Source organism: Lissotriton helveticus, chromosome 8 (genome assembly GCF_964261635.1).
Source record: "Lissotriton helveticus chromosome 8, aLisHel1.1, whole genome shotgun sequence".
Lineage (NCBI taxonomy): Eukaryota > Metazoa > Chordata > Amphibia > Caudata > Salamandridae > Lissotriton > Lissotriton helveticus.
Window position 1 is genome coordinate 979,307,444 of NC_136069.1, and position 144,179 is coordinate 979,451,622.

Sequence of the window (144,179 nt, forward strand, 5' to 3'; positions counted from 1 at the left end):
GCCGCCCAGTCGTACACCTCCTTGACTTGCATGGGCCTGCTGTATTTACTGTCTCCTTTCTACTGTAACGTTGCCAACTTTACTCTTACCCACTCATCCTTTTCCAAGCTTGTCCCTTTTACATTCTTCCGTTTGTTGTAGTGGTTGGTATATATGGACTGTGCTTTTTCTAGGTTAGCACGCACCACCGCAGGGGACCATTCGCTGGTGATGACCTTCTCCTTCCAAATCCGATTGTCATGTGTGAAAGGTTCTCGTCCTCTCAGAATCTGGAAAGGGCTGTATCCCGTTCCAGTTGGAGTGATCCTGTAGGCCCATACCATGTTCTCTATGGCCTTCTCCCAATCTTTGTTGCAGGAAATCGCCGCTTGTACGGCACCCATCACGACTCGGTTAAACCGTTCCACCAAGCCGTTCCCAGCAGGATGGTAGATCGCTGTGTGTTTGATGGCTATGCCGTTTCTCTGCATGAATTTGTTCCATCTTTCTGACGTGAATTGGGGGCCATTATCGCTCAAGATGGACTTGGGAATGCCCTCTCTCACAAAAGTGTCCGACAGAAATTTTAGAATGTTCTCAGTGTCCATGGTTTCATCCACCTTCAACTCCGGCCATTTGGAGTATCGATCCATGAGGACACATACATACTTCTGAGTGCCCTGGTCATCGAGGACGGGTCCCAATATGTCTATTGACAATTCTTCCCACGGGTTCTGCGGGGTTTCAAACCGTCCTAGCGCAGGACGCAGGGGCTTAAGCGTTTTGTCCGCTCCTTGGCACTGCGGACAGTCTCTGACATGCCTCTCCGCTCTTATGTCCATTCCTGGCCACCAGTAGTTTTGTTTGGCCCTTAACTTCAATTTCCCAATGCCTAGATGGCCTTCATGCAACAAGTCCAGTAACTTGGTTATGAGATTTCTCGGAGGGATCACTTTGTTCCCTCTGTATGTGAATACTCCTTTGTCTCCTACCGACAATTCTTCCCTTACTTCATAGTAGGGCTTGATATTTTTGCTCACATGTCTTTTGTCTGGCCACCCCGTGACAATGTACATCTTCACTTCTGCCATGACCCTGTCCTCCTCGTATTCCTCGGTCCACTCCTGGTAGCTGATGATTTTCTCCTGATCCTCCACCAGGGCCACCAATTCCTTTTGGTCTGTGGGGTCTTCTTCTCCAGGCTCCATTGCTGCTGCCCTGCTCAGATAGTCTGCCACTCGGTTGCGATTCCCTGGAATGTACTCCACATCATATCTGAATTCGAGTAGTTTTAGAGACATCTTAGATATTCTGGGAGTGGCGTTGGCATGTCCACTCGATGTTAACACCTTTACCAACGGCTTATGATCCGTTCTGAGCAGGAATCGGGTGCCCCATAGAAACTGCCGAAATCTCGCTGTGGCCCACACCACGGCCAGCATCTCCTTCTCGATCACGCTGTACTTGCTTTCGGTGGCTGTCAGTGCCGTGGACGCAAAACTGATCGTCTCCATCTGTCCTTGTCCGCTCTCTTGCATGAGCACTGCTCCCAGGCCCTTGTCGCTGGCATCGGTTGTGAGCACAGTAGTGCCCTGTGGGTCGTATCCTTTTAATGGCACTGCTCCCGTGACATCCCTTTTGATTGTTTCAAACTCACTTTGCGCCTCTGGTGTCCATTCAAAACTGGTGCTTTCCCTGGTCAGCATCCTCATATGGTGTGTTTTGGAAGCAAAGTGTACCACAAACTTACTGTAATACTCCGCCATACCCAAAAATGACCTCACTTCCTCCTTATTGGTGGGGGGCGGAGCTTCAGCAATAGCCTTTACGTTTTCTGCTTTTGGTGTGATGCCCTGCACTCCAATTTCATGACCTAGGTAGGTCACCGACTCCAGGCCCAAACGGCATTTTGTCCATTCTGCTGTGAGGCCTTTACTTTCCAGAGTTTTCAGCACCTTTCCGAGCTTCTGATCGTGGTCCATTCTATCTCGCCCCATTACCAGAATGTCATCCTGGAAATACTGAATGCCGGTTATGTTCCTAAACAGCTGGTGCATTAACCTTTGGAACACTGCGGCTGCCGAGGCCAGTCCGAACGGCATGCAGCAGAACTGGTAGCATCCGAATGGGGTGATGAAAGATGTAAGTTTCCTGCTGTCCGGGTGTAATACTATTTGGTGGTACGCGGAGGTCAAATCGATGGTGGAGTACCATTTGACCCCCCTGGTCTTCGCCAACATTTCGTCGATCCTTGGGAGGGGAAAATTTCTCTACGACAATGTTCTTATTTAGCTCTCTCAGGTCGACGCAGAGCCTGACCTTTCCGTTCGGCTTCATGACTACCACCAATGGTGCGAGCCACTCTGCGCAGGTGATGGGTTCAATTATCCCCTTACTCTCCAATTCTTGAAGCTCCTTTTGGACTGCCTCTCTTACCGCTATGGGTATATTTCTCACTTTGTGGGCCACTGGAATGGCGTCCTCCTTGAGCACGATCTTGTGTTGGAATCTTTCAAGTTTTCCCACCGTGCCTCCAAATACTTTAGGGTAGTCTTCTCTCCATTTGGTAAGATTGGGCCATGTTTCTGGTTCCGTGAGCAAGATCTGTTCTTTACCTCCCGGGTCTAACTTGATCCCCAGGTCACCCTGGTCCAGCCACCCCAAGACGGACGGTCCTCTCTCCGAGATGTACAGCTTGCATAGCGCTGACCTGCCTCTGAACTCAAACTTCAAGAGTCTATATCCCACCATTGGGATGCGATCGCCGTTATATGTGACTGGACGGATGTCCAATTTCTCCAGCTCAGGTCCTATCTTCGGTCTGAATGTTTCTTCCCACACTGCTCTTTGTATTATTGTGTAGGGGGAGCCTGTATCCGCCACTACACTGATGGTTACTCCACCCATCTTCATTTCCAACATGGGCTTGTTTGTTCTTTTCCCATCTATACACATTATCTGGTCGTATATGCATAAGACGGTGATAACTTCTTCCTCTGCAGTCTCTTCCTGGTTATCTTCTTCCTGGTCCACGGTCTTGGACATTTTCTTCCGGCACACTTTCTCGTAATGGGCGATGATGCCGCAGTGCAAACACTTGGCCCTGAACGCGGGACACCTTCTGTCATGTGCCTCATGGGACCAGCTTCCGCACCTGTAGCACGTTTTCTTGTTGCCATTTCCTTCCTGTTTCCTTTGCAATCCGGTGTTGCCCTGCCATTTGTTGGATCCCTTTGGCGTCGAGCCTCTGTACCTCTGATCCTTGCGAGGTTCTTCTTCCTGTATCCTGTTCACCATGGCTGCGGTTGGCGGTTCTTTCTTGGTTGCGTCAGCGCACCTCCGTGCGAGTTCTGCCCTCTTGACGATGACCATTACATCTTTGAGTGTGGTGTCTCCACTTGCCCATAACTTGTCCTGGACGTTCGTGCTGGAGGTGTGCATCACTATTTGGTCTTTGATAAACTCTTCCTCCCACAGACCATACCTGCACGTGGCCGCTAGTTTCTTCAGGGCCGCTACGTATTCCTCAATCGACTCTCCGACCCTTTGCTTCCTCTGCTGGAAGTTGAATCTGTCGACCGACACACATACCGTGGGCCGATAATGCTCGTTCAGGTCGTCGATCGCATGGGCGTACACATCATCGTCTGAGTCTCCTCTCTGTTTGGGCACCAGGCTTTTGTATATTCTGAGTCCTTCTGGCCCCAGATTGAGTAATAGTATGCGTTTTTTCCTGTTGGGTTTGAAGGTCTCTTCATTTTCGTCCTCTAGGACCTCTATGAAGTTGTTTATATATTCACGCCAGTCCTCCCACTTCATCAATGGTTCTCCTGGCTTCGGTAGGAACTGGACTGGTGCTATAGCGTATCCTGCCGGTGCACTCATTTTCTCTTCCTTGACCGTCGTCGCTCTGTTCCCTTTTCCTGTGGGGCTCCCTGGGGTGCTATCAGTTTCTTCTTTCCTGGGTTGTACTTGGGGACTCTCCGTGTCAGCCCCCTCTCCCTCCTTTAAGGTAGCCAGTGCGGATCTCCCTGTGGATAGCGTGGACTGGGTGCGACGCGCTGTCCGGTTGTCCTAGGAACTCCATGCCCCCTTCCTGTCGTGTGTGTGGTAATGGCTCTGCCGCGCTCTTCAGGTTACAGTACCTCATGTGGTGCACGCAGTCTAGATGTTCCGGTGTGCACTGCTCAGGGTCACTCAGCTGTGCTGGGCCACTTCAAACAGGCCGTGAATTGGTGGCTTGGAGTTCTGCTGGCTCACTGTGCCTGCGTGGTTGGAGCTCTGCTGTGTCTCCCTCTGCCACGTGGTGGGTGTGCTGCCTTCCGATTTTCTTTTTTTTTTCTGATGTGTTGGTCGAATCCCGACCTCGTCGCCACTGTAATGTTTCTGTTTTCAATGAAACCGCTGACCCAGGTTAGTTATTGATGGTTATTTATTCAATTAACATGTGTCCCTGAAGAGCGGCGAGCCGGCGCTGCTTTCCGTCGGCTGCAGCGACTCCTAGTGAGATGCGCGCGCATTCACCCCCAAAATGGCCGCCGCACGTCACGTAACTACGTGACGTGCATAGACTAGTGCGCGCCACTACAAGTAATATACTTCCATACAGCAGCTGCTCAGAAATAACTGCCACCATAGAATCTGCTTCACTTATTACATGCAAACATTCCATGACGTATTGACAAACCGTCATGTTAAAGGCATCACCACAAAAACATTGTACTGGATGTTAAATGTTGGTAATATATGGAAGCCCAGAGGTCAAACTTTTTTATTTAATAGATTTAATTTTCCGACTACAAAAATGGATTGGCACATAGGGAAAACACATGTTAACAGTCAAACGTGCAAATTTCACATCTAAGCCTAGTCTCCAAATTGTAATAATACCGCGGATGCATATTGTCCAAATGTGGTAAACATAATGTGCAATCTTCATAAGACGTTTGTTACACTGGATAGTTCAATCAGTGTTCTACTAATATGCATGTGACCTGCACTGACCTTTATCTTCTTCCTTTTATCTTGCAGGATAACAGAAGTGTTCTGGAAGGTTCACGGGCTGAGGCAATGCGAGACAGCAACTGCACAATCTGGGATCTTCAGGAGTAAGAAATGACAGAGCTAAGCCACACTGCTGCTTTCTTTTTCGGAGTCAGAAAACAAACCAAGCGGGAACCATTGCCTGAGAACAGTTTAACTACAACAGCACCCAACATCACCACCATACTGCCGTGAGATCTCAATCTCTTCTGCTAATCAGTCAAAGTCTTTATTTCGATTTAAAATCACAAAAGACAATACTATGATACATAGAGGTGAAGAATATATAAAAATATAAACATATTTGGACATAAAAATACGTTTATACAATAACATAGTTAGTCCTTCTTATTAAAATTCATAATTATATAATAAATAGCTAAAAACTGCTAAAATCACCGACTTCTGCATCTCTCTTGATCAGCTGCCGGCTATGAACGGGATGACGCTTTTGCTCTGCTGAATCCCTGGAGGACACTGAAATCAGCCCCTGCTCCAGCTCGAAACCCTGCTCCAGCTCGAAACCACTCGAGCTCGAAACCACCTCTCGCGTTTCCCACTTCGCGGGAAACGTTCGCAGTTGGAGGCCAGAGGGAACCACTGAGACAGGCGAACCACAGCGCCCATAATCCTTCTGGGCTGCACAGAGGCTCGCCATCGCCAGGTCACGCCCCTACAGCTCTCTAAAAACGGACAGCAACCACCGCGAAGCGGGACGCGCGCGGGACGAGCCGGGCGAAGCCCGGGCCAAGGGCGGGCCCGATTTAGCCCGTTCGAGACCGCTGGAGACCGGACCGGCCCACCCCTCTTTCACGCGGCTCCCAGTACACTTTCGACATCAAGTTAAACTGTAAGTACCAGCTTGGTTGTTCACCTGTACAGCAAGATGTCAGCACGCGAAAGCAGAAGTAAGGGGATGAATCCAAGTGGGAAATTAACAGGGACATTGGACAATTTTATAACTCGGGCAAATTAAGTTATTGATCAGGGGATTATTTTAATGGAGCGACGGGCTCTAGCAAAGAGATCCTCTATGGGACACTTTGCTAATGCCCGTACCCCTGAGCCGCTACCCCGAGTAAACACCATAGATGCCCCTGTGACTTTACATAGCCCCCCTCCTTCACAAGTACATGAATTTACCTCCCTACCTGATCAGCTTCAAATATCTTTGGCTGCAGAAACGTCTATAGTGTCTAACTATAGCTCACCTGAGAGACCAAACACCAGGCAGCTGCGAGGGAGGCGTGAGGGTGCGATACCGAAGAGGAAGCGGGGGGCCAATGAAGCTGCTGGAGGTAGAAAGCCCAAACTTGCCAAACAAACTTGTAACAGCAATTCTTCTTCGTCAGGTCCCGGCAACGCGACTGTGAATCATTCAGAGACAACTGGGTCTTCAATGCCACCAGTATCCATTCCTTGTGTGTCTATTCCTGACGGAACAGTGTTGCCGCTGGAGGATTTTGATCTCGCCAAACTTGGTTCTTTATTAAAGTCCGATTTTAAATCATTTGAAGACAGACTTCAACAGATTGAGCTTCGGCTAGCCAAGATTGAGGATACAACACTCAATATTGCGGACAATATAAAGCTACCTGGGTTGTCTATGGGTATTGGTCAACAGAATTTGTACGGGGGGGGTGTCGCCTGTTACTGTTCCAACTGTAGTACCACCTCCAACAAAAGTATAGGGGTGGAGGCTTAAAAATCTATTGAAACCCCCCGGGTCGTATCTGATCCAGTACCCTCCAGGAAGCTAAGACTTGATTTACCACCAGAATCAAGCCCTTACACTGTAGTTTTAACTGGGGTACCCGAGTTAAGCAATCCGAACACTGAGTCTTTCATGTCACTGAAAAACAAGGCAGTGGTTTGGCTCAATAGAAACAGACCACTTCCCCGTAATGTTTCCTGTGAAATCCTGATGGTGCGTAGGGTGCCCTGGGTTGGGCAAAGGCCAAAAGATATACAAGGCGATTGTGTGCTCGTGAACTTCAGGGACCCTCGCACTGTGGGACACATTTGTAACTGGTTATACCATAGTAATGGGTCAACGATCCAACCTCTCCCTCTGACATATTTTTATCCCGCTCCCCACCACTCAGACATGGAGGGGGACTGGACTCTAGTAAGGTACCGAGGCAAAGGGAGGGGGGTCGGGGGCTGGCAAATGCAACCATACACATCCAGTCAAATACCCACACAAAACAGGTATAGCGGACTAGAGATGGTCGACTGACTTTATAATCCAGGTGACAACTGTTCCGGAGTACCTGACACTGGGAGAATTGTACAATACGAGGGAGCGACCGAGACACGAAGTAGCCAAATACCCTGTGCCCATCCATCCCCTGTGAGGGTCGGTATTGCAGTTGATAATGTTGACCCCATAGAGAGCATGCCGGGAGCCCAAACTCCGCTTCCAACCGAAAGTAAGGTCTCGGCATACAATGTTGTCTCCTGGAATATTGCTGGATTGGCAGGAAAGGTGGAAGATCCAACTTGGTTGGCCTTTATAAAAACTTTTTCGGTGATCTGTTTGCAAGAGACCTGGCTGGTAGACAGTGACATATTTATAGAAGGATACAAAAGTTTTTTTAAAAGAGGGAAGGAAAAGGTATCCCTGATTAACTTTTATAATGCCGTAAACTCAAGAGGGGAGAGTAAACTTGATGATCTGGGCACTTTTGTTAGGCACCACTGCGAGAGCTTCTCCCACCGGATGCTTATCTTGTGGGATTTTAATGTACATCCTTGTGGGAATCCTAAGAAAACTGTAACCGGATCGTTGCGCTGCCACAGGATGGGTGGCCTCCACTTCGAACATTCTAGTCGGGGGGATGGGTTGAACGAACTCATGAACGAATTTGACCTAATCTCTGCCATGTCATTGGTGGTTGATTGAAGTTATCAATTAGTTCTTACATTCAATGGCAGCTCGGGGGGGTCTTATATTGACCATATCTTACTATCCAGTGGCCTCCATACAACTATATTGGGTTTTAAAATTCAAGAGAACGCACACAGTGACCATAATCCAGTCTGTATCTTACTGGGTGGCAACCTTCTAAAACTACGGGAAAAGAAGCCGAATTGTGGTGTTCTTAAGGTACCGATGGAAGGCGCCGCCTTAAATGGGCCAAGGTGAACTCGGACCAACTTTACGATAAGATTCATAAATCCTGTGCTACAGAGTTATCACTATGTATGTCCTCTGTATCTCTCCCTCCAGACATCCTCCTTGCATTCTATGGTATTGTACTAAAAGTGGGCGAAATGCTAACTGTACCATCATCGGGCCCTGCCTGTAGGGACCCCAAATGGTTTGATCATTCCTGCTCAAAGGCTGGCCATGATTTAAAGGCGGCTCTGAAACTAAAACCTAGAGACCCCATACTAATCAGGGCATCACAACTGTCTTATAAAAGGCTGTGACCAAGCGCAAGGGAGAAGTAAGGGATAACATTTGGCAAGATCTGTTAGACCCTATTACCCTCGGTAACAGCGAAAAATTCTGGGGTATTATTAATAAACCTCTATTTGATACGGTAGGTGATACCTCAGTTGGCACGAATATCACTGAAGAGGAGTGGGTATCCCACTTCAGCCTTATTTTTGACAGTAATAATTCACAGTCAGAATATGATAGAGGTGAACGAAGAGTAAGTCCACCACTCTTTACTATCAGTGAAGTTGAAAAAGGCATTATGGGGCTATCAAGCAATACAGCGCCAGGCCCCGATGGCATGCCCCCTGACTTTTTTAAATCAAGGGTATCCCTCTGGGCGCCAGTCCTCACTTTTGTGCTTAACGCAGCTGCAGAACATGGCTGTCCCAGATCCTGGGGGACATCGACGATAGTACCAGTATTCAAGAAAGGGGACTGAAACAGCACTTCCTGTTATAGGCCGATATCTTTAATTGACTCTGTGGTCAAGGTAGTGGGTGGAGTGATCTTGAATAGATTAACAGCCTGGGCGGAAGAACATGGGGTAATCTCCAAAATTCAATATGGCTTCCGGCCTGGTCACTCCACAATAGCGCAGTGTCTCAACCTATACATGGTCCTAGGTAAATACACCCTAGCGCGAAAGGGCGCCATCCATATGGCAAACATGGACCTCTCCTCAGCTTTCGACTATGTCAACCGGGGAAAGCTCTGGGAGGCCATGGGCGCCATGGGGGTGGAGCCTAATCTGATTAACCTCCTGGCGGATCTGCTCCAGGATACTAGGGCCAACGTGAGGTATTCACAGGACCTTAGGGTGTCCAGGGATTTTAAAGTCCACAGGGGTGTTAGACAGGGCTGTATTTTGGCCCCCTTTCTTTTTAATTTATATATTAATGACCTGGAGGAGTTTTTACTAAATACTGGTGCTGATTACCCCTATGTCGCTCGTAAGGGTCTGCCTGTCCTATTGTATGCGGACGATGCCGTTTTGTTGGCTAGGACCTCAAGAAGTCTTCAAACCCTATTAGATGCTTTTCACAGCTTTTTGAAAGCACGCGACTTATCTATTAACAACACCAAATCCTTTGTAATGCAGGTAGGGCTGCGTAACAAGAAGCCGTTTTCATTTCGGGTTAACGATGGGAAGGTCCCCACAACAAGAACATTCTCATATCTGGGCGTCCTGTTCGACGACCAGTTAAAATGGGACCAATCACTTCAGAGGAAAAGGGGGGAGATAACCCGGGCTAACGCTGCTATTTTTAATTTTGCCAGGAAAATGGGCAAACGCCCCATTGCTGCACTGTTAAAGATCTATCAGGCAAAGAGCGTAGCAATAGTAAGCTATGGTAGCGAACTCTGGGGGTATGTGGCAGTTAACGACATTGTGGTGGCGGAGAATAATTTCTTGAAACAATTGTTGGGGTCCCGAGGGGGACTTCCAACTTGATAGTGCATGAAGAAACTGGAACTCCATTTATAAGTGATACTTTAGCACTACGCCACTAATTTGCTGGTTAAAATTCTGGCTAAATAAAGACTTGATTTTAAACCACCTACTCCTGAGAGAGGCTTTATCCCTGGATAATATGCTCAAAATACCATGGCTAAAATATTTGAAAGACTGTTTCTTTGGCATGGGGCGCCCAGAAATCTTTTTAAATCCTGATTCTATAAGGATCGCTGATGTAGAGTTTGTGAGGAAAACTTTTTCCCTTTCACAACGCATGCATCGCGAAGAGGTAGAACTAAACAAGCCTAGTGTCCGGAAATATGCGATCTTGAAGACTATATCTTCCATGGAGCCTTATTTATCTTGGCCGATGTCGGGTTTCGATCGACACCTGCTAATTAGGTTCCGACTGGACTATTTCCACTTCATGTTAACCGTTCCAAAGGGTTCTCACCGAGGCCAAGTGCTACCCTCCTGCGGCTGCGACAATGAGTCTCCGCAGGACTTGGTGCACTTTTTATTCATTTGCCCCTTTTATGATTTACCTCGGAGGTTTTACCTAAAGCCCCTTCTAAAAAAACTGGACTTCACCCAGGTTAGACCAGCTCTGTGTTATCTGCAACTGTTAAACCCCGAAAGTATCCTATTTGTAATCGGCTTTCTAAAATCTGCCCTTAAATTTAGAAATAGTATGGAGGGTTAATTACTTAGTACTGTCATTATTATTACATTCGCTTAACTGTGATTACTGATTTTAACATGTATTTTATACGTGGTTTGATCTTTTATTATCTGTACAACACGTTTTACTGTGTTATTTATTAACTATCTTGTGCTTTTATGGTTGTTTCTGTTTGAATAACCAAATAAAGATTTTGAAATGAAACTGTTAAAATAAGCTCCGGCAAAACTGCCACCTAAAGATGAACACATTTCCATGATTCTGCATAAAAAACAGTTTAGGTTAATTCTAAGCTAATACAGTAATGTGCAAAATGCAATGTACGTTTGTCCCAAAACTAGGGAGCATGAAGCAATTAACTAAGGCTCCTCTCTTTAAGACGAATCACCCACACCCAGCCTAAGTACTTGGCGACAGCGATCACTATGGACTCTTTGGTAGATCTTTTTAAAATCCTAAGTAATCCCAAACACGGTGTGCGAAGACCCATAGGTGAACTGTGAATAGAGTACCCACCCTGGATATTGCCTCTGGGGGGAGGGGCTTTAAGTGCTAAGCAAGGGATACTGTGGTACTGAACTGAAGTTGAAGGTGCCCGAGGAGATGGTGCTGAGCGGCCCAACAGTTTGGGACATTGTATTCGAGGTAACCAGGAGAGTAATCAGAAATATGGGCTGCAACTAGCTCCTAGGTACCAGGACCTCTGACCTCTGAGGATACTTTGGGGGGGACAACTGTGGAAATAACATCTGCTAGTGGGAGCATGGACAGAGGAACAATAGTGGGAGCACAGACCGTGACTGTCAAGTTTATTTTTTTTTATTATGTTTTGGAACTCCAAAGAGGTCCACATAAAAAGATACACAATACAAAGTACTCATTCAAATGCGAAAGACATGTACAAAATTTACCAAAATACAAGATAATCAGCACAACCCAGTTTGAAAGACCATCTAATAAATATCTAAAAAGCTTTCAAAAAAGTTAAAAATACTGAAACAAAACATTTCATTGGGGGGATTATATAGAGCGTGTAGAAAGGAGTTGGCAGTAAGAATACTTAATTTCAAGCATATTTGTCTTAGCCACTTACGCCGAGATAATTGAAGTGCAGGACATATAAAGAGAATGTGTATACAATCTTGAGTAAACAAGTTACAAAAATTACAAATTGCCGAACAACCATACCACCTAGCCATAAGATTATTTAAGGGCAGCAGATCCTGCCTCAGAAGATGCCAAAACCGCCGTATGCCGTGGGATAAGTTCCAGGCGACATAGGGTTGCATATGTTTTAATACGCAAGTATCAGTAAGGGGAGTGACTCCCTTCTTTGCGAGAATGGACTCCCTGTCCAACCTAAAACTGAGATCCCATGAGGCCTGTTTCAAAAGAGATTTAATTGGCCGGCAGACAGGGAAAAAAGCGTACTCTCCTCCAATTGCAGAAGGGCTGCAGCCCTTCTAAAATTCTTTACAGTTAAGGAGTACTCCCTTAAGGAGCCCAGCAATTCATTCTTCATCAAGTGTCTCAAAGTCCCCACTTCCCCTCTAGCCAGACAGGCTACCCAGCGCACTAACCCTGCCAAGCCCTGCACCCAACTACTATGGATGCCGAATTCAAGTCTCAGGGCTGCCACTGTACAGGCGGTTTTAGTAGAGGCTAAAGACCGTAAGATTTTTCCTTCTGCAACGTGTAAAAAACCCCATTGCCCCAGATCGACTATTTCAATTCCGTACAAGAGGGATGACGGGATTTTCGCCCGGAAGACCTCTAGCAAGTAAGAGAAATGTCTTCTCCCAGTGGCAGAGTATAATGCACTCAAGCTTCTACCCTGAGACAGGGCCTTCCGGGTGTTATTATCAATGTGGGCCTTGTCACTTAGGTTATTGGATATTATTTTCGCCAGGAAGACATAAGACTTTACCACCTCCAGCTTATGACCTCCTATTGACCAACCAAAGTTCTCAAATTTTGATTTTTTCCTCCCTGAAATACACATGTTTTTACTTTTTTCTGCGTTTATCTTCAAGTAGTGGGATTCTGCAAAATGGTGCAGAGCGTGCAGACGATTATTTAACCCTTTGGGCGTTAAGTCCAATATAAGGATATCGTCCGCATATAGCAAACAAGAAATTGGAGCTCCCCCAAATACTGGGGCTATACCATCACAAGAAGATAAAGACAGAGAGAGATCTGAAATGTACAGGGAAAAAAGCAGAGGGGCCAGAAGACAGCCCTGCTTTAGACCGTTAATAGAAGGAATGGCTTGAGACAACCCCCTTTCCCCTCCTTGAAGGACTTGGCACCATGTGTCTGAATGGAGAGCCTGAACCAAATCTAATAGGAGAGGAGGCATGCCTAGGACAGATAACTTTCTCCACAGCGAGGGCCGATCCACTTTGTCAAACGCTGTGGAGAAGTCAATAAAAGCCGCAAAGATTCTTCCCCCACGAACCCTTACATATTTATCAGAGATTATCTGAAGAGCGGAAAGGTTGTCCAGGGTGCCATGATTCTTACGAAAGCCTGTCTGTTCTAAGGGTAATATGTGACTCCTATCAACCCAATCATTAATCAAGGATAAGAGACATTTAGAGAAGACTTTACCAATTGCGTCGAGCAGGGCGATTTGGCGGTAATTCTTGGGTGCATTCCTATCGCCCTTCTTGAACAATGGCACCAATATGCTCCCTTTCCAAGACAAGGGGACAGTTTTATTCATGAAGCAGAACCTAAATATGAGAAAAAGAATTTTACTCCAGGCAACTGAGTCCTGTTTCAAGACTGATACCGGGAGTTCATCAGGCCCCATTGCGCCGGAGGGGCGCAATTCCTTAATAGCCAGTTCAATAGTTTTTTCAGATGGGAAACCTATTGGAAAATTACTATCTGCACAGGATATCCTATACTCGGCCACCGGTCCATTACTAGCATATAACTTAGCGATGTAATTGACCCAAACTTGTTCAGAAATGGGAATTGGTCGGGGACTGACTCTTGTTCCACAGCCCTCCCCGATTAGCGACCAAAATAATCTTGCGTGACCGTTAACTACGGCCTCTCGCAAATTGATCCATAGAGAATCCTCTTTTTCTTTTTTTATTTTAATCTTGGCCCTACGTCTCCTTCTTTTTAAGAGGACTATTTTGCGATATCTTTCGGGGGATCTGTACAAATATTGTTCCCTCACCAGCTTATTTATTTCCTTATTTAGGAGGAAGACCGATCTGGGGAGTATGGGTTTCTTTGTGGTTTGATTGGATTTTCTTGCGGCTAAAGTAACCTCCTTCATAAAATCCTCAAAATAAATTAATTCGGCCCCCTGCCAGTTATGAAGATCTTTTACTGTTTTATCCAGGATGTGCTCCAGGCCCTTCATGGCTTTTGAGTTCCAAAAGCATCTTCCTGTTTTATTACTGAAGTTGACCAGTCACCATTAAGGGACCAAGGGTCAGCATTAGGAGGGTATATGGAAAGAGTTATAGTGATCACCTTATGGTCACTGAATAAAGTCTGAGAGACCACCAGATCTCTCAGGAGGTAAAAGAAGCAATACTCAATGATTACGTAATCCAAGATCGACTCACTTTTGTTGGAGTTGTGTGTAAAGTTTGCCGGTATATCGAAAGGAAGCCTCCTTTTCAGACAGTTCTTCCAGGAGCAGTTTCCCTCTCTTATTTGTTCTAATTTTAACTTTATACTTGTGGTATCTGGAAGGATTCCTCTTTAAACTTGTTTCTAAATATGTCCAGGCTTGAATTCGAAACTTTGCAGTTAAGATCTCCCAATAAGATTACATGGGGAGTAGGAACTGTATCCTTAATTTGTTTAATAAAAACGAAAACTTGCTTTAGTACTGTATTAAAACAATCATCAGGGGGGATATAAGCATTTATTATTACCAGGGGGTTCTTCTTTGCCACATTGTCGAGACTAAACAGTGTCACTGCCTGGAAAAGGTTGCTAGGATCTAAGTGGTGGGAGTAATTCCACTTTATCCGAGTAGAGAGAAGGCACGCAATCCCCCCTTTTGCGTGCCCTCTCTTAGAGGGGGAAGCCCCTCCTTCCAGGACAAAATAATCCCTCCCCACAATCATTTTGTCCACACGCCACGTCTCTTGAATGCAGATAACACTAGCATTCAGAGAATAAAGATACTGCAACTTTTCGGGACTGTTGTTAATTCCAGCAGCGTTCCATGAGAGAATTTTTAAGCTGCAGCTAAAGATGAGAAAATAGTTTAGGGTTGTCTGTTGATTTACTTGAAAGAGCACCAGGCAACCAATTCCATTGCTGACTGTCCTCTACTTTATTAATGTTTATGGGTAGAGAAGGAGGAGTTACATGTGTCACTAGCCGTTTAGTTTTGGATATGCAGATCTTTAAGTCCTCAAAAATAGTAGGAGGACCGGCTTGTCTCGAACCCAGAGGCCTCCTTTCTGAGGAGCTGTCACTACAGTTGGGGAAAAGAGGCATTACGTCAATCCCACGACTCTGAAAGCTCTCAGCCTGCTCCAAAATAAGGTTCACAATAAGTTTAGAATAGAACTTTACCCTAGTGCACGACCCAGCCTCAACTCTCAAAATTGAGACCAAATCGTTATCATTAGTTTGGATTAACTTCAAACTCTCCATCTCTTTGAAGCGTTTAAGAAGCCAGGATCTATTCAGTATTAAGTCAGGGTCAAAGAGAGGGAGGAAGTCTAACGTGAGCGTGTCTATGCTTTCCTCTACGAATTTTACCGAGGATTTTTTAGGGCATACTGCACCTTCTACCGTGGCATAAAAAGAGGGAGTCAATGGATTGATAGCCGATGCTATCTTGGGAGCAGGGTTTATCACCTCCACTATCGGAAAGAGATTCATAGACCTTCCCAAACCAATATTAGGACTTCCTGCATTGGAATTCGTACAACTGGAGATGATGACATTGTGCTCTAAAGGGGGGCAAAACCATCGTCTATTTGCGAATTTGAACCCTGCCTCAGATTTCCATCATCGATTCTAGCAGTGACGGGCAGAGAATTATTTTCATCGCTCTAAATATGCGAATCTTGAGAATCACCGAAAATTATTTGTCTCTGCCTCTTTTTTCTATATCTGCGGATAGGTTTCCTCTTTTTTCCTCTACTCCTTTTTGGCTTTTCCATTTTTACTTTTTCCTCCTTCTCCTTAGTCTCTAGGGCAAAAATAGGGAATAGCTCTTTATCAGGTTTTAGATCAACTACTTCACCAGCTTCCTCTACAACTTCAAGATCAGAGACCACAATACAATTAAATGCAGAAGATTTAGGTGCCGGTGGTAGCTCGTTTCTAACGGAGACAGCCGTGGCATTCTGGACTGAATTATGGAAGGAGTCCAAGGGCTTAGTTCTTGGAGGGATATTACTACGGGACTTGGGCCCTAGCAAACCAACATGAGGATCTAAACAGGGTACCTTTTCCAAAGATTTATTTAATAGGACATTCAGTATCTGAGTAACTGTTTCCAAGACACAGTCAGAACTTCCCACAAATTTACCTCATAACAATAGTATAGAGGACAGCAGATGTTCTAAAGCAATCAAGGACTCGGAAAGGGGTTTATCAAGTCTATTTGGACATGGGGGGGGAATTGGATGAATCCCTGATATGTTCAGCTCGGGGCTCTTTGAGATGTTGGACTGCAAGGATATATCTTGGGATTTAACGGAAGGGGTACTACTATAGAATTGAAGGCCTGAGGGAATGGAGACAAACGGAATCTTAGTGTTCTCAAATAGTTTCAAGGATCCTTCTGCTAAATACCGCCCACAAAGCTCCAGATCAATATCTAGCAGTTGGGAATCCTCATTACCTACTTCCCTTGGGTGGGAACCACCTGCTAGTTCATATATCAAGTTGATCCCAGACTTTGGAGAAATATTATGCTGCTGCACACACTCTGCTTTAAAAGCAGGCGACTTATCGCTAAGGGAAGCAGAAAATTGTGTTGGAATAATTCCCTCACAAACCTGTGAGTTCTTGGCTAAGTTATTTTCCAAAATCGAACCCTTCAGTGCCGGCCCGGGCGTCACCACTGGGGAACAGACTACACCAATATCCTTGTTTACAGTAGATTGCTCCGAGCCAGCCCCCGTTGTTGTATTCTTATCTTTAGACTTTTCCCATAAATGGAATAGCTGACACTGGCCCTTTAATTGCAGGTTTTGGACATCCTTGTTTCGAAGTGGGTTAGATTTAGTCTTAGCACAAGACCTTCCCACCAAGAGTCTCCCTGAGCGAAGCTTTTTAGCTGTCATTTTAATTTTGTAACAGAGAGAGACCAAATACAATGCTTAACATAGGCAAATTAATAAATAAGATGACAATATAAAGGTTAGGGCAAGAAAACCTATATGGAGCTGAAATTATCTATAAAAGAGTCAATGATTATGCCGAGAATGCCGAGAATGAGTAAACAAACACTGTAATTAAACAAACAGTAAAAAAAAATTTAAAAAAAGAAAAGAAAATTAAAATGAATGGGCCCAGCCCGGCCTGCTTCAGCCTCTGAGGGCCTTAGTGGGACCGCCCTTTGCCCGGGTTTAGCCCCGAGCTCTGTCCCACACGCGGTCCCGCGATGCGGGAAACGCCGCGATGCTTTTAGCGCCTCCAGGCGCGAGATACGGCGATGGTGGGCAGGGAGGAGCCCCCAGGAATTGTGGGACTTGTGGTCCCCCCACTCTGCGGCCACTTGATGGGACTGGTGGCGGCGGGGGGGAACAACGGCCCAGGACTTGGCGCGCGATGTGGCAGACAAAAGTCTTAACTGTCTGAAAGCGAGAGACCAGGTCCCAGCGCGCTCACTGCTTTCAGAGCGATACAGCAGAATTGACGGGCTTTGCAGTGGCAGGGAGGCTCCAGAGGAATAGGGAAGACAAACAGCACCTAGAATGTGCAACCACTCTATCACTCGTGGCCTGACCTGTGTCTCCTGTGTCTCCTATAGAGGTGGCTTGTTCACTTCCACTCCCACTACCGTGACTGTCCCGAGGTCTTTCTTGTCAGTGGCTGAGAACTTTATAAGCATCTGCTCTGTATTTCAGTGTGATACCTTCCATGCAACAGGTGTACCTAAAGATAGGTACCACGCTCACTGTCAACTTACGATCTGCGCCTCACTGATGAGACTCAACAATACTGAAACCCATCTCGGTTTTTTATGTGCCCATTTAGAGGAGAACTGAATTGCGGTTTGGGCTGGTGTAGCAGTGGCTTATGCTGTTGTTATCATCTGTTGTAAGATAATGTTGTGATGTTATGTTATAATCCAGAACTGTGATGGTACAGACTGCTGGATTGGTTCTGGAACTATTGGGCAAGTGTCAGTTGCTGAATTGTTCCTGGATCTGCATGGTGGTCCGTGCTGTTATTAAAGAAGCTTATATTTTTCACCCTTTTGGATTGTGAAGTATTCTTGGAGTCTGAGAAGTGCCTTTGTGATCGTGTCTGCCTCCAATCTACAGCTGGACTGTTCCTGTTGGAGCCTGACCACTCCTCATTTAGGTAATGGTAGTCTCCGTCTGAGTGCGGTTGGTTGTCAAAAAAGGTGGACTAGAAGTTGGTATTTGCAAGGATTCCACCCACCCAGATTGTTTTCATTGGCATCGCCATTAGAAGGAATTTGACTTGTGTATTATCTTGCTTTGTTTGCATACAATGAATGCACCTTGGGGATAATTTTCAAAATATTATGCGGAAATGGTAAGACACTTTCTGAACTGAAAACACAAACTAGTGTTTAAAACTGGTTCTCTTATTTTCTCACCATTTCATTCAGCCACACTGTACACCAGTGGTTGCCTGCATTATTCACGAGTTACTCAACAAATCTGAATGAGAACCTGCACTCTTCAGGAATAGTGTTGCCTCTGATCTTGTCAGCGGCCCCATTGTGGGTAGATGCGGCACCAACTACTGTTCCAAATGAACGTGGATGAAACACATATTCTGTCGTTCACGTGTGAACAGCCCTCACAGCTGGAACACTCACTCAAGGTATCTTTTGCATATCTTACTCTGAGTGTAAGAACATGTCTATAGTAACCAGTGTAGAAAGTGAAGAAGTGACTTGATGCTGAGTAGTTTTTCAGCTACCAGATTTTTTTTCAATTCAAATAGGTTTTTATTGGGTGTTTCAGTATTAAATAAAATACAAATAGTACAGACTTAAAAACATACATTATTACAGAAGAACAGTACAGTACAATAAAGCGAAAAGGGGTAAAAAGCAATATACAATAGGTTACACAATAATAAATACTTCCTTAAGCGGTGTATCCGGACAGTTTCAGGTAAATTATAGCACCAAAGATATGTAGATGGGACTCAGGATTTCAGGGTGAACCGAAGTATCAGTTTAGCTCCACACTGTTGGATTGTGATGGCGTCAAGTGCATCGGGGGGGGAGAGAATATCTAAGGTTGGTTTATGGGTGGTAAAATAACTGTCAAGGGTAGACCACATCTTTCTCATAGGGGGCGCCATGGTGATTGTTGGGGAGCTATGTTATCCGCTCCCCTGAAGCTAATTATCCAGTTGAGCCAGCAAGCAAAGGTAGCCTTGCTAGAATCCTTCCAATTACTGAGGACAATTTTAACAGCTGCAGTGAGCATGAGATCAAGTAGCGCCCTGTCGTCGGCGTGGAGGGAGGGCTCTAGGGTGAAACGAAAAGCTAGGTAAGGAAGTTCTCTGGACGGGGAGATAGGGAAAATGTTACTGCTGAAGTCGAATATCTTGTCCCAGAATGGGGTAACACAGTCGCAATGTAGAATAATGTGTGCGAGGTCGCCCTCCGCCCGTTTACAATTCCAGCAGAAGGCGTCTTGGCTGATGTCATGGGCATAAAGACGCGCAGGAGTCCAGAAGGTTTTGTGGAGGAACCAATATTTGGTCTGGGATAAAGTCGGGCTAATTTTATGTCGCATGCAAGATTCCCAGGTATTGGCCCAGTCCGCTTCCGAAATCGGTCTAGATGACATTTCAGACCAAAACTGAGTGAGTGGTGCGGTGAGATTGGTATGTTGGGGGCGAATAAGTTTGTAAAGATGGGACACTTGATGTCCAAGTCTGTTTAATCTACTGAGGTAAGATGGGAGGGAGGGTGGTATTAGGGAGAGTTTCGCCTTAGAGAGTGCAGCTTTTATGTTTAGGAAGGTATAAAACTCTAGAGGCGCCAGGCCATAGGTAGTTTGCAAGACTCTGAACGGGATAGAGTATGACCCCTCGAATAATTGGTGCGGGAAGAAGATACCTTTCTTAACCCACTGAGAATTATGCAGGTGTTTGCCTTTGTGCAGTATGTATCGATTGTTCCATAAAGACTCCCAACCCGAGCGGCAGATGCTATGATCTAGAAATTTATCGATTTTAAGAAGAGCCGTTTTCGTGTTACGAAAGATCGATTTCAAGTGGGATAGTTCATTTAAATTGAGTGAGAGGGCCGCAGCAGGGGTGATTCCGTCTAGGATCGCTTGTTCGACTTCCAGCCAAACCGGGGTGCAGTTTACCGCGGGGGCTAGCCAGTGGGCACCTTGTCTCGCTAGGAAAGCGGTCTCATAGTGTCTAAAGTCTGGTAGATTGACCCCTCCTAATGATTTGTCCAATCATAATTTTTTAATGCTTATCCTCGCTTTTTTCCCTTTCCACAGGAAGTTGGCTATAGATTGGTCCAATTTATGGAAGAAATCTTGGGTGAGTGTTAGAGGGAGCATTGAAATAAGGTAGTTTACCAGGGGGAACATCATCATTTTGATGGTTTCTATTCTACCCCACCACGTGATGAAGCGAGGGGACCATCCATCTAGTTGGTTTTTTATTTTATTTAGGGTGGTCTTCTCATTTTGTAGAAGGGTTTCCATAAGGGAGTCCCCAAACTCTATCCCCAGGTACTTTATAAACCCTGATTGCCAGCAGAGCCCAGAGTTCCCCAACATGTCCTTAGTGGCTAGGATGTTTAGAGGTTTGACCTCCGATTTCTCCCGATTAAGTTTATACCCTGAATGGGTGGAGTATGATTCAATGGTTGACATCAAGGCGGTGATGGAAGGCTCCGGAGATTCAGTCACTATCAGGATATCATCCGCGTATGTGGCTAGTTTAACACAAGTATCCCCAAAGCTTACGCCCTTGATGTTGTTGTTCTTTTTAATGTTGGCGATGAGAGGTTCCATTGCCAGGAGGAAGAGTGATGGGGAGAGGGGACAGCCCTGTCTGGTCCCCTGTTCCAGGCCAAATGGATCTGACAATGAGCCATTTATGGCAATGCGAGCGGATGGGGAGAGATACAAAGCCATGACCATATCTATGAAGGTGTTACCTAAGGTGAAGGTGGACATACAATGTTTAAGGAAGAGCCAAGAGACTCTGTCGAATGCCTTCTCCGCGTCTAATGTAATAGCCACGGAGGGGGCATCAAACACCTTGGCCTTTTCTATAACATGGCAGAGAAGTCTCGTATTGTCGTTAGACATGCGATGCTTTAGGAACCCAACCTGTGATGTACTAATTAATTTAGGCAGGATCAAGTCCAGTCTGGACGCGAGGATTTTGGCGTAGATCTTGCAGTCCAGATTTATCAAGGATATCGGTCTATAATTTTTTGTTAGTAGCGGGTCCTTCCCCTCTTTGGGTATGATAATAATGGTGGCCTCACTCATTGATTTCGTTACTCCTTTTTTTGAGGCAAAGGACTGGAACAATTTTAGTAGGGTTGAACTTAATGCGGGCCCAAGTTCCTTATAGAAACCGGCAGAGAAGCCGTCGGGGCCTGGTGCTTTATTGCGTTTGAGGGTTTTAATGGATTTGTAGCCTTCTTGTAAGGAAAGCGGGGAATTCAGTTTCAGATTATCCGCGTCATTGAGTTTTGGGAGGCCTAGGGAGCTCAGATATTTAGAGCACGCTTGAGGGTCAAAGTCTAATTTATTCTTGTAAAGATCCTCTTAAAAGGACTTGAAGGTGTGTAGGATGTGGTTTTGTTTAGTTTGGATAGTGTTGTTTTGATCCTTGATTGAGGCAATGTTGAATTGACTATTTTTATGTTTTAGATAGGATGCTAATAGTTTCCCTGCTTTGTTACCTTCACACAGCCTCAAGGATTAAAATTTATTAACCCACACCCCCACTCTTCTGCTCAGGATCGCGTTATATTCGTATTTCTTTTTAGTGAGGTCATTCAGAATCGAAGTATTATGGAGGTCCACCGCATGGGATAATTCCAGGTTCTTAATGTCCCTTTCTAAAGTAACAAGCTCTAGATTCAGTGCCTTGTTAGTTTGCGCCCGAATACCAATAATCACCCCTCTTATAGTGGATTTAAGTGCGTCCCAGACATTCGCTATGTCCGAGCCCGGAGTATCGTTTAAGTCAAGGTAGTCCTGTATGGCCGATTCAATGTTTTTCTTGTTTTCTGGCTCTGTGAAAATGTCGTCATTGAAGCGCCACCTCTTTGGGGGAAAAATAGATCTGGAGCCTACTAGTTTAGCTTGGATGCTGGAGTGGTCTAATATGAGTTTGGGGGCAATGTTGGTTTCCTTTAATAAGGTGAGTGAAGGGGCTATTGATGAGGATATAATCGATCCTGGAGTAGGAATTATGGGGAGTCGAGTAGAACGTGTAATCACGACCATCTGGGTGCTGTAGTCGCCAAGAGTCTTGTAGGTCAAATTTTGAGCAGAGGCATTTCAAACTGTCGTGTGAGCGTGTGGGGTGATAGGTACAATGAGACTGGTGGTCTATTACCGGGTCAAGAGGCAAATTGAAGTCCCCCCCCAACCACAAGTAGTTCATCTTGGGGTACTGTTTCGAGTATGGGGGAGAGGGAGTCCCAAAAGATCGGATCGTCTCCATTTGGGCCATAAATATTCAGGACATGGATGTGATCATCGTTCTTTAGAAGGTGTGCCATGACTAACCTACCATCAGCATCCTGAGTATGTGATACTACGGAGATATTGGATTTCTTTGCAATAAGTGTAATGACCCCTCTCTTTTTGTGTACGGCTGAGGAGCATAGGGTGTGTGAAATCCAGTGTTGATTGATAAATTCAGTGTCTTCGTTGGATAATTTGGTTTCCTGGAGTAGGAAAATGTCACCCTTGGCTTTGGCTAGATATTCTAGGACCTTCCTCCGTTTAACCGGGTGGTTGAGCCCTTTGACGTTTAGGGAGACAATGTTAAGGCCTTCCGATATAGATTTGGTGTGGGTCATGAAGCTGCATGGTATCGCCTGTGAATTGATAAAACTACTGTTGTGAGAGTTACTGTATGGGTGGTTTCTGTATCTTGAACTGGCCTAGCTCGGTGATACGTTTTGAGTATGTCAGAAAAGGGCTGGATGAACATGTGACAAACAATCAGCCGGTAGTATTTCTGTTTGTTAGATAACTGTACTGTTGAGCATGGAAAGACAACACAAAAAGCAAAACAAGAGTACATAAGGCATACTGAAACATTCCAAAAGATTTCCCCCCCTCCTCCCCCTCCCACTCCCTCTACCCGCACGCTCAATACCCCAACCCTCCACCCCAGAACTAGAACGTAGGAGCAGCGAAGGCAGTACCGTCCAAGCACAACGTAGGATGAGTCAAAAATGTCATCATAACAGGAGAGATCTTATAACTATCTAGTATTTACTAACAGGGTATATCTAGGTTATTCTAAGCCATTAGAGAAAGTGACTGTCAATGCAGGAAATGGTCGGGGCTACCAGTTTTAATACTATACCGGGCTATATAACTATAGGAAATACAGTAGAGCATGATGACTACGCAGGGGACACTGGTGTGAACATTACACTTCAGAACAGAGATAACATTAGAGTCAAAATGTAAGAACATGACTCATGAAAAACTAACTAGTATTTCGTAGTAGTGTATATTCTAAGCTAGTCTAAAAGACTAGTATCATAAAACCATTACAGATAACAAATATCCATAGTGTCAGTAGGCAAGTCTTTGGATCATAGGTCTTCCAGTTCCTCCAAGTATCAGTGCGAATAGTCTAGTGACATGACGTTGGACCCAAAAGTAGGTAAAAAGAGGGCCTACCTGTTGGCGAGGGTCAACTTGGGGACTGGAAACCAGCTAATTTAGCATGAGCACAAGCACGGACTTACATTTGGTAGGGATGTAAGCTGGCATATGTAGGCATATGCAGGCGGTATAGAGAAAACGGGCATATACAAAATGAATGTAGGTCACAGAGAGTCAGAGGACAGCTCAGCCATGACCCGTGCTCAATTGATCAGATTCATATCCGTCCGTCTTCCTTTTATTAGATGCGAAGACAGATGAGTCCATTGCCTGCGTAGGTGAATCTTCCAGAAACAGCGCTAGTTCATTAGGATTGGAGAAGAAGCGAGGTTTGCCATTGGTGATGATTTTGAATTTCGCCGGACCTGCAAAGGAGAACTGTATACCTTTTGACCTCAGTTTTTCCCTTAGGGCTAGGAAGCCTTTCCTGACTTCCATTGTGTCCTTCGAGTAGTCTTGAGTGAAGGTGATTTTGTGGCCTCCCCAGGTGACGGAATGATTATGTCTGGCGAATTGTAGGATAGCTTCAGTGTGCTGGAATCGCAGTGGTTTACAGATCAGCGGACGAGGGCCTTTGTATCCATGAGGGATGAAGGTTGGGACTCTGTGAGCTCGGTCAAGCTCAAATTCATGGGTAAATGAGATGCCCGTCACTGAGGGAATCCAAGCCTCCAGGAAGGCTACGCAGGATTCAGCATCCTTCTCCGCATTCTCAGGAACTCCAAAGATGCGTACGTTACCCCTCCTATTTCTGTCTTCCAATTCCGCATTTTGGCGTCTGAGGGAGTCGGTCGATCTTTGAAGCTGGGAAATATTCTTGGCCGAGAGGTTGGATTTGTTTTCAACATCGCTTATCCTTTGCTCTGCTTCGTCTAAGCTCTTGTGGTCCGAGTTCATGTCCGCCCTTATCGAGGTAAGTTCAAGCTGCATAGTATCAGTGTTGGTTTTCATCGATTTTGCGAGATCATGTACCTCCGCCAGCTTTTTTAGGATCATAACCAGGGTACTATTAAGGTCTGCTTTCGCCTTGATGGGCGAGTCAGATAAGGACGATTCCGGTTTCACTTTCTTGGTGTTCTTCTTATCAATCCCCTCTGCCATTTTGTTGGTTTTCCGTAGCGGGCGAGTAATGAGGCGGGAATTATCCAGTTTGGCGTAAGAGCTAGGTCCAAGAAGATGGTTGGGCCAAGGCCGAGGAAGTGTTTAATCACTGTCCTGAGTGATAGAACAGAAGTGGGATGCGTCTGGTATTTTTGAAGCACCTCGTGGTGCTTAGTTGAGCAGTGTGGTTGCGGGGTAGGAGCTCTTCTAACTGTCCGTATCTCTGCAGAAGTGGTGATGGTGCCGGTCGAGCATTGCCACTTGAGGCAGCTTGCAAGACTTGGAGTCACATGGGCCCCCTCAGAAACCCCCTGTGATAATCTTGTGGTGACAAAGTAGTGGCTGGGCGGAGAGGCGAGGGACACACAAGAAGACCAGTTGATTCAGGACTGGCAGCTGAGCTCTTTGCGCAAGGGATAGAGTCACTAGAAGGCGATTACGGAAAGTATGGGAGTATTAATGATCCTTCTGTTGGATTCTGTGACCTGAGCGGCATTGGGATCAGCATTGTTGACCCTGGTGGCTGTATTTGGGCTTTCCAGGTGTATCTGGGCATGGATGGTGCCCTCAAACTATGAATAGCGCTTTTCGCGCTAGAAATGTGTCGTTTCCGCCGCCATTTTGGGGTCAGGCAAGTCCCCCTGGGAGGTCCGGTTGCTGTTGTTCGATGGGGCGCACATGGACTGCTTCTGCTCCAAGGACGCAGGGTTGTAGGCGCATTTCAGTATGGCTCTAGAGCGGTGAGGCCGGGGATGTACATCTGCGCTGCTAAAAGCCCCCAGGACGTCGTTATCGCGCACAGGCATGAAGGCGGGCCGCCATTTTGGGAACAGGCATTGCGGCGAGGGAAAGCGGGAGCCGGTAAAAACTTCCAATTCTGTTACTGTGTGCGGCCGGGCACTTGCGATGGACTGTATAACAAGCGGCTCACCTCAGAGGCTTCATTGGCAGGTAGGTGAAGTCCGCAGCAAAAGGGCAGTGCAAGGGGAGTAGATCTCGGGATCCCTTCACATTTGACCAGGTGCTGGCCGGCGCAGAGGCACGGGCGCTAAATGGGGCACTTATCCGCTGGTTTCGATTCTGATCTTGTCACCGAGTGTGCTCCATGATGTCAGGAGCTGAAATCCAGTGTCCAGTAGTTTGGTGGCTCGATGATTCTCTCCTAGGGCGAAGAAGTCGCTCTCCTACGCAGGCAGGGATAAGGTTAGGCGGCCATTACCACCGCCGTCCAAGCCACGCCCCTCTCAGCTACCAGATTTTGACAGTCAGGCAATACAGCATGTGGCTGCTCAGGATCTCAAGAAAGGGACATCTGTTGCCGCAGCCACTACAGTGAGTGGAGCTCATCACACGTCTGATATTGATATTGATATTGACCCGATCATCCTATTGCAAAACAGTCTGTGGTATAGCATAATATAAAAAGAATGAACAATTACTGCTACGTAATGCCAGAATTTCAGACGGTCAAATTGCATCGCTACACCCCTGAGAGAAACCCACTGGCAAACGGTGTGGCAAAGAAATACATTTCCAGCTATGCAATGCCTGCTGTACCTTTATTTAAAATGAAAAAAATACCTATGAAAACGGCCCACAGGATAGTTTCAAATGTAAACCCTCACAATCAGGTAGCAACACACTGATTAGGTCTGCTGAATTAAAAGGGATACCGCTAGTGGAAAACAATCAGACTCATGGGCATACTTCTCTGGAACCTTCTGAAAGATTTTCTAGGGTCTATTCAGAGCCTGGGCTCGAAAGTAAAATTATTATCTGCAAACCCAGTTTCTTTTTTTATGAACTGGTTAGATATCCATCTTGAGATCTAAAGCTTTTGTTGGTATTTGTATTAATCCGTCATAAGTTTATTTCGGCGTTAGGCCATAAAAGCAGAAAGACTGCATCACGATAATGTTAAACTAAACAAGGTATAAATGGCCAAGCGCAAAGTTTACTATAACGTTATGTGTAAAGATCATATTTCCACGTTTAATAAATTCTTAAAATGACATAACACATAATAAAACCATACTTGTGATAAAATCCAAACTTTAAATAAAACTAAGAGAGATATAATCAAAAGAAGATATTGTACAGCAGGACTAAATGCTTCTATCATTAAGGGCTTATATGTACACACATTTTTAGACACATCACCTAAACCCTGGGATAAACGTAGCTATGCAGAGTTTAGCAATATCTAGAAACAGCCCAGGACATCACAAGCCAAGCTTACACTGACTTGGCTTGCTGATCCTTTAGTACTGCTTTACACACAGATTAGCACACCACTTCCTTTGCAATCATCAGGTGCTGTAGGCAGTTTTTCCCTCACCCTTCGTACACCCAGCGGCCCGGCAAGCCTTCCTTGGCGGCCCGAGAACCGTGCAGACATCGTACCTGTGTTTAAAAAAAAAAATTAAATGGTGTCAGCAAACACTGCCTTTTGCAGCAGCCTGGACTCTCAGAGACTCTGCTCTGTGGGGGCCGGGGGAGCAGTGATTGTCAGAATGGAGATGCAGGGACGCTAAGAGGTGAAATACAATAAAGCTTAATTAACATGTAAATGGTCTTTTAAAGACCTGTGAAGGACTCGGGTGCGGCTGTGTGTGCGCGCGCAGGGGAAGCTGTCTCAGCCCGGGCTGAGGGCTGACACACACACACACAGGGCGAGATGACAGAGAGATCTTCAGTGACTTTCTTGATCTTCATTGGCTACCGATTCGAAAGAGAGGTGTGTTTAAGTGTCTTAGTATTTGCCATAAATCCTTATTTAGCAAAGTACATAGCTAGATGTGTACTCCATTATTTGCTCTACCCATCCACAAACTATCTGATCAAGCCTGGTCAAGCTTCTTTCAGAACCCCGGTTTCACAAATGCGTAGATATACATTTTCTGTCACTACAGTTAGGGACTGGAATTGTTTCCCCTTTGCACTACAAACTGTTTGTTACAATTTAAGAAACTCTTAAAAACCCATCTACTTAGTAAAGATGCTTCCTTCTAGCTTGGTCTCAGCATCAGGACTCTTTCTTGGTAACTATGCATTGCAAATAAATATAAGGGGGACAGAGAGAGGGAGAGGGAGACAGAGGGAGGGAGACAGGTTAACAGAGGGAGCGAGACAGAGAGAGGCAGTCAGGGGGAGACAGAGGGAGGGAGAGGGAGGGTGACAGAGGGAGGGAGGGAGACAGAGGGTGACAGAGGGAGGGAGGGAGACAGAGGGTGACATAGGTAGGGAGAGGAAGGGAGACAGAGAGAGAGAGAGAGGGAGGCAAAGAGGGAGGAAGACAAAGGGAAGGGAGGGAGGGAGAGGGAGATAGGGAGGGAGACAGAGGGAGGGAGACGGAGGGAGAAAGAGGGAGGGAGCCAGGGAGGGAGACAGATGGAGGGAGACAGACCGAGGGAGACAGAGGGAGGGAGACAGAGAGAGAGAGAGCGAGGGAGAGAGAGGGAGACAGTGAGAGGGAGAGAGAGGGGGAGGGAGCGAGAGAGCGAGAGAGAGAGATGTGTGTATGCCGGGTCTGGTGGCTCAGTGGACGAAGGCGTCTGCTGCAGGGATCTGTGTTCAATCTCATGGTCACAATATTTTTTGTTTTAGCCCCGCCCCTCCCCCCTGACCCCGTCCTACCGGTGCGGCCCTCAGCCACACACCACACTGTAAATTTGGCCCCCGAGAGAAAGTTTGTGAGTACCCATGCCCTAGAGTTTCATTGCCATCACCACAGGCTGGGCAATGCTGGTTAGAGGTCCATGCCCTTGTTTCCACCTGACGGTGAAAGATTGGAGGTTTGAGGTCCCATAGCGAAATTACAAGTATAAACACCTAGCTGATAGTAGCTTAATCTCATTCAGGGATGCCTTCTGAGCATAGGTATCCTTTACCCCAATCTCAGTGAATGTGGATTTCAAATACTTAATCCATGGTATTTTGCAGGAATCAGAATGACTAAGGATTTCCTCAAGCCCCTGCCGGTAGCAGATGAGCACCATGGTAGCCCAAATTCTCCTCCAAGGAGCAAAAGACGGAGGCCTATCCTGTCAGACTATGGTCTCAGCACGAGGTCCAACCTACATCGTAGCAGTGGGATCCTGACTGGTACGCCAACTTCCTGGCGCATAAAAGGATTTTCAACCAGGAACAGTGCTGTCAAATTTATGTGTCCCTGCAGTTCGTTTCCATATGCGGCTATACGAATGGCCTTATAATTGTACATCTATATGGCTGGCCATAGAAGGACAAAACTGGGCGCCACACAACATTTTAATAATCTCACCCACCACCTGCTCCTTCCTAAGCTTGTGCTGTAAAACATGGGCCTGGCACCCCATCTGTTCTGTAAGTGTTATGCCGAGGTAGGTAAATGTGGGCACCCTTTCAAGTGAGACCCCTGCTAATGTAGCATTTGCCTTAGGTATATACCCAGGATTCGAAACCATGAATTTGGTTTTGCTCACGTTAATCTCTAAACCCATTATCTTACAAAACCTCTCGAATTGATTCAACAGCCTTTGAGGCCCATTGGGACTTGAAGACAAGTAGGGTGTCTTTGCCAAACATGAGAGTTGGAATCCACATGCGTGCGTATCTGGGAGTGCGGGTGCTAGTACGCAACCTTGCCTCACTCCTCTGGTCACAGGGAAAGGGTCTATCGGTTCTCCTGCATTTCCACACCTAATCTGGGCATAATTATTAAAGTTTAGCCTCACTATGATGTCTAGTAAGTAAGTAAAAACTTTATTTGCATAGTTACTTAAAACCATTGCAGTACATACAAATAGTAAAAACATAATTAAGATGATCATATTCCCTCCTGAGCTTCAAAGCATAAACTGCTAAAAACATTTCTGTACCATTACCATTATGCTGACCCAGCTGATTATGCCTTTGCGACCTATAAGAGAAAAAGATGCGATCCGCTGTAGCAAGTTAGCCGACCACTTAATAAAAAAAATTCCCCCTTGGACTGATACCCTGCAGATTGCGAGTCAGTTTGGCATTTTGGCCTGAGCTGTATCAAGAAATCTAACTAGCCTTGTGTTCAGTTGTGGCGATGAGGCATCAAAGCATGCCAAGACTGCTTGTCTCCTTGTCCTGATCCCTCTTTGATTGAAGGGGATTTTTAGCAGCTGTCTCCTTTCTTGACACATTTCCTTGCAGGTGTAGATGATGTGTGTAATGTCACCCTGATCCTTTTTGCACAGGCTGCATAAAGTAAAAGCCTGCACCCTTTTCCAGGGAGGGAGCTGCTGCGTGGTCGGTAACACTCCTAGCCGAAACTTTAGGAATTTCAATTTCAATGATTTTGAGTATCCCAAATTAAAGTAGTCTTGTAGGGCTACGGACTTATATGTGGCCAGGGTCATCCAGGCGTGCCCTTGGACAAAGAAGGTCGCCTTGTCCTCTAGCAATGAATGTATCTTCAGCGTCTTCCACACCGTTTTTTTGAACGCTGAATGGAGGCAGTGTGTATCCCTTAAGGGAGAGAGGCCTGTGAATGTCAAAGCCTCCTGAAGATATTGACCTGCGGGTGAGTTCTGCCTCTGTTGGATCTCTTGCCAGAGGAGGTGGTTTAGTGTACTAGAGTTTTCTGACCTAATCTTGTGCCAGCAATTGATGAAAGCTCCACAGCTGGCCCATGTTTGCTTTATGAGACCAAACTCCAAACAAATTTGTGCCGGTGAGGTGTAGGTTGGGAGGCTGAACATTGTTCTGTATGCTTTAATAAGTGTTTTATCCAGGAGGTTACTAACTCTCCCGCGGAGTGCCTCCGTACCATAGGTAATAGACTGTAGTATTTTAGCCCGGGCTACCATCAAGAGTGGATTCAGAGTGCGGCCGAGCAGTTTAGCTGATACTCCTTTCAAAGAAAGTGCGAGGATCATCCCTTTCCTTTTAATCTCCTCTTGCTGGCGGCTGAGTAGGCCATCTTTGTCTATATAAATTCCCAGATACTTGTAAGCCTCTGCTGGCTCAATGTGTTTGTTGCCCAGATGCCATTTATGGAGCTTTTTTTGTTTCTTGTGAATTGTCATGGTCCTTGTTTTACTTACGTTTATTGAAAGACTGTTTTCTTCTGCACAGGCCTCTAGGCAGTTCAGAAGATGTTGAGTAGAACAACGCCGTCCACGTAAAGTAAACTAGATATTGGGGAGCCCCCTAATCTGGGTGCGTGCGAATTGCAGTTATTTAGTGCCAGGGTTAGGTCTGCCATGAATAGGTTGAATAACATGGGGGCCAGCACGCATCCCTGTTTAAGCCCTTTCGATGTTTTGATTTTTCTTGAGAGATGCGTTCCTGAGCCCAGTTTTACTTGTACCCAGGTGTCGGAGTGTAGGAGCATAATCATCGATAAGAGGTTGTTCGGGATGCCCCATCTAGCTGAATTAGACAATAGTTTGGGCCTCTATTGTCAAATGCTGCACTATGATCAATAAAGCAGACATGGAGCTGTGATTTCCTGATTTTTGCCATGTCCATTAGCAGTGACATTGCCATGATATTAGTTATTGTGCCGGAGCCTTTTCGGAATCCTGTCTGGTTTAACGGGATTATTTGGTTGTTTTCTGACCAGGTTGACAGCTCCTCCGGCAATGTGCCTGCAAAGTATTTGGCTTCATTATCGATCAGGGCAACTAACCGATAATTGGCTGGTAAATTCTTGCTGCCTGTTTTACGGATAGGGACGATTATCGAGCCTTTCCATGAGTCTGGAATTATCCCCAGATGTCGTACTATGATGTCTAATAGGCAGGTGGGCATTCCCAGCGCAGAAAGAACCAGTGAAATTACTGCTGGATAATGCCAGAATTTTAGACAGTCAAATTGCGTCTCTACACCCCAGGCATAATCCCACTTGCAAAAGGTGGGGCAAAGGAATGCATTTCAAACTATGCAATGCCTACTATACCCTTCGTTAAAATGAACCAAAATAGCTATGAAAACGGCCCACATGATAGTTCCTGAGGTGAAACTTCACAATCAGGTAGCGATACACTGATTAGGTCTGCTGAATTCAAAGGGATAACATGAGCAGAAAACAATTAGACTCAAAGGCATGCTTCTCTGAAATCTTTTGGAAGATTTTCTAAGGTCTCTTCATAGCCTTGCCTCAACATTAAAATTATGTATTGCAAACCCAGTTTATTTGTATTTAAAAATAAAAAAACTCAATAGATATCCATCTTAAAATCTAAGGGCCTCATTTATGAAAAGTGACGCATCGCTGCGTGAAAACAGCGATGCGTCACTTTTCACTGCGCACTCCTTGCGACACCAATGATGCGTCATATTTAATGTATGACGCATCATGTCGTAAGGAGTTACAGATACGTCAGTATTTCTGACGTATCTGTAAGCGCAAAAGTGACGCATTGCTGGAGTGTGTCACAAAAGTGACGCAACTCCAGCAATGCGTCCTTTCACATGGGGCAAGCCCCATGTGAAAGAGCATGCGTCAGTCTTACGCCTGCTGTGAGGCAGGTGCAAGATTTTGACGCAACGGCGTCCTAAAAGTGACGCAGTGAAATCTCATAGATTTCACTGCGTCACTTCTACGACCCTTCCTTGCGTCAATATGCCCCCCCTTGCATACATTATACCTGATGCAGGTATAATGTGGCGCAGGGGTTTACAAAGGGACGCATCTACCTAGATGCGTCACTTTGTAAATATGGTGCAACAAGGCACATTATTTACGCTGCTGGTGCGTCACAAAAAGTGACGCACCGGCGGCGTAAAAGTGACGCACGGCCTCATAAATGAGGTTCTAAAGCTTTTGTTGAGGTTTGTATAAATAAGTGACATCCCATTGCCCGTGAGACCTCAGTTTAGACCATTTAAAATGTGTAACTTTATGAAAATAATGCCCTAAAACAAATGAAACCAATGTTTCAGCATAGCTATTTGTTACGTTTCATTGGCATTTTAAATTTGTTTAAAGGATAGCAGTTTCTCTTAGGACACGAGCTACAGTTACTTGAGATAACTAACTATACCATCTGAATTTCTATGGTTTTGGTTGTATGAATATATATATATATATATATATATATATATATATTATTACCTACTACTGGTCGCCAGTAGGCAGTTATAGTTCGGACCTAGTTTCCATAGGAAAATAATTTCTTTATTCGGCTATATCTTTAGAGTCATTTGACCAATCTTCTTGAAATTGTCCCCCAAAAGTATCAAAGTAGGTTCTGGTTGTCATGTAAAGTTTGGGGGTTATCCATTCAGTGGGGGCCGAGAAAAAGAGGTGCAAAAAAGGGTACACTGTAATGGTAATTCGCATAGGAAAGCGTTGGCAAATCTGCAGCCTGAACCGCTAGACGGAATTACACCAAATTTGGCAGAAAGGTAGATGTTGGTATGCAGATTGTGCTTTTTGTTATTTGGTGCAAATTTGTTTTTTATTGTTGGAGAAAAGTAAGGCAACAATTATAGCTCTATCTCTACTAGAAGGTATTTCGCTACAATTTAGCGATTAATTGCGGATGCGTGCGACAACAGGAATGCTCTGATTGGCTGGACACAACCTGAACAGAAAGTTGCGGCCCGCATTTTATCATTCAAGAATGGTTCCCGGGGCTGAAATTCTGTGAGAAAGCTAACATAAGGGCCAGGGTGAAGATAGTCTGACCCCATGTTTGAGAAATGGGTGTGTTAGTGACACAAGTTATGTGTCCAAGATGGATTTTTTCATCGCACGCGTTATTCACATCAATACTGCAATCGCCAGCGCGGCCTCGTGTACCGTTGAGGGGGATTCATGAATATCGCAATCACATCATGAATATTGGTGGAAACATTTGAAAAAATATAGGTATTCATATACCCACTGACATACTTATATATTCAGTGACATATCCACCCAGACACTCATGCACTCATCTAAATACTCATTACTCACTTACTGACTCGCTTGGAGAGTGTCGCACCCATGTATAGACCCACTCAGAGACTCACACACCTACTTAGAGACCCACTCATAGACTTATGCGCACAGTAACAGACCCACCTGGGCACTCATGCACCCACTTACAGAATCACTCAGATACCAGGGGGTGTGGCTAGCCGCCGATCATGACGGACATGTTCTGAGCGAGATCTGTAGCCCGAGCTCAGGAATCCTGTTTTAGACTGCCATTCTGACTCCTCTGCGGAATGCTGTGAAGGCATAGTGCAGAGGGAAAGGAGCGCTAATCATCCTGGTGTCGGAGTCATATCGGCACATGGAGAAGACCAAGATCCGGGCTTTGGCTTGTGAGGCAGCCGTTCGTTGGGTGCAGCCTGTGAGAACCTGCGCTGGCAGCTGAGTAACTGCTCATTCGACTGTAGAACTGGGGATCAGCTGAGCCGGATAATCAGTGGCAACCGGCGAGAATGGGGTACTGGGAAACACCCCCCCCCCCGAGAACCGAACATAGCCCGTGCAGCCCACGATCACTACAACATACGGCTGAATCTGCATAGCTAAGTGGTGTTGGAGGCCGGGGTTCTGTTGGGGTGGGGTCGCAGCAGTGATAAACAGCAATTACCTGGGTGAGTGCTGCCCCGCAGACTGGAGGAGAGAGGCGGGTGGTGCGATTACCCGGCTTCATTGATGTTCCTGGTGGCAGCCCTAATGCAGCGATTGTAACTTTGTCATCGACCCTTCACACCTAGAAGGCTGTAATCAAGGGACGTCAGCGAGTGCAGCGGCATGTAGAACGGTACTGTGGAGGGAACCCACCTGATATTTTGTTATAGTGTGGCGTGGTCAGGGTGTGCGGTTGTGTGCAGCTGATCCTGAGGGCCTGGACATCGATAATGACCGGAGGCCCGCATGTGCAAGACCACAACATGGGAGACAGGAACCTACCCGGGTGAGTGCTACTCCTGGAGTTGGAAACAGGAGGCTGTTGTGGCACTTGCCTGGCAATGCTGACTAAAGCACCTGGGGCCCTGATGGAGTGGTGATGAGCTGTGCCACTGATTTCTCATTGACCTGATAGGGTAGAGGGCACCCATTACTGGGTGGCAGACTGCGGAGCGATTCATTCTGAGACCTGATACACTCTCGGTGATCTGATCTGAGATTGCCTGCTATGTAGGGCTGAATAGATGCACTATGAAATTGCTAAGTGCAGCGATAAGGGACCGCTGTCATTTGCCCTTACTGCAGACTTTCCACAGCTGAGATTCTTTCTTGACCGGCTGAACTTACAGACGGGGGGAAGTGTTCCACTGGGAGGCTCTATCCCGTTCTGTCATAGTGTGCATTTTAGAGAGGCCACTGTGGTGAGGATTGGGAAAGACTGGTTTGGGCCTGGATCCTTCCTGTCCCAACAGGGGAGTAGTGCCAATTGAAAGGGTGACCAGTGACGGTCGAAAATTGAAGATCATGGGCCACCCCAAAGGGAAATTACAGGTACTCCTGTCTCAAATGACATGGATGATTGGGACTTGAATACCAGTACCCAATTGTCTAATTACATTCCACCCATGAATGAAACTGGGGCTCAGGACAAGCTGGATCTGATACTCAACGAAGTGAGGGAGTTCAGAAAAGTCATAGAGCAACAAATAGGCACCCTCACCACTAATTTTGCTTTACTTAAGGGGAATCATAACAAATTAGCTACCGCAGTGAAAGACCACACCCTAACCATCGAAGAGATGCTACCTCAACATAAAGACCATGCGAAACAACTACATCCCTTCAGCAGTAGGTCACGGGGCTCATGGACTGGGTGTAGGATGCCGAGGGTAGAGCCCGGCCCAATAATATATGCATCATTGAGATCCTGGAACGCAGTGAGGAATCAGATGTGGCGTCCTACATGGAGAAATGGTTCCGAACACACGTGGCCCCCAAGGGCCTCTCAGATTTTTTCTGTATCAAGAGGGCACATCGTATCCTGACGGGGAGCCGAGACCGGGGGCACCACTAGAGACCATTGATTGTCAGGATCCTCAACTATAGGGACCATGATATCCTGCTGCAAAAGGTGCAAGAGAAATGACAGATCCAATTTGAGAACTGTCAGGTGTCGCTGTATCCCGACTACACGTTGCCTGTCCAAAGACGGGGCTCTTCATATCAGGCGGTTAAGAAAAAGCTGCGAACAATGCACCTTAACTATGCTTTACTGTTCCCTGCATGTTTGAAAATAATATATGATCAGAAAACATACTTTTTTGAGTTCCCGGAGGATGTGGAGGAGTGGATTGAAGTTATGGACCCACCACAGTTGTCTGGCCAGTCTCTCCAGAATGTAGCCCCAGGGGCTGACATTCACAACGGACTGCTAGGACCGCAGGCAAATTGGTGTTTTCAGGCCCCATACAGGAGCAGGCGCAGCAGAGCAAGGAGTTGACTCTGGTAGCAGTGACCACTTTCAGAGACATTACTGCACGTCGAGAGTCAGAGTCATCCGAACATAGTACTGTCCGCTCATACTCGGAGAATAGCATGACATTTTTTCCCAGTGTGACGCCACAAATGGCCGATAGTTTATAGGACATGCATGAGTCTAATCCTCTCTCTCTTACATAAGCAGGCACTGTGGCCCGGTGTGGCACTGGCACGAAGACTCCAAGATGATTATATCCTTTTGTTATGGTATTTTATGTAATATATGGTCTATTATAATTGTCCTTTGTATGCTCGGAGGAGCTCTCAAATATGGGATTTTCTTCTATGACGGTTTTGGCTGCCAGTCCCCCTTTTGCAAATGCTAACGTTTGCCTAGTTACAGTTAAATGTGTGTTATGTTTAGTTTGGCTTTGTTTAGTTCACCGGCAAGGGCTGGTATTCAACTTAATAGGGGGGTTTATGGGCCCTGGCATGATGCAATTGCTAAGTCTCACTAATTTAGTTGGTGAGTCTAGATACGTATCAGATGCGAATAGAAAACAATGCACAACTTAGACACATATAACTTTATCACATGGAATGTCCGTGGTCTGGGATCAGTATATAAGCGACACAGGATTGATGAGCAATTGCTGCAATGAAAGGCGCATATTGTTTTCCTCCAGGAGTTGCATCTGATGGATTCGTAAGCCACAAGGATATGTAAAAAATGGAGAAGAAAGGTCATATGTACTAATTACTTGGCCTTCGCCAGGGGGGTAACAATATGGATAAGAAGAGGGGTCCCGTTTGTCATAACGGATAAGCGGGTGGACACCTAGGGTATATACACATATTTAAGGGGTACTTTAGATGGAAAACCTGTCGTCTTGGGGAATGTATATGCACTAAATTGTGATCAAAACAAGTATTTCATAGGCCGGAATTCAATATTAGCGGCTGGGAGGCACTCCCGTGTATGATTGAGGGTGACTGCAATGCTGTCATAGATGTCGGTCTTGACCGCTCACACCCTCCCCTAAATTGTACGGTAGCTGGTAAACAGGCAGATGCTCTGCGTAGCTGGGTAGATGGCTGGTTACTTAATGATGTATGGAGACTGAGAAATCCACTGGGTAAAAAGTACTCCTATTCACCAGGGCATCAGCTGCAAACAAGAATAGATAGGCTCCTGTGCTCCCACTCCATAGCTGACCAGGTGACACATGCCACCCATCTGACCAAGACTTTCTCTGATCACAATCCATTAGAGACTGTTATTACCTGGGGCAGAATACCCACACTGGTTCCTACATGGAAACTCTGGTCCCACTTACTAGAGGACACAGTGTTTCACAGTACACTCTCCACAACACTCCTAAACGATTTTTCTGAAAATAAAAACACTGCATCCACTATCCTGGTGGAGTGGGATGCGCTGAAGACAGTTATTAGACGGACGGCAATTAGTGCCACGGAAGGTGCAAGGCAGGAAGTTCATAAGAACCTGAAGGAAACTGAGGAAAGGATGACAGTGCTTGAGCGAGAGGCAGTGAATGATCCCGATAGCAGAATACCTTGCAGTAGGCCTCATCACACATGCGGAGCTGCTGGAAATATCCGACTCGTTGATTATAGTTCCTACACTCAAATAAAACATTCAGACGTGGATAAATCAGGTACCCTATTAGCCAAATTAATTAGGATAGACCCACCCACTACCATCATCAGCCATATCAGGACACATTGTGTACACAATATGACATAAACAAGGCCTTTTGTGCATACTACGAGGCGTTATATGAGGCACCACTACCATTGGACAAAACACATATTGATGATTTTCTTGCAGACCTATCATACCCACAGCTCCCGGAGGATATGCAGAACACACTATCAGGACCCACAACTAGAGGGAAAATTAAGGTAGCTATTTCAGGGCTTTGACGTAATAAAACGCCAGGCATGGATGGTCTACCAGTGGAATTCTTTGAGGCTTATTTAGATATAATAATACCCCAGATGGAGGAAATATACAATAAATCTCTTGAATTAGGACACCTACTCCATACTACAGTTCAAGCGCTGGTAGTGTTGTTGCCAAAGCCAGGAAGGCACATAGCTGACATGTCGGGCTACCGCCCCTTGTCTTTGCTATTCACGGAATACAAGATATTAAGTAAAATCCTAGAAAACCAGATCCAACCATATTTAGCCAGACTAATCCACATTAATCAATGTGGATTTATACCGGCACAAAGCACATCACTAAACATATGGAGATTACACCATATAATGTCTTCAGATCTAACCCCTTATCAGCAAGCAGGGTGCATCGCATTGGATATGCGACAGGCATTTGACACACTGTCCTGGGAATATATGTTTAAGGCCATTGCATGCTTTGGCTTTCCCCCGATTATATTAAATCGGTACTTTTATTATACGAATACGACAGCCAGGGTCAGTCCGGAAAACATATCTCGCCAGAATATCGTGTCTATAGAGGCACACGACGGGGCTGGCCCTTGTCCCCAATACTATTGGTATTAGCGCTGGAGCCACTAGCACTGAGGTTGCGAGCAGAGGCGTCCCAATGCGGTATCCCGACCGATACGTCCATATACTTGGTGTCGGCGTATACAGATGATTTAATTATTTATGAGACGGACCTCCTGGGAGGATTAGACCCATTGCTGAGAATGTTTGCTGAGTTTGAGAGGATTTCTGAATTAGCAATTAATGAATCTAAATCAAACGCTTTCCTCTTTCATGATCAGCCCCATCTGGACACTGTTCATTTTGGGAGATTAACCTTACAAACCGCTGCATACACTTTCAAATATTTGGGCATTAATGTATATCGCTCCCACGAGGATATGCTAGAGGGTAATCTAAGAAAAGCTATTAGAGGGATAAAATCTCAGGTGGCGTTTTGGACTACGCTGCCTCTCTCAGTCAATGGTAGAATAGCAATATCTAAGATGTTGGTGCTTCCACGTCTATTATATCACTTTGCAAACCTGCCATTGGCGGTGCCTCCATCTATTTTTAATACTTTGGATACTATTCTGTTGGACCTTATCTGGGGAAGAGGACATCACAGAATTATCCCTGAGAAACTTCAGATAGACACGCGAGGGGGAGGCCTGGGAGCACCGGGTTTTAAAGCCTAATATTACTTCTGCCAGCTACATTGGTTATCTTAGTGGACGGCAGGGCATAATTTACAGGAGATTGGCTATACCATGAAACACCTCGAACAGGGCCTTCTACATACTCTATTACTACCACACAGCAAACCCCCCTGGCCTTACCGCAACTGCTGAAAATGGCACTGGACTGCTGGAAGAAGGCTTTGAAATATACATGTAGCTGCAGTCCTTATGCAGGTAGCATCCTGCTGGTGGGAATACCACTAGCGAGTGGCAGATTGATGAAACAGGCGCTCGGTCCGTGGTTGGATGCGGGTTGGGGACGATTGGGTCGCTCATCGGAGGCGAGACACTTATGGACCATGACAATTTTCTACAAGAAACTGGGGCCCCAATACCTTGTACATTACATATTCTGCGATATTACACTATGTCAAAAAGCAGTGGTCCCCCGACCGGGTGGAACCCCAGACACATGGACTAGTTAAAGCACTTTATCTCATGGACCGGGAAGCCTCCTTATTAAATGGTTATATTTGAGTATTTGCGCACTTGTGAGGCTTACCCTCGAAGCTCTCTGAGCGCAGTGGGTAACAGATATGGGACTGGAGTTCACGGACAGATCTTAGACAACCCCAGGAAGATCACAAGAAATGCAAAGTTTACATTTATACAATGCCTGATTATACATCGAGCTTATCTGACACCACACAGATTGCAGAAGATGGATCTGTCCACTACCCATCGCTGCCATAGATGTCAACTGTGGGAGGCCGACCTACTCCATATGCTATGGGCATGCCCGGACTGAGTTTTTTGGGGAAGAGTGGTACAAACACTTGAATAAAAATCCTTGTGAATTGGTTCACCTGTTTTAATATCACTTTCCCTACATGACTACACCCCCCATTCTCCCCCTCACACGCACACAACCGTTGGCTTGAACTAAAGATCTCCGACAAAGAGCGCCTTTTAGGCGCCCGTCAGGTATTGCAGCGCCAGTCTGACGAGGAGCAAGAGGCCAATGATGAAGCTTGACATCTAGCTCGCTGGGTGTGTGAGGCCTCTAAGTTCTAAGAAGGGAGCCTTCCGCTCCCTGACTCTACTCTCTCTTTGTTTACACACTCCCCCCCTTTCCCTCTCTAGATGCTCTCGGGGAACTTTGTACCCTCTGTGTTTCATGTTTGACTGGACATGTACACTGGACCCCGCTAAATATTGTCCAGAACTGGTTCCCCCTATTTGTACTGAATAGGATTTATTATAATCAGAGCCGAGGGGAAGGAGGGGTGGGAATAGGGGGAGGGGGAGAGTTAATGGGTTGCAGTTGAAGCACTGTCATTTACGTTATTTATACAATTACACACAAAATTCTGTACTATATCAGTGATTTTACACTAGACTACATAAATGGAATGACACTGTAATATGTATGTAGAAATCATAAGCAGATGCTCCTTGTATAACACCTGCATAATGATGAAGAGTTTTGTGAACTGGAAAAACCCCAAAAAGTTTGTTTTAAAAAAACAGAGACTTATGCACCCAGTTAGTTATAAACTCAGAGAATCATGTACCCACTTACAGTCACACTCAGAGACCCACGCAACACTTACAGGACCATTCAGACATTCACACTGCCAGTAATAGACCTACTGAGAGATATATACATTCCCTCACAGACCCACTCAGACACTCATGCGCCCACTCACTCATTCACTAACTCACTCACTCACTCACTCACTCACTCAGACACCCACTTAGATACTCATGTATCCACTCACAGATCCAGTCAGATAGTTATATACTTACGTACAAATGCACAAAGGCACACATGCACCTACTCACAGATTGAGTGAGAGATTTACGCAACCAATCCATTGTGAAACTGATCCACCCACTCATTAAGCGCTGCGAGGCCTCCGGGTAGTTACGCGCTATATAAGTGCAATTTCCATTCCATTCCATTCCATTCCATAGATGCACTGAGGCAGTCAAGCATTTTATTACAGAAGTATTGATAGACTGATGCACCATCTCACAGATCCCCTCAAATACTTATATAGTGAATGAGAGACTTAGTGATACATTGATGCATGCAGTCATACATTACACTGAAAAAGTTATGCACTGTAGTATAGAGATATTAAGAGAGTTGTGCATGCTATTATACAGTTGTTTGGATAGTAATGTGTTTAATGTGTTGGTTATAATCCATTCCGTAGTTATAAGATTTGAATGTGGTGGTGGCTATTGAATGCCTGCATTTGTTTCACCATTTCGCGACATATTTGCGGTGACCGTGGCTGCTGATATCATCCCGGTATCACAGCGAAAATTGAAAATTGGTTTAAATGGTTGTTTTTATACAAATTCCCTGCCAAAATATGACTTCAAACAGTGCAGTAATAAACCCCTAGTGTCTAAGATACTGTAAAATGTGTGCATACATGTGTTTTGCACACTCTAAAAGGCATGATCATCATGATTAACCGGAGCCATCGCAACTTCAATGTGATTGCGAAAACGGGAAGTAGGGTTCAAGCACAGTTTTTTGAAAAAGTTACTACAAATATATGTGTACAAACATGTTCCTTAAGTTAGTAATGTGTGTATTGCAATAGTTAGAATGAATATTTTAAGTTAACATTTTTAAATGTGTCTGTGGTTGTTGAATGTCACCTTTTGTTTTGCAATTTCGCAACATGAGCATGATCGTGATCATCGCGATGCCGCTGAGAATTAAAAAATTATTTGACAAGAAAATTAACAATATTTAACCTCTTGAGTGGCTTTGACAAGAGCCTTTGAATTGAGTGTGTATAAGATAGCTACAGAGAATGCTGTTTCAGGTTGCTTCGAAACACATTATACCCTTTGTCTGTAGAGTGAACTCTATAACTTCAATACATTTCATGCATGTGAAAACGCAGATTGCTGTTATAGATAGAGCCCATATTACGGTATCTGAGGAAAGCAGAAACAATTGTATTAACAAGTTTCCTGACTTTGTAACTCTGTGAACATAATTGATTTGACCACTTCCATTTCTGTCTTTGGCATATGTTAGAGTACACCAAGACAGTGTGAGGAAAAAGAGACTTCAGTTCTGCAGAAGGTATCCTTCATTAGGATTTTCCAGCCTTACCCCAGTCAATGTGCCTAGGTCATTGTCACATCAGTGCACAATCATGAGGTGAGGAGCTTGGAAATCCACAATGGTTTTAGCCAAAGGCAGTAGCTGATGAAACGTTAACCCTCTCTGGCCAAAACAACTAATCTCCACATTTGGCAAACCCAAGTACCTATCAATACCTTTTGTTTTTTGCAGTCTCTTCAGCACAATATACATAGCCGTGGCCCACAGTCCACACTCTAAGCATTTTGTAGGAAGTAAGAGTAGCACACAGGACAGGTCTGCAGCATAATGTGACAGTTGGTACTATGAAATACAGTGAACATGCATGTGTGCTGGTGGTTTGAGAAAATTGAATTTTGATTAGATGTAGGGAATATGTAGGTGAATACAAGAAGGCTGTGTTTGAAAAAGGTAAGTAAATAAATAGATGTTTTTTTGGGTCTGGTAAATAGAAAACATTTTACTACAGAGTTGCATATGCTTTACAGCATGAGCAGTAAACCACACCTGCTGTAGTTTATTTTGGAACTAGTATGGCCCTTCTGGAATGTGTTGTGAATTTGGGTCCTACTGGCTGTAGTGGGTTTCTATGGAGAATCTGCTGAGGGAGTATTGGTGGAAGGGTGTTAAAGAAGCAGATGTTCATTTAAAACATTGGAGAGGTTTAGGTTGATTGTTTTATAAGGTAGATAAGATTCCCAATTGAGGATTTCTAACAAAGTGTACTATAGTGATAGAAATATAAAAGTATTAAGAGAAGTAGGGAAGTAGGTTTTCTGACTCATTTGTTTTGCAAATTCATCGTGATTACATCGCTAGTGTTGACACAAAGGCATGTATTTTGGGCTACCTCCAAACAGGAGTGAAAGGATAAATAGAAAGTAACCATTCAGAAATGCAGTTACAAGACTGAAATATGAAAGCAATGTTTTTGTTTGTTGACTTTTGCAGTATCAGGCACTGCAAAATTCAGAAGGTTGCCATTTTTATGGTTGTTTTATATGAGAGTGGTGTGCTGTTCTTTAGCTAAGTTTTTTCAAACCCTGAGGATATTGCATCTATGTTAGAAGAGAAAAAAATTCGATTTTATCAGCAAACTCAATCTTCTTGTATGGTAATTAAATAATTTTGTAAGTCAAAAAAGTGAATAATAAGGTATATAATTATGTCATATTGCAATAAAAAGATTTTGAAATAAGTATAATTATTTTTAAAAAGCATATATATATATATATATATTCACTGAAAAAACCATAGGTTATAGACCATATATAGTTAGGAATTAGCATTTACAAAACCTTGAAAATTCACTGAAAAAACCATAGGTTATAGACCATATATAGTTAGGAATTAGCATTTAAAAAACCTTATTTTACTCACACAAAACCATTGAAATTCCATATATAGTTAGTTGCACTAACTATATATTGCGCACCCGCAATCCACTGCTGATCATGTCACATATTACATCATTCATGACATGGTCAGTGACATCACTGATGACATCACTGATGACATCTCAAATGACATCACTGATGACATCACTGATGACATCATCCAGTGACTGTGTGTTTCTGTAAAGTTTAAATATGTTTTAGATATTGAAGAATGAGTAGATGTATAACTGTCTGGACGAAGGATTTAGTAGGTGCATGACTGAATGTATGAGTGAGTGATTAAATGTGTCTCACTGAGTGCATGGATTAGTGACTAAACTGTCTTAATTTGTGCATCATTATGTCTGTTGTTCTGTAAACTACTGCATGTGTTGATCAGTAGCTATATGATTAACTATATGGGTTATTGATTGATTGTCCAAGTATTTGTATGGGAGACTGAGTGTGTGTGTGGCTGGCTGGGAGGTGTGTGACTCTGTGCAGATCAATGTGTACTTGTATCAATGATTGTATAAGAAAGTAAGTATGTGTTACTATATGTTTGAAAATGTAAGGTGCTCTATGTTTAACTGTATAGACAAGAAAATGGAAGTGTGATTGATTCTTTACAGGACTGACTAGGTGTGTGAGTAACTCCATGGATGAGTGGCAGAGTGTGAGTGTCTGTATAGGTGTATGAGTGCATATGATAGTGTTGTAAAGATGAGTGATTGTATGTATGAATGATTGTATGGGTGAATGAGTGAATGTGTGTGTAGACGTAGGAATCAGTGAGTACGTATGTAGTAACTAGTATTGGTGTGTCAATGGTTTCAAAAATTATACTCTGTATTTAACACTGGGTGAAACAGAGGTTATATTAAAATGTGAGGAGATGCATTGTATTGTCACATGAATGATATCATCAGTGATGTGGTCATTGATGTCAAATGAGATGTCATCAGTGATGTCATCAGTGATGTCATTTGAGATGTCATCAGTGATGTCATCAGTGATGTCACTGACCATGTCATGAATGATGTAATATGTGACATGATCAGCAGTGGATTGCGGGTGCGCAATATATAGTTAGTGCAACTAACTATATATGGAATTTCAATGGTTTTGTGTGAGTAAAATAAGGTTTTTTAAATGCTAATTCCTAACTATATATGGTCTATAACCTATGGTTTTTTCAGTGAATTTTCAAGGTTTTGTAAATGCTAATTCCTAACTATATATGGTCTATAACCTATGGTTTTTTCAGTGAATTTCAATGGTTTTTTAATAGCAAATATCATAAGCTGTCGAATGTCAAGTACGTGGTAAGTGAAAACATTTTCGTGTTTATGCACACTGATCTGCTTTGAATGGTGCCCCCCCCCCTCATTTCTATTAGGAGTACTCTCTCTTTGCAGATAGTGAAAGGTAGTTAACGCAGGCCTTTGCCCCCGTTGTAATCCGTCGTGCCTGCTTCTCTCTCCATTTGATTGATTGTTATCCAAGTATTTACTGTTTTAGAATTAGTTCTCTTTGGTTCATTCTCTATTTACAAACAAACACAGAGTCGCAATACTCTGTTTAGTCTTTGCAGATAACGAAAAATCGTGTAAAAAAAAAGAAAAGGAATCGAGCAAAATCAGTAGGCCACTAATGGGATCTCTTTTTGACCTCGCTAAAATAGAAACATTAGGAACAACCCCTCATGACAAATACAAAACTAGTGAGATGAACTGAACTCCACACAATGATGGCTGCAAAACAGCTCCGCCACCCACCCCGCCCAAAATAACGATAAAGAGCGGCTGCCATGATTGGTTGCGGAATGGCCACAACGGAGCTACGAAATGGTGCTGCTCTCATGCTAACCCCAGCTTCGGTCTGAAACATCCAGAAACACTGTAGACTACCAATTCGATCAGTTCCGGTAGCGCCCCAATGTAACCCGGTAGAGAAGAACTAGCCCTCCCCTCTTTGACTGATGGTTCTTGTTGCCTGTCCCTTCTGTTGTCATTTAACAGAACTATTTAGCCTGCTGAAAGGGGTTGTGTTTCGACCGCTGGTTGGTGGAGACATTTTGACTATATTCTGGACCTGCGTTGTCGCGTAATGCGTCATATGACGCGCCGCGTTAGCGCATCCGGAAGTCATCCGGGGCGCGCAGCGCGTAACGTAAGCATAACAAGTCATGTGACTTGTTAATAAAACTTTTCATTGGTTCATTTTACTTTTCTTATTCTAATGATGAAAGCCTTGGTCATATCACCTAAAAATTACGCTTTTAATTACTTCCGAACATTATTTTCTCTTAAATATATGTTATAATGTTCCAGGCTAATGTACTTTCCCGGAAATTTTACAACTGTCCTGCAAGTAAAATATATTCTTTTTTCGAGAAAAAGAGCGTTTCTTCGTCCCATGACGGAGCCGTTGAGCAAAAGAGGGTCGACCTGCTGTCTTAGTCGCCGATACGCCTGAATATGAGATTCTTATCGATCACTTTATGTTGCAGGAATAGAAAACACAACAGCCCTTGACCATTTATCTTTACTGCGTTCCTTCGTATTATACCTTTTACCCTTCATGTAATTGGTCTGCTTTATTTCACTTGCCTTTTAATGATTCTAAAACAGTGACTATTATTAAAAACTTTACCAATGTATACACTACTACCATGTTTTCTTTTAAAAACCTTTATTGTGAAAATTTCATTATACAAATACGAGCCTATAACCACGTGGGCCTGCCACGGAGCAAACTGTAATCGTATATGATGAATAGACATTTACACTGTAGAGGAACGTAACGGGCGGGCCATTAGGTTGCAAAAACTAAGGTGTCTAACAGTTACGGAATCGGTGGACGTACATTTTATAATTAAAATACGACAGGGCCAGTTACAATAAAATTATCTAGATATACATTTGCGGGCAAGTACCATGGGTGACGTTAATTCGAATTTTCAACAGTACAGTAATCAATAACACATCAGAACTTAATATCAATAGGGATGTCGAAATATTCAATCAATTCTCGTCCCCGCCCGCCATGTGCTTCAAAACTGCATACGTATCTCGTGATTTCAAGGTTCTGCAACCAGTACACAACAAGGAGTTACGAGTCCCATTTATTCCGGCGCCATTTTGGGCGAGGACGGGCAGGTCCAGGATATAGTCAAAATGTCTCTACCAACCATCGACTATGATGATGTTCATATGCTGTATTTATTAGAGTAACACTCATCTGCCCACATGAAATTAATTTACCACAATCTAAACATGTCATTTTAATCTTTCCAAAGTTCTTCTAAATATCTGGGACCGTTTCCCTTGCCTCTGAAGCTCTCAGTGCCACTTCTTTGATGAATGTACTAGCAGGTCAGGGGTTCTCCTCCAAATCTTTATGCAGCACTATAATTAATTGGTGCCACCTCTCCATATGACGATGCATGGTATAGTTACCACAACTATATATTTTTTCGGTTCCTCTGGAGAGTTCATCGTGGCAGATGAAGCGTGTAACGTACCGGGCATTTACCTTTTTTTGCATGTACAGGAAAGGAAAAAAAAATCGAGCGTTCGAGTTCTTAGGTGTCCCAGGGCCATTTTAGTGGACCAGGCCCAAATCCAAAGAACAGCTATCTCACAGGCTAATGGGGCGACCCACGCCGAGTTTCAGCATTGTAGGATGACCACACAAGTACAGCAACTTGCTAGACATCACCTCGGTGCCATCCGGATCTCGGCGCCCCACTGCAGATGAAGTGCCTCTCAACTATGAATTCACCACGGTGACATCCGGATCTTGGCGCGTTGTGCTGCCTTCGGCCTATTCGCACATCGGTCCGCTACTGACGCCATCTCACAGGCTAATGGGGTGACCCACGCCGAGTTTCAGCATTGTAGGATGACCACACCAACTTGCTAGACATCACCTCGGTGCCATCCGAATCTTGGCATCTCAACGCCTAGTGGTATCTTCCATACAGAAAATATTGCTACGCTGCCTTTGGCCCCATTCGCACATCAGTCCACAACTTAGACATCACCTCGATGCCATCCGGATCTTGGCATCTCAGCGCCTTGTGGTGTCAGTCAGAAAATATTGTTGCGCTGCCTTTGGCCCCATTCGCACATCAGTCCGCTACTGACACCATCTCACAGGCCAATAGGGCGCCCCACGCCGACTTTTACCATTGTACGATGGCCACACCAGTGGCACAACTTGCTAGACATCACCTCGGTGCCATCCGAATCTTGGCATCTCAACGCCAAGTGGTATCTTCCATACAGAAAATCTTGTTACGCTACCTTTGGCCCCATTCGCACATCGGTCCGCAACTTAGACATCACCTCGGTGCCATCCGGATCTTGGCATCTCAGCGCCTTGTGGTGTATTCTCTTCAGAAAATATTGTTGAGCTGCCTTTGGCCCCATTCGCACATCGGTCCGCAACTTACACATCACCTCGGTGCCATCCGGATCTTGGCATCTCAGCGCCTTGTGGTGTCTTCTACTCCGAAAATATAGTAGAAAATATTGTTGCGCTGCCTTTGGCCCCATTCACACATCAGTCCGCTACTGACACCATCTCACAGGCCAACAGGGCGCCCCACGCCGACTTTTACCATTGTACGATGGCCACACCAGTGCCACAACTTGCTAGACACCACCTCGGTGCCATCCGGATCTTGGCATCTCAGCGCCTTGTGGTGTCTTCAAATCAGAAAATATTGTTGCGCTGCCTTTGGCCCCATTCGCACATCGGTCCGCTACTGACGCCATCTCACAGGCCAACGGGGCGCCCCACGCCGACTTTCAGCATTGTAGGATGGCCACACCAGTGCGGCAACTTACTAGACACCACCTCGGTGCCATCCGGATCTTGGCGCGTTGTGCTGCCTTCGGCCTATTCGCACATCGGTCCGCTACTGACGCAAACTCACAGGCCAACGGGGCGCCCCACGCCGACTTTCAGCATTGTAGGATGGCCACACCAGTGCGGCAACTTACTAGACACCACCTCGGTGCCATCCGGATCTTGGCGCGTTGTGCTGCCTTCGGCCTATTCGCACATCGGTCCGCTACTGACGCAAACTCACAGGCCAACGGGGCGCCCCACGCCGACTTTCAGCATTGTTGGATAGCCACACCAGTGCGGCAACTTACTAGACACCACCTCGGTGCCATCCGGATCTTGGCGCGTTGTGCTGCCTTCGGCCTATTCGCACATCGGTCCGCTACTGACGCAAACTCACAGGCCAACGGGGCGCCCCACGCCGACTTTCAGCATTGTAGGATGGCCACACCAGTGCTGCAACTTGCTGGACACCACCTCGGTGCCATCCGGATCTTGGCGCGTTGTGTTGCCTTCGGCCTATTCGCACATCGGTCCGCTACTGACGCCGCCTCACGTGCCAACGTATTTTCTCCGCATTTTACACCCTATGCCGCATAACAGGTCATGTGACTTGTTTATAAAACTTTTCATTGGTTCATTTTACTTTTGGTTTCCTAATGATGGAAGGCATGATCATGTGACCTAAAAACAACACTTTTCATAGGATGAAAACTTTTTTTTTTTCCCAAACGATGAAAGCCCCACCTTGTTTCTGGATGTTTCAGACTGAAGCTGGCGTCAGCATGAAAGCACCACCATCTCGTGGCTCCGTCGTGGTCATTCCGCGAGCAATCATGGCAGCCGCTCCCCACCAGAAGCCTGCAGGAGTCGGAGCCCCCAAAACTTTTGATGAATTCTCAAGGCGGAGGGGACGCTTTCGAGAATGGGGTCCAAGACCTAGCAGACAAGCGTCCGATTTCCAAGGTGTCCCAGGGCCATTTCAGTGGACCAGGCCCAAAAAGGAAACAGCCTGCCGCCATTTTGAGAGTCCTGTGACAGCCGCCTATCGCTGCACCGCAAGAGTGGGCGCAACTCAGCTGAATTGCGGCTTTTGACACAGTGGACCAAAAACGGACGGAATGGCAACTGAAACGGTAAAGGGGCGCCCCACTACAACAGATGACACTCCACCTGGAGAGGCCCGTTCACGCCGCCTCCCCCGGGGCGCTCCACGCCGTTATTCGGAGCAGCATTGTAGGATACCAAAACCAGTGCGGCAACTTACTGGACATCACCTTGGTGCCATCGTTCTGCTGCCTTGGAACTATTCGCGCAACAGTTTGCTACTGATGACCCACCCCCCGCGACGCCCCATGCCGTTATATAGCTGGGTGGCAACTTACTAGACATCACTTTCGTGTCATCTAGATTTCGGCGCGTTCTGCTGCCTTGGAACTATTCGCACAACAGTTTGCTACTGATGACCCACCCCCCGCGACGCCCCACGCCGGAAATCTGGACGTTGTGCTGCGTTGGGACTATTCGCACAGCCGACCGCTACTTCGTTGTTTTTCCCTAAAAATGTTTATATGTTATTACTATTTTTGTTTTCTTGTATATATTTATAAATTATTAAAGTTTTATAATCTTACTACTTTGTCGGAGTGCTATATATTTTTAATGTGACACATAATTGTAAAAACTTTGATGTACAAACAGTCATCCCTGGAATCTTCCGCTTCAGGCTCGGTCCCCTCCCCAATCACAATACAGGATGGTTTTCAGATAATAGCAACGCTTCTGCTGTGACGGATCTCATCGAGTGTGGGCCTTGATCTACTATAACTCCTTTGAAGAGGGGTGATTCTTTACAGCTGTGGCCATAAACTACATCTGCAGGGCTAGCTGATACCCTAGGACCAGCCTGGACAATCGGACACAGAGGAAAAGGAGTGTCAGAGGGTGCGGTAGTGAATAGGGCGAAAGGGAGGTGTCGGGCGGGCACAGGGTGTGATTCTCAGGGAACAGCAGCGCAGATGGGGGAGGTTTATTACCCATGCATAAGACAGAGAGCGGGGGTGACCACTGCCTGGGGGAGATGCTTGCGAGGGTGGGGAGCCATGCTAAGGATCGACAGCGTGCACAGAGTGGGTCTGGTCAAGGCATTTAAAATGGCTGCCGTGCACGACAAAAGTGTGGCATTTGAAAAAAGACAAGATGGCGCAGACAATGTTTTTCAACACTTCCTGATTTCCTTCGAATCGAACGTTAACAGACGTTGGGGCATATTACCAAAGTTAAGCGATATTTATCCCTAACGATGCTTAGCAACGATTTTTTTACCGTCAGAAATTATCGCAGATAAACCTTGCTATTATCAAGGTTTATCGGAAATACGATAAAAAACGACCGCAATGCATTAATATCGCTGAAAACTCAGCGATATTCATGCATTACCGAGCTAATGCTCTTAGCCATGTTATCCACCTCCCATTGGATAACATGGCTAAGAACTGCTCAGGGCAGGTGGTAGCTTTTGGAGATATTCGCCCTTATCTCGAATATTTCCAAAAGTTGATAATAGGAGATAGCGATGTTAGCGACTGTTTCCAGTCGCTAACATCTTGGCATGCCCACTTTGCATGTCATTAGTGATAAATATCACTCACATGCAAAGTGGGGCCCAAGATGGTCGCTATCTTCTACTAGCCGTCGCTAACTGGTGTTAGCAACAGCTAGGTAATACACATATAATTTTATCTCCGCGAAGCGGAGCGCTGTTACAGATATATATCTTGTTTCTGAACGTTAATTTCTCAAAATGCACTGAAGCACATATATTGAGACCTAGCAAAGGCACATCGGGCTACCAGTCCCTACAATTTTGCCAAGTTTCGTGCAAATCCATTCAGCTGTTCGATCCTACCGAGAGACAAGATGGCGGCCGCTACGGACTGTTTGGAATGTTTACAGACACCGGAGAGCCAATCAGCTTCGCTTCGCAAAGCTCCGTAACGCGAAAAGTACGCGAAGCGGTGCGCTGTTACAGATATATACCTTTTTTTGAACGTTAATTTCTCAAAATCCACTGGAGCACATATATTGAGATCTAGCAAAGGCACATCGGGCTACCAGTCCCTACAATTTTGCCAAGTTTCGTGCAAATCCATTCAGCTGTTCGATTATTATTATTTTTATTTTTTTTTGCCCCGCGGGGCCCTTTTAAAACCTCCACATCAAACCTAGGGGGTGAGCGACAATGTACTATGCCCCCTTATGGTCATTTGCCCCTTCGCTTTGGCCTCCTCTTGTCTCTCGATCCTACCGAGAGACAAGATGGCGGCCGCTACGGACTGTTTGGAATGTTGACAGACGCCGGAGAACCAATCAGCTTCGCTTCACAAAGCTCCGTTGCGCGAAAAGTACGCGTAGCGGAGCGCTGCCCAGTCCGCTGTTACAGATATATACCTTTTTTTGAACATTAATTTCTCAAAATCCACTGAAGCACATATATTGAGATCTAGCAAAGGCACATCGGGCTACCAGTCCCTACAATTTTGCCAAGTTTCGTGCAAATCCATTCAGCTGTTCGATTATTATTATGTTTATTTTTTTTTGCCCCGCGGGGCCCTTTTAAAACCTCCACATCAAACCTAGGGGGTGAGCGACAATGTACTATGCCCCCTTATGGTCATTTGCCCCTTCGCTTTGGCCTCCTCTTGTCTCTCGATCCTACCGAGAGACAAGATGGCGGCCGCTACGGACTGTTTGGAATGTTGACAGACGCCGGAGAACCAATCAGCTTCGCTTCACAAAGCTCCGTTGCGCGAAAAGTACGCGTAGCTGCTCAGAAACAAAATGTGCCATTTTCCTGAAAATTTCAGCCAATTCCGTCCACAAACGCCAAAGTTATTAGACATAGAATTTTCAAAAAACCCATAGAGAAAAAATCCTAACTATATATACCTACTGGCGACCGCCAGTAGGTAATATATATATATATTCACTGAAAAAACCATAGGTTATAGACCATATATAGTTAGGAATTAGCATTTACAAAACCTTGAAAATTCACTGAAAAAACCATAGGTTATAGACCATATATAGTTAGGAATTAGCATTTAAAAAACCTTTTTTTACTCACACAAAACCATTGAAATTCCATATATAGTTAGTTGTACTAACTATATATCGCGCACCCGCAATCCACTGCTGATCATGTCACATATTACATCATTCATGACATGGTCAGTGACATCACTGATGACATCACTGATGACATCTCAAATGACATCACTGATGACATCACTGATGACATCTCAAATGACATCACTGATGACATCACTGATGACATCTCAAATGACAACACTGATGACATCACTGATGACATCTCAAATGACATCACTGATGACATCACTGATGACATCTCATTTGACATTACTGATCACATCACTGATGACATCATTCATGTGATAATACGATGAACCTCTTCAGACTCTAATATAACCTTAGATACACTCAGTGTAAACAGACACTCACAGACTGTCACTCATCCATGGAGTTACTCAGACACTTAGTCAGTCATGCAAAGAATCAATCACACCTCCATTTCCTCAACTATACAGTTATACACACCTTACTTATTCAAACATATACTAACACATATTTACTCTCTTTTACAATGCCTGATACAAGTACACAATGATCCATACAGCCACTCACACATTCACTGGCTCTTATGCACAGTTATTTATATATGTCAACTGTCACATGTACTGTGTTTTACATATGTACTTACTTTGACATGTAGCACTGAGATATCCATTCACTCACCAATGCACTCAGTCAACCACCCATACAGGTGTTTCCACATGCACTTTTGAACCCATACATCTAGTGAATCAACTGCTCACACATCTATGCACAGAGTCATACACCTCCCAGCCACCCACACACACACACTCAGTCTCCCATACAAATACTTGGGCAACCAATCAATAACCCATATACTTACTCATATAGCTACTGATCAACACATGCAGCAGTTTACAGAACAACAGACATAATGATGCACAAATTAAGACAGTTTAGTCACTAACTCATGCACTCAGTGACACACATTTATTCACTCACTCATACAGTCAATCATGCACCTAATAAATCCTTCATCCAGACACTTATACATCCACTCATTCTTCAATATGTAAGACATATTTTAACTTTACAGAAACATACAGTCACTGGATGTTGTCATCAGTGATGTCATCAGTGATGTCATTTGAGATGTCATCAGTGATGTCATCAGTGATGTTACTGACCATGTCATGAATTATGTAATATGTGACATGATCAGCAGTGGATTGCGGGTGCGCGATATATAGTTAGTACAACTAACTATATATGGAATTTCAATGGTTTTGTGTGAGTAAAAAAAGGTTTTTTAAATGCTAATTCCTAACTATATATGGTCTATAACCTATGGTTTTTTCAGTGAATTTTCAAGGTTTTGTAAATGCTAATTCCTAACTATATATGGTCTATAACCTATGGTTTTTTCAGTGAATTTCATTGGTTTTTTAAAAGCTAATATCTATAGCTGTAAAATGTATTTTTCTTTAAATCAAAAAATTTATTTTATATGTTTATTAATATTTTTTTTATTATTATGCTTTGGTTCGCGAACCGGGAAGCTTCCCGTTAGCTTAATTTGGTGCCGCGACCCGGTCCGCGAACCAGTAAACGTTCCGTTTGCGCAACTGCCGCGTTAGAAATCAACATCGTGACGCGTCGCGGAAGCGCGACGTATCGCGTTGCCGCGTAATGCGTCTTATGATGCGCCGCGTTAGCGCACCCGGAAGTGCTCCGGAGCGCGAACCGAGGCGCGAAGCGCAGCTCCCCGGAAGCGATCCGGGGCGCGTTCCACAGCGCGTAACATAAGCGTAACAGGTCATGTGACTTGTTAATAAAACTTTTCATTGGTTCATTTCACTTTTGGTTTCCTAATGATGTAAGGCTAGGTCATGTGATCTAAAAATAACACTTTTCATTGGTTTAGACCTATTTTTTTTCCAAAATGATGAAAACCCCTCCTTCTTTCCTCACTCTGACTTTCATCTTTGTGAGCGGAAGACCCTTTGTGATCACTGAGCAATGGCTTCATTGGTAGCTTCAGCTGGTGCACCCCCACCACCACCACCACCTCCTCATGGGAAGAGAGGACCACCTCCACAGTTCATTAGCAACACAGAGGAGGAAGAGGATGAACAAGAGGAAGAAGAGATACAGGCACCACAGTTTTTACAAGAGGAGCCCCGGGTTTCTCATCGGAAAACTAGTTTCATTTGGCAGTTTTTTTCAATCCCTGAAGGGCAGAAAAAAGTTAATGCTCGATATGTGAAGTGCCTGATATGTAAAGAGGACTTATCTAGAGGCACCTTAAAGAAGTATAGCTTCGGCAACTACACCATGCACCGTCACATGCAGAGGTGGCATCCACTAAACTACAGCCGGGCAGAGATGCGTGACCTTCAGGACAATCCTCCCACTCCTGTGGCCAGGACATCAACTCAGGTATCTTTGTCAGGGCCAGAGGCACGGGAAACCGTGCCAAACATTCAGGACAACTTTGTCCATATGAAGATTACCTGTTTATATTGCGGTACATTGCTCTCATGTGCCAATATGAGCATTAACTTAATCAACAGAGTATTTGAAAACCACAAGTGCTCTAAACGCCCCAGAAAGGTAATTTTTTTTTTGCTCCTGTTGAGCCCTTTCCAATGCCTGTTTTTTGTTGTTTCCCCTCCAAAAAAAACAAAAAAAACATAAAACTGTTCAAAAAATACAAAAAAAACAAAAAATGTTCAGAAAAAAAAAAATATATATAAAACAACAAAAACATTAAAAAAAAGTTCTTTTCAGAACTACCTCCCCTTTCAAAAAAAATTGCTAGAATGTTTAGCACTCTGGCAAGCTGTATTTCTTTTGGTTCGCTTCCTGGTTCGCTCGCCGGTACGCGAACCGGGAGCGAACCAAAAAAATTAAAAAAAAAAAAAAAGAAGAGTAAGTATAAGGGAAGTAAACAGAGAGTAATGTTAAAACAAAGACAGCTATAGGGTCTAAACCAGAGATACTGTTTAATAGATTTATTTACCGAAGAAAAGAGGGAAGAGGATATAATTGTGAAAAACAAAATAGATAAGGAAGTGAAAGAAAAAAAGGAGAGTAGAAGAATAACAAAGAAGATTTTCTTGGAGAATGTGAGTGAATGTTCAAATAAGATTAAAACATGTCGAATAACAGAGAGAAAAAACAGAAAACAGAAAAGAAGAAGTAACACAAAAAGAATAATTGAAACAGCAAAGAAATGTAAATAACATAGGGCCATATCATCAACATAGGCAATAAAAGTTTTGCAGCTTTTATCACAAAAGTGATGCACAGTGGCGCAAAAGAGGCATACACCTATCATAAATCTGTCCCTAACATTTGAAATGATTAATTCAGGATGACGATAAGGTGTGGCCTCTCCAGAGGTTTGTTTAAGGTGAGGCCTACTCAGGGTTGCAGATCAAATTTACGCTTGTTGAAGAATACACAGGAGAAAATACATGTGAAGGCCTACCAATGAAGTAAGTCATGTCCACTTCACTCTTGAACAAAGGCCAGACCTCTTCTGTGTCCATGGACCGACCTAAACTTCATCTGCACAATGTCATTCGTAAACTTAGGAAACACAGGTGATGTAATTGAAAAATGTGGAGTTTCTTTTCCTCATTTCACAATCACATCACCTGTGTTGCCTTTGCTTAGGTATCTCATAGTGCAGATGGAGTCTAGCATATCAAAGAGTACACAGAAGTTGAGCAGTGTATACAACAATTTTGACATTTACAGAAGACTCAGCTTCTTATCTTGTTGGAGATGAAGTGAGGCCTGTCTTGCAACATGGTGCATCTTTTGCATCACTGCTGCATCGGTTTCATGTGGCACGGGTTTTTTACAGCATGACACATCTGCCTAGATGCATCAATTTGTAATTTTGTCGCCTCATAGCAAATCTTTTCCACCGCCAATGCGTCACAAAAGTGACGCACAGTGGCGCAAAAGAGGCATACACCTATCATAAATCTGTCCCTAACATTTGAAATGATTAATTCAGGATGACGATAAGGTGTGGCCTCTCCAGAGGTTTGTTTAAGGTGAGGCCTACTCAGGGTTGCAGATCAAATTTACGCTTGTTGAAGAATACAAATGAGATAATACATGTGAAAGCCTACCAATGAAGTAAGTCATGTCCACTTCACTCTTGAACAAAGGCCAGACCTCTTCTGTGTCCGTGGACAGACCTAAACTTCATCTGCACAATGTCATTCGTAAACTTAGGAAACACAGGTGATGTAATTGAAAAACGTGCAATTTCTTTTGCTCATTTCACAATCACATCACTTGTGTTTCCTTTGCTTAGGTATCTCATTGTGCAGATGTAGTCCAGCATATGAAACAGTGTAGTGTAGTTCCTATTATCCCAATAGGCTCTGCGCATTGGAATAATACCTTCAATAGTATAGGCCTAGACCAGACGTTAACTAGGTCTTCTATTGTCGATATTAGACTTAAAGTTTTGGGTTTGCCAGCTAGCTCAGAGTTCACTAGAAACTTTCTCGAATAGGCAAGGAGGAGTTGAACCTCCCTGGATAGACAAGAAGGGATTTAGTTTCTGACAACCATAGAACATGACAACTTTGCTCTCCCCTAATCAAGAGTGTATCTCTAGAGTCGTGTGAAAACAAAAGACAACTTATTTTACTCAGTCAGTACGTGCATTCTTAGTCTCACCAGATTGTAGAGAAAAGGAAGAGACGGGCGTGTTCAATAAAAGATGTTATTTATTGATCAGTCTCTTTTCTCATACAAGAGAAATGAATCGATATTATCGCAATACTTATGGTTAAGTAAAGTGCATACAATAAAAGCAGAAGTATAAAATAATACTGTAAAAACATTTATATGGTTTCTAAGCCATATGGTGGTTTAAAATGGATAAAATAGATACATACATATATACATTTGACTAATCGTACTCAACTGGTGCTTCTAACTACGCCTACCCCAGTGTACCTGACCTAAGCCTAATACGTGGGCGGGAATAGAAAGTAGCAGTTTAAGTTAAGTTTGTTTTGCCAAGTGACTGACTCAAGAATTCTCTGCAAGGGGTTATTCAGTTCTGTACCTGGAATCTAGGATGGTTGAGGGATGGTATCTCTTGTCTTTGGTCTCGATATTCCAGGCTGCCTGCAAGGGCTGCCCGGAAGCGCCGGAGCTGGATTTTCAGCAGGAGAAAGCAGCGTCTCGTTCTCAGCGCGTCAGGAAGGCGGGGCTGCGCCAGCGGGGTCTGCTCTGCTCTGGGCTTCGGCAAGTCTGGCTGCTCCGATCTCGTCACCACCGCGTGTGTTTGCTTAAGGCAATACCGGTAATATTTATACCTGTAAGGTGCCGAGATTGACGTAAGGATGGACATAGATACGTCAATAAGGATGTCATACGAACTGGTCGTTAGCACATTCTTTTGCTGAAGTTCTCGGTGAAATCAAAACAATGGCCGCAGGGTTTTTCCCAGGTTGTCATAGGTTTGATTTGTTTTGAGAACTCCGTATGCCTTATCAGGGGCTGGAGGAATATTGCTTTGCCTAATTAGATGGCAAGCGTTATGACCTAATCAGATAACGCGTTCCTGTGCCGTGGTCTGGCGTAATCAGATAACGGTTTCTGCATCATGGGATGGCTGCTAGTTAACATGTTAACCAGAACAGGGTCAGGAATAGGGGGATCGATACAGAACCTATAGGAATACATCACACCCACTCCACGCTAACTATGGCCATATTTACGAATCTAGGCATAGTAAAACATACTGTAGAGTATCGTGTATACCTTACCACCCCAAAATACATATAATGCATTTCGAAATTATGTAATATACGAAAAAAATAGTCACATGTACTATATGCACTCAAGCTGTAGAATAATGCAAAAGTAATCACGCATATGTATACATTATTACTAATCGAATATGAGAATTACACATGAAATGGCTCTTAATACAGAAGAAAAAGGTTCGAGACCATTCCATCACAGAATAAAATAATTATGAACATACCAGCGGGCAGCTAATGTCTATAAAGTTTCTAAAAGTAGAAATTTTAGTTCTCTAAGAATAGTCCTTACTTTAAGCAGAAGATAAGTGTCCCGAAAATCGTAAAAATATTTTGGGGCTGCTGAAAAAACTGCTGTCCGTGAACTGGAGGGAAAATTGTTCATGCTACTTTATTATTAAAGTTGAAGGCCAAATTCAGGGTGTTGGGAACGCCGTGTGCTAGCTTGCTCAAAAGTCATTATTTCTGCTCTGGTGAGAACATCATATCATTGAGACTGTCGAAAAAGCTGTCAACAGCTTCCTGTGAAAGTTCCACTAACTCGGAAAAAGTTGTAACCATGCATTCGTGTGCATGATTGTCTCCATTGACGTTTTGATTAGTATTGCTGACAGAAGGTCGTACCTGATCGATGCTGCTTTCATCTTGAACTTCACTACCCCTTAATCGTAGTGGTGAAGTTTCCACGAATGCCGTCATCAGGATTGGCAGCCGTTGAGGGCAGCACAATGCATGGGCCGTTACCGGACCCAACAATGCTTCTGCATCCATTGGCGCATCCGATTGTAGCGTCAGACAGGTGTCCAACACGCATTCTTCTCCGCACAGCATGCACCTTAATACAGGTAAAACACATCGATGCCACATTGGTCGAAATGAAAGAAACCAAGTCATGTTCAGGTCTCTAAGCGGGGATAGTCCCAGGATTTTTGATATCCGGTCCCGGTATCCAATGGCTCGGATTGTTTCTTCCCTTGTCGCAGGTGTTTTGTCTGTGACATGGTTTGCCATAACGAAATATAAGGACCAAGAATAGAATTCCTGCAATTAGTCCCAAAATGAGGGGAAGTCCGCCAAAAATCGAATGGATGAAATCTGGAAAAATACCCAGTATGGCTTTGAATGGTGTTAATGCCATCGAAAATACTGTCTTAAATACTTTTGAGACTCCACTGGTATCAGAAATATTTAAGATTTCATTCAGGATTTCTGCAAAATGTATGGGGGAATTAGTTGATAACAATGAGTGAATCTCTGCAGTCGTCCTTGCGACTAGGAGATCATACGTTTCTTTTGATGACGTGAGCCTGGTCGGCGTCTGAAGAAGCACTGTTTTCATTCTGCTTAAAGTATCTATTCGAATAGAAGTAATTTTCAAGTTAGGCCATGCCCTTGCCTCCCTGTCTGGAAAGGAGCTGGGGAACAATAAGCGTCCACAGCACATGACCTTCGCAGTCGTACTAACGAGATAAGGAATCCCGGGCAGTAGACTACAACATCTGCGATCCACAATTAGAATGCAACTCCCGTTATAGAGTCTTTTAAAGAATGGTTCTATCTCTGTTGCAGGTGCGCCTAGCTGGTGACATGAAAGGTTATTTGAGTTCCCTTCACAGGCTCCATGCAAACTAATTCCATTACACAGAAGTGTACCGCTTAGTGACATCGCACAATTATTGCCACTAAGAAACACTTTCTGTCCTTTATTACTGACACATGCATGTGAATAGGGCAAGTTCCATGTTGTGTTAATGTACCCTTTTCCCAATTTTTCGTACATGCCAGCCTGTATATATTTTTGGCAGTATTGAAACCTGAAGGTTGATATTGGAATATTAATTATCCCATGTATTATCCATTCACTGACAGGTCGTTCTGACATTGTCACTGGTAATCTCTCGAGTTTCTCAATGCTCAGGATTGTATAATCAGCACCCTTTTGTGCCATACTGATTTGTTTATCAGTAAGGTTAAAGATATTGAATAGTGACGTTGTGTTGATTAAACGCCAAGGCACATAGCCTGAACGTAGATTTTGTAACGTCCATCCAAGCTGTACAATAGAACGCAATTGAGACTGACCGTGTTGTAACAACAGTAAGTCTTGCGATATTATGTCGATTGCTGAAGACACAATGCTGTCCAAAGAAAAAATTCTGGAGGACAGAGTCATTAACCCATTGTCCACTACAGAAAGTGATTTTTCCAAATTAATACGGTCAATTTCCCGTATACTTTCTGCTGTCTCAATTTGAGTTACCTTCCAGGCCTCGTTGTAAGCTGCATATACAGAGGCTGCTATGAAGCGTTTTTGACGCTGTTTGCGTGGTCCCATAATGAAATCACGCAAGTCAGCACCATCAGTTAGGTGTTGCTTAATTTCTGTCAGTGTGGAAGTTTGTAGCCATTGAAGGCAGAGTTTGCCCACACTGTAGGTGGTTATTATCCCTGGGTGTTGTCTTTGGGAATATCTAGGGTCTGGCCTGGTCAATGTGAACCCCTGTATTTTGTTCAGGAATCTGTCTTGACAGTTATTAGTATCTGTGGGCCAGATCAACCATTGTTTCCAATCAGGATGTGTTCTGTTTTGGTTTAATACATAGTTTACGTCTATCTCTTCATCTGTAGAGCTATTGCTGTTCATAGTTGGCTTTGGAATAGACGGTTTATTTAAGTCTTTGATTTTGGCTAGGCCAAGACAGGTAGTTTGTTGAACAGTGTCATTCAAAAATATAATTTGTTCTGGGATCATGCAGGCTCTAAACAATGATTCTATACCTTGTACTTGCCATTCTTTTGTACCCCAAACACTTTTTACTTCAACATTTTTGTCCCAATAATCAAAACCAAATGTATTCATTTGTTCAAAAAATGAGTCCGAATATATCAATTTCGTGTTTGTAAGCATGGTTTTTGTACCTGTCTTGTTTGACAATTTGAAATAAAATGTTTCAGCATTACTTGTGTTGAACCCTGAAAAGTATGAATATTTGTCATAAAAGGTTCTTGAGCTTCCTTTTGGAGGGGTTGCACAATGTTCCCATTGATTATAATTTAAAACATTTCTAGGTTGTGCAGATTTATGTAGAAAATGGTTACCATAGTGGTTGTAACAGTACATACTATCATAATTAGACAAACCCTGCAAATAATCATGTTTGGTAAATTTAGCAGACATCACTAGGTCAGACATCATAATATTTATACTTTCAAAGTCCCAATCATCAGCAAATGAGCTTGGTTTTACAAAGTCACTCAACGAGATCTTGATTTGGTGTGGATATTTCAGGATTTCGACCGGACCATAAATTTCATAGTCAGTGTTGTCCCATGCTACCCCACCCGGTATAGGATTGGCTGTGAAATTGACTGAAAAAAGTTCTCTTTTCTCGACGTGTGAAGATGTGTGTGGCTTGAGGATCAAGTTGATTTTCTGGCTTGCTGTGTCCATTTTAGCATATTTTCCCTCAATGAAGCGTCCCAAGCATAGTATCATGATGAGCCAAAGTATCAGGATAAATGCACCAAAGGCCACCCAAAATTCAATCCATGGAGAAATCAGATAGGTTTCTTTCAGTTGTTTCAAAAGTTCTTTAGCTTTATCTTTAAAGGTTTTTGTTGATGGCTGTGTCTTTGATTCACTGAGGTCTTCAGAAGAATCATCAAAGTTTATGAAGTAGCCGGATGCCGTTCTGTCATTTGTTCCAATTGCTTCGGGATAACTGTTTCTTGCAGCTTCAGCATATTCATTTGTTACTTCATTGTAGGTTGGTGTGTCTCTACCAATTTTTTTTATTTGAGTTTTTAGAGGTCTGAGTTCCAATGCATTGTTGCATAGTCCTTGTTGTTGTTCTGTAGGCGTTTCGAATGTGATTAGCCTCTTAGTTTGGACCTCTGTATTGGTAGCAAACCTTGGTGTTCTGCTACTTATCGGGAGTCCACTTGGCCTACTGTTTGTTATCGGCCACATGATTGTGGTTTTACCAGGTCGATGGATACAACTCGGTTCTCCTTTTTACCAGCAAGCGGCGGTAGTACAACTGATCTTGTCCCGTTGATAGACAAGACAAGAACTGCTTTTCTGTAAGAAGGCCCAAATTCCTTCTTTACCGCGATCTTTTCTCTGACTAGATCCCCGACTTTTGGAATCCAGACAGGTCTTGCTGGGACAGGTGGTGGTTCTTCAGTGGTTGTTGGCTGCTGTTTCAACTTTATGTTGCTCAGGTCTTTTCTTGTTTCGTTTAAGTCCTGCAAAATAGCCAAACGATCTTTGATATCAAAGCTTTTTTCCTTCACCACTGAAGTCTGACTGTCAAGATCTAAGACCAACATCCTAGTTCCAAACAATAATTCGTACGGACTGAATCCCTTCAGAGAATTTCTTGGCAGGTTGTTTAGACTACGTTGGACACTTATTAGATGTTTGACCCACCCAGCTCCCGAACCTAATATCCTTTCCGTTATAGATAGCTTTATGCCTTGGTTTTTTCTTTACACCATCCCGTATCCCTCAGGAAGGAAGTGAGAAGAATCCCGCTGTGCTATGCTCATTTGGCCATGTTTCCCCACAGGCTTGAGGGCTAAAGTGAAAACATTGGTCAAGCGTAGCATGCTCCTAGCGTATATGCCATTTAGACTCGCAAATCTTTGTATAACAGTCCCGACGTCAGCCGAGTGCTGGGGTCTACATTATAAGTGGAAACTAGTCTTTGTTTGTTAATGGGACGCATTATTTACACTGGTTTTACTGATTATTGTTTAGCCCTTATTGAGTGAAACGCCATGGTATTACCCCGTTCCTCTCGCCGCTGCGATCTCTGTTGCAGCCCGGGCATTTTTTTACAAAAATGTGATGCTGCAGGCTCATGCCTGGCCACCAGTACACTGATTGTAGTTCTTTCAGAGGATCTTGTAGTTTGAGATGACTAAGACCCTCACCTATATGTGCGTCTACAATTAACAAAGTTCTCCTGTCCATGTTTGGAATTACTCTATCCCCCACTCCAGGGATTCGAGCAAAAGGGACGGAGTTTGCATCGATTATGTATGTATAATTGAGTGGATAGTTGATCGGTAGCGCTGAGCAGTCGCCTTTTGATGACGTTTTCACCGCCAGCACTGTTTCACCGTCAATGTATTTCACTGTACGCTTTTTTCTAGCTACGGAAGCCGATTTAGTTGCTACCGTTGTGGCTGTCTCAGCCAATGAATTCCCTGCAACGTGAACGCCATCACGCTGATGACTCAGTGAGTGTGTCACGTGAGTCTTTGGTAGTTCTTTTTGTAACAGAACTATTTGTTCCCAAAGGAGTTTTTGCTTTATTGTTGCACCTGTGTCATCTTTGTAACCGTTTTGAATCCATTTCTGCAAATCGTTGTTATATGATTTGACGCAGTAATATGAATCGGACACTATAAGTGTCGGGAATTCGCGATCTGCATTATCTAGCGCCATTTTCAATGCTATTATTTCAGTCTGTTGTTCTGAATTAGTTTCTACTGAGTGTGTTTTTGTTAATAGAGGTCTTAGTTTACCTCCGCGCCACACCTCTTTTGTAATCTCACATGTGGGGTTGTATGCTTGTTCTCCCCAAATGGAGGGTTGAGCATGTCCGTCTGTATAGATTACACACGCGTACTGTCGTAATGGCAGAATGTCGATTGGCAGAGGGAATGTTCTTTCATATTCTAGATTTTTCAATTCTTTTAATTCTGGATCAAAGTAGTATTTTACTCTGTCCGTTGTAATTGAATTCACCCATTGTATCCATTCCGGATTCAATGCTGTTGTTGGTAAATTACACGGTGTTGTTAATGCCTCAAAGGCTGATTCTGCTGTTCTGACTGTGATACGTCTACCGTCAGCTTTATCTTTTTCTCTAGCTATTGCGGTTTGAACTGCATGAACAATGTTTTCTTTAATGCTGAACTTCTTTTCAGCTTCTGTGTACAAGTGTGATTTGAATGCAATTGGTACCTTTTCTCCCTCATTAGAGGTCAGGTATGTGAATCCGCATCTTCCTGGGATGACTCGAATCACAAGATTGCGTGTGTTATCACGTGTTTCTAATTTTGTTTTAATTAACATGTCTGTTTGTAAGGATCTCAGAATTTCTGTGTGTATTTGAGTCCAATTGGTTCTTTTAAAATCTGGTTTTATTAGATCATAAAGGGGTTTGACCCTTTCTGCGTAATTTACAATGTATGTTCTTCCGAAATTTAGGAAGCCTAGAATTGACTGTAAGTTTTTTAGTGTTCTAGGTGCTTGGAGTACGGCACATTTCTCTAGGAAATTGTCTGCCAGGCTTTTGTCTTCACTTGATAATTCATATCATAAGAACAGGACTGTTCGATGGGCAATTCTGTTACTCTCGCTGAGAATAATCCTGGGCTGTTCTTGTACCCCTGGGGTAACCGACAGAATTGTTTTTGAGCGCCATTTATTGAGAACGCGGACAAATATCTGCTCCCTGGTGCTATATTTTGACAAAAGAATCCATTAGAGATGTCTAATGTTGTTTTGTATTTTTTGCGCACTATGTTATTCATTAGTGCAGCACTATGCGAGTTTTGCACTGCAAAAGTTTTGCAACATGAGTTAAGGTGTCTGTAATCCAAAACTAGACGATATGAATTGTCTGGTTTGGAGACCGGAAACAAAGGGTTGTTCATTTGTGAGGTGCAAGTTTCAATCACCCCCTGGTATTCAAGTTGATCTAGGATTTCTTTTACCTGTTTTTTAGCTTCTTGCTTAATTGGGTACTGTCTTTGTGCAGTAGGTTGTGATTTTAACTGGATTTTGTGAGGAGGAGAGTCCTCATCCCATCCTACATGATTTTTATATAAAGCAGGAGCTTGAGCTACTGCCCACTTTCTAGCAAGTGTGTATTTTTTATGAATTGGGATATGATTTGAGAAGGCAGGCATAATTATTTCTTCGCCATGAGGGCAGTCCCTGACAAACTCTGGTGGCCAGTCTTTTTCAGCTAGAAGGATGTCATAGCCCTTGGAGAGATTATCCCAAAATAGTCCCCTTATTTTTCTAGTCTTATCCCCTTCTATACGTAAAGTTATTTCATATATTTTGTGAGGTTTGCTAACTCTGGTGTCCGCAGTTTCCACTTGAAGGTATTCATTCGTGTCCACTGTCTCCAGATGATTCATAAGGACTTTGCGAGCTATGCTTACTTCTGCTGCGCTGTCTAGCATTGTCTGAGCCCATTCTCCGTTTTTCAGTTGTGTCCTCAGTATTCTCGGCATTGTTAATTACTTTAATACTGGCTACCTTCTTTTTTGGAAATTGTAATTTCTTTTTTAGATGAGCAGGTTCCTTGTCTTTGGACTTGACGTGCTCTTCTCTTTGTTCTGATCGTCCTCTTCTTTCCGATTTCTGCGAGGAAGTCTGAAAAGATTGAGAGGGGCGTGTATCAATTTCTTGATATCTATCAGGCTTCTTTATATTATCCCTATTTCTAAGGTTGTATCTTTTCCCAGAGGGCTCACTTTGGGGAGACCTGTGTCCTTGGTTTGGAGATATTTCTCTCCGCCGAGGAGACCTTCCTCTGGACTGGAATTTCTTTTCTTTAGCATTGGATTGTTTGTTTCCATCCCCGCTCTTTTTTTGTGTTGTTAAATTATTTAAAAAAAATACTTTTTCAGGACTTTCAATCAGTTGGGGTTTTACTGGTATTCCACCTAAACTATCTCTACCTAGTTCCTCATAGGATTTTTCTATAATTCTGGCAATTTCAGCTGGTTGGTCTGCTATATCTGTTTCTTTTAACCTTTGGCGGATCGCCACGTTTGCTGCTTCTCCCTTTATATTGGCTAGTAATATAGCCGAGACCTGCTTGAAGTCTTTCAGTAATTTCATACCAAGAGTTAAAGCGGGTTCTGGACCGTATTCATCTTGAATTTGTTTTAGCACATCTGGTATTACCGAGATGGATGGAACACCATGCGTTTTTGTGTAAATGGAAGCAAAGACTGTACCCCAAGTGTCACAGTCCTCCACGTGTGGTGCGATTCCCATTGGAAGACAGATAGTCAGAATCCTGTGTTTTTCTAACGGGGTGGTGTCTGGAAACACCGCCTCTATTTGGGTGATTTTTTGTGCTAACCAGAATGGTATTTGTTCCCGTTTAGCTGGTACTTTACCTAGGCTGGACTGTATGTTCTGTGGTGTAATTTTATTTGTGTTCCCCTGATGAGGGGTCAGCTGTGGAATTTTAATTGCTGGTTGGATTGTTGAAGTACGCATTACATATTGGACTAATTGTCTATGTACTTTTATTAATTGTTTTAGTTGTATTAAAAGATCTGCTGCAGACATTCTTTCGATGTCTGGATGTGGTGTGTATCCGGCTAGGACCGGCCACGTTGCTCCTGGTCTACCTAATGGACCGAGCCTGGTGATGTGATTATTATGTTTTAGGGCGCCATTAAACAAGAGCAGGTGCTCTTGAAATTTAAGTGGTACTTCCACCTCCTCGAAAGGAATGTATTCATTAGGAGGATCCTCTGTTTTGTAATAGTGGAAGTGCTTTGTTACAGCGTTTGCTGCTGGAAAGTGTATCCATGAATAAAATACCTCTGTCTGCCGATATTCGTGTGCCTCTATTACGAATATGACTGTGCCACCTCTAGGTGTCAGTCCATTTTCTATAAGTTTTAAAGTTATAGATTTTCTTACGTTGACCGGGATGAGTATTATATCCGGGTCTGCGTCTTGCATAGTATTATCAGCTGCTACTAGTTCAGCTGCTAATCTAGCTGTCTCTCTTTCTTCATCACTGTCTACCATTTTACCGACAGGAAGGTTTTACCGTTTGTTTGCAGATCAGGTTTCTTATGGAAACAAAGATTAGATGCACAATATTTTGGAACAGTGTATCCTTCAACGTTGATTGAACCAAGAACCATACATAGGAGTTCCCTCCTGCGAGGTTTGGCGGATATGACCTTTCACCCACTCCAGACGTCTTTGGAGTATTATGGGAAAAAAGGGGTCTGAGTGAAAAAGCACGACTGAGTTACTCTAATGTCTTGCGTTAGTTTTATCGCCTTTCCAAACGTTTGGGCGCCATGTAGTGTAGTTCCTATTATCCCAATAGGCTCTGCGCATTGGAATAATACCTTCAATAGTATAGGCCTAGACCAGACGTTAACTAGGTCTTCTATTGTCGATATTAGACTTAAAGTTTTGGGTTTGCCAGCTAGCTCAGAGTTCACTAGAAACTTTCTCGAATAGGCAAGGAGGAGTTGAACCTCCCTGGATAGACAAGAAGGGATTTAGTTTCTGACAACCATAGAACATGACAACTTTGCTCTCCCCTAATCAAGAGTGTATCTCTAGAGTCGTGTGAAAACAAAAGACAACTTATTTTACTCAGTCTGTACGTGCATTCTTAGTCTCACCAGATTGTAGAGAAAAGGAAGAGACGGGCGTGTTCAATAAAAGATGTTATTTATTGATCAGTCTCTTTTCTCATACAAGAGAAATGAATCGATATTATCGCAATACTTATGGTTAAGTAAAGTGCATACAATAAAAGCAGAAGTATAAAATAATACTGTAAAAACATTTATATGGTTTCTAAGCCATATGGTGGTTTAAAATGGATAAAATAGATACATACATATATACATTTGACTAATCGTACTCAACTGGTGCTTCTAACTACGCCTACCCCAGTGTACCTGACCTAAGCCTAATACGTGGGCGGGAATAGAAAGTAGCAGTTTAAGTTAAGTTTGTTTTGCCAAGTGACTGACTCAAGAATTCTCTGCAAGGGGTTATTCAGTTCTGTACCTGGAATCTAGGATGGTTGAGGGATGGTATCTCTCGTCTTTGGTCTCGATATTCCAGGCTGCCTGCAAGGGCTGCCCGGAAGCGCCGGAGCTTGATTTCTCGGCAGGAGAAAGCAGCGTCTCGTTCTCAGCGCGTCAGGAAGGCGGGGCTGCGCCAGCGGGGTCTGCTCTGCTCTGGGCTTCGGCAAGTCTGGCTGCTCCGATCTCGTCACCACCGCGTGTGTTTGCTTAAGGCAATACCGGTAATATTTATACCTGTAAGGTGCCGAGATTGACGTAAGGATGGACATAGATACGTCAATAAGGATGTCATACGAACTGGTCGTTAGCACATTCTTTTGCTGAAGTTCTCGGTGAAATCAAAACAATGGCCGCAGGGTTTTTCCCAGGTTGTCATAGGTTTGATTTGTTTTGAGAACTCCGTATGCCTTATCAGGGGCTGGAGGAATATTGCTTTGCCTAATTAGATGGCAAGCGTTATGACCTAATCAGATAACGCGTTCCTGTGCCGTGGTCTGGCGTAATCAGATAACGGTTTCTGCATCATGGGATGGCTGCTAGTTAACATGTTAACCAGAACAGGGTCAGGAATAGGGGGATCGATACAGAACCTATAGGAATACATCACAACAGTACCCAGAAGTGCAGCACTGCATGCAACAACTTTGACACTTACAAAAGCTTCAGCTTCTGCATGCCCCCTACACAGTGCTAATTATATACATTTTAAACTGATGGTATCTTGCTGGAGATTAACTGAAACCTATCTTGCAACATGGTGCATCTTTTACACAAAAGTGACCCACAGCGGCGCAAAAGAGGCGCACGGCCATCATAAATCTGACCCTAACATTTTAAATGATTGTTTCAAGATGCCGATAAGGTGTAACCTATCCACAGATTTGTTTCAGGTAAGTCCTACTCAGGGTTGCAGATGAAATTTAGGTTTGTTGAAGAATACAGAGGAGATAATACATGTGCAGGCCTACCAACGAAGTGAGTCATGTCCACTGCACTCTTGAACAAATGTCAGACCTCCTCTGTCTCCTGGAACAGGCCTAAACCTCATCTACACAATGTGATGTGTAATGTTAGGAAACACAGGTAATATAATTGAAAAACGTGCAATTTTTTTTGCTCATTCCACAATCATATCACCTGTGTTTCCTTTGCTTAGGTATCTCATTGTGGAAATGTAGTCTATCATATGAAAGACTACGTAGAATGTGAGCACTGTATACAACAACTTTGACACTTACAGAAGCCTCTCCTTCTCCATGCCTCCTACACAGTTCTAAATGTACATCATAAATACAAACAGTACAGAATTAATTATACATGTTAAATGGTTTATTTTTGCTGTTCTCAGAATGTATCAAATTTCACTAAAAACAGTGACTTGAAGGTATTCATCATATAACAGCGGGGAAAAAAAACACAATCAAAATGATTGTGTTTAAAAAACCCATACAACATAACAAATCAGAATTCAGAACTCCTTAAAATTAACTTACTTTCCATGACGTCGAAGGATGTCCTATGAACAGCTTACACTCTGTTGTGCTGTTATTACTTTCAGCCCACCACTTTCTGAAAGAAAACCTCCATCGTTTTGAAAAATATGTTACATACAATAAATGACTTCTCGCTCTCTACCACACGTTTCCACAAGGCCAAATCATGTAAGAGCCATTTATAACTCTTGGAATTCTTGTAAGCCAATCCCGTCATTTTGTATTTCCGCAACTTTCAGAATTAAAATGTTGAAGATCATTTTCACAATCCTGGACTAGTAATATCTTACCCTTCTTGCTCACTCATGTTCTACATTTCCTATGACACTGATACTGCTTACTATGAAGCAGACTTACACTACCTCTATGACTACTACAATTATTTAATTCTCTACATCACTTTTAATCACAAAGCAATATAAAACAGTAGACAGCATTGCAGACTTACATTCCCTCTACTCCATGTTTTGATTGGCTGCTTCAATTAGCTTATAAAAAGAAACAGTTTTTCTGAACTCATTCAAAGTGCAGTTATTTTTCCATGACGTCAAGTGTTATGGTAAGAAGTTATGTCTCTGTACTACACTTATCCTCAAGGCCAAATCGTGTAGGAGCCATTAGAACCTCTTGAAATTCCTCAGAGCACATCCCGAGATTCTTTCCCTAAAATTTTGGTTTTAAAAACACCAGGTAAGAATTTTTAAGGTCATACGGCAATTTTTTTGGGAAAATTAAAACAGAATCGTTGCAGAATGACCAGCCATTTCTAGACTTTAAATAAGCTGTGTAATGTCCTGATGTTATTGAAGGACCGTCATGATATATAATTGCTGCAGTTACAAAAGTCCTTCCTGATATTGACAACTGTGAAGCCACAACATTTTTAATTCAAGTTGTCAATTTTGTTCCATCAGGCCTACATCGTTGGAACATTAAAATGACATACTGGCCATATGTTCGTATAAATAATGTTGACATCATTTCAGATTTACATTGGCTACATTCCATGTTGTGATCAGCTGCTTTTACTAGCTTATTAAAGGAGACTGATTTACTGTCTGGCAAAGTTAAATATATAAATCTTTCTGAGTCTACACTAGTAGTACTTGATACCCTACAGTTCTCGCAGTCATGCTGCCATTGATAAGAAAGCCCAAACAGGTGATCTACATCTACACCTTCAGCATGCAATACATCAAGCATATACATTAAAAACTCCTGACAATCTTGCTGAATATTTTGAGAGAATTGTGTTTGACCTGAACATCTGTCTAACAGATTTCGAATTTCAGACACACTTTCTATTTTTGTTCTATCAGGGCTACATTTCTCTAACACAGAATTTAACAAACTGCAAAATCTTTGATCAGAATTGACCACAATCTCTTCTTTTACATTTTCTAGAGAAAACAAAACATTAACCACTACATTAGCATAGCAGTTGACACCAGAACTGTTTTCAAATTGAAAACCAACAACATCTTCAACAGAATCCTTTTTGTTTCTGCTTATAATTTCAGGTTCATCGACTTTTCGTCTTTTTGCTACAACCTCCCTAGTATTGGTCACATTTCTTCGTTTCCGGCCTACCACACGTTTCTCAAACAAGGATATTGAGGCAAATGTGGCGCATACTCTCTTCTTAACCTATTGTATTCCTTAACACAATCTAGATCCGCACAAATGTTTGTGACATCACACTCAATCAAGTACAATCCCGATAAAGTTCTAACTCGTGACAATGCCACATATGCCATACCCTCCTTGAACACAGAACTGCCAATATTCACCAATGCACTGTCTACACTTAAACCTTGCGATTTATGGATTGTCACCGCATATGCCAAGCAAACAGGAAACTGCTTACGGCGAACATATAAGTCTTTTACAAGCAAAAATCTAGCAGAACAACGACCAATTAGCTGTACTTCCTCAATGCCATCAAATTTAATTTTTAAAAATTCAATTCCATCTCTATTTCTGTATTTCACAAAATCAACAACATTACCCATTGATCCATTTACCAGACCTCTTTCAACATGTAAATTCCTTCTTAAAATTATACGGCAGTTTAAGCACACATTCAGAGTCTTTTCAAAACCTGCAGTTTTAGATATAGTCTTCTCTAATGAATCCAATTTTGTTTTCAAATTCTCAGACAAAATAATTGTTGATCCCATATGCTCTACTCTGTCAATAGCTTCCAGTTTCACAATCTCTTGGTTTTCTAAATGCAACATTTTGTTGTTGAAGATGGCACATTCTGCAAGAGTTGGCATCAAACATATTCCAGATTTCTTCTCAGTAATTTTCTGAAAAATATTCTCAGGCACAACGTCTTGTTCTGGATATAAATTTGACAGTAATCGTGCATGTAAAGCTTCTTTCCCATGCTCGGTCACTTTTCCAATTCTAACATCTTGTAGAATATTCTTGTAAACTTCATCCTTCGCCTGACGCATATTTTCATGCAGTTCAGCATAATTGAAGTTTAACCATATATTGACGTTTCCAATGCTCCCTAGGCACTTCCTGGTATCTTCATGCGTGAGCATTTTGAACACAGGTTGTCCTTTCACTGGTGTCAGCTGCAGAAGATCTCCGAAAACAATGATGTGTTTGCCACCAAATAACACATCATACTCTGTTTTGAGAACTTCTTGCATTCTCAAATGCACAAAGGCAAGCATGACATTGGAAACCATGCTTACTTCGTCAATGATAAGAAGTTTCATCTTCCTCAAGACTCTTGAAACTTCACAACAAGCATCTCCAGATAGCTTGTGATATTGTAATTTGTTGTCATGCTCCACTGGCAGCATCAGTAAACGATGTAAAGTAATCCCTTTAATGTTATGTGCTGCCAGCCCAGTTGAAGCAGTAACAACAAAAGACAGCGGTGATTCAGTCCTTTTCTGCATATAAGATGCAATTGCTTTAATCAGAAAACTTTTTCCAGTTCCCGCTTCTCCACTCACGTACAGTCGGACAGGCTTCAACGACGTACATGAGCACTCTTTCTTCTCATGACTTAATCCATGATCAATTTGCTTGGTAACTTCGTCATATATTTTCCTCTGCTCAACGTTGAGTTGTCTTTCCAAGTCTTCTAAGTTAACCGCATCCTGCTGAGCATGTGCCATGGCTCTTTCCACTTCATTCATGGCAGTGGCAGCTTCATTTTCGATAACAGGTCCTCCTAGTGGATCCTGACTCAATGAAACAGAACTCTGACTGTCCTGAGAACTGTCTCTGGCAATCTCGGCTGCAATCGTTGCTTCCTGCTCGATTTCCGCATTCAACATTTCTACATATTTGGGAAAAGCAGGACATTCTATGGTCTCCTTGGGGGCAGTGAAAGAGTCTTCGTAACAGAGGAAATCTCCAAGCAGTTCCTCTTCTGCACGCCAAGGCTTGAAAAGTTGCAAAAGTGCTAAATAGAAAAACTCCTTTTTTTCAGGAGATTCGCCACTCAATTTTCGATGGTTTACCAAGTGGCATTTTCTTTGCTTGACCAGACATCCCTCACTCCCAATTACAGCATACACTCCTTTCTCAGTATCTTCTTTGATGTTCCTCTTGAATATGTAATTTTGTAGAACCTCATACAGACAAACATTCTCGAGGTGACTGCTTCGATTTGGATAATATGTATCCAACATGTTGGTCTTCAAAATGTCGGTACTGTTTGGCTCCTTTTCCGCCAAATACTCAATTTCCCGCACAGGTTTCAGAACTCGATTACGCGTTGCAGCAAGACCAAGACTCGCCCAAACGATATTTGGCATAGAGACTTGCTGAAGACAACCGGTCAGAACATTCGTAAGCTCCGATTTCTCGATGCGACAACATCTTCAGACTGAAACTGTACAACTTCTTACTGAGGCTCTTTTCATGGGAAATGTCCTCCCACATATCCTTCAATTCTGTCTTTTCTTTTTTGGTGATGTAAGATGTCACATACCGAACCACAGCCATACAGTTATCAGCCACAAACTGTATATCCATGTTAGCATTCCACATGGACAAAATCACTGGGTTGTAGTCGTTGATGTACTTGGACTCTTCGTTCCTCTTCAAATTGTATTTGTTTTTAGGTGATTTCTTCATCACATTATGTCGCAGCGAAGACATCAAACTGTTTACTCTTCCTTTAGAAATCACCGGTCGTGGAACGCCGAAACGACATTTGGTGAAGAACTTTACGACGACAGTACTTTCCACAACGATGGGTTTGGAAACGTAGAACTTTTTCTCTTATGCTTTTCTTCTCCTTTGCGTTTGGAACAGCACACGTAGAATACTGTTGTATGAAACTCATCACTGAGTCTTCTGGATCTGTTCCGAATTTAGGTGCATCCTTGATCCACAGCAGCATATGTATATGAGGAGCACCTCTTGCTTGGTACTCCTTTCTCCAGAAGAAATCCAACACCTCTCCAAGAGGTGGATTCTTCTTATTCATGATGAAAGACATCATAGCTTCAAATCTATGATTGAAGTACCTGCATACATTGACTGGATCCAAAGAGCACAGTTCTCCAGGTGTCTTGAATTCGATGTTTTCAATGTTTCCATTTGCCTCTCGTAGAAATTCAAGTAAGTCTTCCCAGCCATACTCGGCACAGCTCAGAGTGAGGAACCATGTGGGAGTTCCTAAGTTCCTCAGCATACATTTTAAATCACCATGACGACGGTACCAGTACTCATTAGTACCACGCTGACACGCCATGAGATTAATCAGGTGACAATCCAAAATACTGTCTTGGACATTGACTTTATCCATAAAGTCACTTGCCGAGATGTTTTGCATGTGTATACCACTTTTCAAGATGTGGTTCACTGCATATGACAGTCCAGACAGATCGCTTTCAAACAGGAGATGAAACAAATAGGGAATACATTGTCGAAACCTAGCATCTCCTGCATACAATCGCAAAGTCCGGTATTCAGAAGCAGGAAATGGATGAGGTCGCATATCTTCCTCCCTGACCTGTTGGAAAAAGCTGTGGGAAACACCGAGCTTCCAAACTTTCCTCCCAAACACTAATGGGACTCCCTTTGGCTTGTTTCATTTGAAACAACTCAATAGCATTCCCCATGACTTCCTTGGAATGCAAAGGATGAACACTTATAATGTTCATATATTTCTTCACTAGTAGAGGGTTCTACTTTCTCAATTTGACCAGCACACAAATCACTATCCTCTTCCTCACTTACTTCCACTTCTGCAACATATACATTCTTATAGTACTTATTATTTTTTTTCAAATACAATGTTGCCTTTTTGACTTTCCTAACATCCACTAAATCTTGCCATATTTTCTTATTCTTTGTCGGAACCCCATTAACTAAGATAACCAGAGGTTCCTCTTCCACTTTTTCTACTCCAATTGTGTTAATGTTTTTCTTCAAATCTAGAGGCAAATAAACAACTCTTCCCTTTAATCCTCTCTGTAAATCTGATGGAGGCAATTTCCCTGTCTTTGGCTCCATTCTTACAATAGCCTGAAAGGGATGGATACTTTGAATCAAAATAGATTCATAAGTATTTAAATCCTTCAATTCAGAAGGAATCTCAACCAATTCCAGATTATTATGAACTGCTCTAGCAGGCATCTGGTTTTGATTTAATTTGTTACAACAATAAGTACACACACGTTGATCCGATCCCAAATCAAAACAATTTTCTACCATCAAGTATGTTGTGAAATCCTTCCATTCACTATTATTTTCCCTTTCACTTTTTGCATATAAATCCACTAACTTAGTCTGATTTTTATAATAAGTGCGTCGACAACACACACACATGAAATTAGGCCTCTCACTTGATTTCACCTGAAACGTCGCAATTTCCCTCTGAAAATTATCTGTACTGGAAACCTGTACACTATCTTCCACATTACCCTCTTCTTCTTGGTCAATTTCAACATTCTCCTCTTTACTTCCAAAGTAACAAAACTCAATTTCTGCACAAATATTCTTCACATCTACTTCTGAACCATGCAAAAGAGCAGCGCATAATTGTTTAAGCATAATTGCTGGACTCTTAGCATAATACAACATTCTAACTAATTTCCTCACTTTATTATGATGCACTGCTAGCATCCTGAAATGATGAAAAACACTCTGGCATACTCTCCTGGAAAGACAAGCCAGTGAATGACCATGCAAACCTGTCTCTTCTTTCATTCTGCAAGGATCTTATTCTTGCAACAACTTCATTTTCTGCTTCAAACTTTTCTTATTAAATGTCCGTACAAAATCACAAAGCAAATTGATGGAATCCTGTCGCACACTGCAAATACTACTACACTTCCAGGTGTACACAGGACCCTTAGGACGTCTTCCTAAAACCTCATTACCTAACACCTCTTCTGTCTCTGTTGTCACAAGTTTTTCTTTTTCAACTGGACAACCATCTTTCACTTCATAAGCTCGACCACTGGTGTCAACTGCATGCACCAAATCATTATCCTGGAAATAACTCTCCTCATTAAAAAATGCCTCACAACTTGAACTATGCATCCATTCTCCGGAAAAAACTTCACAAAAATTACTACGATTAACTATTCTCTTCCATCTACTATTTCTTTTGAAATCATAAATTGCCTTGTTTAGCTTCCTAATTCTATTGATTATCAAAATAAATAACTTACGTTTAATTTCAAATGCCTGATCAATAACTTTCTCAACTTTTTTTTTCCTCTAATAAAAAACCACTTTCTGTTGACCTTTCCTAATATTTTTTAACAAATTGCCAATTATCCTGTTGCGGAACATTCGTTTACGAATGTCCCTAAAATGTTGTTTCCTTCTACTATCATGCACAGAGTTATCTCTTGCTCTAGCAGTAACATTTTTCATTGGCCTTTCCTTTCCGTTTAAATTGCTTCTCTTTTTCTGGACTGAAACATTTTCTGTAGTAATACTTTTTTTAATACAAATATTACTTATGAATGATTTCGTGGTCTTACCCGGTGCTTTCTTGGTGACTTGACAACTTTTTTTTGTAGAGGACTGCTGCAGTATTTGATACACCTGCTGTCTTTCACGTTTTGTAGCCTTTCTAATTCGAGCCTTAGTTGGCATTTTCAAATTTTGAAATGGTCTGCAGTTGAATCTGTGGTAAAATATAATAAAAAATGTTATTAACCACTATTACCAAACAGTAAATCAATAACAGTCGTCAAAAACTTAACACACTACTTGACATTTTTACATAGAATATTTTTTAGTGCTTTGGCAAATTTAGAATACACAAATAGCAGAAAAGAAATGGAATTCTTCTTCATTTACCTGTCCTGTTTTATATGTGAATCTGATCTAATTTTATGAGCATATTTTAATATTTTATTGAAGACACTACACATAACCTGTTTTTGAAGGTGTGTTTAATTTAAAATTAAACAGTTTACATTTTTACTTTTCATTTATTGTAAATTTTAAAAATAAATGTTTATAGTTCCATAGGCTCAAGCAGGTCAGCTTCCCACCCTATGTCATACAATTCTGACAAATCTGCATCCTCATCATGTTCTTCTTCATCCTCAGGATTTAAATCATCCAAGGGATCTACTTCCACTGATGTTTCAATTACGAGTTCAATGATGAGGTCGAGATCAACTGATTGCTGATTGTCGCTCATGTTGATGTTGTCGTTATCTTTAAAGAAAGATAACAACAATGAGATGTTGCAGAGTAAGAGACAAATCTCAGAGATTATAATAGTAAAATTGTTTAACAAGAGTAACATTTTGCAGCTATTATTTAGCCGTGTCCAGCGATGCTGAGGAGGTGAGGCCTATGTCCAAGTTTTCAGTGAACAGGACTCATCTCTTCTTAACCTTGGATAAGCCTCACCGACTCTGTGTCCCCTGCTCATACTTAAATGTACAGGGGCAGATTTATGCTAAGTGGCGCATCCCCACGGATGCACCAGTTAATGTGCACCGCTGCTCTGCCAGCCATAGTGTGCCGAATTTACAATGTGGAGCACCATTGAGCAAAAACAGCACAGATGCGTCACACATCTGTGCCGCAAAAGCAGCACATTGCAGGAATCACGTCATAAGCGCGACATGTCTACTGCAATGCACAGGAGGAACCCTCACATTGCATGGTGCATCACTTCTTATGCTTGTTTCAAACAGGCGTAAGGATTTGATTCAGCAATGCTATAAAGCTGACTCAGTGAAATCTTCTAAATTTCACTGTGTTAGTTTTACAGGGCTTTCTTGCAAATTAATGCATACCTTGCAACAAAACACCTATATGAAAACTGACGCAGGTTTCATGTGGTACAGGACTTTACAGCATGACACATCTGCCTAGATGCATCAATTTTTAAATATGTCGCCACATAGAAAATCTTTTGCACCACCGCTGCGTCACAAAAGTGACGCACAGCGGCGCAAAAGAGGCACACGGCTATCATAAATCTGTCCCTAACATGTTAAATGATTGATTCAGGATGACGATAAGGTGTGGCCTATCCAGAGGTTTGTTTAAGGTGAGGCCTACTCAGGGTTGCAGATTAAATTTACGCTTGTTGAAGAGTATAGAGGAGATAATACATGTGAAGGCCTACCAATGAAGTAAGTCATGTCCACTTCACTCTTGAACAAAGGCCACACCTCTTCTGTGTCCATGGACAGACCTAAACCTCATCTGCACAATGTCATTCGTAAACTTAGCAAACACAGGTGATGTAATTGAAAAATGTGGAGTTTCTTTTCCTCATTTCACAATCACATCACCTGTGTTTCCTTTGCTTAGGTATCTCATAGTGCAGATGGACTGTAGCATATGAAAGAGTACACAGAAGTTGAGCAGTGTATACAACAATTTTGACATTTACAGAAGATTCAGATTCTTATCTTGTTGGAGATGAAATGAGGCCTGTCTTGCAACATGGTGCATCTTTTCCATCACTGCTGCATCGGTTTCATGTGGCACGGGACTTTACAATTCAATTCAAAAGTGCTTTATTCGAGTATTACTCATAAAAGCAGACACACAAACACATAATTTAAAAAACAATTAAATTTACAGAGGTCAATATGACATAAGCACGTATCACAATAAAAAAGAAACAATTATATTTCATCAGAATTCACATAATCACAGCTGTAAAGTTCATATAATAACATTTAAGTTAAAAACAGATCCAATATCAATACTAAAAATCAGTAAAATTTTCATCCGAAAAGACACATTACGTGGGACGATACAGAGAATAGATAATCTAGCAATCTCTGATCAACTAGGCAGAGAGTAGTTACCCTACTAGCAATCTCTGCCTAATAACCCACGCCCACCCCAGGTACTTTGCAGTTGCATTTATAATCCAGGTCAAGGAGGTAGATTTAACAATACGTAAAGCTACCATACTACTTTTAGTACCCAGGTTTCTGCACATAGGTGCCAACCAAACACGTCTTGGAGCAGAATATACATGGCAGGAGAATAAAAAATGACCAAGCGTTTCCTTTCCTTCCCCACATACTGGGCAAGTAGCTGGTCCTCCATCTCTCCACTTTGATGTTAAGTTGCGGAGAGGGAGAGAGCCAGCCCTTAATTGGAAAAACAGTTTCCTATCCATGGGTTTCGATATATAATCCCAATACAATTCATACATAGGAAACAGCTTAACCTCAAGGAAAGTGGTAGTCATGGACCCGTTATTAATGCTGAGCAAACTCCTATTTTCAACCCGTTCCCAAAATACGTTTTTTAGGGTTGACTTAGAGGGGAAAGATGACCCAGCTGGATCGGACCATAATGCATTTAGTCCTAATTCACATAATGCTAATTTTAGTGATTTGAACCATCTAATTTTGTTAAATCGGTCCGCTTTAATAACATCAGCAAACCCTTCTGCGTAATGGGAGAGCTCAGGGGTAGTCCACATCCTGCGCCAATATAATATCGGTCGTAGTTTACCCATTTCCAAGATTTCTTTCCTGCCAAGCTCGTATCTCAGAGGCAAAAGCGGACTGCTCTGTGGGGTGCCTGTAAGTTTCCTTAGGAAATTATTCTCCGATGTTTGTAACTCCTGCAGGTTTTCTTGCCCCCACAACTCAGCCCCGTACAATGCTGATCCTATTGCCTTTGCCTCATATATGATCAAGGGTGGTTTGATCGGTTTGGTCAGCGATTTCCTATGTTCCTTAACGATGGTGCCAGCCAATTGCTTATGTCTTAATACTGCAATATTTAAATGTTGGTTCCATCTATTGTCATTAGAAATATGAATCCCCAGGTAAGTAAAGGAATTTACTACTTCAAGGTAGCGCCCGCTCATGGATATTTTGGGTTTAAAATTTCTATGAGCATTAAAAACCATGAGTTTTGTTTTAGAAGCGTTCACCTCCAGACCGTGATCACCACAAAACTTATCAAAAATTGCCAGTGCTTTTTGCAGACCACTTGGGGATTTAGATAAAATTAAGGTGTCATCTGCAAACATTAAAATAGGAACTTTTACACCTGCGAGAGAGGGAGCATCCACAGCCTGAGATTGCATGCGGGGAACAATGCCATTAATAAAAAGGGTAAACAATGTTGGTGCCATTGAGCATCCTTGTCGAACCCCGCACTCAACAGGAAATTCGACAGTGTCATTTCCATAGCCACCCCATTGGATTTTAGCGTAAGTGCCTTCGTGCAGTCTCATGATCAAGGTCAGCAGGGTCCCTGGGACCCCCAGAGCCGCCAGCACGTCCCACAGTTTTGCCCGTGGTACCAGGTCGAATGCAGCCCGCAGGTCAACGAATGCTGCATAAAGACTACCTCCACCCAGTACCACAGTCCTCCACTGGATCAATTGAAAACGGAAGACCTGGTCCACAGTGCTAGTTGCTCTGCGGAACCCAGCCTGAAAAGGAGATAAAATGTTATGGTCCTCCGCCCAGTCAAGCAAATTATTAGTAATCACTCGCCCCACAACCTTTTGAACAGTGTCAATTAAGCTGATTGGGCGGTAGTTACAAGGTTGGGCACGATCTCCCTTTTTATATACAGGGATGATTACCGCACCCCGCCATGATACCGGGATTTCAGCACCCTTGGCAATATGATTTAATAGTAAGTAAATGTATTTGCTCCACCTGTCGGTGTCATTTAAAAAAACATCCGCAGGGACCCCATCAATGCCTGGAGCTCGGCCACTATGTACGGATTTTAGGGCAGACAGTACTTCACTCTGAGCAAAGATGTTGTCGTCTGCAAACAAATAAGTAGGGCAAATACTATTTACGAGCTGATCCCTTGTAGAATATTGTTCGCTGAAAAATGTGACCCATGCATCCTGTGGGACATTGTTATTACTAGCTTCTGCAGACCTTTCATGACCCCATTTGACGATGTGCCAAAATAGTCTGGAGTGTTTACGATCACTTGCACATTTCAACTTCTGCCAGTGGGCTTCGTCCCATTATCTTTTCGCCTTAGCAATACAATTTTTATAATACTTCCTAGCAGATCGAATCTCACCCAAGTTGTTGCTCTTGATAGCGACTCCTAGGTTGGATCTTGCCACCTTACAATCATGATTATACCACTTTGCAGCTCTATATGCACATACCCTCTTTTTATATACAGGTTTTAAAAAATAACTTTTAATTTCATTAAAGAGAGTCACGTGTGCTTTGGTTATGTCGTCATGGGCCATAGGGGTCTCAGCAACGCACTCCAGGGCCGCAATAGCCTTGTCTGTTGCTGCTCCTATTTTTTCAAGGACCTGCTGGTCTGTCCTGACACCTGACCACCTTAACCTGCGCATATCATTAGTTGGTACAATCAACGGAGGCAAAAGTTGGTCACAGGAGATCGATGCAATGTCTTCAGACAGCCACCAATTGTGAGAGACGCATAAAGGGTCATGGTCACTTTCTGGCCTTACTGTTACCACCATGTCGCTAACAGATGGCCATATAGATATGCTACAAATGACATAATCAATGCGGCTTTTGTTTCGCCCATTATTAAAAGTCATGGCTGGAACTCGATCTGACTTGGTTCGACCATTCAAGGCTCTTAGCCCATATTCCAGGCACATTGCATTTAAGCCTAATATATCTGCCGTCCAACGAGTAACCGGAGAAGTATCTAATGTGGGGATATCCCATAGCTTATCTTCCTCTTCCCCCAGTGGGGCATCACCAGTGATGAGAGGTTCAAACGTGCGATTTAGATCGCCTGCAATTAATATATTTTTCCTTGCCGAATGTATCTCAAGGAGATTAAACAGGCTCAGGAGAACCTCAGATTTACCTTTATTTCCTCCTCTAGCATAGATATTATAAATGTCAATGGAGATGGGTAAATCACTAGTGAGTCTAATAAGCTGGATATCTTTTTGGTCAAGCTCCACAGATTTTACTACAATCTTTAAAGACTGCCTGACCCATATGGTAAGGCCCCCCATCGGACGCCCTTTGGGGCCCTTGGTGGCAGGAACATGAAAATGTATGTACCCTAAGGCAAAAACAGGGTCACAGGCCCAAGTCTCTTGGAAGATACAAAGATCGTACTTATTTATAAATCCAAACCAGTCTGCACAATCCAACTTGGAACATAGCCCAGCCACATTCCAAGACAAAAGATTCCCCGTATTAGTTTCCGTGACAGAACTGGGGCTTAGAACAAGCTCATTCATCAATTTATCAACAGTATCGTTGCAATTAACATTTTCATTAATTGGTCCAGCTGGAGCCTCAAAGGGGGACCCCTTAGTTCGAACTTCAGTTAAGTAACTGGTCTCCCCAGTGGGACTTACATCACAGGCAATTTGTGGCATAGAGTTGTAGATAGATGGTTGTCAATCACAAGCATCCAGGTTTGAAAAAGCAGAAAATCTATTTTCCAACCCCAATCCCCACTCTGTAGAGCCAATATCCTTCCTCCCCCTCTTGGTCACAATATTCATTTAGTTCTTAGAATACTTGAATTTGGTCCACTTCCCTTCCTAGGGTACAAAAAATCCAAAGTCAGTGGGACAATTGAAGTTGCTCTTCGCTGTGGGGGTAAGATGTTGGGCAAGATATTAGGCAAAACCCCAGGGTCTGAAAAGTGGAGGACAGCACACTCCCCCTTAAACTTTTTGACCCTGTCCCCAATCCACTGAACCCTTCTTGCATTTACATGCTCTTCCGAGAGTTGCTGCTTTCCCCAGGGAGAAATTACCATGTTGTTGGTCAGCCATGATAAAGATTTATTTATTAAGGAGGCTGTTGATTCATGTTCTCCTTGAGCCAAGGGAGGGACATTGGCAAGGACAAGAACCAATGGGGAGGCTTCAACAACAAGCTCAAAAGTCCCCTTCCCAGCGTTAGTATCAGCAGCGATGGGAGCTGGTATCGTAGCATCCGAAGCACCACCTGGGAAGTTAATCTGAGCTGCTGTTGAAGGATTTAATGCAGGGATAGGGATAGATCCACTTTTTACTACCGTGGCTGGTTTGCTCAAAATAGGCTCTATCCTAGATAGAACAGCTTCCGGGAGTTTACCTACTTCCCCCAGAGATTTTTCTAGAAGACCTTCTAATCGACTAACCTCAGAGGTTAGCTTGTCTATTTTACTGACCAGAGGTTTAACTATACCTTTGATTTTTGTATCCATCATGGTCAGTAATTTATTAAATTGAGCATTTGAAAGAGTAACGTAGGCCTCGCTAGTCAAATCGTCCTCCTCATCCTCTATTAATTTCCTCGATGAGGTTACAACTTTATTCTTAGCTGACCTTAAACCCTCCCGTTTTGACATAACCTTTAGGTTATCCCCTATAATCCTCGGGGCTAGGACAGGTGCTGCAAGGGGGATTGGGGACTCTTTACTAGTGGATATCTCTATCAGAGCTTCATTAACACTAGTATCTTCAATGCCAGCGACAATACCACTAGGCTGGATGATGATAGTATCATGGAGAGAATCATGTATTTCACCAGTTGAACTACTGTATTGCTGTTGCGCAAAGGGATCATCTGGCTCTATATCAACAAAGGGAGATTGGTTAGGTGAATCTAGTCCCAATGAAGATCTCCTATCACTGTTAATTCTTTCCACAACATGTACAAGATAGTTATCAATAGTATTGGTAGGAGTAGTTTGCTTTTTCGCAGGCATAATTCGAATGGGCAACTTACTCAAGGCACTCAAGGCAAGATAATTTCCCACAAGGCACAACAGTTATAATGGATACGCTGGGAGATGATATCCGAAATGAACAAAGTACTGCAGCTGAATGAATATGAAATCGAACAGAATTCCAGGCCCAACCCAACCTAGTCCAACCTCAGACGGCCTCAGACGGCCCGCCCTTTGTCCGGGATTCGTCCGGGCGTCCCGCTCGCGTCCCGCGACGCGGAGGGAGCAGCGCTTTTCAAGCGCCTCCGGGCGCGGTGACCCCACTGGAATGTTTCCGGGTCGCTGGGCAGGCTGGGAGGTGTAGTCTCCCTCCGCTCGGCGGCCGCTAAGGATGACTGCAGTGGCGGCGGGAGGGAGACCGGAGCTCAGCCAGGCAAGGAGAGAGTTCAGCAAGTACGGCCAGCAACAGGCAGGTTCCCTCGCTTAAATGTAGAACACCCGCTCCACCGAGGGAGCAGCGCTTTTCAAGCGCCTCCGGGCGCGGTGACCCCACTGGAATGTTTCCGGGTCGCTGGGGAGGCTGGGAGGTGTAGTCTCCCTCCGCTCGATGGCCGCTAAGGATGACTACAGCGGCGGCGGGAGGGAGACCGGAGCTCAGCCAGGCAAGGAGAGAGTTCAGCAAGTACGGCCAGCAACAGGCAGGTTCCCTCGCTTAAATGTAGAACACCCGCTCCACCGAGGGAGCAGCGCTTTTCAAGCGCCTCCGGGCGCGGTGACCCCACTGGAATGTTTCCGGGTCGCTGGGCAGGCTGGGAGGTGTAGTCTCCCTCCGCTCGGCGGCCGCTAAGGATGACTACAGCGGCGGCGGGAGGGAGACCGGAGCTCAGCCAGGCAAGGAGAGAGTTCAGCAAGTACGGCCAGCAACAGGCAGGTTCCCTCGCTTAAATGTAGAACACCCGCTCCACCAAGGGAGCAGCGCTTTTCAAGCGCCTCCGGGCGCGGTGACCCCACTGGAATGTTTCCGGGTCGCTGGGCAGGCTGGGAGGTGTAGTCTCCCTCCGCTCGGCGGCCGCTAAGGATGACTACAGCGGCGGCGGGAGGGAGACCGGAGCTCAGCCAGGCAAGGAGAGAGTTCAGCAAGTACGGCCAGCAACAGGCAGGTTCCCTCGCTTAAATGTAGAACACCCGCTCCACCGAGGGAGCAGCGCTTTTCAAGCGCCTCCGGGCGCGGTGACCCCACTGGAATGTTTCCGGGTCGCTGGGCAGGCTGGGAGGTGTAGTCTCCCTCCGCTCGGCGGCCGCTAAGGATGACTACAGCGGCGGCGGGAGGGAGACCGGAGCTCAGCCAGGCAAGGAGAGAGTTCAGCAAGTACGGCCAGCAACAGGCAGGTTCCCTCGCTTAAATGTAGAACGGGACTTTACAGCATGACACATCTGCCTAGATGCATCAATTTTTAAATATGTCGCCACATAGCAAATCTTTTGCACCACCGCTGCGTCACAAAAATGACGCACAGCGGCGCAAAAGAGGCACACACCTATCATAAATATGTCCCTAACATGTTAAATGATTGATTCAGGATAACGATAAGGTGTGGCCTATCCAGAGGTTTGTTTAAGGTGAGGCCTACTCAGGGTTGCAGATTAAATTTACGCTTGTTGAAGACTATAGAGGAGATAATACATGTGAAGACCTACCAATGAAGTAAGTCATGTCCACTTCACTCTTGAACAAAGGCCACACCTCTTCTGTGTCCGTGGACAGACCTAAACCTCATCTGCACAATGTCATTCGTAAACTTAGCAAACACAGGTGATGTAATTGAAAAATGTGGAGTTTCTTTTCCTCATTTCACAATCACATCACCTGTGTTTCCTTTGCTTAGGTATCTCATAGTGCAGATGGACTCTAGCATATGAAAGAGTACACAGAAGTTGAGCAGTGTATACAACAATTTTGACATTTACAGAAGATTCAGCTTCTTATCTTGTTGGAGATGAAGTGAGGCCTGTCTTGCAACATGGTGCATCTTTCGCATCACTGCTGCATCGGTTTCATGTGGCACGGGTTTTTTACAGCATGACACATCTGCCTAGATGCATCAATTTGTAATTTTGTCGCCTCATAGCAAATCTTTTGCACCGCCACTGCGTCACAAAAGTGACGCACAGTGGCGCAAAAGAGGCATACACCTATCATAAATCTGTCCCTAACATTTTAAATGATTAATTCAGGATGACGATAAGGTGTGGCCTATCCAGAGGTTTGTTTAAGGTGAGGCCTACTCAGGGTTGCAGATCAAATTTATGCTTGTTGAAGAATACAGAGGAGATAATACATGTGAAAGCCTACCAATGAAGTAAGTCATGTCCACTTCACTCTTGAACAAAGGCCAGACCTCTTTTGTGTCCGTGGACAGAGCTAAACTTCATCTGCACAATGTCATTCGTAAACTTAGGAAACACTGGTGATGTAATTGAAAAATGTGGAGTTTCTTTTCCTCATTTCACAATCACATCACCTGTGTTTCCTTTGCTTAGGTACCTCATAGTGCAGATGGAGTCTAGCATATCAAAGAGTACACAGAAGTTGAGCAGTGTATACAACAATTTTGACATTTACAGAAGACTCAGCTTCTTATCTTGTTGGAGATGAAGTGAGGCCTGTCTTGCAACATGGTGCATCTTTCGCATCACTGCTGCATCGGTTTCATGTGGCCCCGGTTTTTTACAGCATGACACATCTGCCTAGATGCATCAATTTGTAATTTTGTCGCCTCATAGCCAATCTTTTCCACCGCCACTGCGTCACAAAAGTGACGCACAGTGGCGCAAAAGAGGCATACACCTATCATAAATCTGTCCCTAGCATTTAAAATGATTAATTCAGGATGACGATAAGGTGTGGCCTATCCAGAGGTTTGTTTAAGGTGAGGCCTACTCAGGGTTGCAGATCAAATTTACGCTTGTTGAAGAATACAGAGGAGATAATACATGTGAAGGCCTACCAATGAAGTAAGTCATGTCCACTTCACTCTTGAACAAAGGCCAGACCTCTTTTGTGTCCGTGGACAGAGCTAAACTTCATCTGCACAATGTCATTTGTAAACTTAAGAAACACAGGTGATGTAATTGAAAAATGTGGAGTTTCTTTTCCTCATTTTACAATTACATCACCTGTATTTCCTTTGCTTAGGTATCTCATAGTGTAGATGGAGTCTAACATATCAAAGAGTACACAGAAGTTGAGCAGTGTATACATCAATTTTCACATTTACAGAAGACTCAGCTTCTTATCTTGTTGGAGATGAAGTGAGGCCTGTCTTGCAACATGGTGCATCTTTTGCATCACTGCTGCATCGGTTTCATGTGGCACGGGTTTTTTACAGCATGACACATCTGCCTAGGTGCATCAATTTGTAATTTTGTCGCCACATAGCAAATCTTTTGCACCGCCACTGCGTCACAAAAGTGACGCACAGTGGCGCAAAAGAGGCATACACCTATCATAAATCTGTCCCTAGCATTTTAAATGATTAATTCAGGATGACGATAAGGTGTGGACTCTCCAGAGGTTTGTTTAAGGTGAGGCCTACTCAGGGTTGCAGATCAAATTTACGCTTGTTGAAGAATACAGAGGAGATAATACATGTGAAGGCCTACCAATGAAGTAAGTCATGTCCACTTCACTCTTGAACAAAGGCCAGACCTCTTTTGTGTCCGTGGACAGACCTAAACTTCATCTGCACAATGTCATTCGTAAATTTAGGAAACACAGGTGATGAAAGTGTTTTTTTAAAGCCTTTGCACCATTTTTGGGTCACTTTTAACATGGCTATGTAACTCAAAGAATCAAAATCTAAATTTGCCAAGCACAGGTGCGAGCATTTACAAGGAATTTGCACCACGGGGAAAGGTCTTAAATTAAAATGGGAAAAATAACATCAGAGACACTCAAATGCCTTATAAATATGCCCCAAACAACCTATGAAGCTCTAGCAGTACATATCCAGAAATGTAATTGATTTCAAAAAACGTTTTTAAACACAACATATAAATCAATTGTATACCTACATTCATGGGGAAATGACTTAAAATGTCCTTAAGACACAAGAAAGCGTTTTTTTTTGCCCTTGCACCATTTTTGGGTCACTTTTAACATGGCTATGTAACTCAAAGAATCAAAATCTAAATTTGCCAAGCACAGGTGGGAGCATATTTACAAGGAACTTTCCCCACGGAGAAAGGTCTTTTAATTTAAAATGGGAAAAATAACATCAGAGACACTCAAATGCCTTATAAATATGCCCCAAACAACCTATAAAGCTCTAGCAGTACATATCCAGAAATGTAATTGATTTCAAAAAACGTTTTTAAACACAACATATAAATCAATTGTATACCTACATTCATGGGAAAATGACTTAAAATGTCCTTAAGACAAATGAAAGCGTTTTTTGATTGCCCTTGCACCATTTTTGGGTCACTTTTAACATGGCTATGTAACTCAAAGAATCAAAATCTAAATTTGCCAAGCACAGGTGAGAGCATATTTACAAGGAACTTGCCCCACGGAGAAAGGTCTTAAATTAAAATGGGAAAAATAACATCAGAGACACTCAAATGCCTTATAAAGAAGCAGACACCATTATTTCCTTGTCATAAATTTTAAAAGCATTCCTTTTCCTCAAAAACGATTTTCAAGTCATAATTTGAAAACACTGCACAGCTCCTATGTACAAAAACACCCTGTCAGTACTAATACTTCACATTATCTCCAATTACAATTTCTCAAAGAAACAAAATCTATTTGTAAAACACTTGAGACAAAGCAACATTTTAAAAACACAACTTTCTTCATAATTTTCTCCTTAAAGCATACTATTCTCTATCTAAATTAAATAAATCTTTTCACACCTTAGCAAATACTTTATGAGTTTCAAAACAGTCTCAGAAATACACCAATTTGTCTTCAGCAGAACAAAGGGTATGCACTCCAGAGGATGCAGCTATAGAAAGCACAGAAATGCTGTAATTCATCACACATATCTCTCATGTCACCAAATCAAAACTCTTCCCTCACTTTTTTCAAATCAAAACCCTTCCCCCCTCTGCCCTCTCTGCCTTTTTTGCATAGCAACCACCTCCTGGAAGACCTCTGGTGTTTGCAAGTTCACACAACAATGTTTCAATTGAACTCTGAACTCTCAGTGCACCTGCGTATCCAGTGCAATCTTTCATTAAATGATTTTTTCTTGACCATTCAAATTACATCTTTCAAAGAACTCATCCATGCACCCTAACTTTCTGTTTTCAGCAATCAAAATCCACCAATCACTGTTACTGCTTCATTAACACAGAAACTCCACAGTTTTTTTCATTTTAAACTCTTATTTTTTCAACTGCCATTTCATTACCACACTTCATCTGACTGCAGCAGAACCATCTCTCACCATGTTTTCTGTTTGGATTGTTGGACATAGTTACATCTACTGGGCTCAAAGGTATGCTGAGAACAGAAATTTACCTAACCTCAATTTACAAGATGTGGAAATTAAGTGGTTTGGCCACAGAGGATTAAAATGTCACCAATTGATACCATTGGTGAAAACCTTTATGCATTTGCCAAAACCTGACCTGTTAATTGTGCACTGTGGAGGTAATGATTTGGGCACTTTGACTGGAGTAGGTCTGGAAATGCTTTTAAAGGACACCTTTGAGCAATTAATGGCACTTTTTCCTCAAACTGCCTTGGTATATTCAAATATATGCCAAAGACAGAAATGGAGGTGGTCGAACCAATTTTGTCCACAAATTGAGAAGTCGAGGAAGCATGTAAACAAATCTGTTTCAGCTTACATGAGAGACCATGGAATGGGCTCCGTGTACAACAATAACTTGCGTTACTGCATGCAAGATATCTACAGAGGAGATGGAGTTCACTTCTCAGATGAGGGCAACAGAATTTTCACTTTGAATTTAAGACTATGCATTGGTACCTACTTATAAGTACCTAAATGTACCACAAACCCAAAAGCTCTTCTCAGAGCTACCCTACATCTGATCACTCACAATTATTATTTTACTCTAACTTTTTTCACTAATTTTCAACAAAGTACGCTCCCCGGAGCGCTACCCGGTACGCGAACAGGAAGCTAACCGCGCGAAATTTAAAAAAAAAATGTTTTTTTTTCGCATATATGGGCCTCCTCAGCCATCCTCAGAAAACCTAGGGGGTCAAAATACGTCTACCGTGTCCCCTTCTACCCATTCTGAACATTATGTGCCCTCCATCTTGTATCTTAATTCGACCGAAACACAAAATGGTGGACTCCCGTAACGCTTAAGGTTCGCGTACCGGGGCGCTCCCCGGGAAGCGCTCCATTAAAAAAGGTGGGAAAGTAATTTACAGAAGAAACCCTGGAGACACTTTCACCAAATATAGATTTGCTCATACTACATACCAATCCCTACCATTTTCACAAATTTGGTTGGAATTCCATTTAGCCATTTAGCCTGTAGACCTCTCTAAATACCCTGAGGTAAATTACTTCACAAAACACATCTGAAGTGTTGGAATTGACAACCAATTAAAATGTTACTTTCATTTTCTACGTTTTTTTACCTGACATTTGATTGGTTATGTACCTGAATATATATAAAGGAAGAGAATGAAACACAGCCATTTTGACTACTACTTCCTGGTGTACATTTCAATAGGATTTTCACTAATAACTTCAACTTCTTTTTAAAGGTAAGTTCTTATTTTAAAAAACTGAAGTATATTGTGCACTTTAAGTTAATATGGTAAACTTTTTCTGATAGTTATATACTTTCCCTCTGTAGTAGTTATAGATTTAGATAGACTTCTCTGTTATAGTTATGGATGGAGTTAGGCTTCTCTTGTATAATTATGAATTTACTTACGTTAAATCACATACACTTTTTTATATTCCTACTTCCACTCTGATACTATACACTGCCCAAAGATAAATTCACTGTTAAAAACTGCCTATCTAAAATTAATCCCAACAGTGCCCTATCTCTACTAATATATATTTTTTTAATGCAAATTTCAGGCAAAATGGAAGGCGAACAGAAAGTTTCATTTGAAATTGTCCTTGCAGAGACCAACCAAGAAATCATTGATCCAAATGACATTGAATTTATGGATGAAACTTGGGACCAAGAACTACTGCAATGTGTGCAATCAGTAGATGTCCTCCTTGAAAATGAGGACATTTTACACACTCAAACATTACAAGCTATGTTCAATGAAAATAACGACATTTCAGACAGTGAAATGGTAGACATTTTATTAAATTTTGAAACACAATCACAATAATAAATAATTGTTTAAAAAATAAATAAATCAAAAAAAAATCAACAAAACAAACAATCAATTAACATACAATATTTGAAAAGTCTATCATTCTATTTTCCTTATAGTACGCTCCCCAGACCGCTTCCCGGTTCGCGGCCCTTTTAAAGCCTCCACATCAAACCTAGGGGGTCAGGGAGGATCTACTATGCCCCCTTATGGTCATTTCCCCTTTGTTTTAGCCTCCTCTGGTCTCTAGATCCTACCGAGAGACAAGATGGCGGCCGCTCCGGACTGTTTAGAATGTTGACAGACACCGGAGAGCCAATCAGCTTCGCTTCGCGAAGTTCCGTTACGCGTCAAGTACGCGAACCGGAGCGCTGCCCGGGACGCTGTCACAGATATATATCTTTTTTTGAACGTTAATTTCTCAAAATCCACTGGAGCACATATATTGAGACCTAGCAAAGGCACATCGGGCTAACAGTCCCTACAATTTCGCCAAGTTTCGTGCAAATCCATTCAGCCGTTCGGGCTAAAAGTGAGGCCAACCGCCCTATGGAAATTAACATGGGAAAAACGCGTTTTGGGACCCCCCTTTTTTCTCGGCCCCCCCTTGACGAACCCCCCCCAAATTTGCAGGGCCTGCCCAGAAACAAAATGTTCCATTTTCCTGAAAATTTCAGCCAATTCCGTCCACAAACGCCAAAGTTATTAGACATAGAATTTTCAAAAATCCCATAGAGAAAAAATCCGAACTATATATACCTACTGGCGACCGCCAGTAGGTAATATATATATATATATATATATATATATATATATATATTACCTACTGGCGGTCGCCAGTAGGTATATATAGTTAGGATTTTTTCTCTATGGGTTTTTTGAAAATTCTATGTCTAATAACTTTGGCGTTTGTGGACGGAATTGGCTGAAATTTTCAGGAAAATGGCACATTTTGTTTCTGAGCAGCCCTTGAAAATTTGGGGGGGTTCGTCCAGTGGGGGCCGAGAAAAAAGGGGGGTCCCAAAACGTGTTTTTAACATTGAGTTTTCCATAGGGCGGTTGGCCTCACTTTTAGCCCGAACGGCTGAATGGATTTGCACGAAACTTGGCAAAATTGTAGGGACTGGTAGCCCGATGTGCCTTTTGTAGGTCTCAATATATGTGCTCCAGTGGATTTTGAGAAATTAACGTTTAAAAAAAGATATATATCTGTAACAGCGGACCGGTTAGCGCTCTGGTTCGCGGACTTTTCGCGCAACGGAGCTTTGTGAAGCGAAGCTGATTGGTTCTCCGGCGTCTGTCAACATTCCAAACAGTCCGTAGCGGCCGCCATCTTGTCTCTCGGTAGGATCGAGAGACAAGAGGAGGTCAAAACAAAGGGGGAAATAACTATAAGGGGGCATAGTAGATCCTCGCTGACCCCCTAGGTTTGATGTGGAGGTTTTAAAAGGGCCCCGCGGGGCAAAAAAAAATAATAAAAATAATAATTGAACGGCTGAATGGATTTGCACGAAACTTGGCAAAATATTAGGGACTGGTAGCCCGATGTGCCTTTGCTAGGTCTCAATATATGTGCTCCAGTGGATTTTGAGAAATTAACGTTCAAAAAAAGATATATATCTGTAACAGCGCTCCGCTTCGCGTAACGGAGGTTTGCGAAGCTGATTGGTCATTCTGTCACTGGGCTATAGTTGGGCTACATCTGGCTGATATTTGGGCTACATTTGTTTTTTTGTGTGTCTGGCGGCCATCTTTGGGCTACATTGGGCTACATTGGGCTTCATTGGGCTACATTCGGCTAATTAGCAAATAGCTCATCGCAAACTAGGAATGGTAAAGAATCGCTATTTATTCCTTAAAGTTCGCTATTTAGGAAATGCAAATAACTTTGATGATACATATGGCGGTTCATCTCTAACAAGATAAGAAGCATAGGGATAGATTTATGATGACTGGCGCATCACCAGGGATGTGTTAGTCATTCTGTGCCGCTGTTCCGTCACCTATGGTGTGCTGCATTTACAATGCGGCGCATCATGGGGCAAAAACAGCACAGATGCGTGATGTATCTGTGCCGTAAAGGTGGCGCATTGCTGGAGTTGTATCGCAAGTGTGATGAAGGTCCAGCAAGGGTCGGGGGTGCCCCTGTCGCAGGGTTTCTGTTCTCACACAGAACTGTGGACAGAGGATTGGAACCTCGGCGAATTAGGGTGTCCCAAAACTCACGTTAGTAATCAAAAACTATTTAGCAAGCTAGGTACAGTGTCACATTGGATATAACAAACTCTCAATGTTTAGACAATCCAGAATATGAACTTATAGTACCTCAGGATACGTGGAACTCATGAACAGTCGGTCGTTATATATTTCTTAGAAACCAGAACATGGAGTTAAGAAGAACACATGTGTATTTGAAATGTTTATTTACTAATGCCGTCTTCTCAGGCGTAGTACCTTAGATAATAAAAGTACACATATTATCAGTAGCAAAATTACCAGCATAGTTACTAGTACATAAAAAGTGAATGGTGATAGTATGTTAACATGCTGTAAATGAATAAGAGTTAGCAACACTTATAAGCAGCCGCGGGCCGTGGAGGGAGTTACGGTGAGGCAGGGAGGCGGGGAGGGGGAGAAGCAGGGTGGAGAATACAAGTACACATATTATCAGTAGCAAAATTACCAGCATAGTTACTAGTACATAAAAAGCGAATGGTGACAGTATGTTAACATGCTGTAAATGAATAAGAGTTAGCAACACTTATAAGCAGCCGCGGGCCGTGGAGGGAGTTACGGTGGGGCAGGGAGGCGGGGAGGGGGAGGGGCAAGGTAGAGAGGGCTCCACCCTGCTTCTCCCCCTCCCCGCCTCCCTGCCCCATCGTAACTCCCTCCACGGCCCGCGGCTGCTTATATCTCACCCTCCCTAATACACATATTATATTATTTGCTAAGAAGGTCTCTTTGTGTTGGTTTAGGGCGTGCCCATACTTTAGTGTCTTAGATTTGAAGGAATCACATCAGCATACACCAGCTCTCTCTTCATGTGAACCGCATCAACTGTTGTGTATGTGTGTTCGGCAAAGCAATATAAAACCCGCCTCATGCCCAGAATTGGCAGAAGTTGCACTTATGTTATGAGTATGAAGTCGTGGAGATCAGACCTCATAACAATTCTGTATCGTGTTGTTCTTGAAACTTTAGCACTCGCTGTACAGATATAGTTTAACAAGTAAAGCAGATAGTAGAGCAATAACATATTATTCTCATGTAAACCACGATGAACTACTAGGTGGAAAGCTAAAGCAACAACTAAGTGTCGTGTGCAGAAGTTGCAAAAAAGGAAAAATGGCGTTTAAACCGGTAATGAGCCCATGCTAACTTAACACGGTGTAAAGATATGCAGGACCTAGATGACACCTCCTCATGATCCGGAAACGAACTGAATAAGATAATAGAAGTGCCATCTCATGAGAGCAGATTGCAAGTTTATATGTGGACGGTCCGCAAGGTAAAGCATTAAAAACTAGGAAAATTCAATGCTAAAGAAAAATAAAACAGCCAAGTACTTTATCGAGTCTTAAGCCAATAGGCAAGGTAAATAATAAAAACTTGACAAATAAGTCAATGAATTGTCAATGAAATGCTAGTACTCAGCATATGAAACATGAAAAAGGTCTATGACATAACTGTGTATGCAAAATAAGCTGCAACAGCCTCCAATAGGAAGTCACCGTCTTCATCCGAAAACAGTTCAGCCATCCAATTTAAAAGCGGAAAAGAACATACGTGCTCTCCCAGCACCGGATCCTCTATCACCATCAGAGGACAGCTCGGTGGGTTTTCAAGAAAGCTGTGTTCCAAGAAAGACTGTGCTGCCGCCAGTAAATTCCAGGGACCAAGTAGTCCATGCATCAATGCCACAGCCATAATCCTTTCGCCAGGACAAATCAACTCGTGAGTAATGATAGGAGTCATCAGCTGATTAAAGTCGACGTCAGGAGAAACCGGTCCGCAGAGACACAAATCAATGGCCCAATCGAAATCACAGGTCAGGCAGTGAAATACAGGCTGGACACAGGTGAAGTAGGAGAACCGAAAAGATAATCCATATGCCGTGCTTAATATCGCCAACGGCATTGTGCCATAATATTCTAGCATGCGATTGCGGAACAGTGTCAGCAGCTGCAGGGTCGGAGGTTGCATAGGAGGGACATCCATATTTAAAAATGTAAAAAAGCACAAGAGCGTCCGCTGGTAATGCAAGTAAAAATGCAATCCACGAACCAGAGTGGAGAAAATGGAATGAAAGGGAGCAGGGATGACTCCAAAGATTTTCTCAAATGAAGTCACGAGACCACTGGTAACAACTTTAAAAAAGTGTGCCAGGGATTTTGTGGAGGATGCGTTAAAGATAGTCGGAAACATGTTGCTGAAATTGAAAGGCAAACCTGTGTACGGGTGTTCGCTATGTGAAGTACGAAAGTTTCACGGGCCGAACTCAAGGCCACCTCTCTCTGAGACAAAAGAGCTCTTATTCTTGTCATGCCGTTGAAACGTGTCCCAAGGTTGGTATTTGTGGCCAGATTGAAAACTCCCTATGTTCATGTGTGGGAGGAAATAGAACATTTCTGCAGCAAATAACCCGTTCACTTACTGTTACGATAAAAGGAATACTTTTAATTAACTCAGAACAATCTTCATTATTGAGCATCAAATAACTACCATTTTCCAACAACTTGAACGTGGGGATGATAGCAGGAACTGGCGTGCCTTGCAACACGCAAGCCATATTTGGTCGGTGTTTGTTGCATGAACCGTGTAACTGTATGTGCCTACACATTAGTGAATGATCTGGCGTCTCAGTGCATTCCTCTCCATTCAGATAAACTTCTTGATCATCTTTGAAACATCTGTATGTGTATGGAAGCGACCAGACCTCATGAACAAAAGCACTACCTAAAGGTTCATAAAGACCTATTGGTATATATTTCATACAATTTGAAAACTTATATAAAGCAAAAGGCAGCGTTATTAAACCGTGGATAAGGCATGTTGCCAAAAAACCCGCAATCCTCTGCTGATGATGTCACTGAGCATGTCATGAATGATGTAATATGTGACATCATCAGTAGTGGATTATGGGTAATAGTATCTCTAGTTTACTCCCCTATAGCTGTCTTTCTTTTAACATAAGTGTGTGTTTCCTTCCCTTATACTTACTGTTTTTGGTTCGCTTCCAGTTCGCGTACCAGCGAGCGAACTAGGAAGCGAACTAAGAGAAATAGAGGTTGGCACAGTTCCAAATATTGTACCAATTTTTTAATAACGGGGAGGTAGTTCTGAAAAGAACTTTTTTTTTATTTTTCTGAACATTTTTTTACTGTTTTTGAATTTTTCGGAACAGTTTTATATTTTTTTGGGTTTTTCTTGGAGGGGGCAATGAAAACGATTCATTGTAAAGGGCTCAACAGGAGCAACAAAACAAAAAAAAGAAGTATTTATTATTTTGGGCGTTTCGGACAAACTTGCATATGATAGTCAATAGCTCTGTTGATCAGAGTGATGCTTCTTTCTCCGTAGGAAATGAATCCATCGCAAAATACGCAGGTGTGTTTTACTTCACCAAATCTCATTTGTATATTTGGCACCATCTCCCTGCCCTCTGGTCCCGTTACTTCCGGTACAACAGATCTTCTGGCCATAATAGGGAGATTATCTAGGTCGTTCCGAAACTGTGCAGCACTGTAGTTGTTAGGATGCCACCTAGTCATATGGCGATGCATTGTGTAGTTTCCGAAACTGTATTTTTTGTCGGTCCCTCTGGACAGTCTATCTTGACATATAAGGCAAGTTACGTATCTTGCATTTACTTTTTTCTGACCTTTGGGAATTTTAAAAAATTGCCAAATGAAGTTTTCTTTCCGGTGAGACGTCTTGGGCTGCTCAGGCAAAAACTGCCTCTCTTCGTGCTCGTCCTCCTGTTCCTCTTCTTCTTCTTCTTGTTGAATTACAACTTGAGCAGGTGGTCCACTCTTCCTTGGATGTGGTGGAGGTGGTGGGGAAGCACCAGCTGAAGCTACTAAAGAAGCCATTGCTCAGTGATCACAAAGGGTCTTTCTCTCACAATGATGAAAGTCAGAGTGAGGAAAGAAGGAGGGATTTTCATCATTTGGGAAAAACAAGAGTTCTCAACCAATCAAAAGTGTTCATTTTAGATTATATGACCTAGTCTTACATCATTAGGAAACCAAAAGTGAAATGAACCAATGAAAAGTGTTATTACCAAGTCACATGACTTGCTGTGTTTACGTTAAGCGCTTTGCAGGGCCTCCCTGTTTGCTTCCAGAAACCTGCGCTTTGGCACTCGCTTCGCGTACCAGTTCGCTAACGTAGCACGTCATATGACGTATCAAGCGACAACGTGGAACGTCATGCGGACGGGAGGCGTCACGATGTTGTTTTCTAACGCGGCACTTGCGGTAAAGAAACGTTTACCGGCTCGCGGTCTATTTCGCGGCATCAAGGTCAGCTAACGGGAAGCTTCCTGATTCGCGAAGCGGGAACGAAGAAAAAAAAATATTTTAAAAAAAAAATATTCATAAACATATAAAATATATTTTTGGATTTAAAGAAGAATACATTTTACAGCTACAGATATTAGCTGTTAAAAAACCAATGAAATTCACAGAAAAAACCATAGGTTATAGACCATATATAGTTAGGAATTAGCATTTACAAAACCTTGAAAATTCACTGAAAAAACCATAGGTTATAGACCATATATAGTTAGGAAATAGCATTTAGAAAACCTTATTTTACTCACACAAAACCATTGAAATTCCATATATAGTTAGTTGCACTAACTATATATCGCGCACCTGCAATCCACTGCTGATGATGTCACATATTACATCATTCATGACATGGTCAGTGACATCACTGATGACATCACTGATGACATCTCAAATGACATCACTGATGACATCACTGATGACAACATCCAGTGACTGTATGCTTCTGTAAAGTTAAAATATGTCTTACATATTGAAGAATGAGTGGATGTATAAGTGTCTGGATGAAGGATTTAGTAGGTGCATGACTGACTGTATAAGTGAGTGATTAAATGTGTCTCACTGAGTGCATGGGTTAGTGACTAAACTGTTTTAAATTGTGCATCATTGTGTCTGTTGTTTTGTAATCTGATGCATGTGTTGATCATTAGCTATATGACTAACTATATGGGTTATTGATTAGTTGCCCAAGTATTTGTATGGGAGACTGAGTGTGTGTGTGGGTGTCTGGGAGGTGTATGACTCTGTGCATAGATGTGTGAGCAGTTGATTCACTAGATGTATGGGTTCAAAAGTGCATGTGGAAACATCTGTATGGGCGGTTGACTGTGTGCATGAGTGTATTGGTGAGTGAATGGATATCTCAGTGCTACATGTCAAAGTAAGTACATATGTAAAACACAGTACATGTGATAGTTGACATATATAAATAACTGTGCATAAGAGCCAGTGAATGTGTGAGTGGCTGTATGGATTATTGTGAACTTGTATCAGGGATTGTATAACAGAGTAAATATGTGTTATTATATGTTCCAATAAGTAAGGTGTGTATAACTATATAGTTGAGGAAATCGAGGTGTGATTGATTCTTTGCAAGACTGACTAGGTGTGTGAGTAACTCCATGGATGAGTGACAGTCTGTGAGTGTCTGTTTACACTGAGTGTATCTAAGGTTATATTAGAGTCTGAAGAGGTTCATTGTATCATCACATGAATGATGTCATCAGTGATGTGATCAGTAATGTCAAATGAGATGTCATCAGTGATGTCATTTGAGATGTCATCAGTGATGTCATCAGTGATGTCACTGACCATGTCATGAATGATGTAATATGTGACATCATCAGCAGTGGATTGCAGGTGCGCGATATATAGTTAGTGCAACTAACTATATATGGAATTTCAATGGTTTTGTGTGAGTAAAATAAGGTTTTCTAAATGCTATTTCCTAACTATATATGGTCTATAACCTATGGTTTTTTCAGTGAATTTTCAAGGTTTTGTAAATGCTATTCCTAACTATATATGGTCTATAACCTATGGTTTTTTCTGTGAATATATATATATATATATATATATATATATATATATATATATTATATATTACCTACTGGGGGTTGCCAGTAGGTAGTTATAGTTACAACCTGCTTTCCATAGGAAAAGCATTTTTTGATCTACTAATAACTTTGGTATCATTTGAAGAATCTTTGCGAAATTCTCCCCCAAAAAAGTCTATTCATGTCAGCCCCTATCCTGAAGGTCTGGGGGTGATTTGTCAAGCGGGGGCTGAGAGAAAAGGGGGGTTCCAAGACACGTTTTCTCCCATGTTAATTTCCATAGGAAATTGTGCGACGAGCTACAGCCCGCACTGCTGAACAGAATTACCCCAATTTTGACAAAAAGGTAGAGCTTGGTTCAGAAAGTGACCTTTTTTTAAAAAATGTTGTAAATCCGTTCAGTAGTTTTTGAGAGTAAAAATATCAATTTCCCATAGGAAACTTTGTGCAAGGCTACAGCGGAAACTACTGAACGAAATTACCCCAAATTTAGCACAAAGATATTGCTTGGATCAGAAAGCAAACTTTTTAAAATCTTGTAAATCCGTTAAGTGGTTGCTGAAGAATTATAAAAATAAAAGTTTTGATATCTGGGAGAAGCCTAAGTCTCATGCACAAGCTTCACTGTGATTTGCTGTCAACACTCCAAACCAGGAAGTGTTGGCAGCCATTTTGTGGCGCGGTAGAAGCGAGTCACCAGAAAACAGAGAAACAAAGGTATAAAACAATAGAAGGGGGCAATGTAGAAACACCCTGAACCCCTAGGCCTGCTCAGGGGGTCCCAGAAGGACCCCAGGGCCAAAAAAGATTTTTTTTATTTGGCACGTTTGCACAGTGGTGCAGGGAGGGGGCTGGGCCTGCCATAGCAAGTGTGCAAATGCACCCCCTGGCACATTGTACATTGGGGGATTAAGTCCCCTTCATTCCTAAGGGTCCCTGGGGGAGAACTATCCCACCAGGTGCCTCCAGTATGCGCCAGGGAGCTGCGTTGCAGAGAGGTGTTGAGAGGCCAGGCCCCTTTTAACACCTCTCAGCAATGCAGCTCTATGGCGCTTACTGGACTTAGCTGGTGGGCTAGTTGGCCCCTAGGGACCCTCAGGACTCAAGGGGATGTAACCCCCTAATTTACAATGCTCCAGGCGGCCCGTTTGCACACTGGTGCAGGGAAGGGGCGTGGCCTGATGTGACAAGTGTGCAAACGTGCCCTGTGGTGCATTTTAAGTTGAGGGATTAAGTCCCCTTGAATCCTGAGGGTCCCTGGGGGCCAACTAGCCCAGCAGGTACGTCCACTAAGCGCCACAGTGTTGCGTTGCAGAGAGGTGTAAAAAGGGGCATGGCCTTGGACCACCTCTTTGCAACGCAGCTCTGTGGCACTTACTGGAGGTACCTGGTGGGCGAGTTGTCCCCCAGGGACCCTCTGAATTCAAAAGAAATTAATCACCCAAATTAAAACCCGCCAGGGGGTGCATTTGCACAGTGGTGAAGGGAGGGGCAGGGCCTGATATGACATATGTGTACTTATGCAATCACTCCGCCTAAACCCAAACACTTATAAATTCACCATGCGCTCTCCTTGCAGCAGTCTAATCATTCAGTCAATACCCATGAACTCATGCAATGACTCATGCACTGCTACAATACCCTGAGCAGTACCCATGCAGTCCAGCCATCGGCCTGTCACTACCCATGCACTCATCCAATCACTCAGCGAACACCATGTACTTATCCAATCACTCTGCTAAAATCCAGGCACTTATAAATTCACCATGCACTGTCCTTGCAGTACACTAATCATCCAATCAGTACCCATGTACTTATGCAGTGACCCAGGCACTAATACATGCACTGCTACAATCCTCTGAGCACTACCCATGCAATCCAGCTATCACCTTATCAGTACCCATGTACACTTTCAATCACCCAGCAAGCACCATGTACTTATCCAATCACTCCACCAAAACCCAAGCATATATAAATTCACCATGCACTCTCCTTGCAGTACTCTAATCTTCCCGTCAGTACCCATGTACTCATGGAATGACACAGGCACTAACGCATGCACTGCTACAATACCCTGTGTTCTACCCATGCAGACCTCTAACCACCTACACAGTAGTGATTCACTCCTCTAATTATCCAAGTTGTACCCATGCACTCCAGAAATCCCTCTGTCACTACCCATGTATTCCTCAAATCAGCCCTCCAGCATCATGCACTTATCCAATCACTCCACCAAAACCCAAGCAGTTGTAAAATCACCACGCACTGTCCTTGCAACACTCTAATTATCCAGTCACTACCCATGTACTCATGCAATGACCCAGGCACTAACTCATGGCAAATACAGAGGAGGTCATGCTAATCACAGGGGTACCCCAGCGCATAGTGTTCCCTAGTGTATGTAGGTGTTTCACTGTATTCTAAGTGTCTTTTAGCATAGCACTGGCCCCGGTCCTGGTTAGTCAGAGTCAGTTACCACCAGTACCCGTCAGTAAAAAACTGGGGGCACAGAGAAGGACGTTTTGCTCCTCTGTTGGTTCTTTCTGCACATCTCTTGCTTCTTCTTGCACTTTTGTTTGTCTTTCTGGACTTCTGTTGACTCTTTCAGCATTTGTCTTGAGACATTCTGTGCTTTACTTCCTCTTTCTTTACATGTCCTACCTTTGTAGGCATAGTTAGAAATTAGATTTAAAAAAAACATTGAAATTCACTGAAAAAAACATAGGTTTCAGACACGTTATAGTTAGAAATGAGCATTTAAAAAACCTTCGAAATACACTTACAAAAACATAGGTTTCAGGGACGTTATAGTTACAAATTAGCATTTAAAAAACCTTTGAAATTTACTGAAAATACCATAGGTGTCAGAGATGTTATAGTTAGTTGGATATTTCACTTGTACAAAACCATAGAAATTCTGCTGTTATAGTTAGTTGAGCTAACTATACCTCGCGCCCCTGCAATGCACTGCTGATGACGTCACATTACATCATTCATGACATGCTCAGTGTCATCACTGATGACATCTCAAATGACATCACTGATGACATCATCCACATGAAAATCTGATGCACCTCCTCACAGTCTAATATAACCTTTGATACACCCACTGTAAAATACAGACTACCATTTTCAAAACCATCGACACACCAATACCAGTTACTACATACGCACTCACTGATTCCTAGGTCTGCACACACATCCACTCATTCACCCATACAATCACTCATACATACAGTCGCTCATCAATACAACACTATCATATGCACTCATACACCTATACAGACACTCACACAGTGCCAATCATTCATGGACTTACTCATACACCTATTTAGTCATGCAAAGAGTCATTCACACTTCCATTTACTGACCTATAGAGTGATACCCACAACAGATCACTTATTCAAACACAAACAAACACATAATTACTCTCTTATACAATCACTGATACAAGTAAACACTCATCTACACAGCCACTCTCACAATCACTGACTCTCACCTATAGTCATGTATATACTTCAACTCTCACATACACTGCCTTTTACATATGTAGTTACTTCGCCATGTACCACTGAGACATCCATTCATTCAATAACACACCCATACACACACTGACCCACCCATACAGCTTTTTCCACATGCACTATTGAACCCATACAGCCAGTGAATCAATCACTCAAACATGTCACACACCTCCCACGCACCTACACACATTGAGTCACCCATACAAATTCTCTGGCAACCAATCAATAACCCATATAGACACTCATGTAGCTACTAACTAACCCATAGAGCAGCTTATACAACAGCAAACAGACTGATACAGACATTCACACAGTTTAGTCACTGCCCCATGCATTCAATAAGACACATAATAACTCACTTAAACAGTCAGTGACGCGCCTACTAATCCTCCATCCAAACACTCATACACCCACTCATTCTTCAATGCACCGTGGCATATATATAATACATATTTAAACTTTATAGAAACACACAGTCACTGGATGATGTCATCAGTGATGTCATTTGAGATGTCATCAGTGATGTCACTGACTATGTCATGAATTATGTAATATGTGACGTCATCAGCAGTGCATTGCGGAGGCGCGAGTTATTGTTAGGCAGAATTTCTATGGTTTTGTAAGAGTGAAATATCCAACTAACTATAACTTCCCTGAAACCTATTTTTTTCAGTGAATATATAAATATATATATATATATAAATATATATATATATATATTCACTGAAAAAACCATAGGTTTGACACCAGTTATAGTTAGCTGGAAATTTTACTCACATAAAACCATTGAAAAACATTTATTCTTCCATCAACTTTTACATATACATATGTAACACATAATTATTTTTTAAAAATACACACATTCACTGGATGGTGTCATCAGTGATGTCATGAGTGATGTCACTGACCATGTCATGAGTGATGTAATATGTGACGTCATCAGCAGTGCATTGCACTCGCAAGTTATAGTGAGTCCAACTAACTATAACGTGGGAATTTCAATGGTTTTATGCGAGTAAAATTTCCAGCTAACTATAACTGGTGTCAAACCTATGGTTTTTTCAGTGAATTTTATAGGTTTTTTAAATGCTAATTCCTAACTATAACTGGTGTGAAACCTATGTTTTTTTCAGTGAATTTCATAGGTTTTTTAATAGCAAATCTCTATAGGTATGAAATGTAATATTTTTTATAAAGAATTTTATATTTTATAATTATGTAATACTATTTTTTGTATGTTTTTTTTTTGCCCCGGAGCGCTACCGGGGCGCGTACCGATGCGCTCACCGGTCAGCGCATTGTTACGACGCGCCCCGGGGCGCGTACCGGTGAGCGTCCCATTAGCGCTATTGGCGCGAACGAAAACAACATCGTGACGTATCATGTAGCCGCGTGATGCGTCTTATGACGCACGGCGTAAGCGCACCCGGAAGCACCCGAGCGCATACGATCGCGCAACGTAAGCGCCACCGGGCGCGCCCCGGGGCGCGCCCCCGGGCACGCAACAGGGCGCTTAACGTAAGCGCGTCGGGTCATATGATCCGAAAATAACACGTTTCATTGGTTCAGATCAGTTTTTGTTTCCAAATGATGAAAGCCTGGATCATGTGACTTGAAAATAACACTTTTCATTGGTTCAGAAAAGTTTTGTTTTCCAAATGATGAAAGCCCCCACCTTTTTTGCTCATTCTCACTTTGTTCTTTAAGTGAGGAAGACCTGCTTTTTTCTCACAGATATGGCTACAGTCATATCAGCAGCTGGAGCATCTGCCCCACCACCACCACCACCACCATCAAAAAGACCACCAGAAGATTACATTGGTGGTCAAGAAGAAGAGGAGGAGGAGGAGGAAGAGGAGGTAGAGACAAGGCAGTTCCTGCCTGAAGACAATCCCCCATACAAACCAAAAGAGCACTTCATATGGGAGTTTTACAAAATCCCAACGGGTTTCAAAAAAGTAAACGCTCAAAAGGTGACTTGTCTCATCTGTGGTGCTGTGCTATCCAGGGGGAACCCTGCAAAAAAAAATTCCTTTGGGAATCATACTATGATTCGGCACATGTAGCGTTTACACCCAAATAACTATTCTGCAGCAGAGGTGGGGGAAATCTGCAAAAACCTACCCCAATCATCATCCAGAACCTCAACAACCAAAGATCCCACTCCAGCGGGTCCAGAGGCAAGTGAGGTGATTCCAAATATACAAACAAAGTTTGGGGGATACAAAATTGTTTGTATATATTGCAACAAAACAATTAGTTATGGTCAGCAAAGCATCACATTAATCAATGTTGCTATGGATAACCACAAATGCCCGAGGAAACCATAATTTTCCCTGTTTTTTTTGTGCTCCAGTTGAGCCATTTTCAATTCCCTGTTTTTTGTTTCTCCCCATAAAAAATACAAAAAAAATATAAAACTGTTCAGAAAAGCCAAAAAAAGTAAAAAATGTTTAAAAAAACAATAAAAAAAATAAAACAACAAAAAGAATAAAAAAAACAGTTCTTTTTAGAACTACCTCTAATTTTTTTTAAAATGCCACATTTTTTGGAAACTCTGTCATTCTTTTTTCTCCAGGGTACGCGTACCGGTACGCTCCCCGGTGCGTGTACCGGGGAGCGCACCCAAAAAAAAATAAAAATAAATAAAGGAGTGAGCATGAGGGAAAGACACAGAGAGAGAGTGATGTTAAGAGGAAGAGAGCTAGAGGGAGCAACACAGAGGGACTGATTAGATAGTAAGACAGAGAGAAGGTTTAATAGGGTGTAAGTGAGAAAAGGAAAATGAATAAGGGAGCGAAAGAAGGGAAGAGAGAGGAAGAAGACTAAAACAGAGGAACTGGGAGAATGTGAGTGGGTGTTGAAAGTGAAAGGAAGGACAGTAAAGGATGGGGAATGAGGGGTTGTGACGGAACCGGAGTAAATGAACAACGGTGAGGGAGGGTGAGAAAAGAGCAGTGAGTGTAAGTAAAGAGGGGTGAAAGAGGGTGGATAAAAGTGAATAAGGGTAAGACATGGGGAGTGACAGAGAGAAAGGACAGAGAGAGTAAAGGAAGGAGTAACTGAAAAGGTCTGAGTGAAGCAGCAAAGGAAGGTAAGTAAGGGAGTGTGGGTGAGTTGTAGGGAGCGAGCATGACGAAAGAGTAGTGACAGAGTGAGGGGACAGAGACAGCGACGGTAAGAGAGACCGAGTGAGGGAACGGAAGTGAGGAACTGTGAGGACAGACGGACTGAGAGAAGGAGTGAGAGGAGTGAAGTAAATCAGTAAGGGAATGAGCGAGGGAGCGAGGGAAAGAAATAGAGGTTAAGGGAAGTAAAGCAGGGGGACTGAAAGAAGTTGAATGCCGTAGGAGAGTAAGGGAAAGAGGAGTAAACATGGAGGATAAGAATAAGTGAGGAAAGCAGAGTAAGGAAACAAGACTGAGGTAGGGTGAGAGAATAGTAGTGAGGTTAAAGCAAAGGGTGATGACAAACTACATTTTTTTTGTCACACTTACCATATAATTAATGTAAATTTAATTACATGTTTTTACTACACTTTGTATCTGTGAAAGAGAGAAAAAAAATAAGTTATAATTAGTAAAATATATATTTTAAAATAGAAGAGACAAGTCAAGAGGTTAAAAATCATAAAAGTGTACTAAGAAATAAAGTAAGAGTGAAGGACACAGAAAGAGAAATAAAGTAATGTAGAAGGACAAAAAGAGGGAAAAAGAAATAGAAGGAGAGCAAATTACTAAGAGTAAGGCATATAGATTCACTGACAGAGAGGAAGAGAAGAAGAGAGAACAGAGAAGAAGAGAGAACAGCACATGTTAAATACTCTTCAATGAAGCTCATCACTGTCTCATCCGAATCTGTTCCAAATTTGGGTGCATCTTTAATCCACAACAACATATGTATGTGAGGAGCACCTCTCGCTTGATACTCCTCTCTCCAAAAGAAATCCAAAACCTCTCCAAGGGGAGGATTTTTTTTGTTGGTAATCAAAGACATCATAGCTTCAAATCTATGATTGAAATATCTGCATACATTCACTTGATCCAAAGAACACAGTTCTCCAGGAGTTTTGAATTCTATATTTTGTATGTTTGCGTTTGCCTCTTGTAGAAATTGAAGTAAGTCGTCCCATGCATACTCAGCACAGCTAAGATGAGGAACCATGTAGGAGTTCCTAAGTTTCTTAGCATACATTTCAATTCCCCATGACGACGGAACCAATACTCGTTTGTTCCACGTTGACATGCCATGAGATTGATTAGCTGAGATTCCAAAATACTGTCTTGCAGATTGACTTTCTCCATGAAGTCCCTCGCCGAAACATTTTGCAGATGTGGTCCACTTTTCAGTATATGGTTCACTGCATAAGAAAGCCCAGACAAGTCACTTTCATACAGTAGATGAAACAAATAAGGAATGCATTGGAGAAACCTTGGATCTTCAGCATATAATCTTAAAGTCCGGTATTCAGATGCAGGAATTTGAAGTGGTCGATCGTCATATCGTCCACCTCGACCTGTTGGAAATAACTGTGGAAAACAACGAGCTTCCAAACTTTCTTCCCATACACTAATGGGACTTCCTTTTGCTGCTTTCATTTGAAACAAGTTAATTGCATTCTCCATCACTTCTTTGGAATGCAAAGGATGAACAGTATAATGTTCATATATTTCTTCACTTCTAGACACATCAACTTTTTCAATTTGGCCAGCTGAACAATCACTGTCTTCTTCTGCAGCTGTTTCCTCTGCTCCAACACATACATGTTTGTAGTACTCATTGTTTTTGACCAAATACAACGTTGCCTTTTTGACTTTCCTAACATCCACTAAATCTTGCCAGATTTTCTTACTCTTTGTCGGAACCCGATTAACTAGAATAACCAGAGGTTCCTCTTCCACTTTCTCTACACCAATGGTATCAATATTTTTCTTGAAATCTAGAGGCAAATAAACAACTCTTCCCTTTAATCCTCTCTGTAAATCTGAAGGAGGCAATTTCCCTATCTTAGGCTCCATGCGAACAATTGCCTGAAAAGGATGTACACATTGAATCAAAATAGACTCATATGTATTTAAATCCATCAATTCAGGAGGAATGTCTACCAACTCAAGATTATTATGAACACCTCTAGCAGGCATTCTGTTTTGATTTAATTTATGATAACAATATTTACAAATACACTGATCAGAACTCAAATCAAAAGAATTCTACACCCACAAATAAGTTGCAAAATCCTTCCACTCATAATTATTTATCTTTTCACTTCTTACGTATAAATCAACTAATCTAGTTTGATGCTTATAATGAGTTCGTCGACAAAACACACAAGTAAAATTCGGCCTTTCACTTGATTTCACCTTAAAGCTGGTAATTTCCTGGTCAAACTTTTCTGTACTTGAAATCTGTACATTGTCTTCCACATTACCTTGAATTTCTGTGTCAATTTCTACACTGTCCTCTTTTTCACCCACATAACAAATCTCAATTTCTTCACAAATCTTCTTCACATCTAATTCAGTTCCATGCAAAAGAGCACTGTTTAATTGTTTAAGCTTAAGTGCTGGACTTTTTGCATAATACAACCTTCTCACTAATTTCTTCATTTTGTTATGATGCACTGCTAACATCCTAAAATGATGAAAAACACTCTGACAGACGTTTCTAGAAAGACAAGCCAGTGAATGCCCTTGCAAACCTGTGTTTTCTCTCACTCTGCAAGGATCTAAGTCTTGCATCATCTTCATTTTCTGTTTTAGACTTTTCTTACTATATGTACGTAAGAAATTACGAAAAAAATCGATTGAATCCTGTCGCACACTACAAATACTACTACACTTCCAAGTGTACACTGGACCCTTAGTACGTCTCCCTAAAACTTCATCAGTTAACACCTCTTCTGCTTCTCTAGGCACAAGTTTCTCTTTTTCAATCGGACAACCGTCTTTCACCTCATATGCTCGACCACTGGTGTCAACTGCATGCACTAAATCATTCTCCTGGAAGTAACTCTCCTCATTAAAAAATGGCTCACAACTTGAACTATGCATCCATTCTCCAGAAAAAACTTTACAAAAATTAGTCCGATTAATTACTCTTTTGCATCTACTGTTTGATTTGAAAACATCAATTGTCTTGTTAAGTGTCCTAATTCTATTGATTATTAAAATAAATATTTTTTTCTTAAGTTCAAAAGCCTGATCAACAATCTTCTCTACACTTTTCTTTTTCTTATAAAAAGCAGATCTCGGTTTACCTTTTTTAATATTTTTTAACAAATTTAAAACCACCCTATTGCGAAACATTCGTTTACGAATGTCCCTAAATTGGTTTTGCCTTCTATTCCTATACATATTTTTCTCTCCTGCTCCAGTAGTAACATTTTTGGGGGGCCTCTCCTTCCTTTTCAAATTTGCTCTCTCCTTCTCTTTATCCACATTCTGACCAACATTTTTTTTTGATCTACATATGTTCCGTAAAAAAGACTTAGTTGTCTTACCAGGAGCTTTTTTCCTGTTTTTTGAAGTATTTGTTGTAGAGGAGTACTGTAATTCCGTTGCTGTTTTTGATTTTTTCCGCTTGGCATCTTTTCTTCTCCTCTGCCTTGAGGGCATATTTCCTTACTATTGAAAACAAAGCAATGACAATAAGCAAACGGTCTATTCAGGGTTGCAGATGAGGTGAGGATTGTCCAGGGGTGCAGAGGAGGTGAGGCCTGTATTGAAAAGTGTAGTGGAAGAGAGGTCTGTCTAGGGGTACAAAGGAGGTGAGGCCTGTGTCTAAGAGTGCAGTGGGGGATAGGCTTCATGAAGTCTAGTCCACTGCACTCTTAGACACAGGCTTCACCACCTATGCTCCCCAGGAAAGGCCTCTCTCCCACTACAGTCTTGAACACAGGCCTCACCTCCTCTGTACCTCTGGACATGCCTCACCTCATCTGCACAATCTACTTCCTAATCTGACATAACACAGGTGATATCATTGTGAAAGGTTGAAATATATTTATTTAATCATGCAGACACTATTTATTCCTTCTCAAAAATCTAAAAGTCATTGATTTGCCCTAAAATCATTTTTTAAATAACATATTAGACACAGATCATAGGTCCTATGTACAAGCATTCCGTGTCCATGAGTGCAGTGGAGAGGACTGACCTCCACTGACCCTTGGACAAGCCTTACCTCATCTGTGTCCTCTGGACAGGCCTCAATGTATTGGGTATAATTGATGGTACCTGGGTGCAGATGAGGTGACGCATGTCCAGGGGTGTAAATAAGCTGAGGCCTGTCTAAGGATGCAGATAAGTTGAGGTCTATTCAGGGTTGCAGATGAGGTGCGGATTGTTGAGGGGTGCAGAGGAGGTGAGGCCTGTATTGAAGAGTGTAGTGGAAGAGAGGTCTGTCCAGGGGTACGAAGAAGGTGAGGCCTGTGTCTAAGAGTGCAGTGGGGTATAGGCTTCATGAAGTCTAGTCCACTGCACTCTTAGACACAGGCCTCACCACCTATGCTCCCCAGGAAAGGCCTCTCTCCCACTACAGTCTTGAACACAGGCTTCACCTCCTCTGTACCTCTGGACATGCCTCCCCTCATCTGCACAATCTACTTCCTAATCTGAGGTAACACAGGTGACATCATTGTGAAAGGTTCAAATATATTTATTTAATCATGCAGACACTTTATTCCTTCTCAAAAATCTAAAAGCCATTGATTTTCCTCAAAATCGTTTTTTAAATAACATTTTAGACACAGAGCGCAGGTCCTATGTACAAGCATTCAGTGTCCATGAGTGCAGTGGAGAGGACTGACCTCCTCTGACCCTTGGACAAGCCTTACCTCATCTGTGTCCTCTGGACAGGCCTCAATGTATTGGGTATAATTGATGGTAACTTGGTGCAGATGAGGTGACGCGTGTCCAGGGGTGTAAATAAGCTGAGGCCTGTCTAAGGATGCAGATGAGTTGGGGTCTATTTAGGGTTGCAGATGAGGTGAGGATTGTCTAGGGGTGCAGAGGAGGTGAGGCCTGTATTGAAGAGTGTAGTGGAAGAGAGGTCTGTCCAGGGGTACAAAGGAGGTGAGGCCTGTGTCTAAGAGTGCAGTGGGGGATAGGCTTCATGAAGTCTAGTCTACTACACTCTTAGACACAGGCTTCACCATCTATGCTCCCCAGGAAAGGCCTCTCTCCCACTACAGTCTTGAACACAGGCCTCACCTCCTCTGTACCTCTGGACATGCCTCACCTCATCTGCACAATCTACTTCCTAATCTGAGGTAACACAGGTGACATCATTGTGAAAGGTTCAAATATATTTATTTAATCATGCAGACACTATTTATTCCTTCTCAAAAATCTAAAAGCCATTGATTTTCCTCAAAATCGTTTTTTAAATGACATTTTAGACACAGAGCGCAGGTCCTATGTACAAGCATTCAGTGTCCATGAGTGCAGTGGAGAGGACTGACCTCCTCTGACCCTTGGACAAGCCTTACCTCATCTGTGTCCTCTAGATAGGCCTCAATGTATTGGATATAATTGATGGTAACTGGGTGCAGATGAGGTGACGCGTGTCCAGGGGTGTAAATAAGCTGAGGCCTGTCTAAGGATGCAGATGAGTTGAGGTCTATTCAGGGTTGCAGATGAGGTGAGGATTGTCCAGGGGTGCAGAGGAGGTAAGGCCTGTATTGAAGAGTGTAGTGGAAGAGAGGTCTGTCCAGGGGTACAAAGGAGGTGAGGCCTGTGTCTAAGAGTGCAGTGGGGGATAGGCTTCATGAAGTCTAGTCCACTACACTCTTAGACACAGGCCTCACCACCTATGCTCCCCAGGAAAGGCCTCTCTCCCACTACAGTCTTGAACACAGGCCTCACCTCCTCAGTACCTCTGGACATGCCTCACCTCATCTGCACAATCTACTTCCTAATCTGAGGTAACACAGGTGACATAATTGTGAAAGGTTCAAATATATTTCTTTAATCATGCAGGCACTATTTATTCCTTCTCAAAAATCTAAAAGCCATTCCTTTTCCCCAAAATCGTTTTTCACATCACATTTAAGAAACATAGCACAGGTCCTATGTACAAGCATTCAATTTCACTACTGAAACCTCACTATTTCACAAAATACAAATCCTCTATCTTGCAAATGTTGATACCAAGCATTATCAAAAAACATGACACAAACCAACAGCAAAGAAACTCAATGTGCTTCCTAATCTGAGGTAACACAGGTGACATAATTGTGAAAGGTTCAAATATATTTATTTAATCATGCAGACACTATTTATTCCTTCTCAAAAATCTAAAAGCCATTGATTTGCCCCAAAATCGTTTTTTAAATAACATTTTAGAAACAGAGCGCAGGTCCTATGTACAAGCATTAAATTTTACTACTGAAACCTCAAATCCTCTATCTTGCAAATGTTGATACCAAGCATTATCAAAAAACATGACACAAACCAACAGCAAAGAAGCTCAATGTGCTTCCTAATCTGAGGTAACACAGGTGACATCATTGTGAAAGGTTCAAATATATTTATTTAATCATGCAGACACTATTTATTCCTTCTCAAAAATCTAAAAGCCATTGATTTGCCCCAAAATCGTTTTTTAAATAACATTTTAGAAACAGAGCGCAGGTCCTATGTACAAGCATTCAATTTCTCTACTGAAACCTCACTATTTCACAGAATACAAATCCTCTATCTTGCAAATGTTGATACCAACCATTATCAAAAAACATGACACAAACCAACAGCAAAGAAACTCAATGTGCATCCTACTCTGAGTTAACATAGGTAACATCATTGTGAAAGGGTCAAATTTATTTCTTTAAGCATGCAGACACTATTTATTCCTTCTCAAAAATGTAAAAGCCATTCATTTTCCCCAAAATCGTTTTTCACATCACATTTAAGAAACACAGCACAGGTCCTATGTACAAGCATTCCATGTCACTACTGAAACTTCACAATTTTACAAAATACAATTCCTCTATGCAGTAAAAACTTTTTACCAAGCATTATCAAAAAACATGACACAAAGCAACATTAAAAAACCACAATTTGCTTCCAAATCTTCTCCATAGAGTATACAAGTCTCCATCTATATTAAATGAATCATTACTCACCTTTACAAATGCTTTGGGAGATTGAGAACAGTGTCAGACACACACACCAATATTTCTTTAGCAGAGCAAAAGGTATGTACTCCAGGCACTGCAACCATGAATGGCACATAGAACCTCCAATTTTACACACATATTCTTCATGGTAACCAATCAAAACTCTTCCCTCTCTATTTTCAAACCAACACCCTTCCCCCCCTCAGCCCTTTCTACCTGTTACCATAGCAACTCCCTCCTAACTGAGCTCTCAGGTTTAAAAGTTTATTCTACAATGTTGCAATTGAACTTAGCAAGGATGTTTGACCTCTCAATACACAAGCTTATCCAGTGCAATGTTTCTTTAAATTACTTTTTCTTAACCATTCAAATTGCTTCTTTCACAAAACAGAACCATGCACCCTAACTTTCAGTTTTCAACTATCTGAATCCACCAATCATTGCTTCTGATTCAAGAGCACTGAAACTCCATAGTTTTATTTTTGCAAACTCCTACTGTTCCAACTGCCATTTCATTCCCACACTTCATCTGACTGCACCAGAACCTCCTCTTACCATGTATTCTGTCTGGATTATTGGACATAGCTACATCCACTGGGCTCAAAGGTATGCAGCTACCAGAAATTTTCACAACCTTGATTTACCAAATGTGAACATCAAATGGATTGGCCAGAGAGGATTGAGATGTCATCAATTGATACCATTGGTGAAAACCTTTTTGCATCTGCCACACCCTCACCTCATAATTCTGCACTGTGGTGGAAATGACTTAGGCACTTTGACTGGGGTAGGTCTGGAAATGCTTTTAAAGGACACCTTTGAGCAATTGATGGCACTTTTTCCTCAACCTGCCTTGGTATTTTCCAATATATGCCAAAGACAGAAATGGAAGTGGTCCAACCAATTTTGTCCACAATTTGAGAAAGCACGGAAACATGTGAATAAATCTGTTTCTGCTTACATGAGAGACTATGGAATGGGTTCAATATACAACAATAAATTGCGTTACAACATGCAAGATATCTACAGAGGAGATGGTGTGCACTTCTCAGATGAGGCCACTAGAATATTCCTCCTGAATTTAAGACTGTGCATTGGAACCTACTTGTAGGTACCTAAATTAGCCACAGAACCCAAAAGCTCTTTTCAGGGCTACCCTACCTCTGATCACTCAAAATGATTATTTTACTCTAACTTTTTTCACCAAAGTACGCTCCCCGGTACGCTCCCCGGTGCGCGTACCGGGCGCTCCCCCCGCGAAAAATGAACAAAAAAAATTGTTTTTTTTGGCCTATATGGGCCTCCTAAGCCCCCCTCAGAAAACCAAACCTAGGGGGTCAGGGGGTGTCTACCGTGTCCCCTTTTACCCATTCCCAACGTTGTTTGTCCTCCATCTTGTGTCTCAAATCTATCGAAACGCAAGATGGAGGACTCCCGTAGCGCTGCCGGTACACGTACCAGGGCGCGCACCGGTAAGCGCCCTTAAACATTTTTGCAAGTCAATTTACTTAAAAACCACTGGAGAGACTTTCACCATATATAGAATAGGCCCTACTACATAGCAGTCCCTACCATTTTCCCAAATTTGGTGGAATTCCATTGAGCCATTTGGGCTGTAGCCCTGTCTAAATATCCTGAGGTAAATTACATGACTAAAACACATATGAAAGTGTTAGAATTTGTAACCAATGAAAATGTTACTTTCATTTTGTATTTTTATGTGCTGACATTTCATTGGTTATGAACATGAATACATATAAAAAATGAGAGGGAAACACGGCCATTTTGAGTACTACTACCTGAGGTACATTTATAAAGGATTTCCTCTGAAAACATCAACTCCTTTCTGAAAGGTAATTTGTTAATTTGTAAGGGGAACTATGTTCTGCACTTTAAGTTAAATTGGAAAAACGTTTTCTGATAGTTTTTTACTGTCCCTCTGTTATAGTTATAGATTCAGATAGGCTTCTCTGTTGTAGTTATGGATTGATTTAGGCTTCTCTAGTATAATTATGAATTTACTTAGGCTTCTTCACATGCACTTTTTTATATTTCTACTTCCTGCCTGATAACATACACTGCCCAAAGATAACTTCACTGGTAAAAACTCAGAAGTACCTGTCTGAACTTAAACCCAACAGTGCCCTAACTCTACTAATATAGTTTTTTTTGTTGCAATTTACAGCCAAAAAATTGGAAGGTAAAGAGGAGACCAATACAATTTCTTTTGAAATTATGCATAACAACATTCTTAACGAATACTTTGATTTCATGGATGAGTCTAGAGATCAATAACTAATAAACTGTCTTGAAGCAATGGAATCATGCAATGAAATTGTGGAGGAGATTCCAGATAATCTGATGTTAGAAGTTTTAATAGAGTATGAAAAATCTCAACAATAAATTTTTATTTAATAATTAAAAATTGTTTCAGAAATTATTCATTTTTATATGTAATTCTTATGTAATTCTTGAAGTCGTACCAAAAAGATTATATTATAAAGTGAGACTTATACTATACTGTGTAATTTTTTTGGAGTTACATAGTAAGTTTGCTCATAGTTACTCCTTTCTCCCACTATATTATCTCCAAAGTGTATTTGACATCTGTTTTTCATCTCCTGCCTCCTTTCTCTCACTGTCTGTCTCTAATGCACGATATCACCGCCAATTTGTTATAGATTTAGAAGAGATTAAATGTAATACTGGAAAACATCATAAGGGAGCAGGATAGACTACCTATGATCCCCTAGACCTTCTCAGGGTGTGCTTAAAGGATCTGTTTCTACTTTCCTGACAGACTATGCTATGGATTCCATATACCACAATAACTTAAAATGCAAATTATCTACAAAGGAGACGGTCTACATTGAATTTAAAACTCTGCATTGGTACCTACATGTTCGTACTTAAATCACCCACAGAACACAACAACTCTATTCACAACTACCCTACCTCTAAGCACTTTCAATTATTATTTTACTGTTTTACTGGGTTTTCCCCTTGGTACGCTCCCTGGTACGCTCCCCGGTGCGCGTACCGGGCGCTCCCCCCGCGAAAATCAAAATTGTTTTTTTTTTTGCCCCGCGGGGACCTTTTATGGCCCCCACATCAAACCTAGGGGGTCAGGAGGGGTCTACGTTGCCCCCTTATGGTCATTTCCCCCTTTGTTTTTGCCACCTCTTGTGTCTCGATCCTACCGAGACACAAGATGGTGGCCGCTCCAGACTGTTTGGAATGTTGACAGACACCCGAGAGCCAATCAGCTTTCCGCGCGCGAACTCGCGTTACTCGCCTGGTCGCTCCCCGGTGCGCGTACCGGGACACGCTTATAGATATATATATTTTTTTTAACCTAAATTACTCAAAATCCTCTGGAGCACATATCTTGAGACATAGCAATGGCACATCGGGCTACCAGTCCCTACAATGTTGCCAAGTTTGGTGGAAATCCATTCAGCCGTTCGGGCTAAAAGTGAGTCCAACCGCCCTATGGAAATTAACATGGGGAAAACACGTTTTGGGACCCCCGCTTTTATCTCGGCCCCTGCTTCACGAATCCCCCCGAATTTTCAGGGAAGGAGCGGAGCGGAGCTGGCCACCTAATTTGAGAAATTCGCGAAAATTCGTCCACCGGCGCCAAAGTTATTCCCAATAGAATGTTGCGGATTTCCTATGGAAACTACGTCCAAACTATAACTACCTACTGGCGGTCGTATATATATATGTAAGTATATATGTATATATATATTCACTGAAAAAACCATAGGTTTCACACACATTATAGTTAGGAATTAGCATTTAAAAAACCTTGCAAATTCATTGAAAAAACCATAGGTTTCACACATGTTATAGTTAGCTGGACATTTCACTCTTACAAAACCATTGAAATTGTTTGATAGTTTATTTGCATGTGTGAGTATGTGTGTGAGTAACTCTATGGATGACTATCGGTGTGTAACAGGATGTATAGGTGTATCAGTACATATGATGAGTGAGTACATGTATGAGTGACTATATAGAACTGTTGGTGAATGAGTGGATGTGTATATAGATGGTGGAATTACTGAAAAGGTTGTTGTAAGTGGTATTGGTATCTCAATTTTTTGAAAATTGTAGTTTCTATTTTTGATTGTGTGTATTAAAGGTTATATTAGGCTGAGAGTAGGTCTGCCACTCTGTCACAAGGATGATGTCATCAGTGATGTCATGAGTGATGTCATTTGAGATGTCATCAGTGATGTCATGAGTGATGTCACTGACCATGTCATGAGTGATGTAATATGTGACATCATCAGCAGTGCATTGCGGGCGCGCGACTTATAGTTAGCTGAACTAACTATAACGGGGGAATTTCAAAGGTTTTGTATGAGTGAAATGTCCAGCTAACTATAACATGTGTGAAACCTATGTTTTTTTCAGTGAATTTCCAAGGTTTTTTAAATGCTAATTCCTAACTATAACGTGTGTGAAACCTATGGTTTTTTCAGTGAACTTCAAAGGTTTTTTAAATGATAATTTTAAAATATATGAATTATTATATTTCTTTGTTTTTATAGTAAATTCCTACATTTTCATTATAAATATTTATATATTTTTTATTTTTAAGTAATATTTCAAATACTTAATGTAAAATAACAAAAACAAAACTAAAATCAATTTAAAATATATATATTTTTATCAATATATTAAAATTAAATTCTTTATTATTCCTTTTTCATTGTTTTTTTTTGATAATCGTACAGTACGCATACCGTGAACGCACCTTTTTCAATATATTAAAATTAATTTCGATATAATTACTTTTTCATTGTTTTTTTTCATAATTGTATCGTACTCGTATCGTAAACGCACCATACTTTTATAGTAAATTGTTCTATGCGTGTACCAGCACACGTTACGAATGCGCTTTGACGTCATGCATCGCATCTACGCTTGCGTATTACATCATATATGTCGCTCAGTGCGTTTCTAACTCTTCAAAATCATGTATTTATGTATTTAATGTGCATATTAAGAGAAGACATTATCTGGGATAATCATAGCAATAATTTTTAAAACTTTTACTATGCGCATATTACTTTTAAAAGCAATTACGCACATCGCGTTGGTACATCGTAGGTAAACGCATCGTAAGAGCACCGTAAGTGCAGCTCAAGAGTACGCGAAGCCATGTGAATTTAAAAGAAGAGATTTCATTGGTTCATAACATTTCCTATTGCAACTGTTGAAAGACCCCTCCCATTTTGATCATTCTATGTGGACCTTTCTTTGGAGCACCAGCTATCCTGAGGAGTTCTAGTTCTTTAGAACAAAGCTGAAAAATGGCTGGTCATCCTGGGAGTTTTTCAGAACATTCTTCAGAGGAAGAATTTATAGCTAAGCCCCCTCAGAAAAAAAGGAAGGAAGCATTTATTTGGAATTTTTTTACATTTCCAGAGGGGCAGAAGAAAGTAAATGCTCCTAATGTAACGTGCACAATATGCAATGTTACACTTTCAAGGGGAGACCCCTCAAAAAAATATTCTTTTGGAACTGCTAGCGTGGATCGCCATGTGAAGAACTTGCATCCTGCAAACTGTGCAAGGATAGCCACACACAGCTTGCAAGAGAGTCAACCACCTGCAGTGGCTTCTACTTCAACTGCACCACCACCACCACCACCACCTCCTCCAAGCAGTGGATATCGAATTATTGTCCCTCAGTTTGCCAACCTGACTTTTCATTGCAAGTTCTGCAAAGAACTTCTTTGTTAGTCAGTTGACCTTATTGTAAAGAGGGAAGAGGAGCACTTTTGCCCCCAAAAATATATATTTGTTTTACTTTTTTGTTGCAGTTCCACAGTTTTTTTTAGTTCTAGTTCTATTTTTTTGCTTTAAAAAAACCACAAAAAACTAAAAACTTTTTGAAAAATTACACAAAAAACTAAAAACTAAAAAGACAAAAAAAACAGTACTTCTCAGAACTACCTTCACTGGTCAAAGAAAAAACTATATTTCTATGTTAGTGTGTCAAAGTGTGTCAGATTGAATGTGTAGTTCATAAATGAATGAATGAATAGATTAGTAGTGTATGATTCATATGAAAGTGCAGAACTATAAGGAAGTGCTACAGCATTAATCTATAAGGTGTTTACCTATAGTATACTGTAGTACCTCCGAAGCACTTGAATGTAACATATGCACATAAATATGTTACAAGCCTATGCTTCAATTTGCACTGCTGGTGAAACTGCCTGGATGAATTTGTATGTGTTAAGGGTGGATTTACAACCCCCTTGTGCCACTTTTACACAGCTGTTGCGTAACTTTTGTGACGCAGCAGTGTTGCACAAGATGTGCCATGGTAAGTGGTATTTACAATGTGACACATTTGGAAGGTGCATCATATTGCAAAGCCCTGTGCTAGAAGGAGACATTCCTGCACAAGGAGAGGATGTTTTGGTGCAGGAACGCCTCCTAAAAGTAACTAGGTGAGATCTATAACATTGCATTCTGACACTTTTGGGCCTACGCTGCATCAAAACCCTGCCCCTGCTTGAAGCAGGTGTAAGGATTGACACAGCATTATCAGCATAGGGCCCCAACAGCATTGCTGGAGCTGTATTGCACTTGCAACACAAGTCAAGCAATGTGCCACCTTCACAGCAGAGATACATCACATATCTGTACCGTTTTTGCTCCATAGTGCAACACATTGTAAACACAGTGCATGCATGTTGTTGAAGTTACACTGCACAATAACTGGCATATCTATGGGTATCTACTACTTATTGTCCATCTACTGATTAGGGTTTTAATGTAGTGAATACCTTACTACACAAGGATCAATGAGTCACTATAAAAGTATACCAAGATTGACAGAGTGTTTGGTGAAAATGTAAGGATAGAAACTGTAGAATTCAACATATAAAAGGCAAATTTGCAGGTGCATAGAACAGTGTGTACATAGTCTATAGGGGTTTGAAGTGCTCTTTGCTCTAAGGCCCACTTTGCACTATGAATACTTGGCTACTGACATAATGCCTCATTTATGAGATTGTGCTGTAGGGAAGCACAGCAGGCCTTCCTGCTGCACATCCCTACGTCAAATGAAAAAGAGAGGAATGTGCTGTATCTGAAACAGTAGAGTGTGAGTGATTGCTGAAAGTCTAATGATACAGACTGGAGAATTCAATGTATAAAGGACTAGGTTGTAGGTACATAGAAGATTGCATTAATAGTCTATACAGTTTAAAGAAGTCCTTGGCCTAAGGCAGAGCTTTCCAAACTATGTGTCCCGACACAGTACTGTGTTATCTACACATAGTGGTTGTGTCATAGGCACTTAGCACATAACGGCTGCTAATTAAGAGGCATTCCTTGACACTCTGCTCTATGGGCTGTAAAGTGCAGCAGTTCTGACAGCTCTCATCTCCAGACTAAAGGAAGTGAAATGCCGCCTGACTATCATCTAAAAAAAAGTTCTCTAAAAGCTTTCAGTGTAAATTGGGGCTCTACAATTCCTTTTGTGGAAATTCCTTCAGTGTCTCGAACTTGCGAAACAACGCCTTAACCTAGGCCTCAACTACCTGCGCTCAGCAAAGTCAGGGAAGCCTCTTGCAGAGAAGCTGGATGTACAGTATGCATGCCAAGTTAAAAATGTGTGTCCATGCGTTCATAGTTTATCTTCACTTTTAGTGCACACCAGAGCTATTCTTCATGGAACAATTTGAGACACGTTCCATGGCGGCTCTCTGAAAATTCAAGACACGGTCTCTCTGCTTGCTCTCTTATTCATTGATGGTAGAATATTCATGATGTGTTGTAAGTTATAACTGTGCACAATTTAGCAAGAGTAAACCCTATTGAAGAAATGCTCTGCATATGGATCAAGGCTTGGCTTTTCTTGTGTTAGTGGTCTCTACACACCAGATATCTGCTCTTGCAAAGGGTCTAGTAAACCCCTTTCAAGGTAGAAACCAGTTTAGAACTCAACTTCACTTGGGTTTAAGGGAGGGTTTCTTGCTGGAAGAAAATTGCAAAAAATGCTGGGTTTCCTCTCTGCGACCTTGTAGCAACAGAGAGAGAGAGGGAGGCAGAGAGACTGAGTGACACAGACGGAAAGAGAGTAAGAGAGAGTTATAGAGCAAGCAAGAGAAAGGTAAACAGAGAGAAAGACGAAGGGAGACAGAAATAGGAAGAGAGAGAGGGAGAAAGACAAACAGAGAGTAGGAAGGTGAAAGAGAAAAAACAGGGACAGACAGATACAGATAGATACAGACACAGAGACAGAGAGATAGAGACAGAGACAGACAGAGATAGAGATACAGAGAGAGAGACAGAGGGAGGAAGACATGGACAGATAGAGATGAACATAGAGGGTAACAGACAGAAGGAGGGAAACAGATAGAGAAAGGGAGACAGAGCAAGAAGAAAACTATGAGAGACAAACAGAAAGGGAGAATGAGGGAGACAGAGAGAGGGAGACCGAGGAATATAGACATGGTAATAAAACCTATAAAACACAACTTTGCAAGTGCATAGAAGAGTGCATACATATTCAATAGAAATTTGAAGCAGTACTTGTCCTAAGGTTCACTTTCCACCATGTGTACTTAGATACAACCTGAATGATTACAATTCTACAAGAAGAGTCTTTCAAACCATTTTTAATTTTAAATCATAAATTTATTCCTGTAACATTTCATAATTTAATAGAGCTTCTAACATCATTTCGTCTGAAATTTCATTTTCTGGATGATCAATTTCAAAAGTCATTTCATGAAACTCGATGTCGTCTAATGCTTGAGCAAAATCATCATCCAATGTTTTGTCTAAAAAATCGCAGGTGACATCTCCAGCAGCAATACCTTCATCTTCATTCTTGCTGCCCATGGAAGGTATATTTATCTCTTCAATCAAAGTGTTACTAATTTCAAAACTAATTTCCATATTGATCTGTTCTTCTTCCATAGTAAATGTTTTAATGTTGTTATTCCTTGTAGAATAAGATAAACACTTCATTTTATCATTTTTCCTAATACATAATACAAAACTAGGTTTATCAACTATTTTCCCATTTACAAAATATTATACAAAAACATTCTCAACTACTTTATAAGATTATATCACTGAAATTGCTTATATGAATTTTTAGTTTTAATTTTTTCTTACATTTTCAAACCAGTCACTTGTTATCACTATAGAAAAAAACTAGGACTATTATAATAAAATGCAGTACTAAAAAAAGTACAAAATATCTATTCACCTTACCAATTTCAAAGTAGTTAATGTGTTGCAGTTAAATGCAAAGAATACAGGTACACTCTGTATATATTTTTCTTAATTTCTTGAAAAATGTTTAAAAGATACAAACCGTCTTTACAAACTTATTTATACCATGGACGTTCTCTTACTTCAGCTCTGTAGAAGTACATCCCATCGATCATTTTTAACACTTAGTTATACTTACCTTCAAAATAATAAATAAAAATACAAATATGTATTATAAATTTAGCATCTGTAGAAGACAAAAAGAATACAATTACAATTGATCTTTTATAAAACAAAATCATTTGTAAAGCATTTTAGATGCCTTTTTTGCTTTTCTCAGAATATATTGAAATTCACTATAAACAGTGAGTTCAATAGTACTCATCACATAACAGCGGGCAAACAAAAGACAATCAAGAAGATAATCTAAAAAAACAAAACAACAATCTCAATAACAATCGTAAATATTTTTCTAAAGACAAATTTCTTAGGTAACTATGTGATATGGCAAACAATCTTGAAAAAACAAAACATCATCAATAATTTTCTTCTATTATAAACATTATTACTTAGAAATATATGCAGCCAAAATTTACAACAAAAAGTCATTAAGAGTTTCACAAACTTTTCCCCATGGCCAAATAGTATGTGTGAAATTCTTAGTTTAAAAGTTGTTCAATAGAAACATTGAGCGTCTGCCTCCCAGCGTTCAGATCCAAAACCACTGACATCATTTGCACTGTCTTCCACTGCTCATTCTTCAGTCCATCTCAATTCAACATCTACATGGCCACCCTTACACAAATGGCCCACCAACTGAACCTCAACATTATCTCCTACATCGACGACACCCAGCTCAAGCTCTTCCTTACCAAGGACCACATACCACCAAAAACAACTTCCACAACACAATTAAGCATGTCACCAAGTAGCTTTTTCAACATGATTTCACACAACATGAAGATACTCTTTCTCAAACTCACCCCCTTACCTTCAGATACCTCCTGCTGATCAACTACACTGTGAACAGTACCAACATCTACTGACCATGTACACAACCTATGATTCATATTGAAGTCATCCCTCTACAAGCTTAAACAAGTCTACAGCATTTCCTCATACTGCTATAACACCCTCAACATTCTCCACAACATTTACAAGTACATCCTAAAGAAAACAATAGGAAACAGACTACACTGTGGCAACACACTCTACACAAGAATTACAGCCAAACACCTATAATGACTACAACCAATCCAAACCATCTCCATCTAATTGATCTACAATGTCCCCTGCTACAGCCACATCACCCACAACATGATACACGTACTCTGCCTCAACATCAATAAGAGGATTACCTTCAAGCTCCTCACCCTCACTTACAAAATACTGCACAACCCAAGATGAATCTACCTTAACAGCAGGATTCCTGAAAGGCCAAATTTTGATCTTAAAATTTGGGCTGTAAAAATATTAGGTAAGAATTTGGTAACTCTTTAGGCTATCGTTGCTTAAAAACTAATTGAGTATCATTACAATGCATCCAACCTTTCAGACATTGTAAATAAATAGTGTAATGTCCAGATGATGTAGAAGGTCCATCATGAAATATAATTGAAACAGCTACAAAAGTTATTCCTGATATTGAAACTTGACCAGCTACACAATTTTTAATTAAAGTTTGCAATTTTCTTCCATCACCTCTACAATGTTGCAGCATTAAAATAACATACTGTCCATATCTTTGTATAAATAATGTTGATGACATTTCTGATTTACATTGACTACACTCCATGTTTTGACTTGCTCCTCTAACTAGATTGTTAAAGGACACTGATTTACAGTCTGGTAAAGTCAAATATATGAATCGTTCAGTGTCTATATTAGTGTTATATGAAAACAAACAATTTGCACAGTCATGTTGCCATTTATAAGAAAGACCAAAAAGCTTTTCAATATCTACACCTTCATCTTCGAAAACACTAAGTATAAACATTAAAAATTCCTTACAATCTTGTTGAATATTCTGCATAAATTGAGTAGAACCAGAACACATGTCCAAAACATTTCGAATATCAGAAACACTTTGTATTTTACTTTTAACACTACTACATTTCTCATAAACAGAATCCAACAATGAGCAGAATCTTTCGTCCCGATTTTCAAAAATGTGCTGTTGCAAACTTTCAAGAAATAAAACATTAACTACTACATTAGCATAACAGTTGACACCACAACTATTTTCAAACCGATAACCAACATTCTCTTCAACACTGTCCTTTTTCTTTTTGCTTGCAGGCGCAACTTCATCTTGTTTTTTTTCTTTCTCTACAGTTTCACTACAGATATTCTCAAATCTTCTTTTTCTACCTACCACACGCTTTTCAAATACTGGATATTGACCTAAATTGGGAGCATATTTTCTTCTTAACCTATTATACTCTTTCACACAATTTGCATCTGCACTAACCTTTGTCTCATCAAAATCAATCAAGTACAATCCAGATAAAGTTCTGACTCAGGACAAAGCAACATATGCCATACCCTCTTTAAACACGGTACTTCCAATATTCACTAAAGCACTATCTACACTTAAACCTTGAGATTTATGAATGGTCACCGCATATGCCAAACAAATAGGAACCTGTTTTATGCGTACATACAAATCTTTTACAAGCAAGAACCGAGATGAACAACGACTAAATTGTTGTATTTCAGGAATTTCATCAAATTTAATTTTCGAAAATCCAATCCCATTTCTATTTACATAATTAACAAAATCAACAATTTTACCCCTTGCTCCATTTACTAAACCTTTTTCCACATTCAAATTACGTCGTAAAATTACCCTAGAGTTTACACATACATATAAATTATTTTCTAAACCACCAGTTTTACTTATCGATTTCTCTAAAGAATCAAATTTTCTCTTCAACTTTTCAGTCAAAATAATAGTGATTCATTCATGTTCTATCTTATCAATAGCTTCCAATTTTATAGTTTCCTAATTTTCCAACTTTAACATTTATTCATTGAATATACAATATTCACATAGTGTTGGCATTAAGCAGATTACAGATTGCTTTTCTGCAATTCTCATGTAGATTTTCTCTGGGACAATATTTTCATTTGGAAACAAATTCAAAAGTAATCGTCTCTGTAAAGCTTCTTTGCCATATTCAGTCATTTTTCCAATTCTTATATCTTGAAGAATAGTTCCATAATCAGCATCATTTGCCTGTCGCATTTGTAATAAGCTCCTTATACTAAAATATGAACAAATGTTTACATTTCCAATGCTCCCCAAAGACTTTCTGGTATCTTCATGCGACAATGTTTTAAACACTGGCTGTCCTTTCACAGGAGTAAGTTGTAGAAGATCTCCAAAAACTATAATGTGTTTTCCTCCGAATAATACGTCATACTCTGTTTTAAGAATTTGCGGCATTCTTAAATGCACAAAAGCAAGCATTAAGTTTGATACCATGCTTACCTCATCAATAATGAAAAGTTTCAATTTCCTCAAGACTCTTGAAACTTCACAAGAAGCTTCTCCAGATAGCTTATGGTATTCAAATCTATTTTCATGGTCTACTGGTAGCATTAATAAATGATGTAAAGTAATTCCTTTCTTATTGTGGGCCGCCAACCCAGCTGGAGCAGTGACAACACAAGACAAATATGAGTCAGTTGTTTTTTGTAAATAAGTTGAAATTACTTTAATTAAGAAACTTTTTCCTGTTCCAGCTTGTCCACTCACATACAATCGGATAGGTTGAAATGATGACCAAGAGCACTCTTTCCTTTCATGAAGTAATCCATGGTTAGTCTGTTCTCTCACTTCCTCATATTTTTGTTTCGGCTCAACATTTAGTTGTTATTCAGAATTTCCTAAGTTTCTTACATCTTCTTGAGCTTGATACATTGCTGTTTCAACCTCTTCCATAGCAGTTGCTGCTTCATTTATAATAATTGGTTCTCCTAACGGATCCTGACTTAACAGAGCAGAAGTTTGACTGTCTTGAGAACTGTCTCTAGCAATCTCAGCTGCAATTGTAGCTTCTTGTTCAATTTCATTGTTCAACATTTTCACATAATTAGCAAAAACAGGACATTCTATACTATCTTTAGTTGCATTGAAAGAATCTTCATAGCTCTCGAAATCTCCAAGTAATTCTAATTCTGAACGTCATGGTTTGAAAAGTTGAAAAAGAGCTAAATAGTAAAATTCCCTTTTGTCAGGTGTTTTGCAACTCAGTTTACGGTGATTAATCAAATGTCCTTTTCTTTGTTTCACCAGACATCCTTCCAAACCAATCACTGCATGTATACCATTATTGATGTTTTCTGTAATATTCTGTTTTAAAAATATAGTTTTGCAGCACTTCATACAGACAAATGTTCTCAAGATGATGACTTCTGTTTGGATAATATGTATCCAACATATTTTTTTCACAATATCTGTACTTTCTGGCTCCTTTTCAGCTAAATATTCAATTTCCTATACAGATTTAAGTACTCGGTTTCGTGTTGCAGCAAGACCTAGAGTCACCCAAATGATTCTTCTAGATTTGGAGTATAGACTTGCAGATGATAAGCGATTCGAACATTCATACGCCCCAATTTCTCGATGAGATAACATCTTCAAGCTGTAAGTATATAATTTCTTACTTAGACTCTTCTCGTGGGAAATCTCTCCCCACATTTCCTTCAATTCCGTCTTTGCTGATTTCGTTATGTACGATGTTACATATCGAGCAACAGCAATGGAATTGTCTGCAACATATTGAATATCCATATTAGCATTCCACATAGACAAAATGACTGGGTTGTAGTCATTTATATATTTTGAGTCTTCATTTCTTCTTAAATTGTAGGTATTTTTAGGAGACTTTCTTGTGATAGTATGTCGCAAAGATGGCATAAAACTGTTCACTCTTCCTTTCGATATTACTGGATGTGGAAATCCAAAACGGCATTTGGTATAGAATTTGTCTTTAGATTTGTACTTTCGACGACAGTATTTCCCACAACGATGGCATTGGAATCGTAAGACCTGTTGTCTTAAGTCCTTATCGTGTGTGTTTTTGGGTATATCACATGTAGCGTATTCTTCAATAAAAGACATCACAGTATCATCTGACTCTATTCCAAATTTGGGAGCATCTTTGATCCATAGTAGCATGTGTATGTGAGGAGCACCTCTTGCTTGATACTCTTTTCTCCAAAAGAAGTCCAGAACCTCTCCAAGAGGAGGATTTTATTTATCGGTGATAAAAGACATCATAGCTTCAAATCTATGATTGAAATATCTGCATAGATTAACTGGATCCAAAGAGCACAATTCTCCAGGTGTCTTGTATTAAATATTAACTATATTTGGATTTGCCTCTCGAAGAAATTGAAGTAAATCATCCCAAGCATATTCAGCACAGCTTAGAGTAAGGAACCATGTAGGAGTTCCTAAGTTCATTAACATACATTTAAATTCTCCATGACGATGGTACCAGTACTCATTAGTACCACACTGACATGCCGTGAGATTAATTAGCTGAGATTCCAAAACATTATCTTTCTGGTGTACTTTATCCAAAAATTCCTTTGCCGAAACATTTTGCAGATGTACACCTGTTTTCAATATATGGTTCACTGCATAAGAAAGTCCAGACAAATCACTCTCAAACAAAAGATGAAACAAATACGGAATACATAGTCGAAATCTTGGCTCTTCTGCATACAATCTTAATGTCCGGTATTCAGATGCAGGAATCTGCACAGGTCGGTCATCATATCGTCCTCCTTTTCCTGTAGGAAACAAATGAGGGAAACAACGAGCTTCCAAGATTTTTTCCCATACACTAATGGGACTTCCTTTTGCTTCTTTCATTTGGAATAACTCCATAGTATTCCCCATCACTTCTTTGGAATGCAGTGGATGAACACTGTAATGTTCATATAGTTCTTCAGTTCTAGACACATCCACTTTTTCAATTTGTCCAGATGGCAAGTCACTATCTTCTTCTGCAGTTATTTCTTCTTCACACATAAACACGTCTTCATAATATTTTTATTTTTTATCAGATACAATGTTGCCTTTTTCACTTTCCTAACATCCACTAATTCCTGCCAGATTTTGTTACTCTTAGTAGGAACGCCTTTAACAAGAATAACTAAAGGTTCATCTTACACATTTTCTACACTAATTGTTTCAATATTTTTCTTTAAATCTAGAGGCAAATATACAACTCTTGCCTTTAACCTTCTCTATAAATCTGAAGGAGGCAGTTTCCCTGTCTTAGGCTCCATACGAACAATAGCCTGAAAAGGATACACACTTTGAATAAGAATAGATTCATAAGTATTTAAATCCACCAGTTCACAAGGAATTTTTACCAACTCAAAATTATTATGCACAGCTCTAGCAGGCATTTTATTCTCGTTTATTTTATTATAACAATATTTACAAATACGCTGATCACAACCCAAATCAAAAGAATTCTCTACCAACAAATAAGTTACGAATTCCACCCAATCCTTATTATTTTCCTTTTCACATTTTAAATACAGATCAAAAGTCCTAGTCTTATTTTTATAATGTGTACGTCGACAACAAATACAAGAATAATTTGGTGTTTCACCTGAAATCACCTTGAACTTTGTAATTTCTTCCTCTAATTTTTCTGTACTGCAATGTTGTACATTCTCTTCTAGATTTCCTTCTACTACCGTATCAATTTCTGCACTATCTTCTTCTGCACCAAAGTAACTAACCTGAATTTCATCACAAATGTTCTTCACATCTGACACAGATCCATGCAAAGGAGCACTGTTCAATTTCTTTAACATTAGAGTTGGACTTTTTGCATAATACAACATTCTGACTAATTTCCTCATTTCAGTATGATGTACTGTCATTATCCTGAAATGGTGAAAAACACTTCTACATACTTTTTTTGAAAGACAAGCCAAAGAATGTCCTTGCAAACCAGTATTTTCTCTCACTCTCTAAGGGTCTAATCCTTGCAACATCTTGATCTTTTGTTTAACACTTTTCTTAGTATAGTTACATACGAAATTGCATTACAAAATCAATAGATTCCTGTCGTACACTACAAACACTACTGCAATTCCAAGTGTACACTGGAGCTTTAGGCCTTCTCTCTAATACTTCATCAGGTAACACCTCTTCCACATTTCTAGGAACAATTTTCTCTTTCTCAATAGGACAACCATTTCTGGAGCTTTAGGCCTTCTCCCTAATACTTCATCAGCTAACACCTCTTCTACATTTCTAGGAACAATTTTCTCTTTCTCAGTAGGACAACCATTTTTAACCTCATAAGCTCGACCTGTTGTGTCAACTGCATGCAACAACTCATTACTATAAAAATAACTCTCCTCAATAAAAAAGGCTCAGAACTTGAACTATGTTTCCATTCACCCAAAAAAACTTCAGAAAAATTACTTCTATTAATTACTCTTCTCCATTTACTTTTGCTCTTCATTAAATTGATTGGCTTATCAAGTGATCGAATTCTATTGATTACTAAAACAAACATTTTTTTTAATTCAAAAGCTTTCTCAATTACATTCACAATACATTTCCTATTCTTATAAAATGCAGTTTTATAGAACATCTTCTTCCTTATTTCCTTATATTGATTTTTCTTCTTTTACTATTTACATTTTTTCCAGAAGTTTTTCCATGGTTCTTCTATTTTCTCTTAGTAGCAGAAACAGTGACTGTATTTTTTACTTTGCGCACACTACTATTAGTGGTTGACAATCTTCGCAAAAAAATCTTAGTTTTCTTACCAGGACTTTTTTTTCTTTTTGTTAACACATTGTTCTTCAGGAAAATGTTGTAGATCACTTCTCTTTAAATAATCTGCTTTCTTGCATTGTTTCTTCTTTGCTATTTTTGTAAGCATGATGATTTTTTTTCAGTGGTGATGAAAAAAATCTATTATAAAAAAATATATTTCACTTTAGAAAAATGAATATATAAAATACACTATTATATAATTTATAGGAAGAGAGAAGATATTATGACAACAAACATAAGAGTATTAAAATAGAAGGACTTACAACAAGAGAAAGAGGACTATGAGACAATAGAAAATATAAATAGAAAAGAGAGTGCAAACACTGCAGTATAAGGGGATAAATATAGAATGAAAAGACTGGAAAATATGAAGAGATAATGAGCAGTATAAGGAGAAAGTTGACAGTATGAGGAGAGAAGGGAGAATATTAGAAGAAAGACACAGAGTATGAGGAGATGGGGGAGTATAAAAAGTAGTTAGACAAGGGAGTATAAAAAGAAGTGGGACTATTAGGAAACAGACAAGACAATAAGGACAAAGAGACACTAAGGGACCCATTAGGATGGCAGGCAGCTTTCCCCTACCATACTGGCGGTACCCACCACCAGCCTGGCAGGGGCAATCCACTCGCCAACTCTACCAGAATGACCCCCCGGCATATTTGCATGGCTGGAGAATCTACAGCGATCGGAAAGACCGTCCACCGCTTTTCTGCCCTGGTTGCCTTGCAATCAGTGCAGAAAGGGTTAAATATAGTGGCAGTGTCTAATACACACCACCAGACATGATGGGCCTCTGCAGATGCTTTTCCATAGGAGTGATTTCGCCACGGAAAGACATGTAATCTTTACTGTGGGGGCCCCCTGCGGGCCCCCAGAGTGCAGGTATAATTGAAGGTGCACACGAGGGGTACCTGTAGTATCCCCCAGCATTTGCATACACCAAGCAGCAGTCACATTTCCAATTTCCTGCATTACTTTTTGCCAACATTACATCCAAAAATAAGACGAAATACAACAAGAAAGAGGCCCAAGAGGCTTGTAAACCTGCCCAACAATGTACGCAGCAGTCTATGTACACTGACTGGAAAATTATTAAGAGAGACATATGTTGAAAAAAGAGCAATACAATGTCAGAGGAGAGACTAAAAAAGAAGGGGCACTATTAGGAAACAGAAGCAGACAATAAGGACAGAGGAAGACTAAAAAAACAGGATGGAGTTAGGAGTATGAGAAAAAGTGGCACTGTCAAAAGACAAATTAAAATAAGAAAAGAAAGGAAAGGAAATATCAGAAAAGAGGGGACCCTGTAGGTAGAGAGAGGTAAACTGCGAGAGAGAAAGCAGACATTATCGAAAAAGGTGCAAGTGTAAATCCTTAATTTACACAGACACTCAGTGTGATTTTAGACAAAAAATGTAAACGATACATTTCACCAAAAAACATTTACCACACTAAAACATTTTAGCAACTAAACACATTCCATGTATATAACCACTACATTTCAGTAAACAATCCTAACTCATTTTGCAAATACATTTCCAATTTGCACCATTATTTTTTTGGGCCACGTTACATCGAAAAATGAAACACAATAGAACAAGAAAGAGGCCCAAGAAGCTTGTAAATTGCCCAAGAATGTATGCAGCAGTCTATATATACTGACTCAAGAATTATTAAGAGAGACATATGATGAGAGAAAGAAAAATAGGAGGTTACAGGATAGAGTATAAAAAGAAGGGAACTATTAGGAGACAGAAGGAGACAATAAGGACAGAGGGGGACTAAAAGCACAGGAGGGAGTATGAGAAGAAGTGGCACTGTGAAGAAACACAAATTAAAATAAAGAAAAAAACAAAAATATCAGAACAGAGGGAACACTATAAACAGAGAGAGGTAGACTGTGAGAGAGACAGCAGAGATAATGGAAAAAGGTGCAAGTGTTATTCTTTATTGTGAAGGAGCGGAGCAGAGCAGGCCATTTTTCTTGTATGCAGCAGTCTATGTATTCTGAGTGAAAATTATGAAGAGAGAGATATGATGAGAGAGGAAGAAATAAGAGGTCAGAGGATACACTATAAAGGCCCAAGGGGCTTGTGAATCTGCCCAACAGTGTGTGCAGCAGTCTATGTATACTGAGTGAAAATTATCAAGAGACAGATATGATGAGGGAGGGAGAAATAAGAGGTCAGAGTTTACACTATAAAAGGCCCAACGGGCTTGTAAATCTGCCCAACAGTGTATGCAGCAGTCTATGTATTCTGAGTGAAAATTATGAAGAGAGAGATATGATGAGAGTGGAAGAAATAAGAGGTCAGAGGATACACTATAAAGGCCCAAGGGGCTTGTAAATCTGCTCAACAGTGTATGCAGCAGTCTATGTATACTGAGTGAAAATTATTAAGAGACAGATATGATGAGGGAGGGAGAAATAAGAGGTCAGAGGATACACTATAAAAGGCCCAAGGGACTTGTAAATCTGCCCAACAGTGTATGCAGCAGTCTATGTATACTGACTGAAAATTATTAAGAGAAAGATATGATGAGACAGGGAGGATTAAGAGGTCAGAGAAAAGACTATAAAAAGAAGGGACACTATAAGGAGACAGAAGGACACAATAAGGACAGAGGGGGACTAAAAGGACAGGAAGGAGTATGAAAAGAAATGACACTGTGAAGAAAGACAAATTAAAATAATGAAATAAAGTAAAATATCAGAATAGAGAGAACACTATAAGCAGAAAGAAATACACTGTAAGAGAAACAGCGGAGATTATAGAAAAAGGAGCAAGTGTAAATCTTTCATTTTCACAGAATCTCAGTGTGATTTTAGACAAAAAATGTAAACCATACATTTCATCAAAACACATTTAACACACTAAACATTTTAGTGACTAAACACATTCCATGCATATGACCACTACATTTCAATAAACAATCCTGACTCATTTCGCAAATACATTTCCAATTTGCACCATTCTTTTTTGGGGCCACATTACATCAAAATATGAAACACAATGGAAGAAGAAAGAGTCCCAAGAGGCTTGTAAATCTGCCCAACAGTGTATGTAGCAGTCAATGTATACTGAGTGAAAATTGTTAAGAGAGAGATATGATGAGAGAGGAATAAATAAGAGGTCAGAGGATACACTATAAAAGGCCCAAGGGGCTTGAAAATCTGCTCAACAGTGTATGCAACAGTCTATGCATACTGAGTGAAAATTATTAAGAGAGAGATATGATGAGTGAGGGAGGATTAAGAGGTCAAAGAAAAGACTATAAAAGGAAGGGACAGTATTAGGAAACAGAAAGACACAATAAGGACAGAGGGGGACTAAAAGGACAGGAGGGAGTATGAAAAGAAATGGCACTGTGAAGAAAGACAAATTAAAATAAAGAAATAAAGTAAAATATCAGAACTGACAAAACACTATAAGCAGAGAGAGATAGACTGTGAGAGAAACAGCAGAGAATATAGAAAAAAGGGCAAGTGTAAATCTTTAATTTTCACAGACTTTTCATCACAGTGTGATTTTAGACAAAAGAATGTAAACCATACATTTCACCAAAACACATTTACCACACTAAACATTTTAGTGACTAAACACATTCCATGCATATGACCACTACATTTCAGTAGACAATCCTGACTCACTTTGTAAATACATTTCCGATTCGCACTATTATTTTTTTACCAACATTACATCCAATAATGAGACACAATAAAATAAGAAAGAGACCCAAGGTGCTTGTAAATCTGCCCAAGAGTATATTCATCAGTCTATGTATAGTAACTACAAAATTGTACATTTAGAACACAAGCCTAATTCTAAACAAGTAACACTATTAAGTATTCTACAACTAAAAAAGTGACTGCAAACATTCTACATTTTTTAGTACTGCACTTTATTGAACAAAGATGACTAACTAAACACATTAACTTGCCAAATGATTTTATCACAATAGTTATCCAAATGCAGACAAACTCAGAATATAATTCTACAAACTTCACAGGAATAAATACATTACTATTACTAAAAATAAAATTCAACACATACAGTCCCTTACAAATAATCAACTCACCTTTCAAACTTATTGGAAGATTAGGAAAAATGCCACACATACAACAGATAGTCTCAGACAGAATCTCTCTGCTTCAGTGCGTGCAGCAGAACCAAACAAATGGCACATTTTCCCTCTCAATTTACACATATATACACATTAATAACAAATCAAATTCCTTCACATAAAAATTCAAAACCAAAGACACATTTTCATTCGTTCAACATTTCACACCTTTCAAACTGACATAACTTTCCACCCTCCCCCAGCAGATCATGCAAAAGTTAACTGTCAACAGAGGTCAAAAGTTCAGCACTCTATAAAACACTGCTACTCAACAAGTTTAGAATATGCATAAAAACTTACATATAAGTACCAATAAATAGAAAAGGTATAATTAGAACCAACCAACACATAAACACATAAACTTGATAGATATTTGTAAAATATATTTTTTTTATTGAGTTTTCCATGCTGAGGTGTGCTCACGGAATGTTTTACAGACTTTGCACAGTACATCGTACGTGCGAGCATGGTTCGCGTTGGTGAATCAATCGTAAAAACAAAATAGCCTCTATCACTAATTTTTTATATTCCCGGGGACCCCATCCCCCGGGGCTAAAATATAACATTGGGGACCGTGGGGGGAGCCCCAAAGCCCCCACGGTCCAAGCTGGCTCCCCGCATCCTTCGGGAGCCAGGATTGCTTTTTGTCAGAGAGTGCAGCTAACATGCAGCTCTCTCTGACGAAAAGGAGTTTGCTATGGTAGGGCGGGAGCCGCGAGGCTCCAGCCCTACCATAGCAAACAGCAGTGTCCCGGGGGTAGGCACCCCAGGACACTGCAGGAGCTGGCCCTGGGGAGGTGGCCGTCCCCAGGGCCACACGAGGCTCCATCAACAAAGCCCCAGGGGTGGTGGACCCCGGGGCTGGGGGGTCCGTCACAGACCCCCCCCCCACACAGGTATTATTATTATTATTTTTTTTTAAAGCCCCGGGGGGTGGCAATCCCCGGGGCTGTGGGGCGGCCATGAGTGCCCCCGCATACTTAAAAAGAAAGCCCTGGGGGTGGTGGTCCCCGGGGCTCAGGGGGGCAAAGAGCCCCCCGCAAGCATATACCTAAAGCCCCGGGGGATGGGGTCCCCGGGGATTATAAAAAATTAGTAATAGAGAACATTTTTTTTTACAATAGATTTTCTATACGTGTACGGTGCGAGGTCCGTAAGTCGTACCGTGAGCGTACAAAGCCAAGAAAATAAAAAAAAGGACATTGCACATCATTGTAAAACCCCCTAACTAACCCAAGAGAGTCAGGAAGTCCTATAGCAAACAGCAAATATTTCCTGTTAATCTACACATTCAATTCACACACATATACAAATAAATAACAAATCACATTTATTCCCACATTCAATCAAAACGAAACACACTTTTCTATTGCTTGACCTTTTGATCCTTTTCCAAATGTCAAATCTTTCAGCCCTTCCCCCAACCTCATTCTGCCAGTTACCATAGAAACACTTCAGGGAACACCTTACTGACAACACAGGTGAAATGTTCATCATACATTGTTGCAAATCAAAACAGCAAGTGTGCTTGACTTCTTAATATTCCAGCTTATCTTAAGTAATGTTCTTTTCTATCACTTTTTCTTACCCAATAAATGACAGACTTTTAAAAAACAGAAAATTGCACCCTACTTTTCTACCTAGTAACATTTCAAACAACCAATCACTTCTTTGCTTTCTTTCAAAACTCCACTTATCCACCATTTTAGAAAAAAATAATTCTCCAAACTGCCCTTTCATTTACAGAGACCATCTGAGTACATCCAGACATCTCTTCAAGATGCTTACAGTGTGGATTGTGGGACACAGCTATATTTTCTGGAATGAAAGATACGCACAACAGAAACAAATTCACGAAGACCTAGGTTTACCAAATGTAGACATTAAATGGATTGGACAGAGAGGGTTAAAGTGGCACCAATTGATGCCATTTTTGAAATCCTTTATGCATCTCCAACACCCTAACCGTATAATTGTGCACTGTGGTGGCAATGACCTCGGCACTTTAACTAGGGTAGGACTGGAAATGTTTATGAAGGACACCTTTACAAAACTGATGTCACTTTTCCCCCAAACTGCCTTTGTCTACTCTAATATATGTCAAAGGCAAAAATGGAATTGGTCCAATCAATTTTGTCCACAAATTGAGAAAGCTAGGAAACATGTGAATAAATCTGTTTCTGCTTCTCTCCGAGACTATAGAATGGGGTTTATTTACCACAACAATCTCGGTTTCAATTAACCCTGGGTGTAGTTCGCGAAGTAGCGCTACGTGAAGCTACGCGAAGTGCACTTCGCACTACGCGAACTTCACGTAGCACTACACGAGCTGCGTAGTAGCATGTTCACACTGTGCAAGATGCGTTTTCAATGATTGCACAGTGCGGACCAGCATCCAGCACTGCGCAATCATTGAAATCGGCATCTTGCACAGTGCAAGCTGTAGTTTTCTGCCGCTCGAGTAGATTTTTACTCGAGCGGCAGATTTCTCAACGCGGACTGGTAGTTTCTCATCGCGAGCGGTCGCGAGCATGCGCGACCACTCGCAATGAGAAACCTGACCTCCCTGCGTTGAGAATCTCGCAGGGATGTCATTTTGCTTGCTCGCGGTCGCGAACATGACGTTGAGGACCGCGAACAAGCAAAACATGACCGCTGTACTACGCTACGCTGAGCTACGTGACTTCGCACTGTGCTACATGCAGATCACGTAGTGCAAAGTTGCGCAAACTTCGCAAACTACGCGAGCGTAGCGTAGTGCTTCGCCCAGGGTTAGTTTCAATATGCGAAACATCAATAGGAGAGATGGTGTACATTTTACAGATGAAGGGAACACAGTCTTCCTCATAAACTTTAGACTCTGCATTGGTACTTACTTGTAGGCACTAAAATCTCCCAATAAACACAAGGGCTCTTTTTAGAGCCACCCAACATGTAAACACATACACTTCATAAATATCAAAAAATATTTTACTTTTTCATGTTTAGGTGCGCTAATGGGACGTCCTACAAACTTTGCACAGTACGTCGAACCTGCGAGCATGGTACACATACGGTGAATCAACCGTAAAAAAATGGCCACACAAGGCTCCAGGAGGGGGGTCGCGTGGCCCCCTCCCAACATCAACAAAGCCCCAGGGGTGGTGGTCCCCGGGGCAGTGGGGTCTGTCACAGACCCCCCTATTTTACATATTAGTGCCCCGGGAGGTGGCGGTCCCCGGGGCGTGTAGGGGGGTTAAGCCCCCCACACAGGTTTTTTTTCTTTAATAAAAAAACCCCCGGGGGTGGCGGTCCCCGGTGCAGTGTGGGGGGCATTAGGACCCTCCCCACACTTTTTTTAAAATATGCCCCGGTATTTGGTCCCCCTGGGGGCTAATTTTTAAAAAAGCAGTCCCCTTTATATGTTTTGCACATTTGTATTCTAATTTCTTGTGCCTCCGAGGCACAAAATGGCTGCCAACACTTCCTGGTTTGGAGTGTTGACAGACAGTTGAAATACAAATCAGCATGCAGCTCGTGCTCGGGAAGTTACGCTACGCATACTGTACAGAGTACTGTACAGAGTACGGTAAGCTCCTCTAGATATACTTATGATTTTCTCAGGATCTACTGAACGGATTTACACTATTCAACAAAAAGGGTCATCTGCGAACCAAACTCGACCTTTTTGCCAAATTTGATGTAAGTCTGTTCAGCCGTTCGGGCTGTAGCCCTGGCTAAAGGTCCTACGGAAAATTGCATGGGGAAAACACGTTTTGGGACCCCCCTTTTTTCTTAGCCCCCGCTTGATAGATCCACCCCAAACTTTCAGGGAAGGAGCGGAGCGGAGCAGGCCATTTTCTTGGAGAATTTCGCGAAGATTCATCCACCGACACCAAAGTTATTCCAAATAGAATGTTGCAGATTTCCTATGGAAACTAGGTCCTAACTATAACTACCTACTGGCGACCGCCAGTAGGGGAGGCTGACATTAAGGTCGAAAGTGCACTTAGTTGGTGCAATCTGAGCCCCGTGGATGTGTTAGGAGCCCTAATTCTCTTTCATTTGTTCCAGGTGTTTGACAACTTTGAATGCATCTATTGTCTGCCGAAACTAAGTGATGGAGAGCTATGTTCCATTTAGTAATGTGGCAATATATGGTCTGCATGTACATAGGAATTCAACATTTAGCACGTTTTAAAGCATGTTTTATTTTTTCACAGTATTCAGGAAGGCTGCATGATTTGGGGAGCTTTTGGCACCATTTTGTTTATAATTATTTTATTTGAGACTACAATCTCGATACTCTCATCCTCCGGGCAGGGCATATACATCTATACATTTATGTATTGTTTACAATAGTTCTAGTTTTGGCAAAATAAGATGGCTGTGCACTTTGCTGTTATTTGAATGTAAATATTTTTTGCATTAGGCAACTCACTTTCTTGCCGTCATCAGTTTGTTTATGCCGGTTAGTGTGTTATTCACGAAGGCTGCTCTTTATGTCTATTGAAGCCTATGTGAGGTGGGAGGGCTATATATAGTTGAAATTATATGGCGCCAAACAGATTGATAAAGCCTGCTGTGCAGGCGAAACGCATCTCTCTTTCTTTGCGAGGGTCGTGGGAGACCTGAATTTAATAAAACAGCCTCATCTTTCCTACCTCATGTACGTGCCTCTTCCTTGTGGAGTTGGATGGACTTTTGGATTTAAATGCAGCGTCGGCGGTTGGCGCTGAACACGTACCACCAGATGTGTGTGGCTCTGCCTGTGACCGCAGTTTTCGTTGGAGCAGCATGGGAGTGCTATTCAGTGGAGCCCCCAGAGAACGCGCCGAGAAGTGGACCTAGGATGACGGCTGTGGAATTCCAAATGGTGGAGAGGGGCGGTTTGACGACTGCCAGCACGCATGTCTGGGTTATGTGGCCAGAAATGCCTTGCCCAAGATATCGGGGCACTCTGGTGTCTGGGCACCGTGATTGCCGAAGCATGAGCGGTGAGGTCGGAGTGGCATATCGGATAATTTATTACCATCGGTCTCCCCCGAGCCTGCAAGTGTGCCTATGACTGTTTCAGTTTGTGTGCTATTTGCTATTGCATGCCACTTGCGAAAATGACTTTGGACTTAAACGCCTCTTCAAACGGAGCAATATTCTAACTCTGGCTGCAGATTAATGGTTTTTTCACCTGGGACATTTACATCAATTTCTTTGTACGGACTTTTTGATTTAATTAAGCCGTCACAGGGGATTCTGGGCCTTGCAGTTCTGCTGCTCAGTAGCGATCTTCCGGAGGCTGACATTAAGGTCGAAAGTGCACTTAGTTGGTGCAATCTGAGCCCCGTGGATGTGTTAGGAGCCCTAATTCTCTTTCATTTGTTCCAGGTGTTTGACAACTTTGAATGCATCTATTGTCTGCCGAAACTAAGTGATGGAGAGCTATGTTCCATTTAGTAATGTGGCAATATATGGTCTGCATGTACATAGGAATTCAACATTTAGCACGTTTTAAAGCATGTTTTATTTTTACACAGTATTCAGGAAGGCTGCATGATTTGGTGAGCTTTTGGCACCATTTTGTTTATAATTATTTTATTTGAGACTACAATCTCGATACTCTCATCCTCCGGGCAGGGCATATACATCTATACATTCATGTATTGTTTACAATAGTTCTAGTTTTGGCAAAATAAGATGGCTGTGCACTTTGCTGTTATTTGAATGTAAATATTTTTTGCATTAGGCAACTCACTTTCTTGCCGTCATCAGTTTGTTTATGCCGGTTAGTGTGTTATTCACGAAGGGTGCTCTTTATGTCTATTGAAGCCTATGTGAGGTGGGAGGGCTATATATAGTTGAAATTATATGGCGCCAAACAGATTGATAAAGCCTGCTGTGCAAGCGAAACGCGTCTCTCTTTCTTTGCGAGGGTCGTGGGAGACCTGAATTTAATAAAACAGCCTCATCTTTCCTACCTCGTGTACGTGCCTCTTACTTGTGGAGTTGGATGGACTTTTGGATATATATATATATATATATTATATATATATATATATATATATATATATATATATATATTACCTACTGGCGGTCGCCAGTAGGTATATATAGTTAGGATTTTTTCCCTATGGGATTTTTGAAAATTCTATGTCTAATAACTTTGGCATTTGTGGACGGAATTGGCTGAAATTTTCTGGAAAATGGAACATTTTGTTTCTGAGCAGCCCCTGAAAATTTGGGGGGGGTTCGTCCAGGGGGGGCCGAGAAAAAAGGGGGGTCCCAAAACGTGTTTTTAACATTGAGTTTTCCATAGGGCGGTCTGTCGCACTTTTAGCCCGAACGGCTGAATGGATTTGCACGAAACTTGGCAAAATTGTAGAGACTGGTAGCCCGATGTGCCTTTTGTAGGTCTCAATATATGTGCTCCAGTGGATTTTGAGAAATTAACGTTTAAAAAAAGATATATATCTGTAACAGCGGACCGGGCAGCTCCCCGGTTCGCGGACCGGGGCGCGTACCAGAAGTTCGCGTAGCGAAGCTGATTGGCTCTCCGGCGTCTGTCAACATTCCAAACAGTCCGGAGCGGCCGCCATCTTGTCTCTCGGTAGGATTGAGAGACAAGAGGAGGCCAAAACAAAGGGGGAAATAACCATAAGGGGGCATAGTAGATCCTCCCTGACCCCCTAGGTTTAATGTGGAGGCTTTAAAAGGGCCCCGCCGGGCAAAAAAAACAAATTTTTTTTTTTGTTTTTTTTGCGTGGGTAGCGCCCGGTCCGCGAACCGGGAAGCGTTCTGGGCAGCGTAACGTAGCACGTCATATGACGTATCACGCGACAACGCGAAACGTCATGCTGACGCGACGCGTCACGATGTTGTTTTCTAACGCGACAGTTGCGCAAACGGAACGTTTACCGGTTCGCGGACCGGGTCGCGGCTCCGAATTGAGCTAACGGGAAGCTAACCGGTTCGCGTACCGGGAGCGAAACAATAAAAATAATGTAAAAAAAATTGTATTAAAAACATGTAAAAATTTTTTTTCGATTTAAAGAAGAATACATTGTAAAGGTTTTGATATTTGCTATTAAAAAACCATTGAAATTCACTGAAAAAACCATAGGTTATAGACCATATATAGTTAGGAATTAGCATTTACAAAACCTTGAAAATTCACTGAAAAAACCATAGGTTATAGACCATATATAGTTAGGAATTAGCATTTAAAAAACCTTATTTTATTCACACAAAACCATTGAAATTCCATATATAGTTAGTTGCACTAACTATATATCGCGCACCCGCAATCCACTGCTGATCATGTCACATATTACATCATTCATGACATGGTCAGTGACATCACTGATGACATCACTGATGACATCTCAAATGACATCACTGATGACATCACTGATGACATCTCATTTGACATCAATGACCACATCACTGATGATATCATTCATGTGACAATACAATGCATCTCCTCACATTTTAATATAACCTCTGTTTCACCCAGTGTTAAATACAGAGTATAATTTTTGAAACCATTGACACAGCAATACTAGTTACTACATACGTACTCACTGATTCCTACGTCTACACACACATTCACTCATTCACCCATACAATCATTCATACATACAATCACTCATCTTTACAACACTATCATATGCACTCATACACCTATACAGACACTCACACTCTGCCACTCATCCATGGAGTTACTCACACACCTAGTCAGTCCTGTAAAGAATCAATCACACTTCCATTTTCTTGTCTATACAGTTAAACATAGAGCACCTTACATTTTCAAACATATACTAACACATACTTACTTTCTTATACAATCATTGATACAAGTACACATTGATCACACACCTCCCAGCCAGCCACACACACACTCAGTCTCCCATACAAATACTTAGACAATCAATCAATAACCCATATAGTTAATCATATAGCTACTGATCAACACATGCAGCAGTTTACAGAACAACAGACATAATGATGCACAAATTAAGACAGTTTAGTCACTAACCCATGCACTCAGTGAGACACATTTAATCACTCACTCATACATTCAGTCATGCACCTACTAAATCCTTCGTCCAGACACTTATACATTTACTCATTCTTCAATATGTAAAACATATTTAAACTTTACAGAAACACACAGTCACTGGATGATGTCATCAGTGATCTCATCAGTGATGTCAAATGAGATGTCATCAGTGATGTCATCAGTGATGTCATTTGAGATGTCATCAGTGATGTCATCAGTGATGTCACTGACCATGTCATGAATGATGTAATATGTGACATGATCAGCAGTGGATTGTGGGTGCGCGATATATAGTTAGTGCAACTAACTATATATGGAATTTCAATGGTTTTGTGTGAATAAAATAAGGTTTTTTAAATGCTAATTCCTAACTATATATGGTCTATAACCTATGGTTTTTTTCAGTGAATATATATATATATATATTCACTGAAAAAACCATAGGTTATAGACCATATATAGTTAGGAATTAGCATTTACAAAACCTTGAAAATTCACTGAAAAAACCATAGGTTATACACCATATATAGTTAGGAATTAGCATTTAAAAAACCTTATTTTACTCACACAAAACCATTGAAATTCCATATATAGTTAGGTGCACTAACTATATATCGCGCACCCGCAATCCACTGCTGATCATGTCACATATTACATCATTCATGACATGGTCAGTGACATCACTGATGACATCACTGATGACATCTCAAATGACATCACTGATGACATCACTGATGACATCTCAAATGACATCACTGATGAGATCACTGATGACATCATCCAGTGACTGTGTGTTTCTGTAAAGTTTAAATATGTTTTACATATTGAAGAATGAGTAGATGTATAAGTGTCTGGACGAAGGATTTAGTAGGTGCATGACTGAATGTATGAGTGAGTGATTAAATGTGTCTCACTGAGTGCATGGGTTAGTGAGTAAACTGTCTTAATTTGTGCATCATTATGTCTGTTGTTCTGTAAACTGCTGCATGTGTTGATCAGTAGCTATATGATTAACTATATGGGTTATTGATTGATTGTCCAAGTATTTGTATAGGAGACTGAGTGTGTGTGTGGCTGGCTGGGAGGTGTGTGACTCTGTGCAGATCAATGTGTACTTGTATCAATGATTGTATAAGAAAGTAAGTATGTGTTAGTATATGTTTGAAAATGTAAGGTGCTCTATGTTTAACTGTATAGACAAGAAAATGGAAGTGTGATTGATTCTTTACAGGACTGACTAGGTGTGTGAGTAACTCCATGGATGAGTGGCAGAGTGTAAGTGTCTGTATAGGTGTATGAGTGCATATGATAGTGTTGTAAAGATGAGTGATTGTATGTATGAATGATTGTATGGGTGAATGAGTGAATGTGTGTGTAGACGTAGGAATCAGTGAGTACGTATGTAGTAACTAGTATTGGTGTGTCAATGGTTTCAAAAATTATACTCTGTATTTAACACTGGGTGAAACAGAGGTTATATTAAAACGTGAGGAGATGCATTGTATTGTCACATGAATGATATCATCAGTGATGTGGTCATTGATGTCAAATGAGATGTCATCAGTGATCTCATCAGTGATGTCATTTGAGATGTCATCAGTGATGTCATCAGTGATGTCACTGACCATGTCATGAATGATGTAATATGTGACATGATCAGCAGTGGATTGCGGGTGCGCGATATATAGTTAGTGCAACTAACTATATATGGAATTTCAATGGTTTTGTGTGAGTAAAATAAGGTTTTTTAAATGCTAATTCCTAACTATATATGGTGTATAACCTATGGTTTTTTCAGTGAATTTTCAAGGTTTTGTAAATGCTAATTCCTAACTATATATGGTCTATAACCTATGGTTTTTTCAGTGAAT